Here is a 137,980-nt window from a genome sequence, read left to right on the forward strand (position 1 = left end):
GTGGCCAGGGGCGCCAGGAGGACCCGGGTGGTGCTCCAGGCGCTACACACGGCGCCGCCACCTGGCCCAGCGACCCCGCCTGCATCTGTGTCCCACGGGCTCTGAAAGTCTCAGAAGACGCCCGCGCCCCGCCTCCCGCCGCGGCCGAAGCACCCCGTCCGCGGCGGATGGGCACATGGGTGCGCGTCGGCCGAGGTGTGCTGCCCCGTCTTAAAAAGGGAGGGGTCCTGGCCCGTGCCACATGGCTGGACCTGCAGGTGCCGGGAATAGACCAGGCACAGAAGGACACACGATTCCCGCAGTGTGAGGTTCCCCAAGGCAGACAGGGGAAGAGAACCAGGCGGCCCGGGGCCAGGGGGAGAGGGGCGGGCGTGAGTTTAGAGGGGACGCGGTCGGTCCGTGAGATGGCCTTGTGGGTGGCCGGCGGAGACGGCAGCACAGCACCGGGCACGCCCCTGACGCCACCGAGCTGTGCACTCGACAGCGGTAAAGATGGCACGTTTCTGCGAAGTGTATTTTACCACAACTTTTAGAAAGCGCCGTGCGGGACTGTCATTTTCTGAGAGGCGGAGGCCCGGGCGGGGGGCCCGGAGCCCACCGCCTGCCCGTTTCTAAGAAGAAGAAAGGCTTCCGTGGGCTCGTAAAAGGCGGCCGTCTGCTCGGACATCAAACGGCTCTGACACAGCCTCTCGGTGACTTCAGTGTAATGAATCAGAAGCACATGGATTAAATTTCCCTTGAAATTCACTCGGGTTTAAAAATTAATGGAAAAAGCGCCTGGCACACTTGTTTGGTGCTTTATTGACCCAAATACTCTTTAACAATAGTTTGGGACTCGTCAGGCCTAAGGTGGGGGTTCTGGCCGTCCCCAGGGGAGCCAGGCCCACGGGGAGGGGTTCCTGACAGCCTCCAAACTGTATCATGGGTGAAAATGAAAGTCATTGGGGGGGGAGGGGAATGAGAAGCACAGCCTCCTTGCGTGAGGCAGGGGTCCACATGGCTCCCCTTGGCAAGGTTGCTGCTTCCTGGAACAGATTTAAGTGAACCAACTAACTTGAGAAAAAATTTACAGTGTTGTCATTAGAAAACTATTATTATTTTTTTATTTTGCAAAGGAAAACATTGTGAATTGACAGGTGCGAACCCCAAGTCTTGCCAGAAACGAAAGCCGTAATGGAGGCTAACACGTGGGGCTCGGCAGCACCGCTGGGCGGGGGGCCGCGGGGACAGGGGCCTCCGAGCGGCGGGCCTTGTCCCCGGCCGCGGAGTCGTGCTCGGGAAGCCCCTCTGGTTCTGTGACCCGGGACAGAGACTGGAGAGCCGCCGAGCAAAGGGCCTTCCTGAGACCTGGCGGTGGCCCAGGGCTGACCCGGAGGAGGCTGCAGAGCAGGGCCGGGGTGGTCTGGGCAGGGCTGCACCTCCAAACGGGCACCAGACGGCCCTGCCTAAGTGGCCAGACCACACCACGTGCCAACAGCTCAGCCTGCCTGCTTCCCAGGACAATCGGGGACAGGCCCGGGGGACGTGGCCCGGGGGACGTGGCCCGGGGCAGGGTCTGTCCTGCGCCCTCACCTCCTTCCCCCTCCACAGCACCTTTGATTCCCATCGGCCCGGGGAGCCGGGCCTTCCCCACCCCTGGGGAACGAGGAGGGGCCCCTGGCTCGCCAGTGTGCCGATTCTGTCCCGCGATGGTGACGGAATCCCAGATCCGCCCAGACCGGTGGGGGAAACACTCGGAGGTGGCTTTCGGGCCCCGGGGGAGTCACACCCACAGCCAGGAGCTGCCTCCAGCCTGCTGTCCCCACATCGGCTCAGAGGAGGTCACCTCTCCCCATGGCCGCAGGCCTAGGCTTGTGGGGTCCCTAAGCCAGACGCGGTGTTAGGCAAGAGTGGCCGGGGTATGGCACCCATGCCAGAGGTAAGTGCCTTGCTGGACGCAGAGGTGCCGTGGGTGGAGCTGTCAGCCAGGCTCCCGCACGCGCCCTGGAGAGGACCCCTGGGAGGGGCACTCCTGGGCCACAGGCCCCCCAGGGAAGGAGGCTGCCAGGTGGGGTAGGCGTGTGTCCTGGCAGGAAGCCAAACCCCTTGGCGTCGGTGGGGGTCTCCGGCCCCCCGTAACACATTGCCACCAACTAGAGAGCTTGAGCCATCGGCAGTGTGCTCCTGGCCTCGCTCAGCGCCAGGTGCCAGGGGTCAAGGTGGAGGCCTCGGCAGGCCCACGCGCCCTCCGACGGCTGCAGCGGGAGGCCCTTCCTGCTGCCTCCAGCCGCCCGCGGCTGACGATCCTGCCAGTCGCTCCAGCCTCAGCCTCAGCCTCAGCCTCGTCATCGCGTGACCCCCTCCTCGCGTGTCTCCTCCCCTCATGAGGACACCCGGCACACCGGGTCAGGGCCCACCCTAATGACCCCCTTAACCAATCACATCTGCCAAGACCCCGTTCCCAAGTAAAGCCACGTGCACGGGGTCTGGGGGCAGGACCCCCACACTCTGGCGACACATTCCGACCCACAACGATACTGCTGTGAAATAATAATTTAAAGTTATTGAGCAATTAGGGGGAACAGTCACTGATTCAAGTCATGGCACCTCATTTTACCCCCCACAACCCTACGAGGGGAAGGACATTGCAACGGCCTCAGGTGCGCCGTGGAACCAGGTGGCGCAGGGCAGCTTCCCCATTGAGCCCGCGTGGCGCCCCCGCCCTGGCCCTCGCCACAGGGAACCGTGACAATCGTGAAAACGACGCAGGCCTGTAAAGCCTCTGAAGAGGGTCTCAAGGGCCAAAGCAACGAAACATCCATTCAAGAGACTGGAAACTCGTGAAGAAAGAGGAGTCTGCTCTCTGAATCGAGAGAGCCTGGCGCAGTCAGGAGACGGGCTGCAGAGGCTGCGGCCCCGGGGGGGAGCCTCTTCCAGGGCGGGGCTTTTCCCAGGGGCGGGGCTTTCCCCAGGGGCGGGCCTTCAGCGGCTCTCAACCCCCAATCTCCTCCCTACCTAGCTTCTCAAGTCCCACTGGCCAGCTTGGAAGGGGGTTTCAGACCAGGATTGGGAAGCCAGGGGACCTTGGCCTGCCCACTCCCCTCCTGCCGCGGAGCACTCAGCGGAGACCGTGTCAGCTGAGAGCAGCTTGCCACTGTCCCCACCCAGGTCCGGAGCCCCCGATTTCTCCCCAAGGAACTGACTTCATTTGCAACAGTTCAGTGGATCCGGTTGTCAAGGTATTTACTTGCCAGGGCATCGTCGAGAACAGCATTGTCGGTTTATCGCTGGGTGCAGTGAGAGGAGGAGAGCCCTCCCACCCTGGGGGGACAGGGCCACCCCAGCAGAGCCTGCCTGGGGAGCAATGCGGGGCCGAGCACTGCGGGAGGGGAGAGACATCACTGACGATAATCTGGCCACTTGCTAAACAGACAAGCAAACAAGAACAACAAGAAACAGTCCCAGCCTGGGGCAGGGGGTACCGGGACCCAAAGTTGCTACAATATATTGGCTAAAATGTCTAGTTTCCAACAGAAAATTATGATACATGCAAAAAGGCTGGAAAGCATGACTCACACGTCCTAACGAAAGAGAGAGAGAGAGAAGAAAGAGAAAAGGAAGAAAGAAAGGAAAGAAAGGAAGAAAGGAAGAAAGAAAGAAAGACTGCCCGTGAGAGAGACCAGATGTTGGATTTAACAGAAAAGTGCTTCAAGGTATCTATTATAAATATGCTCGCCTCAGAACTAAAGGAAAGCTTGATGAAAGAAATAATGGGAGGCATGATAACAATGTTGCATCAAATAAACACTATTGGTAAAGAGAATGAAACTACAAAATAGAGCCAGATGGAAATTCTAGAGTCAGAAGTCACAACTGCAGTAAAAGATTCTCTACAAGAACCCGACAGTCGACGTGAACCAGCAAGAGAAAGACTAGTGAACTAAAGACAGACGGGTAGAGCTCCCGGAAGCCACGAGCAGAGAGACACTAGAACGAAGGAAGCGAAGACGCCCCGGAGGAACGTGGCGCGCCGTCAAGTGCACGAGCTGGTCCCGTGGGGCCCACGGAGAGGAAAGGGGCATGAAAAACACTCTGAGAACTCATGGCTGAAAACGCCACCAATTCATTGAAAAACGATAACCTACAGACCCCGGGAGCTCACTGAATGATCACTGCAAAGAGACCCGCCCAAAGGAACAGTGACTCCGGCAGAGATGACGCAGGCCCGAAGACGGTGAGCGACCAGAAACCACAGACTCAGCAAAGCTATCTTTCAAAAACAAAGGTGAGATGAAGACATTCCCAGATCAACAAAAGCCTATCGTTCGCTGCTCGCAGACCCACCTTACAGGAAATGCCAAAGGAAGTTCTTCAGGCTGAACGCAAGTGACCCCGGCAGAAACTGAAGACACAGTTTCAGTAAAGATAATTCAATGATTTTATAAAACAGAACAAACTTTTATGAAACAGTCATAACTGACTGAAGAAGCGATTCTATAGAATAATGTATCTGTAATGTAATGTTGAGACTATAATTAACAGAAAGTGATAGATGTGTGACATATTTGCCAACAACGACACAAAAGGAGTGCGTGGAGCAAAGCTGCCTTGGACTAGGAAAACGGGTGCAGATGGCGAGGAGATAGTGACTGCAACGTTGGGTTTGCAGCCTTGCTAACTGCAGTGTGGCTAACATAACACCACAGAGGGGGAGAAAGAGAACAGATCCGCACTGGGCTCATGCCGCTCTGCATCGCCGGCGTGGAGAACAGATCCGAAGCGACCGCCACATCGACGCAGGTGGTAAATCCAAGAACAACGACTGTGGAAATAACTGAGGAAATAACTGAGTGAAAAAATCATCAAGAAATTAAAATGCTACATTAGAACATACTCATTTAATATAAAAGAAAGCAATAAAGTAGGACTAATGGAACAAAAAAGACACCAGAAAAATAGGAAACAAAAAAAGTAAACCAGCAGAGATAAATCCAACTGTATCAATAATAACGAGACAAAGGCAGAGGTTGCCGAATTGGATAAAGAAACATAATCCAGCTCTAAGCTGGTTAAGGAGATACGTTTTAGATTCAAAGGCACAAATGAACTAAACGGGTGGAAAAAACATATTACGCAACCGTGGGAAAGCTGGAGTGGCTTCACCGACGACCGACAAAGTGGATTCTAAGACAGTGTTATTAACGGTAAAGCAGGGCATTTCATTAAGATAATAAGGCCGATGCACCAGGAAGGCATAACAATTATAAACACTTGTGCACCTAACAACAGAGCTCTGAAATGCACAAAGCAAAACCTGGTGCGGGGGAGGGAGCCGCAGTCAGCACGCGGCAAGCGTTCCGCGCCCCACTTTCGACAGCGGCGCCGACAACCAGACGGGCCACAGGAAGCAGGAGACTTCGGCAGCACCTTAGACCGGCCGGACACGCCGAGCGACTGGAAGACACGTGACCCCGCAGCAGAACACACGTGCTTCTCGGGGCACATGTGGCCTTCTCCGGACGGGCCGTACGCGAGGCCGTGAGACAAACTCGGGCTCAGGCCACCACTCTGGGGGCCGTGACAGGGGGCCGGGGCGGTGGGAAAGACTTCGCAGAGGCGATAAGTGCCCCAGGCGGGGGTGCACTGGAAGGACGCTCTGGTGGCGAGTGACAGGGACATGGGGAGACGGCTCCGCGTCTGGGGGGGCGGGTAACGCGACCGGCGCTGTGTCCCGTGAGGAGGCCCCTGCGTGGCTGCTCCAGGCCTGAGTGTGAACGGGCCATGCAGCCCCGGTCCTGGTGCCCTGGGCGTGTGCCCAGGGGAGGTGAGTTGACTGACTGCTGGTTGAGGTTTTGGATCTGGTGGTGGTGCTCGGGGTGGGTGGTGAGGCTGAGCCGAGGCGGGGAGACCAACCAGTGAAGGCCTTTGCAATGTCGGACAGATGGGGTGCGGGAAAGAGACGTTTCACAAACGTAGATGCTCTGAACCCCAGATTCATGGCTACGAGCACCCCAAACTCAAAAGGAAAGTCTGAATGTGCTGGCAGGAGTGTTGTCGCAGGGGACCCCTTCCTTCCCAGCTCCAGCCACAGCTGGGAGATTCACCTGCACAGGCTTTAAAAAAAAATCTCAGCAGTTAAAAGTTTAAAAACCCTCTCCATAATTCTGATTTCTTAACTTGAAATCAGAATTATGCCAGTCTCCAGGCTCTGGCTACATGCCAAGGTCCCCAAGCATACTTCCTAGAACCTCTGTTCAGCCCCGGCGCCTTTTCCCAGAAGGTTAAAAGGCGCTGTCAGGGAGAACCCACACCTACCGGCGGGCCGGGCCGGGCCGGGCCGAGTCAGATGTGCAAAGCGTTCCTCAGCGGGGAAGTTTAAAAGCGGCCACTGGCCTGGCTAGGAGTAGGGATGCGTCGAGAACCAGCAGTCGCACTGGGCCTCAGGTGTTTGCGGAGTTTTCCTGAGCGGTAAGTGGCACCTGGGTGTGCGTGGCTGCGTAGCGGGAGGGCGGGCGGCCCCGCCTGCGGAGTGGGCCGGCCAGCGGGCAGCCCCAGGCCGCGGGGCTCCCGGGGCAGGAGGCCAGGGCATCGCCCTGAGGGCAGCTCCGGCCAGGCCAGAGCCTTCGCAGGTCCTCCCGACGCTGGCCCGACCGGCCCCCAGCACTGCGGGCCGCGTCGCCATAGCAGTGGCTCAAACACGAGCCCCACGCGCCGCGAGGGCCCTGGGAAAGCCGCGCAGGGAGGAGCACGCGGAGTCGCCCGGGGGAGAGGATCTGGCCTCCCCAGGGACTTCGGAAATGGTAAGCTTCTCGGGCGTATTTGCCCCAATAATCCGCAGAAACAACAGTAATCTAAAAATAGTCTTGTTTTCTGTCCTAAGCTCCTTTTAACTTCGTTAGTCATCACCGATTCTTAAAATAAAATCCGTGTAACGTCTCTCCTAGTGGCCGCTGTAAACACACCTCGAGAGGAAGCCGGAGCCCGAGCGGCGGAAGGGGAGCGCCGGCCGCGGCGCGGGCCGCAGGCCGGTGGCCGCGCGGTGGCCGCAGGACCGCCCGCGGCGGGCCCGGGGGCGCGCGCTGGCCGCGGCGCTGCGCCGCCGCCTCCGGGCTCCCTGCGCCCTGGCGCGCGGCCACCGTGGTCCCGGCAACGGCATTAAACACAGGGAAACAGACGGGGATTCCGTCACCGGGCGGGGGAATAAGGAGGGCATTGAGCGCAGACAGGAAAAGAGCTTTTCTGGATGGAGTGAAAATTATTTATTGGGGGGGAGCAGCGGCGACCGCGGCCGACAGCCGCCCCCCGCCCCGGCGCCTCCCCATCCAGGGGCGTCCCCGCCCCGCGTGGGCCCCGCTGCACCCGCCTGCGCGTGTGAAAGCGCGAGAGGTTGGGGTCGGTCTTAACACGGCGTGGGGGACCTCCCTCGGCCGCCCCGCCCCCCTGCCCCGCGCCTCAGTCCCCGCCTCCAGGCGCGTCCTGGGGAAGGAGGGAAGAGGGCGGTAGACGGAAACTGTCCGGGCGAAATCCTGGGGCGGGGGATGGGGGGAACGGAAACTCTCCGGGCAAAATCCTGGCACCCAGGTCTGGGGACACCAGGACGCAGAGCAGAAAGAGCTCGTTGAAGGGGCGAGGGCGGCGCAGCCCTGGCGCCCCCTGGCGGCCTCCCGCGCGGGATGAGCGCCCCCTCCCTCCCGCACCCAGCTTCCTTGCGGGGTACCCCAATCGCAGTGACCTCGCGAGGTCCCCTGCCCCCCACATGTATCCACGTGGGGTCCCCCCTCCATGCGCCTGGGATACCCAGGCGAGTGCTGAGCTCGGCGCTCAGCCCGGGAGCAGATGTACAGGTAGCCACACCCAGGGGCCCGCGGCCTGGGGGCAGCGGGACAGAGAGAGGTTTCAGTCCTGTGGAGTGGACGCTTCGGAACACGGTCCTGTCCTTTAATATCGCCCTGGATTAGCAGGCGAGACCCCCGTCTGGGTCAAATGTCGACCCCTCCCCACCATTTCCCTGGGTCCTAGGCCTGGTGTCATCCGGGGCACCCACCGGCGTCCGCCAGGCCTCCTGGGTCCCCGTGGCAGGCACGCCTTTTGCTTTTAGGTTTAGTTTAAACCACGTAAGGGTGTCGTGCAAGAGATTTATGATTTTCATACACCAGACATTTCTGCCGCCCTAACACTCCAATCCCTTCCATCCGAGGCCGACGAAAAAATGCAGCCCCGTTTGGCAGCTGAGCCGCGCAGAGGCCGAGGGTTTGAAAGAGGAAAGTGTAACGCGAACCGCGGCGTCGGAGCTGCCGACGGCCCCGCCGGGCGGAACCCCAGGGTCGCCTCGAGCAGGCCCGGGTCCTGCCCGCGGCTCTGGGACCCGCCGAGGGGCCGCCCTGGCCGCCCTCGCCCCCGCCCCAGCTCCTGCAACAGGCGGCCGGGTCGCCAGGGCATTTACAGAATAAAATGACGGTAAGTCGAGGCCCCGGACTGCCGAGCAATCTGTTAGTGATTTGGCGGGGTGGGAATTTCCTTTCTCGGGCCTGCCAGCGGGAGCGCTTTTCCAAATTTCCACGGCGGGGAAGCCTGCGATTTTACATAATGACTTCAGCATGCAGGGCTCTCTCGGCGCCCCCGCCGTCCTGCCCGCCCCCCGCCCCCCCCCCCCCCCCCCCCCTCATTAGGGCAGAGTGCGACCCTCTGGACCCCGCGTGCGGGCTGGTCCTTTCGCCTGCCGGTCCCCGCGTGCGCCCTTCTGGACCCCCCCCTGCGCCCCGCGGGCCAAGCGTGGGGCAGCGCGGGGGGGGGGGCGGCTGTGGGCGGGCGCTCGCCGACTTGTCCCCCCGGCCCCGCGCCGGCTCGGGCGGGCGGGGGCGTGATGTCACGGCAGGGAGGGGGCGCGGGAGCGGCCGGGCGGCAGGAGGCGGGGGAGGTGTTTTCCAGCTTTAAAAAGGCAGGAGGCAGAGCGCGGCCCTGCGTCAGAGCGAGACTTGGAGACTTCGGAGTCGCCGGTGGGATCCGGCGGCCGGGCGCGGGGACTCGGGCGCGGGCGCACACCTCCGAGCCCCACCGCCCGGCTCGGGTCCCGGGCCACAGCCTGTCCCGCCACGCGCGCACACGCCCCTCGATGCCGCTTCCCCCCGGCGCGCGGCGCTGAGCCGAGGCAGCGCGCGTCCGCCGGGCAGTCGGCTTCCCCCGGAGCCCGAGCCGGTCCGGGTCCGCGGTGCCCGCTCCTCCCGCTCCTCCTCCCGCTCCTCCCGCTCCTCGCGCCGCCGCGTGGATGCCAAGTACCAGTTTTCCAGTCCCTTCCAAGTTTCCACTCGGCCCTCCGGCTGCAGTCTGCGGGAGCGGAGAAACTTTGGGGCCCGCGCCGCGCGCCGGCGGCACCATGAAGTCAGCGGAGGAAGGTAAGCCGGCGCCGCCGCCGCCCCCCGCGCGGCCCTCCAGCCCTCAGCCCAGGCGACCCCCCCGGCCCCCGCGCGCCGCCCCCGCGCCGCCCGCGCGCCCCGCGGGGTCCCGTCGCGGCGAGGAGCCAGCCGGCCGCGGGCGGCGCGCGGGGAGGGGCGCGGGGCCGCGGCGGCAGCGCGGACTGGGAAGCGGTGTCCCCCGGTGTTCCCCGGGCGGCCCCGATTTCGAGCGCGCCTTCTCGCCAATAGGTGTCTCCTCTTCTCTAGCGCTGAGCTCGCGCACTCGGCCTCGGCCGGTGCCGCCTGCGCGGATCCTGGCGGTGGAAACTCAGTTCAAAGGCGGGCGGTGTGGGGACCGCGCGAGGTCAGGGCCGTCAGAACCACGCACGGGACTTTGGGATGAAGCGAAGTTTGGGGGTAACGAATGGTGGCCGGGTTTCTTTCCCAGTGGGGTGAGGCCACGCTGTGGCTTCGAAGACCAGCCCTGCTCCGCGAGGCGTGGGGGCCGCGTCCCTCCCCAGCGCGCCCTCCCGGCGCCAGGCTCCGCGCGCTGTCAGGCTGGACCGAAAGTGGCCAAAAGCGTGGTCCGAACACCGCCCCTAATTCAAGCCATTTTGCAATCCTATAGTTGTGAACATTCCAACCGTAGAAAATGTTTCAGGACAGTTTGAAAAGGGACCGCCAAGTTTCCAGCTGCTTGTTTAATGTCACAGGGTGGCACAAGTGTCCGCCCTGACGCCTGGCCAAGGCGAGTCCGCGGCTGGCCGAGAGCGCGACCCCGCCGCAGCGCGGCCGCACCGGGCTCACCGGCACAGCCCCCCTCGCCTCCTGCCCTTAGGAGAACCGCCGCCGAGCAAAGCGGCCGCGGCCTCCTGCGCGGGAAGCTGCCGCAGGTGCCTGGAGACAGGCCGGGTGTGGGCACGAGCACCCCACGAAGGGTTGCGGTGGCAAGTGCACAAGGGCAGCTGGGCGACACGTTGCCAAATGCCTTATCAGCGCCGAAGCAGCTTATTTAAATTACGCGAAGCGAGCCGGCCGACTTGCCCGCGCTGCCGAGCACCCCCGGCTGCCCGGCGCAGACGGCCCCAGGAGCGTCGGGTGCGCGCCGCGCGGGTGGCCGCCGCTTCCCCGCTCTGCCCCCGCGCCAGGCCCGCGAGCCTGCAGGACCCCGAGGCCGCCCGCCGCAGGGGCCCGCGGTGCCGCGGACAGAGGGCTCGAGCCCCCGCGCCGGGCGGAGAAGGCCAATGCCTGTCCTCGGTGTCCTTCCTGGCATCTGCGGCGTGGCCTAGCATTCGGCGTCGGGGAAGGAAAGTGTATCTTATGTGTCTCACCATTTCATCCCAATTTAGAAGATGTTTAAATGTAAACATCAGGTAATGTTTACAGGATGAGCTATTTTTAAAAGTTTAAGATTTTTGTTGAAGTTTTCTTTTTTCTTTTTGATTGCAAACCCTTGGATGCTTATTTCAGAGTTTCCCCCACATACTTATAATCACTGCTTTAAAAAAAAAAACGCTGGCCTTTCGAAGTTCATACATTATTTTTACTTAACCAGTCAGTGGCGAGCCCTGCAGTAAAGGACCTTTTTTCTCTGAAGAGAGGGAAGCCGCCCATGGGGGCAGTGGCGCGCCTTCCTGCCCCTTCCTCAAGAAAGTGCGTTTCGAAGGCGTCCGGCTACAAGGCAGTGCCAGGTGCAGGGTGCCCTTTGACTAAACAAATATTGGTGTGTTTATAAGGATGACAAAATTAGGCTAACTGGGAAGTTGATCCAGCCCTCCGTGTCTGTCGACAGGCGGGGGACGTGAGCAGGGTTCGCCAGGGCTGGGGTGGGGGGTGGGGTCTGTGGTCACAGCCATCGCCCCCCCCAAGGCAGCGCCAGCCCCCTTGAGAACCCAGGGCCGCCCTGTCGCCCCCTGCCCCAGTGCGTGCGTCGAGGAGGCCCCTTAGGCCCGCTGTTTCTGAAGGCGCCTGCCTGCCCCCCGCAGAGCGCAGAGCGGCCCGGGCCTGCAGGTAGCCGCCCACCTGCACAGCATGCCCCCAGGCTCCCAGGACAGAACAAAGCTCGCCCTGTTCTCTCGCCACTTAACTTCGCGGCCCTGTTTCCTAATCCAGATTAGAGGAGGTGCTGGCGCCGGGCACCATCACACCCAGGGCTGGAGCGCAGCGCCCGGGGACACCCACAGCCTGGCAGAGCGCGCCAAGCCAAACAGCTCGGGCAAGACGGGCGCGTCTGCCGCCGCGGCAGACAGCGCCGTGCTGCTCGCAAGATGGAAGTCCAGGGGCGCCGGTCAGAGGAGCAGGGTTTTTTTTTTTTTTTTATAACTGTCACCCCATCTGGTCACCCGGGTTGGGGATCTGAAACTAGGTGAGGCCAGCTTAGCTTCAGGAAAAGCAGCGCTGAATCAGAACTCCGCAGGGCCCAGGTGTGCACCCGCTATAAACCCACCTCGGAGCAGAACGCTTTAGCCCAGAGCCATGATCGGGCTGTTATCGTGTGTCAGTTTTTGGCGGGGATGAGAAGGTAGCTGAAGTTGCAAAAACAAACAAACAAAAAAACGAGAAGAGAGAAAATGAGACTTTGTGCTTCTCAAGGCTTCTCAACACTCAACAGAAACCAGAACTTCCATTTGCCCGAAGGTCAGCAAAAAAGGCAACCTAAAACAAAACAACCCTCCAACATACATCTCAAAGTGAGAACTATTATTAGAAACTAAATCAGGCCAAAGTGAACCATAGTTTATCACTGGAGAAAACCAGCCACTTGCAAAGGGTCATGGGAGAGAAGCGTCCCGGCGGGGGTCACGTGATTAGCAGGGTCCCCGCTTCCGGAAAAAGCATCCCCGCAGGGCAAAGGGCCTGCAGGGCAGAAAGGAGGCCACGTTAGCAGCGTTCGCAGCGGCTGCAAAGCGTAGGTCCGGCACCGCCGCCCTCTCTGCCCGCTGGAGGCCCAGCGGGGGATTCTCGGCCTCTTGGACAGTCGCCTCGCCACCTTCTCTTGCTATTCCAGACGGTTTTACGTGGTGCCAAGACCCTGGGCACAGTCAGCACAAACAGCTGGGAGAAAGAGCGAGGGCGAGCGCGGCGCTGGGCAAGGCCTCGCTTTTTATGTTAAACTTGCCGCGGGCCTGGAGGTAGGGCCCGTGCGCCCGCCTCGTTAGCCGCCCCCAGCTCGCGCTGCTGGTGGAGTGAGCGCGAGCTCACTCGTGCAGGCAGAGCGTGGACACGGGCTTTAGGAAGTCAGGGGACTAACGGGTGGTCCTCCAGAAGCGCGTGGTCGCCAGGGAGGCAACGGCCTGTGAGTGAAACAGAGGCCAGAGAGGGCCGCACTCGCCAGCGCACGCACGTGGGCGGGCCTGCTAGCGAGGGCGCGCTCCCGGGCCCCACGGAAAGCCTCCCCCTCTGGCGGCACTTCCGGCGACATCTTGAGCTGTGGGGCTGGCGGTGGCATTGCCGCCGGGGAGAAGCGCGCTCCTCGGCCTGCCCGCCGCGCGCCCGGTGGGCTCCGTCCGGGAGGCCAGGGCCTCCGGCGGGACGCGCCTGTCGTGGCCTCCGCCAGCCCGGACGCGCCGATCCTTTGTCCCCGGAGGGAGGACAGGCGGTTCGGAGGCTTAAGCACACGGACACTAACTTTCAAAGTCCGCGGGCCTGGGTGCAGCGTCCCCTCGCTTTGGGAAGCAGGCACCATTTTTGCGCCACTTGGTGCGCGAGCGGGCGGAGGCGGGTCCGCCGGGAGCGGGCGGGGGCCGGGGCGCCGAGTCCCCCCCAGGCGCGGGCGCGCGCGGACCCGGGCGTGGACCCGTGGGGGCACTCTGGGAACTCGCCCGCGGGTGGGGCGCCGGGGGCGGGGGGACACGAGCGAGAGGCGTGCGCCCCGGCTCGCCCGGAGTTTATTTAAAACTCGGAAGCCGCGGGCGGCGAGCGCTTGTTTATGTGAACCCGGAAACGGCGGGGGGAGGGGCGCGGCGGGGGAGGGCGGGCGGGGGAGGGGCGGGCCGGAGTCACGTTACCGGGACGCGCGGCCGAGTGCAGGGCGCAGCCGAGCCGGGGCCGCGACCACAGGTGCCCGTGGCCGGGACCCGACCCGGCCCAGACTCTGGGCCCCAGACCCGGGACCCAACCCCAGCCCGACGCGGCCCCACACTCGACCTTTGCACCCCACTGCAACCCCAAGCCCGGACCCCGGCCCTGACCCTGACCCTGGACCCCTCCCCCGCCGGGCAGTGACCCCCGACCCCGGACTCTGACCCGGCCGGGTCGGTCCCGACATGACGGGGCTGGAGGAGGACCAGGAGTTCGACTTCGATTTCCTCTTCGAGTTTAACCACAGCGACGAGGGCGCCGCCGCGGCCGCCCCAGGTGGGTCCGCGCGAGGCTGCGGAGCGGTGGGGTGCAGGGCGCGGGGTGGAGCGTCCGGGAGCCGGTTTGGGGTGCAGAGCCCGGGACGCAGGGGTTGGAGGTGCAGAGGCCGGCCTGGGGGTGCGCCCCGGCCGCGCCGCCCTCCCCGCGCGTCTGCCCAGGGCCGCCTCCGCCCCCTCCTCTCCTCCCCCCACCCCGGCTCCTCCTGACCCCCATCCCCCCCTCACACCCCGGCCCAACAGGTCAGGGGCAGCGCCCACAGCGTGTTCACCGCTGGCGTCTTGCGCCTGGGCGCCGCGGAGCGAGCGGAAAACAGGTCGAGTTGAACGGCGAGGTGGGGGGCGGGCCGGGGCCCCGCGTGCGTCCCCTCGGGTCATGGCGCCCGAGGCGTGTGGGGCTCGGTGCCACCGCGGGGGCTTCCGGCGTCGGGAGCATCAGTCTCCTGCCCGAGGTCACACCCTGCGGGGCCTCGGAGCCTTCCCGTGGAGGGGGCCCCCTGCTCCGCGCGGCGCGCGCTCCCGCCAGGGGACACGAGCGTCCAAGGCCGACTTGGACACTGCGCGGGGCCAGGTGGCGAGCGGCTCCTGCCAGAGGGCAGGGGGGCCACGCAGCCCCCCATCCGCCCCTCGGGCCTCCAGAGGAAGGGCAGAGTGGAAGCCGCGGCCGCGGGAGGGGCGGGAGGGGCCTCTTCGCGCTTCCATCTTATCTTCTTCGTCAAAACAAAGGTTCCCTCCCCTCCAAGAGCGGGGTCCAGAGTAGGAATACGAACTATTGGAAACCACGGCCACCTTTGGGGGGCAGACCGCGGCGAGCAGCCGGTGCAGGAGCCCGGAGCCGCCCCCGCCTCTCCGTGCTGTGCTCAGGATCCGCTTTCTGCCCCTGCCCACGTGGCGGGGGGCGGTGAGGCTGCACACAGCTCCTGGCCCGGGCAGCGCCCTTCCTCTCCTCCGCGGCTGTATAATATTTTCCATGTCGCTCTGGGCCTCTCTTCTCAAAACTGTAACACTGTTCGTCTTTGAAAAGTAGGTGTTCTGACCAGGCCAAGGCTCCACTTGGTTGTCTGCCCTCCCGGACCAGCTTCCCTCGTCGTTGGCCTTGGCCGCAGGTTCACAGGCCTCTGGGGTCCTGGGGGCCGAGAAGGTGGGGAGCAGGGCCCCGGAGGCCTGCATGCTCCTGTCGGGTGTGTGGCCTGAGGCGCTGTGGTCGTTCGCTGGGTTCTTTCCGGGAGGACTTTGTCCCTCGGTGGGGTGGGTGTTCAATCCCCTCAGTGCGTTTGGCAAATACCCCAGAGAGGGGCACAGGGTAGAAGTGTGTCCCGCATCCCGACCCCTCACAGTGCGAGGGACGGCCGGACCAGGACTTCCCCTGCCCTCCCGGGCCACCGCTGGTCCGGGGACGTGCCGTGTGCTCAGCAGAGCTTGCCCCTTGAGCCTCCTTGCAGCCACTGTCGAGCCGCTTCCAGTGTCCTTGCTGGGTGCAGCCCCGAGCCCACCCTCCGGGGCTTCCCGCTAAGGCCCCTGCAGGCAGGCCTCGGGGGGTGGAGGGGCTCAGGTGCGGGGGCTCGCTCTGGGCAGAGGAGGCCTGGGAGATAGAGGGCCCCTTCCTGTGTCTCGGTGTTGGAAAGTTACAGAAAACATTCCTTTTTAATACATTTTTGCGACGCTCATGCTTTTTTTCCTTCCTTTTTATTAAGAGTTTTTTTAGAGCAGTTTTAGGTTCGCAGGAAAATCGAGGGCAGGAACAGAGTCCCCACACGCCGCGGGCCGCCGGCCGCCGTGGCGGGGCCCCCCTCGCTGCGCCACCGCCGCAGAGCCCACGGCAGCCGCTCCCGGCGCGGCGCGCCTCACGGGTTCGGGCACACGTGTCGTGCCGCGCACCCATCACGCGTGTCGCGTCCTGTCACGCGCGGTAGTTTCGCAGCCCTAGACCCCGGGGCGCTCGCCCCTCACCCCTCCGCCCGGCCGCCGCCAGGGTCCCGCTGAGTGGAGTCGCGCCGCGCGCCGCCTCCCGGGCCGGCTTCTCCGCTGGCCGTCCGCGTCTAAGGCTCCCCCGTGCCTGCAGCTCGATGGCCGCCGTCGGGATGGACCACAGCCCGTCCGCCCGTCACCCGCCGGCCGGCGTCTTGGTCGCTTCCAGGTTTGGGCAGCGTGAATGAAGTCCTTTTTTCTTGTTCTTATTAGTTTTTACATTACATTGTAATTATTGATTACTAAGTTAATTACTCCATTGTTACATCGTTACATTAAATTCTCCAGCTCTTAGTGGGGGGGAGAAACAGCTCCCAGTTCTTTCTGCACTAGCCTGGATTGAAGCAAATGGCTAATATTGAGGTGAGCTCCGAAGCCTGGTGACACAGAGCTTTCTAGAATACGTCGATCACAAGCGCAGGCGCCGCATCAAAGGGACAGGCCAACCCAGTCCACGGGTGGCCCTGGGGCTCGTGTCTGGCTCGATGCCTTCTGAGCTGAGAGGGGAATCCTCATGTTCTGGCTACCGAGGGCCAGTGGCTGAGTTAGCACGGCGCCCTCCCTGTCGGTCAGGCCACCTCGTGGTCTCGTTGGGTGCGTGGCCCTGACAGGCTCCTGTCTTACCTGTTACTTCAAGGGGGGTGATTGGGTCTTGGGGTTTTTATTCCCAGAGTACCCCGCAGGTGCCGGTAAGGCAGTCGGTAACCATTTGTTGGGAGGAAGGAAAGAGAAATTAAAAAGTGACTTATTCGAGCTGAGCAGGCGTGTGGGGTCCTGCCGCTCCCCATGCTTGCTGCGGCAGAAGCCTGGGCAGTGGGCTTCCTGGCCGGAGGCGGGGTCTCGAGGAGGCCCGCTGTCCCTCTCCGGGTCTCAGGAAATGGCTGTGGCTGCGGCTGGGAGGCGGGTGTGGCCCTGCTTCCCGCCCAGGCTCCTGTTTGCTCAGTTATTTTGGCTGCTGCCAGGACTGTCGCCCTGGTGACTCGGGAGGGACTTGGCCAGGCCGAGGGGACCGCTGGTGGCTCCCACCCGTCGGGCCATCCCCGACATGATGCAGGTTTCTCTGCGCCCCCCGCCAGCACGCCTGGCCGTCCTCGGGGGCACGCCAGGGTCCCGAGTCCGCTGTTGGGGGCGAGGGTGACCGAGGACGCTGTGGGCTCCTGCCCTTTGCCACAGCCGGGGCCTGGGACGCTTCGGCCCTGTCTCTAGTCGAGGGGCCGGAGCACAGAGGTGTTTCTGTCAAGGACAGTGATGTGGGCAGGACGTCCGGGTCGGTGTGGTTTGTCGGAGGGGCCCACGGCGAGGAAGGGGCACCGCAGGTGCTTGCGATTCCTTGAAAACGGAGTGACAGCTGAGGACCGGGAGGAGACGCGTCCACCAGGCAGCAGGTCGGGCCGGCCGAGGCCCCCCGGGAGCGCCGTCTGGGCTGACGCGTGGCCGCCCCCGGGTCCACTCCTGGCCAGTCCACAGTCTTCTCTGCTCGTGGCTCCTTGTCCCTGGCCAGTTGTCGGGTGGCCAATGCCCTGTCGTCCCGTGGGTGGGCGCCCGTGGGTGGCCCTGGGCAGTGCAGTGGGGGCCGGGCCCAGAGTGTTCAGGTTTGGTTTGACTTGTCGCCACCTGCTCACCCGCGAGCTTGCTCTGTGGGTTCAGGCCCCCGGCAGTGCTAACGAGGTGCCCCTCAGAATGAGGACAGAAGTAGGTGTGCCTCACGGCTGCGAGGCCAGGGGACAGGTAGGTGGGCGGAGGTGGCTGCTCCGTCGGACACGCCCACTGGGCGGCCCCACGAGGGAGGCCGCGGCGGGCATGGCCGGGGTCCCATGCACGGGGACGTGCTGTGTGGTGGGTGGTCAGGAACAGCGGAGTCGCTCGGTTCACAGAGGGGTCACCCCTCAGAATGAGACGGGGCGGCCTTGACGACCGGCTCGCCGGAGTCGCTGGGCACGGGGCTCGCCGCGCGCCCCGCCAGCCTGGGGGCCTCGTGCACGCCCTCCGCAGCCGGCCTCCCTTGTGCCTGGCAGGCGGGCGGGGACGAGGACTGGGGGGGGGGGGGCTGGGGGCGCGGGAGGGAGGAGGCAGGGGACCTGGGGGGCCTCAGCCTCGTCGTCCGATGGGAGCCGGCCACCCGCTGGGCTGCGTGTCCCGGGCGGGTTCTGGCGCTCAGGCCTCTGTCCCGTGTCCCGTAACCGCTACGGGCGGGGAGCTCGGGCTCAGGCCAGTGCCCCTGGCTTCAGTGTCCTCGAGTCGCACGTCACAGCCTGTGGGACGCTCTGGCTGTCGGTGGCCTCCCCCTCCCCCCCGATCCCCCACGGCCCTCGCCTTGACCACAAACCCCGTTTCCACTAGATGCTTGGAGAAGACTTCGCCCGGGACCCATCAGGTCCCTCCTGCCTCCCCGCCCCCCACTGACGCGCCATTCCCTCCAGAACCTTCCGACGGGCGGACAGCTCGTGGGGAGGCCCCAGACTTGCTCTGTTACTTGCTGTTTTTTTCTTCATTTAATTCTCGGAATAACCTTCCTGCCAAGAAGTGGGGCTTCAGCTGTGGGGCCGGTGCTGTCTCTGAGAATGAGCTGCAGGGATGATGATACCTTCTGACTGGGCCACAGTGTAGGGACGCAGCCGAAGCCCCCTCCAGCGACCCCAGACCCGGGGCAGCGGGCCCGCTGGGGGGGATGGGGCTCCCGTTCCCCACCACGCTCGCCCTCCACCGGCCTCACGCCTGAGGCCACGATTCCCGGAGTTGGCGATTTCTCTTTAAGGTGAAAGCTGGCCTTCTGTGGATTGTCGGGTAACCTGTGTGTCCGCATGGGGAAAGACTCAGACAGACGCAGGCCCGGCATCCTGCGTGAGTACGGGGGCCGGGCCTCCTCCACCGGGCAGCACGGGCCTGAGTGTGGGGACCTCCAGAAAGGGGGGTGCTTCCAGGGCAGGGCACTGCACGTGGGGGCCAGGAGGCGTGGACCCCGTCGCGAGTGGACAGGTGCCGGGGACGGAGGCGGCCGGACGCCTCCCTGACTCACGCTCACTGTCGGAACAAGTCACAGTAGCGCGGCCCCTCGTCGCGGTCTGAGCACTGAGGTTCCCGCCCCGCGCACGGACCGCACGGCCTCACACCCGCTTCTCGGTTGTCCAGGGTGCCGGGCGTCCGACGGCTCAGCTGCCGTCGCACGGACGCCGCCGGCCTCGGGAACACCGGTGTCCTTTCTTTTAACCAGACTAGTGGCTGGGAAGGTTCGGGAGGCCGGGCCGGCCAGGAAGGCGGGCCGCGTGCGTGGGGGCACAGCTGGCGGGTGTGCGAGGTGCCCGGGACGGTGCGCGCCAGCCGGTACGTGGCTGCGCAGGAGCGTTTCCTGCCGAGGTGCCACCTGCCTGGCACTCGCGCGCCCGGGCGGGGCCGGGCGGGCGCGATGGTGTCCCCATGGCAGCCCGCAGCCCCCGTGGCCCCTCCTGCCGAGGAACCCTGACTTCCTCCAGGAAGTGCCTTTCTGGGTTTGATTTTTACGAAGAGTGTGGTCAGATTTTTGAGATCTGATTTCAGCTTTTGTGTTCAGAGGGTCAGTGAGCGCGAGAGGGTATTGGCGTGAGCCAGGGTCCCAGGGAACGTCGGCGGCGTGCACGGCCGTCACGCTGCCCCGGGCAGGGGCCAGGAGGCCAGGCCTGGCGCCGACGTCGGGGTCAGGCCCTGGTCCCCGCGCCCTGGCCCGGGATGCGAAGGCCCCCGGCCCCCCTCACGCGTGTGTCCCCCGTGGCCTGGGGCCTCGGGGAGCAGAGGCGGCCGGGACGGGAGAGTTTGGGGACAGTGGTGCCGAGGACGCCGCGGCCGGAGTGGCCCGTCCAGGCTCCGCGCCGTCCTCGCCCGGGCAGGTGGTGTCCGCACCCCAGGGTCGGACTCTCCGTCTCAGCTCTGTCTCCTTCCCGCTGTCACGGCTCCGTGCCCCCCGGGGGCCCTCGGGAACCTGGCGCTGACTTGGAGCAGCTGCCTCCGTGCCGAGCCGTCCACGGCGCCCCGTGGCAGGGGCCCGGCCGGCCGTCTAGGGGGCAGCACGCGGCGCGTCTGTCAGGGGTGTGGGAGCCGTGCAAGCCGGAGCTGCTTGTCAGCGAGGATGAGGAGGGGCCGGCCACCCGGAGTGGCCGTGGAAGTAGGTCACAGCGGGGGCGGGTCCCGCCTCTTAGGGGTGTCGTGCCTCCTTTGCGAGGGAGTGCCGCGAGGCGTGAGCCGGCCCCGCGAGAGCCTGGCGCCCGCCCACATGGGCGTCTGAGCTGCGTCGCACGGGGCCTCGCCAGCCCGCGCCAGCGGCAGGAGTGGGGTGCGGAGTGCCGGGGCCCCACCGCTGCGGGGCGCAGACAGCCGGGGCGCGGACAGCCGGGGCGTGGACAGCCGGGGCGCGGACAGCCGGGGCGCCACCTCGGCACACGCCGGCACCGGGGACCCGTTAGAAAACGTCCTTCAGGCCGGAAACCCACGCGCGGCCCCCTGGTAACTGCTGCTGGCCGCGCCCGCGCGGTTCACAAGCAGCCCCCCGAGGGTGTGAGGAACGCGATGGTCCTCGCGCCCAGCTATGCGTCGGCCTCGTCTTTAGAAGAGGGGTTCCCAGGCCGTGAGCCACCGTCACAGCGCGCGTGGGAGACGCCCAGAGTCTACGCTGGCATCTACACCTTGGGGGGCTTTCTCTGCAGCTGCTGGTTTGGGCATCTCGACGGCGATCGGCCCGTTAAACTCTCTTTAAACGTACAGGTCTCTGTATCTACCCCACTGCCTCGCCCGCCCATCCACGCACCCACCCGCCGCCCACCTACCTGTCCATCCGTCCAGCTCACCCATGCGTCCACCTGTCCCCCGGCTGCTGTCCGGCCCCATCTGTTCTCCTGCTAAGCAAGTCCAGCTCCCTTAACGTGCCAGGCCCGGGCATGGGCTCGGACCGGGCCGTGAAGTGGAGGGGGCCGAGGCGGGGCCGGGTCCTGCCCTCGGGACTGAGAGGCCGCAGGACGGTGGGGGCGTCGGGCGTGTAAGTGCACTGGGGAGGGGGCGGGGCGTTGGGCAGGGTGGTTGGGGCGGAGTGAGCAGTTGGAGGAGGGGTGTCGGGCGGAGGCAGCCGGGCAGGCCGCGTGGGGCGTGGGGGCTCAGGCCGCCGAGGGGAGGGGGCGTGGAGGGGGCCCAGGGCTGGCCGTCCCCGGGCCGCTGGCAGGCCCAGGCCGCAGCGCCAGCCCAGCCGGCTCCCGCGCCGCCCCCGGGGTCGTGCGGCGCCCGGCGGCCGGCTCCTCACGCCTTCGTCTCCTCTCTGTCCCCAGAGCACTGTGGTTATGCACCGTCCAGCCTCGGCCCCGGCCTGCCCCTGGCCACGGCGCACCCCGCACTGCCGGCGCCGTGCCACGACCTGCAGACGGCGGTCCCCGACATCTCGGCCGTGGTGGCGGCGAGCCACCCCGCGGCGTACGGGGCCATGGGGGACGGCGGGCCCGCGGGCTACTTCCTGCCGTCCAGCCACGTGAGGCCCGGCGGCGCCCCGGCCCTGGAGAGCCCGCGCATCGAGATCACGTCGTACCTGGGGCTGCCCCCCGGCAGCGGCCAGCTGCTCCCCGACGTGGAGGCGGAGGGCGTCCTGCCCGGCCCCAGGCGGCCCCCGCCCACGGCCACGCTGAGCCTGCCCGGCCTGGAGGCCTACCGCGACCCGGCCGGCCTGAGCCCGGCCAGCAGCTTGTCGTCACGCAGCTGCAACTCCGAGGCCTCGTCCTACGAGTCCAACTACTCGTACCCGTACGCGTCCCCACAGACGTCCCCGTGGCAGTCGCCCTGCGTGTCCCCCAAGACCACGGACCCCGAGGACGGCTTCCCCCGCGGCCTGGGCGCCTGCGGCCTGCTCGGCTCCCCGAGGCACTCGCCCTCCGCCTCGCCCCGCACGAGCGTCACCGAGGAGAGCTGGCTGGGGCCCCGCGGCTCCCGGCCCTCGTCCCCCTGCAACAAGCGGAAGTACGGCCTCGACGGCCGGCAGCCGGCCTGCTCGCCGCAGCCTTCGCCCGCGCCGTCCCCACACGGCTCGCCGCGGGTCAGCGTCACCGACGACACGTGGCTGGGCGACACCACGCAGTACGCCAGCTCGGCCATCGTGGCCGCCATCAACGCCCTGAGCACCGACGGCAGCCTGGACCTGGGCGACGGGGTGCCCACCAAGGCCCGCAGGACCGCCCTGGACCACGCGCCCGCTGGGGCGCTCAAGGTGGAGCCGGCCGGCGAGGACCTGGGGACCACGCCGCCCGCGTCCGACGCGCCGCCCGAGGAGTTCGCCGCCTTCCAGCACGTGCGGAAGGGCGCCTTCTGCGAGCAGTTCCTGGCGGTGCCGCAGCAGCCGTACCAGTGGGCCCGGCCCAGGTCCCCCGCACCCTACGCCAGGTGAGCGGTGGCGGGGGGGGTTGGAGCCCACGCGCCTCGTCACGCGGCTCCGGGCGGGGGCCGGCGGCCCCTCCAGCCGCGGGGTTTGCCGCCAGGTTGTGCGTCGCCCCACGTCTGCCCGCAGGGCCCCCTGGCGCTGTCCCTCCGCGTCGGTGGGTCCAGACCTCCCTGTTTCAGGGCTCGGCCCTGTGAGACCAGGGCGCAGCTGCACGGCCTCGCCCTCACTAACTGCCTCTCGAGAGGGCCCGTCCCCGGGGGGCAGGCCGAGGCGCAGGGGTGCAGCTGCGGCCCCCGGCGCGGGGCGCGCGTCCGCCCGTGGGGAGGGCTCCCGCACACGTGCGCTCGGCGTCTGGGGTGTTTTGCGAAGCCGAGCGGTCTCTCTGCTGTGTGTTTCCCCTCCCGGCTCGCCCACGTCCCTTCTCCCGCCTAATTGCTGTCAGCCCTCGGCGCAGATGGGGCCCCGCTGAGCAGCTCCCAGAGCTGCAGCCCTGCCCGCTCCCTGAGGCTCCCGCGCCCCGGGGCCGCGGCCTCTCCCTCCGTGGTGTCTGGGCTGCGCCTCTGGGTCCACTTTCTCAGCCTGTGTTTTCATTTTCGAGGGAACAGCTTCCCCAGCGGGTGGGCCACTAACGGCCGCGGCAGGGTGAGTGCCCTCGCCTCCGAGATGGCTTCCCCTGGCTCCGTGGGGCCGGGCCGCCCCTGGGGCGGGGCGCCTGCAGTGCCTTTTCCAGCCCACGAGGCCCCCTCGGAGGCTGCATGGTTCCTGGAAGCAGACGGGGAGTGGGACCCAGAGGTCCCCCGCAGTGCGCCCTCAGGCGGGTGGGCCTAGGGGTGCCGCCCACTCCCGAGGCTGTGTCAGAGTCTGCTCTGCTCGCAGCCTCTGCCTCCCCCACTGCGGCGCCCCCCGGGCCACGAGAGCTCGGTGCTGGGTGCCCAAGGGATCCAGCCACCCCACCCCCTTCCGAGAGAAACGGCACGAGGGTCCGCAGTTCGTGAGGCGATCGGGTGGTGATGGGAGCCAGCGAGGCTGCAGAGAGGAGGCGGAGGTGGCCCCCGGGCATCAGGGGCACCCACATTTCCATCCCGGCTCTCGCTTTCAATGCCACGAGGTTTAAAAAGCCAGAATTTCCAAAGTCATCCAAACAAGTTAATTCCTGAACGTGGGAGGCATTTAAAAATTTTAAGAACCGTTCACACCTGCTGCGCTATATCGTTTTTACGCCAGTGAAGGTGAGAACGTCCAGGTGCTGACCATCTCCAGCCCAGCGGTCTGTGACTCTCTGTGTTTCCCTGGACCACGGAGGTCGCGGCCACGCGTCACGGGACATCACTCCGGTCTGGACGTCGGGGGAGGGTGAAGTGACCAACACGTAGATAACGGCAGCACAGGTGTTTGCGAACGACTCGCGAACTGCCGGGCAGACCCCGGTGCCGGACGGGGTGGGGGTCCAGCACCCGAGCGCCCCGCGGCGCCTGCGAGGCCGCCTCCCCCTTCGATGTCCGTCCCTGAGCCCGGCTGTCCCCTACGGACAGGGACACAGGTGCGTTGGATCAGGGCCCACCCCACCGCCGCAGAAAGTCCCAGTGCGCACACACCGCCCTGTGCTGAGTCCCGGGGTCAGGATGTAACCTGAGAACTCCAGGGGGGCACAGCTCGGCCCCCCACCCCCCGCATCCCGGTGACAATGGCAGGAAGCCTTTGTCGGTGACCTGGCTGCCTCTCCCCTCGAGGCTCACTCGGTGTTTCTGGCAGGTGGCCGTCTCGTGACCAGCCTGCGTGCGGCCCGTAGTCGGGAAGCAGGCTTGCCCTGGGCCGGGCGGGCAGCGGTCACTCGTGCCGCACGACCGCCCTTTGTCTCTGTCGCAAGCCGGGTGAGGTGTGACGCCCGAGATTCCTGTGGGCTGACGCCAGGCATCACGTGCAGGGCCGCAGACTGCCCTCCGAGGGCGGGAAGCCGACCTCTCCCGCCGCTCTGGTCCACGTCGAAATGTGTTTCCTGGTCCCGGGCACGGCCGGCCCCGTGGGAGCGGGAGGTCGCGGTGTTTGCTCGCGGGAGAGGGCGGCCGGAGTTCCTGCCGGGGAAGTGCCCGGCGCAGGGGCCGGCGGGTCAGCCGCGCTCTGCACGGTCCTGGCCGGAGAACGCGCCCAGCCCCGCGCCCAGCCCCGTGCACGGCTCCTCCCGTGCAGCAGGAGGGGCCTCGGGGAAATGCGTGTGCGCGAGCCTCTCCCCGGGAGCCTGGCCACGGCGGCGGCGGCTCCCGTGTGGGGCCGTGGGCGTCCGCCCGGTGCTCACGGCTCACGCCGCCGTGCCGAGTGGCCGGCAGGCCCACGGGGCTGAAGACCGGTGCCCACTCCCTGCTGCTGCTGAAGTTGTTTGTGCGCGTAACAGCGGTGTCTGGTAGCGTCTCGTGGTCCTGGCGTTCAGACCCATTTTAGAGTTTGAGAGATGGCGCTTCCTTTCGTAAAGCTCAGAAGAGGCATGAGGTCTCAGCTGACGTGTGAGCCCCTCGAAGAAATCCAGGTTCCAGGGCCCAGGCCAGGCGCTGAGGCTCTTCTGAGGGCACTGGTGTGGACGGTGCCCGCGGCCTCCACGCCAGCGGGGCCTGCGGCCTCCACGGGGCCGCCTGTGCCGAGCGGGCGGCGGGGCGTCCAGCGCCAGGTCCCAGGGCCTGGCCGGTGTTCGTCACTTCTCGACGGGCATTTTCAGGGGGTGGCTGTCGAGGTCCCTTCACCTGCTCACACACGCACGTGTGACCGCACGTCTGTCGTGGGCGGCGTGCCTTGTAAGCCCCGGGCCGTCCCCTAGGCGTGAACCTGGTTCCCCTGGGAACAGGCCCGTGGGAAGCCCCGGCTTTGGAAGTTTCATGATCCCCAGCCGTCCACACCGGCGTCGTCTCAGAATTTGCCTCGAGAGCGATGCGGCCCCACGAGGTGTGTGGACCCGGAAAGGAGCTGGTTTGGGAAAGGCGGGGGCACCCCGTTCAACTGAACCCCGTGTGTCTTGGCTTTTTGGTTTGCGTGATTTTGGCGGCGTGGATCTGCCAGGGGCAGGGTCGGTCTGGGCTGTGGCTTTGGCGGCCTGGGCGGCTGCAGGCTGGTCGCGTGGCTTGGGCTTCGGCGGTGGCCTGGATGGTCTCAGCCGGACCCGAGCGTCCGCTTCCACGTCCTCAAACGGTTCTGCCGACCTGATGGCGTTTTGTCAGTTGTCCAAACGTTTCAGAGTTTATTCTAGTTGGGAGTAAGATGAAGGGTGCCTTCGGCGGGCAGCTCGCGGCCAGCGCCCCACCCCGCGGGGGTCACGCCGGCCCGCCAGGGTCGCTTGGGGAGGCCGTGCCTGAGCCGCGCTGCACGAGGGCTCCCGGGCAGAGGCCGGTGTGTGGTGTCGCTGGTCCCGGCCCCACTGTGGGTGCGGGGCCGGCACTCGAGCCTGCGCCTGGCCCGGAGCGGCCCCCACCCACTAGGCCCCGCAGCCGGGAGGCCCCACGGATTTCCCGTCCTCGTGGGAGACCCGCCCCAGAGGCCGCAGGTGGCGGCCGGAGCACCGGGAGCCTAACGCCCGTCAGCACAATGCGAAGCAGACAGGCCCGTGAGGCCCGCGCCGGCCTCAGCCCCGCCCCTTCCAGAGGCTTCTGCAGGGGGACCTGGGGGTCACGGGCAGCATGGGGCGGCGTGCCCGTGTCGGAAACCACTCGCGATGGCGCCCAGACCCGCACGCCTGCACCGCGCGGGGCCCCGCCCCGTCTCCACGGCCGGCACGTGGGACGGGCTCGTGTCCTGACTCTCAGCTCCGGGCCGGCGGCGTCCCGCGATGGCGGCTCAGGGCAGAGGGCGCGCTGGGTTGCGTGTGTGTGCAGCTGCGGGCCCCGTCTCTCTCTGATCCTGCGGCCGTCTCCGTGAGGAGAGCGAGGAACCCAAGGCGTTTCCTGCACGGGGCGAAGTGATGTGGATTTTGCGGCTCTGCACCCGGACGCCATGTGCTGCCGTCGAGATCTGAAATCTTGGCTGGTTCTGTGTAACGGTCCAAACGCCGGGAGAGGGGCCGCCACGGGCCTGCCCGGCCCACGGTCCAGGCCTGGGCGCCTCGCCGGCCTCCAGTCTGGGGGACGTGCCCGGGGACACAGGCATCGGTGGCCGCAGACGGAGCGGAGGGGCTTCCCGAGGACAGCGTGTGGCCCGCGCCCCTGCGCCCTGCCGACGGGCCGCCGCCCGGAACCAGAGAGCAGCTTGCCGGGCCAGTAAGAGTTAACGGGGACGAGCAGTCGGAGCTTCCACGCCGCCAGTGGGACCCAGTCGCCCGTGTCCTCCGGTCCCTGAGCACAGACGCCCTGAGTTCGGGACGGGGTTGCGGTTTTCTCGCTGTGTCCAGGGCGCCTGCAGGAGCTGGGCCGGCGCACAGCGTGGAGCTGGTGTCCAGCAGAGGCAGCAACTCGGGTGACGTTCCCGTGCTGCACACGCCGGCCCGTGCTCCGAGTGCCTCCGGCACGTGGGGTGTGCGACAGGCCCGCGTCCGCGGCGAGGGCGCTGCGCACAGAGCGGGGCGGGACCGAGGCCCACGCGGCCGTGCCGGGCTCTGTCCCCAGACCCGAGGCCACCTGCACGCCTGGCCGGCCGCGAGCTGTGCCAGGGCAGGCTCGTCTGTGGAGAGGGTGTCTCGCTGGGAACGCGGGGCGGGCGGGGGCCTGCGCGGGCCTCAGCGTGTGGTGGCCACCGGCCCCTCGTCCTCCGGCCTGCCGTGTGGAGGCCCCTCGGGCGGACAGTCGGTTCTTTGCCTGCTGTGCAGGCTGCTTGTGGATCTAAGTGGCGGCCTCCGGGACCCGAGAACGCGCCCCGGTGCTGTGTGGCACGGGGCGTGGTCGCGCCTCGGACGTTGCCGGAACCATGGGGAGCGGCGCCGCCCTCCTGGGGGTCGCTGTGCGCAGGCGGGAGCAGCCGCCGTGGGCCCGGCGCCCCGCAAGGCTGTCGGGGGCGTGCGGCCCGGAAGCCCGCGGACCCCTCCCCGGGGCCCTGGACGGGGCTGGCCAGCGCCCTGCCCGGGGACACGGCGCCCGTGGGCAGCTGATTTTACAGATGGGGACGCTGGGGCACACAGAAGCTTCTAGGCACGGCAGAGAGAGCAGGAAGCCGTAGGCCCCGTGCCCTGGACGTGTGTGGCTGGGCTCCGGGGAAGTTCCCGCTCCGAGGCGGGCAGGTCCCGGCCCCGGCCCCAGCCCCGGCGCCTGGCTCTGGCGATGGCCTCGCGGGGGCTCACGACGGTGCGGGAAACGCCGCGGGCTCCGCGGGCACCGCCCGCCGCGGGGTCACCGGGCTGTGCTCCTGTCCTGTCCTGGCCCCCCCTGTTTTCCTCCCGCTAGCGCTGGGTCTGGGGGATTCTGGGGTTGCGGCCCGCGACCCCGCCCCTCGGGGGCAGGCGCCCACGGCCCTCTCGGCGGTCGCTGACGGCCAGGCCTGGCGGAGGTTCTCCGTTTTAAATGGAGAGCTGGATCTGAGGGTCTGGCCGGCGCCCATGGTGCCCCTGGTTAGTCCGGGGGGTCGCTGCCCGCCGAGGGCCTGGGAGGAGAGGGGACTCTGCGAGCCCGGGGCGCACTGCCAGCCGCTCCTCCCCCCCACGGGAGCTGGGAGCGACCCCCCAGGCCTCCCGCGCTCAGCAGTGCAGCTGTGCCTCCGGGGTCCCCCGCGTGGCAGAGGGCGTCGCCGTGAACGGCGATGCTGAGCTCCGCCCTCAGAGCCCGCCGCGGTCTGCGTCCGGCCTGCGCGGGCAGCTGTGGGGATGGACACCCTCCCCCTCGTGCCCCTGCGTCACTGCCGGGAGCGAGGTGCCCAGGATGGGACCCTCCACGCTTCAGAAAGGCCAGACTTGTCCTGGGCTGGACTCGGACACACGGGGGGTCAGCGGCGGCCGGATGGACAGAAAGCCCGTCCCGAGTGGCCAGAGGGAGCGGCTGGCCGTGAGCCCCACAGCGTGGACCGTGGCCGAGGAAACCCGGCTTCTCCTCTGCTCTGGGTCAGCGTGTGGGTGGCCTCGGTGCTAGAGGGAGCTTGAGAAAGACTTTCCACAGCTTTTCTGTGTGAAGGAAGCACACGGCTCGGTAAACAGTGAGGCTTTCTCGTGGGAAACGGGCGGCCGCAGCAGCTGGGAGCAGGTGATTCAGACCGGGAGTGCGGGGGCCTCTGTTTCCACCCGGGGAGGCCTCGTCCCCGCACGGCGCAGAGCGAGGAGGGCGCGACTCGCTTCCCGTGAGCTGTCACATGCGGCGACGCCCAGCAGGGCCAGCGGAGCCCCTGGCACACAGCGGAGCTGGAGCCACGCTGCTGGGCGGCCACAGACCGTCGGCGCTCCGGCCTGGGGCGGCCGTGGGCGCGGAGCCATCCTCCGCCGGTGCCACCTGCGCCCCGGCGGGCGGCAGTGACAGTCGCGTGGAGGAAGCAGCGAGCGCTCAGCGCGGACGGGGGGCGGGGGCCGTGTGTGGCCGCAGCCTGCAGCCCCTTCTGGGAGGCGGTGATGCCGTTAGCGGGTGACGATCTGGTCCCCGTGTACCAGGCTCAGTGACGAGCATTTAAAACCTTTGAGTTTCGAGAATTGACGAAGTTGCAGAGACATCCATGTCCCCTTCAGCCCCAGTCCCCACCGATGACACGTTCCGCGGTCACCGCAGCCGACAGGCGGCCCAGCTGCGGAACCCGGTGCCAGGTTGGCCGCACCCCAGCCCCTCCCCCGCCCCTGGCGGACCCTCCCGCGGCCGAGTGCTGGTCGGCATCCTCACTTCATAAGCGAAAACTTTGCAAGGATTCGAGAAAGACGCGTGGACCGCTGGGAGTTGCAGGTTCTGCGGGGTCGGCCTCGGGCCACAGGCTCTCGTCCGCCTGCGTGTGGTCCCTGTGCCGTGTTCCGGAAGCTGCCCATCGTGCGACGGGCAAGGACCACACCCCACTGTTTATCCCCCGACTCGCTGGGTCTCGCCTCATGCCCGGGGGTCGTGAGCGTGGTTCGCCTGGCTGACGGTGTTCAGTAAGGACAGTGACCGTCACTCTGGAGCGGCCTTTGCAGGCCCCGAGGAGCAGGCTCTCCTTCGAGATGGGGCCAGAGGCTGCCCTGATTCCAGGAAAACACACGTGAGACACGGGACTCACAGCGGTCTGAGGCGAGCGCGAGTCCCCGGGGTGTGGACGTGGTGTGGACGTGCTCGCCCGCGTTTCATGAGGCTGCCACCCGGGCGGAGGGAACGAGCCGACGTCTGCCTCTTTGGTGTGGGTGGAGAGCCGCGAGCTGGGGACCCCGCGGCCAGCGGGAGAGCGCTGGCTAGTTCTCGCGGGACAGTGTGAGGCTGTGATGGAACCGTCCCTGACCAACACACTGAGGCATTCGAAACGTGAGCGCTGCATCTTTACAAAGCCAGAGTATCACGTTATGTATCTTATTTCATTAAGATACAACTTTTCAGTCTACGCCACGCCACCCTGAACACGCCGGATCCCGTCTGAGCTCGGAAGCTCAGCAGGGTCGGGCCTGGTCAATACTTGGATGGGAGACCGCCTGGGAAGACCGGGTGCTGTGGGCATAGAACAAACTAAAAAGATACACACGTTTTTATATGAAAATGCTCCCGGACGCACACCCAAGCACAGAGGTCATTTCTCTGGGTGATCCGAGACGTGGACAGCGTCATGGCTTCTGTTTGCGCAGATCCAGGCGCCTTCGGCGCGAACTCAGCCACCTGTTTTCCTAGTCGCATTGGGTGCGACTTTTTAAAAAGTGGGTTGAGCGGAAGGTGAGTTTGAGGCGTGGCATTGTCTGCTGCCCTCAGCCGGCTCCGGGCTGTGGCGGGGGAGCTCCAGGCAGGCGGGAAGAGGGCAGCTGCCTCGGGCTGCTGAGCTCCAGCCTTAGGGCTTTTCTCTGACTCAGACAAATTAGCACTCGCTGTGGACCTTCCAAACTCACGCAGGCCATCTCCAGCCCCCGACAGTCGTTCTAAGTGTTTACGTTACGACGTTTGTTTTGTCCTGGCGTTCCCCTGTGCAAACCGTGACACCGGCCCCACCGAGGGTCCGCGAGCAGATCGCCCCACGGCGCCCTGTGACGTTTGGGTGCGGAGCGCCTGTCTGTGCTGAGCCGTCTGTGCTGAGTCGAGGGGCAGGGTTCCCCCTGTCCCCCACCCCCCGCACTCCCTCTTTCCCTCTCTCCCTCCCTCCGTCCACCCCGCCTTAGTTTCCAGGGAGTCAGAGGGACCTAACTTTTTATTTGCTGCCTTTTCTATTTGTAGCCAAAGATGTCTGTTACCCAGGTTAACGGTTTACGTGTGACAAAGGGCAGCACAGTGGGTGCTGTCGACAGAGGTGTGGCCGCTGGCGCCGGGCTCTCGGGGTCAGCGCCCTCTGTCTGGGGGCCGGGGCGGGCACCCTGAAGTGGTCGTCACGTGTCGGCCCCGCGCCCCGTCCCCCGCCCGGGCCCCTGCGGGCGGCCCGGCGGGCAGCGGCCGCTCCTTCCTCCCGGCAGAGTCGCCGGAAACGGAGCAGTGACGCTGATAACCTCAGGCAGGAAATGCCTCGGCCTGCGAGGCGGCCGCGCGCACCGCGGCGCGTCCCCGGCCGGGAGCTGTGCCCCGCCGCCGTCCGTCACTCAGACGTGCCCCTGCACCCCCGGGGGCTGCCTCGCCCGCCCGGCCCCGGGACTTCGCGTTTTCCCGTTCTCAGGCGCGGACCTGTCGATGCCGTGTTTATTGGTCAGGTCACAGGGTTGGGTCTCTCTGGCGGCGACTGAGGCGGTGCGGGGTGAGAAGCGGGTGGACACGGGTGGCGTGAGGACTGAGTGGGGTGCTCGCCCATCGCGCTCGCGGCCGCTGGGTCGTAGGCTGGTGGCAAAGCGCAGGGGTCTCCAGTCGTTTCGGCCCCAGGGACTGGTGGTCCCGTGAGAACCCGGTGCCTGCTGAGCTGAGGCGGTGATGCTGGCGCTGGGGAGCGGCTGCGGACACAGGTGGAGCTTCGCTGGGTAGCCCACCGCTCCCCTCCTGCTGGGCGGCCTGCTCCTGATGGGTCAGGGGCTGGGACCAGTCTGCAGCCCGGGGGTTGAGGACCCCTGGCAGAGAGGACTTTAAGCGAAACCACCAGGCAGAGGCAGGCAGGGGGGAGGGAGACCCCTGGGCTCGAGGTGGCCGTACATGGGACCGCGCTTTCAGAGCAGAGGGCTGAGGGCTGTGGGAGACCACCCCTCACCTGTCCCCACGTGGGAGCCGTCCCTGTGCTGAGAGGCTGTCTTTGGCTCCGCCCCCCATGGCTGGGCGCTCCAGCCGCTGGCTGCCAGCCCGCATCTGTGGGGGTCCCATTATGATGGCGGAGGTTCTGGCTGCATCTTCGCTCAGACTGGGGCACAGCCTCCTCATGCTTACACGTCTCGGTTTGCCGAGGGGAGGTGCTTCCGGCTGCTGGCCAACCAGGGCTAGGCACGGGCAGCGTGGCCGTCCTGTCGGGACCCCGCAGCTGGTCCTGCAGGGGGCGGGGAGAGGCCCTCGGGGTCGTGCAGACCCGGCTTCGGGCACCTGGCCCACCTTGCAGAGCCCGGGCTGTCACCGACGGAACGGGGCCGTTGTGTCTGCGTGCAGAGCCCTGGGTTCTGGGGACACATGCCATGCTCTCTCCCTTACCCCTCACCTCTGGGTGACATTAAGTGACAAACAAGCTGACAGGGAGACCTCCTGGCTGCACAGCTGTTCCCTCGGTCCCCACTGGGCAGGCTGTCCCGTTTGTCTGCACCAGTTTGGGGTTTGGGGGCCGCCAGTCCCAGAGGGTGGCAGGGGCGGGGGAGAGAACCAGGCTCGCGAGGTCTCAGACCCCGCACGGCCCTCCGTGATTCCAGAAAGATCTTAATGTTCCGGAGCTTTCGGAGCTTTCGTAATTGATGGGGGTCCGCCGGGCTCGCAGCGGGATGGGCGGGGGCTCGCAGCGGGTTTGGCGGGGACTCGCGGCAGGTGGGCGGGGCCCTGCGGCGGGTGGGCGGGGACTCACGGTGGGGCGGGCGGGGCTCGCGGCGGGTGGGCGGGGACTCACGGTGGGGCGGGCGGGGCTCGCGGCGGGGCGGGGCGCGGGTGGCCCGCGTGCACGGCGTCTAACGCTCCGCCCTCCTTCCAGCCCGACCCTGCCCGCTCTGGACTGGCAGCTGCCGTCGCACTCGGGACCCTACGAGCTGAGGATCGAGGTGCAGCCGAAGTCCCACCACCGAGCCCACTACGAGACGGAGGGCAGCCGGGGGGCCGTGAAGGCGTCGGCCGGAGGACACCCCAGCGTGCAGGTACCGCGCGGGCCGGGCCGCGGGGTGAGGACGCCCCGCCTTTGCCCTCGGTGCGTTCAGAGGCCAGAGCGGACACCGCGGGCCCCTGTGACCGCAGCTTATCCCTCAGCTGTGGGGAACTGGGAACCCTCTTCAGCGAGGTTGCGCTTTGGGGACGCAGGCGCTGGGTGTGTGAAAACCTGGCCCGGGCCACATGAGCGGCATGCGCGTGCGGGGGGACGCATGGGAGGCGTTGCTGACCGGCCGCCTGGCTTGTGGTGCGTCGCTGGGTGACTTCAGCCGCCACCCCTGCTGCTCTTCGTCTGGACGGACACTGTCCACCTGTCCCAGCGGCTCTGACACGGAAGGTCAGAGCCGCTCGGCCAGGGGAACCCGGGCGGGGCTGGCGGGCAGCGAGCCGGGACGTCCTGTGCCTCGCGGTGGACGTGGCCGTGGGCGCTGCTTAGTTTTTGAGGTTCGTTAGAATAGAAAACGTAAAAGAAAATAAGTATAACCTTGAACAAAAGTGTTTATTTTGAGGAGCTTTCTCGTAACAAATCCACGGGAAGAGGTTTATCCGGACCGAGGAGAGAAGCTCGTGTCTGCTGAGAGGGGGCTGAACTCTGCTCCCAGTGGCCGGGCGGTAGGCTTCAGCCCCGCTGTGGTGCCCACGTCCACCCTGAGCGGGTGCTCTGTGCGCGGGCGGCACCAGCGGGGGACACAGGTCTCCCCGTGACCACGCCCCCATGTGGGGAGAGACAGGCAGTGTGCACAGGAGAGTCCTGTGTGATGGCCAGGGCCAGGTGAAGATTGAAGCCTGGGGTCTGGGGCTACCGGTATATCTGGGGGCGGCCTAGTGCTGTCCTGCAGGCTACCGGCCCCGTGTGGCCTGCGGTCATGGGCAGAGCCCAGCAGAACAGGGTCCCACGGCTGCTCTGCCCAGACCTGCCCAGCCCTGCTCAGAAACGTCAGGTCCCACCAGCATATGGGTCGGGTGGGTGGGGAGCGTGTGCCTGGCCCGTGGCAGAGCCCTGGGCCTCTCCCTCGGAACCGGCCCTGACCCTGACCCTCGCCTGGTCCGCAGGCCCCTGCCCTGCACCATTGCCTCCTGGGCCGCTTTCGGAAGTCGCCGAGGGCGCGATCTGCTGCTTGGCCTCTCGCACGTGGCCAACAGCGGGCGGGCACAGCGGACCGAGATCCCTCGGCCACCGCCGGAGTCCACCGCAGCGCATCCCGTTCCCGTAGACCAGCCTTTCATCCGGGCGTCCTCGGTGGTGGACTTAATCGACTCCGCCTCCCTCCGTAAAACCGAGGTTCTCAGACTGTGGCTCCTGCCTGGCCTCACGGGGCCGTGGGACACAGGCGGGTGTGCTGGGCGGAGCTGGGGCCCGGTGGCCCAGCGGCCCATCCGCATGGAGGCGTCAGGCCCAGGGCGGCGCGTGCGGGCTCGCGCGGGGGAGGCTGACAGGCAGGCACCCCGCAGGGAGCCTCCTGCAGGGGTGGGCGGCGCCTGGGGGTGGCCCTGCCGCACAGCGCTCTGGGGGCACCGCTCACCTGGCTTCGGAGTCACCGCGGCCATCGCTAGCAGGCAGGGACACAGTGTCCCCCCGTCTCTAGGGGCACAGTGAACTCCCAGACGGGCCGTTCGGCGGGCGTCAGAGGTCCCCTTGGTCACGTACGCGCTCCAGACCCCTGATGTGACTGGGGTGAGTTTGGGGGTGACTTTGGCCCCGCCCCAGAGCTCCAGGCCGTGCAGCGTTGACAAAGGGTGCTTCTGCCCAGTGTGCGCCCCCCACCCACAGACCGGGCGCCCCACCCGGCCATCCAGGGAATGGTGCACGCGGAAGGGGTGCCCAGTAGGGCATCGTGGTTTTATTAATTCCATTCCATCTAGGTAAATAAAAAGCTTGCGAGGGGCGGAGGGCGTGGAGGCACGTGGCTGTCCGCCCAGGCGGCGGCCCGCACCAGAGGGCAGGGGCTGGGAGGGCGGCCTGCGGCCGGCCCGGGACGGCGGCGGGTTTTCGTGGCTGTGCGCGCGGTGCCAATTACTACCTGCTCGGCGAGCTGCTCGGCGCGGCCCCGCGGCCGGCCGACGTTTGGCGCTGCCGCCTTCCCGGGCGGGGGCGGCTCCTGCCTCGGCCGCAGGCGCCCGGCTCCCTTTCTTGCTGTGGTTTTCACAGAACGGGAGAGCGAGACGCGCCGTGGAAGGGACGCCACAGCGGAGGGAACAAGAGGAAAAATGATGAAAATGAGCGGCAGAGAGCTGGCGGCCGCCCCCCTCGCCGCGGTCCCGGCGGGGGCGGGGAGCGAGGGGCGGGCAGGGTCACGTGTCACCGCTCCTCCTGGGAATGCGAAGTGCAGCCCTGGAGGCCAGCGGTCTGCACGTGTGGCCGAGGACTGTCCAGGCGGGGCCGAGTGCGAGGAGGGCGGACAGCCCTGGGGTTCGGCGAGGTGGCCCCCCTCCCAGCCGGGGCCCCCAGTGCGGTGCCGGCTCCTGCACGCAGCGTGACAGGCCGCGCAGTGCCGCTGCCTGTCCCTGCCGGCCGGTCGCCACCAGTGCAGACCACACACAGAGAACCGAGGCCTTTTGGAGAAATCAGCACTTGAAACTGAATTTTAAATGTCTTACAAACGTAACCTCAGAAATGATTCCAAGTCAAGTGACAGCAAAATGGGAAAGGCTGGCGATGTGCTTGAACACACGCCCCCTCCCCGCCCCCTCCCAGCCGAAACCGAAAACCGAGGGTGCTCGGAGCACGGCAGTCAGGCCGCGTCTGTCAGGAGTGCTCGTGTGCGAGAAGCTAGTCACCTAGAGTTTTCTGATCCATATGTGGCAAAGTGAGTTTACGTCCATGCAAGTGTGAGCTCAGCAGTTAAAAAGGGGATTTTGGGGTTCGTTTTCTTTTTTGGTCGGAGGACCACGTCGTGGATAAAAATAGAACTTGCACATAATTATAAAATAAACGAAAATGGAAAACTCGCCCGGTTGCCGTGAAGGCCGGGAGCCGCGAGCCTTGCCGGAGCTGCTGTTTTAGCGCAGCCTGTGGCCCCAGCAGCCCGGGCCCTCTCCTCCCTCTTCAGAAAGGGCTGTGGCCACCGCGCGGGGGGCGGGACACAGCTGGTCCGTGTGGCTGGCCTGAATCACCCCTCCCGTGGGGCGCTCAGGAGTCACTCATGTGGCCTGGACCGAGGGATGCTGGCCAGGGGAAGCCTGCAGACGGGAAGGGCCGGGGTGCCCGACTGTGGGGGGGGCCGTGAGGATGCAGGGTGTGGGGACGGGGCTTGTGGAGACACGGGGGGTGTGAGGATTGGGGGTGTGGGGGTGGGGCCCTGAGGACAGGAGCCGAGGGGGCGGGGGCCGAGGACGGGGGCCGTGGGGATGGGGGGCATAGGGATGGGGCGTGGGGACGGCCCCTCTGTGCTCTCGTGACCGTTGGGGCGGGGCTGGCAGGACAGGTGGGGTGGGACTGAGTGGCTGGCATTTACGTCCTGGCTCTCCCCCGTGAGCATCCTGCTCACCCGGCCCCCCTCCTGGCATCCTAGGATGGGGTCCCGGCTCAGGCAGCCTCCCCACCCGAGGCTCTGTACGCGAGCCAGCGACAAGCGAGTACCTCGGTGGGGCGTTCTGGGTCCCCGGGGGTGGCTCACTGCCGCCCAGTGTGGGGCAGCAGGCTGGCGCTGAGGTCCCGGCAGTGGCTGGGGGAGGGGCGGTTGGGTCACCTTCTCCAGAGAGCAGAGGGGTCGTCAGCCTGTGTGGAGGTGTGAGCAGCCTGGCCTCGTCTGGCCCTTTTACCAGTAAACCTGAGACTCACATCCCCGAGGAGCACAAGTCCCATGCCACCACCCCCTCCCACTGCAAACACAGAGGCCCCGGGAGGCTGGAGGCGTCGCCCGAGGCCCCGTCCCTCTCGGTTCTCATCTGTCTTCCTGGGGCCCTTCTGCCCCTGGCCTCTGTGCAGGGCTGCGTTCTTTCCCCCTCTTTGTCTGCATGGTCCCTGTCACTAGTGCTGCCCACAGGAGCATCCGGAGAGCCCTTCTGGGGTGTGGTGCGTCCCTACCCCTGTGGGGCTGTGAGGTGCCACCTGGGGACTTTGCTGGTGTCTGGTCCTGAGGTCAAAGGATCAGGCTCTGTTTACCAGGTCACCAAAATAACTTTCTCGATAGCATCGAGCCTGTTACACAGCAGGCCGGGTCTGTGTGAATAATTAATAGGTCGCTGAAACACGGAGCACAGCAAACGCTTTGTCAATTCCTAAACAGCATTTCAGATCTGTCATTTGTTTTTTGGTCAGTTATGACTGAGCAGTGTAACCTCGTCTGGCTGATGAAGAAACTGAGTCTTCAGCTGGACTCCGGGACCACCCTGGCCCAGACAGTGGGGGCCAGGAAGGCTGGGCTGGCCCAGGGCGAGTCGCAGCCTTGGCCTCGGGCGGGAGGGCGGGGTGGCTTGTGCCCGGCGTGGTTCCAAAGGAGTCTCTTTAATCAGGACGCTTGGCGTTGAGCTTAACTGCCCCGCAGCCCACGCAGACATTTGAGAGCCGACCGTGCAGACAGCTCGCCTTTGCAGACGGTAACGTCGGGGTTCGCAGTCGAGCTGTTTTGCTTCCGCGCTACGTTGGGCCCTCCCGTGCCGCGGGGACCGGTCGCGTGCAGTCTCGCGAGGAGCAGGCCCGAGAGGCGTTGGGTGCTGTGGACAGACAGTGACTCTGTCGCTTATCCGGTGTCCGCGGCATGTTTTATTTTATGCAAGGCATCGTTTCACCTTCTCTCATTCGTTATAGGAAGGCACCTACTTCTGTACCCGAGACAGGACTTTCAGCCTGGAAAGCCAGGTTTTCACAAAAGCCAGAGAAATAGACGTTGCAGGAACGCATTGTTATTTGGTGGCCCAACCAGGAGCCGAGTGTCCAAGAACCTCAGACACAGCAGCTCCGTGGCGGGGATTAAAACACAGGCCTGGCTGCAGGCCAGACCCTGCCGCCCCACGCTACCGACCTGCGGGAGCCCCAGATGAAGTGTCCATGGGCGGCCTCGGCAGCCGGACACCTGCCCTCTGCTCTTGCACAGTGTCCAGGCGGCCGGCCGGCCCCCTCCCTGGCCGCCGAGGCCGCCCGCCTGGGGATTTCGCGCTGGCGTAGATGCCGTCGTGCCCTCCGCACCTGCCACCTGAGGGGCATGCGTTGCTGCCGTCCGGCCGGCTGCTTTCCCGTGGGTCTCGCCGATGCGAGTGGAAGCCCCCAAAGTGCAGTGGCCGCTTGGTCAGCACCCCCGGAACTGAGTTGTTAGCTTTTCTGAGGAGGAGTTGCCAACTATTGTCCCCTGTCCGGCACAGCCCGAGAGCCCTGTGGGGGAGCCGGACACCGCCCCGTACCGTTCAGGCATCTCCGGGCGGGCCGCACCGCCCGGGCGATTATGCCAACCGACGGCGACAGTGATTGTCACTGTCGTAAGACGTCAGGGTAACGGGCCACTGGGCAGCGACCGTCACCCCAAGGCCCCGATTTTCGTCCTTTGTCTTCTGTGTGATTTCTGGAGGCTGCTGTGTTTGAGAGAAGGCTCCGGGTGGGAGGGACATCGCCTCTTGGATTACTGTCATCTAACTGTCCCTGAGCGGCCCTGTCTTGGCCCAGCTGTGGGCTGGGGCACCACGAGCACCCGTGCACCTGCTCTGGGGCCGGGTGGGCCTCGTCTCCCGTGGGGCTGGTCGCTGGCCCACCTCTCCCCCACAAGAACACTGGACTCTTGTCTGTGTGCCCAGCACTTTGCTCTGCGTCAGCACAGATGGCCAGCTTGGCCTGCCGTGGGCTCGGCCGTGCCGAGGCGGGGCACACAATCGCCCCTTGACGGGCCATGTGGGTGGCCGTCTCTCCAGCAGCACGTAGTGCCAGGGAAGGGGGGTGACCAGATGGCAAGCCGATGTCCCCTTGTGTGGAGTTGAGCACTGGCCGGCATGGCCTGTGTGCCCACACAGGGACTCCTCGTGCGGTGTCCAGGCCCGGGGCCTCCTTCTGCTTTGTGCCAGGGCCCTGCCCTCGGCCGCCCCATGGGTCACTAATGGCAAACGCCCCGGGCTGGCTTGGCCTCCACAAGGCTCACCGCTGTCCGCCCCTTGTACACTTGGGCTGGGGCCTGCCAGCCCTTCAGGCCGCAGCTGGCTCAGTAGGGTTGACAGTCTCGTGGTCAGGCCTCCGAGGCTGTCTGAGGACCAAGTTGGGGAGCACAGTGGTGACCCCTGACCCTGGGGGAGGGAGCGGGCAGAGGCGACGCGCACGCACTTAGCCGTCTGTCCACGAGGGCCACGTGGCGTACGCCCCCCCCCCCCCGGGGCCGCTCCTTTTGGAGGCCCCATGTGAGTCGGGCCGGCAGTGGCTGGGGTGACCTCTGTGACGGGGTGCCACCTTGGGCTGGGCTCCGGGGCCTCTCCCCTGCAGCGGAGTCCCACCAGCTTGTGAGAGCTCTCGACACGTCCCCAAGGCCCCTGGCGTGCCCACCTGCCTGTGGGGAGTGCGGCGGCTCCAGCCAGGCTGGTGCTGGAGTAGGACAGAGGCCAGCGGGCGCCTCGCCTGCCTCGCCGTGTGGCGGGGCCTCCCGGGACACCGCTCCCGTGTGCCAGAGGTTTGCGGTTTGCCCCAGGGCTGGTCCCTCCCAGCTGCGTTTTCTGCTGTAGTTTGTTCGACGTTCCCTGGATAGGTGATATTTGAAGACTTCGCTCTCTTTCTAGGTTATTTTTTCCTCAGGTTGTTTTTAATTAGAAACACTAAGATTTCTGTGCAAACACTGACCCAGAGCCCATGCGGCTTTCTTTTCTCTGGACGGTCCTGTGTCTAGCTGTGTGACTGCCCCACCGTGCCCCCGTGCTGTCCTCGAGTGCCAACTCCTTGGACTGTGCCTTCGGGTCTGCCCTACCCTGCGTGGTCCGCGGAGCGTGGGAGAGCGGTGCCCTTGGACGCTGCTGGGGAGAGAGGGCGTGGCCTCTGGGGGCGTGGCTTCTCTGGAGGGCGTGGCCCTGGGAGGGCGTGGCCTCAGGAGGGTGCGGCCCGCCCGCGAGGGGTGTGGCCAGCTGCGAGGGCGTGGCTTCTCGGGAGGGCGTGGCCCTTGGAGGGGCGTGGCCTCCCGGGAGGCGCGCCGCGGACGCTCTGTCCTCTCAGCCGCGCGCCTGCCGCCGACGCGGCCCGGCCCGCGCTCCTTCCGGCCCCGGCTCTGCGGCCCTCGTTCGAACGGGGGCCACTCGGGAAAGCTCGCGGCGAAGGCCTGCGGGGAGGGCGAGGAGGCACGGCCCACTCGGACCAGGCGCCCTCCCGGGCGCGGCGGCGACAGACTGGGGCACGCTCACGCCCCACCGCACTTTCAGCGGATTGTGTGAGCTCGCTGGCCGTCGTCCTGGCTCTGTCACCCCGATGTGCCCGGCCGCCCGCCGCACCTTGGAAGGAGGGACCCCCGCCGCCCGCGGGGCGAGGTGAGCCCGGCGGCCAGGTCGAGGCGGCCCAGGGGCGGTGCGGCCTCAGGAGCCGCGGTGCGGGCAGAGCGCGCGGGACGGGCTCCGGGACGCAGCTGGCCGTCCGCGTTTCTCTCACGAAGGAGGGAAGACGCCGTCCGCAGGGCCTGACGACCGGCCGAGCCCAGGACTCTGCCACCTGGGGGCGCCGCGGCCTGCCCTGGGCGCCAGGGGGCGGCGTGGGGCAGCGCGGCGGATGCAGACCCGCTCCGCCCTGCCTCCCGGGGCGGCGCGGGCGTGGGCGGGGCGGGCGTGGGCGGGGCAGGCCGGCCAGTGGCAGGGGGCGGGGCAGGCGTGGGCGGGGCGGGCGTGGGCGGGGCACACCGGCCAGTGGCAGGGGGCGGGGCAGCGTGGGCGGGGCAGGCGTGGGCAGCCAGGCGTGGGCAGGGCACTCCTCACTGCCGGCTTGGCTTTTCCGTAGGGTGAGTGGCGGGGAGGCGTTTGTGTCCGGGCGAGTCTGCACTCGTTGCTTTGCACCCCTGGTCTGTCGTTAGTCACATAATATTGTCACAACCGGGATTCTCAGGCTTAGAGCGACACTTATGGTGTGAACTCACTGTTGCCATTGGGTCGCTGCACACACACGCATGCAGCATGCACACACATGTACACACAGCATAGCCTCGTGAGGAAGTCGGTGCCAAGTGTTTCCGTCTGGTGTCTTGAGCATAAGCTGCCATGACTCCCGGAGGCCACAGCCCTGCACACTCGCGCGGGCCAGGTAAGGCTCTGCCTGTGCTGTCCCCAGCAGGTGCCTGGCAGGCCTGGCCGGGAGGGGCTGGGCCGCAAGGGCGTGCGGAGAGGAAGGTGCAGAAGCCACTGGGCCCGCTCACACGTGTTCTCAGCTGGTTCAAGGGTTTTTCTGTGGCTTCTGCTCCATTTTGATGCCGCTGTTTTATTTTTTATCTCTAGTTTTTCCACTCTCCTCAATAAGGGGCAAATCCGTGTCCTGACGACTCTGTTGTTAGCTTGTGGTCTGAAGGTCGCATGTCATGCATGGTGTGACAGCTGACCAGCAGGCCCCTCCCCCACACAGACACTTGCCCTAGATGTGGCCATTGTCGCCTCTGCCACTCCCCCAAACTGGGTGACAGCGTCAAGCAGAGACTGTGCTGTTTTCCTTTTTGTTGTTTGGGGAGACGGTGGAGGAGGAGGAGCCATCTCTGGCCTCGCCCACCTGGGACCTGTCCTCCCCCCCACCCCCACAGCCGCTGTGCAGCCTTCACCAGGAGGGCCGCAGCTGCAGTGGGGATTAGGGGACGGGCGTGTGAGGCGACAATGTCATTCAACACAAACAGCCTCTTAAGTTAATCCAGTGGAGGGAAAATTTGGGTAAAAAAAAGGAAACCGCTTTGTGAACTGCAGTTTTCCTTCCTGCACTGTTCCTCTGGGCAGTGTGCAAAGACGCAAATTTTACATCTGGCTGAAATGCACAATTTCCCTTTAAACCGATGCTGTGAGGAGTTCCTTAATTGATGTGCAAAGCAGCTCAAAATGGCTAGCTGAAAAGCAGCTAACTCCCCCCCAATTAGCTGCTGCTTTGTTCATAGCCCCCCCCCCCCGTGAGTGTGCGTGCATGTGTGCGTGGATCTCAGCACTGAATACTCTCAGCCTCAGTCGCCCCGCTCGCCTGCCATCTTGTTGTTTGAGCACAGGAGCTAAAAACATTGTTAGGTGGGAAAGTCGGTAACCCCTGTGCCTCGCAATGGAGCCGTGCGTTTGCTTGGCAAGGAGAGGCCCTCGTCATGACAGGTAGTTTTATAAATATTGTCTTGACAGATACTATATATAATGTGCCAGAGGCAGAAAACCGTACAGTGGAACACGTGAAGGATTTAAATTATTTTTCTCAAAATGAACTTAATGTTTTAAATAATACATGTTTACCTCCCAGGTTAAACCTTAAGTATTCCCATTTTCACTGAAATGGCATGTTTTTAAAAAGATAAATTTATACCCAGAATCCGTTGCATTCTACATACCATCAGTTAAGTGCCACAACTGAGTCCTGGGGGAATTTTAAATTGTCATTTTCAAATCCTCTGGCCCTAGACAAAGCTGCCTCCTGACACTGTGGAACATGCCATAGCCCCCAAAAAGGAGGTTTCAGTTAAAAACTCATTTATATGTTTTTGCATTAAATTTCACAACTGAAACACCAAGTGACAAACTTTGTATCTTAATCAATCTCTGGCTTTATTTTCACATTTCATGTTATAAAAATGTAGGTTTGCACCCAGTAGGGAGTTACTTTTCCTAGTAAGTTCGTTAATCGGCCAGAGACTGGCATCCTGCTCCCAGCAAGGACCGGGCCTCGGTCTCCGTCCGGACTGGTGCTGTTTGTGTGGAGATGCCCACGTGTTTGTGAGAGAGAAAGGTGTTCTGTCCACACGGGACAGACATATCCTTCTGCACAGGAGGCGTCCGCGGGAGGTGTTGGGTGCCGGGCTGGCTCCTAGCAGGTTCTGTGTCGAGACCTTGGCCGTTACACGCACCACAGACCAGGAGTGCAGCGAGAGGATGGGGCAGGCAAGCGAGGAAGGCCCCGCACCCATGCCAACCACCAGCTGTCCCTCAGCCCTGGTGTCCCCAGGTCGCCATGCAGGCCTGAGATGAGCTCCCTCTGTGAGCACAGGCCTCACACCCATCCATAGTCCAAGGTACTGGGGACTGGAGCACCGGGTCAAAAGCTCTGCTACTTTAGTGCGGAAGATTCACCTGAAAGATGCTCACACTGCGTCATGGATAAAAAGACTTAAACTAGGACACCAAAAGCAGCTCCCAAGGGTGCATGGGGCTGTGAGTGTGTGTGCGTGAGTGTACATGCGTGCATGCTATGTGTGCAGGTGCATGTGTACATGTTGCATGTGTGGGTGTATGTGTGTGAGTGCGTAGGTGTGCCCGTGTGCCTGCTGTGCATGCGTGTGTGTGCGGGTACATGAGTGTGCACAGGTGTGCGTGTGCATGCTGCATGTGTGGGTATGTGTGTGTGAGTGTGCCTGTTGACAGACCGGTGTCGGTCTGCAGTGCCGGGCAGCATGGCCTGGGACGCAGGGGGGCTGTGGCATCCGTGGCCAGTGTGCAGTCTTGTGTTGTGTGACACTGGTCACAGGCGGCCACAGACCTAAATTCCAGCAGCTTTCTGCAGCAGGTCTGGGGTGTGAGCCGGCAGGCACCCAGGTGGCATTTAGCTGCCACCGGCCTTTGAAGTGGGCGGCCCAAGCCAGGCAGAGAGGGCCGGTTGTGTTCCTGTGTCCGTTAGCGGGCTGGGACTGTACTGAATGCAGGGGCCCAGGCCCTGTGCTGTTAGGACGGATTTCGGCAGACAGGTGGCTTCAGTGTTGTGCCAGCTTCCTGACACGGCTGCCAGCTGCGCGCTGTCACGCAGTGCACACCCGCCAGGGCCACCGGCTGCACACTATCTGCACAGTGCACACTCACCCAGGCGGATGCAGAGGGTGGGGCTGAAGACAGGCAGCCACCGGCTGGGAGAGACTGCTCTGCCACCAGGGACCAGGGCTCCCCCCCACCGCCGTCTCGGGGGGCTCGACCTGCAGAGCACAGCACGAGTGTCATCACTGACGTCGTCCCGGATGCTGGTCACGGGGTGGGCCTGGCGGTGCAGCTGGTGTGCGTGCCCCTGAGCATGTAGGCACACGTGTGCAAGTCATTACACGTGTATGTGCATACATGTGCAAGTGCGTGTGTGCGATCATGGGCGGCAGGAGTACGCGAAGCCGCCTGGTCCCCCAGAGCCGCAGGCCGGCGTGGGACGGGCCTTTTGTAGGCGGCCCCTTGATTGTGCTGCGGGCGAGCAGAAGGGCGGGAGGGCTCTGACACTTAGCACCTGTCACGACTGCGCCTTTTGAATTGGTCTCTGCTTATAAAAGTTTAATGGATTGCGAGCGTCTGCGCGGGGCGCTGAGTGGGTTCTGTCTTCCCGCCAGCTCCACGGCTACGGGGAGAGCGAGCCGCTGACGCTGCAGCTGTTCATCGGGACGGCGGACGACCGCCTGCTGAGGCCGCACGCCTTCTACCAGGTGCACCGCATCACGGGCAAGACCGTGTCCACCACCAGCCACGAGGCCATCCTCTCCAACACCAAGGTCCTGGAAATCCCGCTTCTGCCGGAAAACAACATGCGTGCCATGTAAGCCACCTCGGGGCGCCCGGGCTGGGGCCGCGGCAGTGCGTTCTCAGCGCAGCCGCCCGGGGGCCTTGGCTCAGCGCGGGAATCACCTGCACAGGTGTTTGTGGCGGCGGGGCAGGCGTTTTCCTGCTGGGGCTTCAGCTACTGCGCGCATCGCCATTCAAACACGCAGTCCCTCAGGTGACGGAACCGCCCCAGGCCAGCGTCCAGCTCCCAAGCACGACGCCGTGAGTGCCAAACATGGCGGCGTGAGTTAGGGGAGCAGTTAAAACACACGCGTCGGACGCTGGACGGGAACAGTGTGGCTGGGCAGTGTTGCTCCTGAGCCTGGGACGGGGGGGACGCGACCAGCCCTGACGTGCCCCCTGGGCCCGACTCGCTGGTCTAGTGGTGAGCTCACTGATGAGCTGAATCTTCTCACATGTGAGCAGGGCCAGTGTCCACAGCGTCACCGAGTCCTGCTGATAGAGGACTGTCACGTGCCCTGCGCTCCACTCCTGAGCTGTGGGCACAGCAGAGAAAGAGAACAGGGTCGTCCAGAGGATTTACGTCCTCTGGGGCCCTGGGGGAGGGGACACAGAGCATGACGTGGTCTGCTGTTCAGAGCGCTCAGTGGCACTGGTAGTCAGCGCAGCGTCTCTGGGGAGGACTCGGCCTGCAGGGAGCTCAGTGTGCAGGCAGGGCCACCGTGGAGGTCGGGGGCAGACGTGTGCACATCCCGGCAGCAGGGCGTTTGGGGTGTTCGTGGGGTCTGGAAGAGCCAGGGTGCTGTGTCCTGGGGAGGGAGAGACAGTGGGGCACACTGCAGGACTCGGGGTGGGTGTTAAAAGTTCGAGACTGTTGAACCCTCTCAGTTGAAAACAGAGAGAAAGCTTTGCCTTCACGCTGGCTTCCCATGGGTTTGGGAGAATTTGTATGGTTCTGCGTTCTGTCCCTCAAGAGCTGTGGTCACAGCCCCCAAGGACCAGGAGTCAGGTGGTGGAAGAAAACCCGGTGCCTTCACAGCAGAAGCTTTGGCTCTGGCACAAGAGCATCCCAGACATACCACCTGACCTGGGGTGGGCACGTCACGGCAGCGAGCCCAGGGGAAGGTCCTGGGCTCCAGCCAACGGCATCCCCAGGGACTGTTCTGCTGGCGTCTAGCACTGCATGAAACAATTAAGTTAAATGAAGTTAAGCAAAACCATACGACGCTGGAGAAAATTTGGGATCTTAGCTGAGTGATGGGGCTGTCTGTGCCAGAACTTGAAATAAACGGGCATTTCAGGTGGCCCTGTGCAGCAGGAACTCCAAGGGGGAGCAGCGGGCCCAGCTCTGTCCCTGCTGCCCAGGGGGGAGACGAGGGTGATGGTGACAGCATGGGCCCCAGGGAGCAGGGCGAAGCTGGCCGTGCCAGGTGGGCCGTCTGCCCCTGCTGCAGCCCCGCCGCCCTTCGCCGGCTGCCAGCAGGCTCTGTGCCGGGCCTCACGGCAGGGCCGGCAGGCACCCGCTGTCGCCGGGCCGAGCGGGCGCTGAGGCCGCAGAGTCCCCTGTGCCACAGCAGCCATGCGTGTGCTGTCTGCCTGCAGAATCGACTGTGCCGGGGTCCTCAAGCTGCGGAACTCCGACATCGAGCTGCGCAAGGGCGAGACCGACATCGGCCGGAAGAACACCCGCGTGCGGCTCGTCTTCCGCGTCCACATCCCGCAGCCTGACGGCCGCACACTGTCGCTGCAGGTCGCCTCGAACCCCATCGAGTGCTGTGAGTGGCCCCCCGCCAGGGCCAGCCACCCGTGTGCGGGAGGGAGCGTTCCCTTCCCAGGGCCACCCCTCCTTCCTGCTCGTCTGTGTGTGTCGCCTGTGGGCTGTGCTTGCCCGTCACACACGTGTCACTGAGTAGTCATGGGCACAGCGGCTCGGCTCTGGGGAAAGTAAAAAGGAAAGTGAGGTCTGTCGCCAAACACAGACGTCCTCAGGGACCACGGACAGGTGACGTCACAGTCCGCCCCCTCCCGTCTCAGAAAGCTTGGGAAAGTGGCACGGGCATTGCAGCCTGTGGGGTGGAGCACGTCACGCGCGACCCCCTTGCCTGGCACCCACTCTCGCCAGGGTGGGTTGGTGGCCTGCTTGTTCCCGTGTGATCCCGATGCTTCGGCCTCAGGCCTGATCCCTCTGCTCCTGCAGGGGCTTGGTGGCCGCCGCCTGGGGTCCACTTCCTCTTGTGGTGGCTTTGCTCATTTTTGTTAGCAAATTGAGCCACCGGGGAAGCTCAGTGTGGCTTGTCATTCCCTGGGACTCCAGGGAGGGGTGAGATTGGGGTTCTCTGCAAGGAAGCACGGTGGGCCTGGCCGCAGCCACTGACCATGTGGCAAGGCTCCACGCCGTCCTCCTTCCTTGCCTCTGAAGACGTGGGCTGACTCAGGAAACGCTCTTGCCGCCGTCCTGGGGGGAGGGCCTTGGTTTGGGTCCTTTGCTTCTGACTTCTGCCAGGGGCTCCCCTGTCCACGCCCCTGGCCCCTTGCCTGCGACGGCACCGGTCCTGCTTTGCCGTCCCCCCTGTCTCCCCGCTCTTGCTGGCCCCTCACGTGGTCTCGCAGATAACCTGCCGCAGCCGGTGGGGCCGCAGACCTCTCACCTTTCCGGGTGTGGCTCCCCTGTGAGTTTGGGAGTCCGACGCTCGCTCGGGAGACCGTGTGAGAACCCTGAGTGTGTGGCTGTCCCCACTGTGTGCTTCCGGCAGAAACCGCCCGTCCTGCTTCTCAGGACAGTGTGGCCTCGCCCAGCATTGGGTGAGGTGTGTGGCTGTGCTTTGTTGTTTGCGACAATGCTGTGTTGCGCACTTGGTCACCAGAGGGGCCACTGAGAGGCACGAGGGCGGGGAGGTGGCCCCGGTGGCTCGCTCACTCCCCACTTCTGGCCCCTCGCAGCCCAGCGGTCGGCACAGGAGCTGCCCCTCGTGGAGAAGCAGAGCACAGCTAGCTGCCCTGTCGTCGGCGGGAAGAGGATGGTCCTGTCCGGCCATAACTTCCTGCAGGACTCCAAGGTCATTTTCGTGGAGAAGGCGCCAGGTACCGTCTGCACCAGCGTGGCGTCTGCTGCTTGGGGTGCCGGTGGGGGTCTGTCGCTGGGGGCTCCGTGCCATGCCGTGGGTTGCTGTGTGGCGGGGCTGGCAGCAGCCGTGGGGGCGCGTCCAGCAGCGAGCACCTGGAGTCGTGAGGACCGGCCCCTACACGCTGCACGCGCTCCGTCAGGCCTGACCCAGTGGGCGCCGCTGGTGTAGATGAGCTCGCTCTTCCCTCAGAAGCACAGTCTGCCCGAACGGGGCAGATGCAGGGCGGCCATGGGAGCCGGCGGCCCCCACACACAGTCCAGGAACCGTTCCAGCCCTGTCACGCTCCAGCCCCCCCAGCCGTGGGGGTGCTCTGTGACCGGTGGCCTCGTGGGCCCCTGCCATTCTGTGCGTGGGCGTAGACCTCATCCTCGTTGGTGAGGTAGTTGGGTTGGTGGCCTGCTTGTTTTTTTGTTTCCCAACTGAAATTTTTTGAGAGCGCGGGGCGGGACTCACTGATCGCTGGAAGCCACAGGGCATTCAGCTTCCATAATGGGCCTTGATTTTGTGTGGCGTGCAGGAGGGTCAAGTGCATCGGTCAGAACGGACTGAAAAGGCTTTCCGTCGCACGTGGCCTGCCGTGTAATCACATGCGTAATTGGGAGCGGGTCTGAAATTGCGGGGGGAACCCAGCTCGGCAGCGCGGAGGGAGGGATTTGCGTTGCGCTGTGCGAGGGCGTTCATGTTGAAGTAATTTGCCCTTTTGAGTTTTGAACGTGTGCGTGTGCACACTGGGGAGGAATCACACACGGGCTCTGCTTGCCGTGCGGCCAGACCGACCAGAGCCGGCCACCAAGGAAGGTCTCTGCGCCTCTCCTCAGCGTCCCCCTGACGGTCACCCTTCCCCCCCAGGACTGGGTAGGTGTCTCCTGGAGGCTCCCCGCCCGTCGTGGGGCCACGTGGAAGCCAGCGCCCACCCACTGTTAACGCCCAGCTGCTGTCCTCGCCTGGGGCCTCCTGGCCCGCAGGCGGGCTGAGCGCCAGGCCGTCCCTCTGGGTCCCGGGGGGCCGTCCTCACCCCGCCGCCTCCTGCTGCAGCTCAGCATCTGGTGTGCAGAAGACGAGACACAGACATGTGGGCGGTGACGAGACGTGGCATAAACACGCCCCGCGCCGGGACAGTGAGGTGCGAACACGGCAGTTACACGTCTGACGCTGCTGGCGGTTCCTCGGCTGTTCACGCGTGTGCGTGCGCGGCGCATTACGGAAGGGCGTGCTAACCACGCCCTTTCTACCCTGGCGCGAGTTCTTGGCAGAGGCGTTCGCGCCCCCTGGTGCCTCCCGGCGTGTGCCGCAGCAAACCTGGCTTTCCCCAGGGGTCCGGGAGAAGCAGTAGTCAGTTTAGGTAACCGGCGCGGCGGGCCTCGGGCCTCCGGGGAGGCCGCCGGTCTGCTCTCGCGCTCTGTCGTGAGTGCTGCACGGTAGTGCCGGGCTGCTGGCCGCGGGTCTTGCTGGCCAGCTACTGGAACCTCACGAGGGCCCCCACGGCTGGCGGAGTGGCTGCCGTGAGCAGTGCCAGGGCTGCACCCTCTCCCTCGGGGCCCAGACTGCCAGCTCGGGCAGGAACCTCTCAGCCGGTCTAGGCCTGTGGCTCGTAGATGCTCTGCTTCTCCAGGGCTTCAGGAAGCAGTTCCTCCTACCATGGAGGGCTGGCCGCGGCCCACGATGCTCTGAGGGTGGGTGCGCCCCTCACGGCGACAGCAGGGATCCCCGATGGGGGACGGAGGACAAGGCCCCACGACAGTCCCTCCTGTGGATGTCGGCTGGGCCCCCTGGGTCAGCCAGGGGCCACCGGGGCCTTGAGAGACGTGTCACAAAGAGGGTGAGCAGCATGTCACACAGCTGCTGTCCAGGGCAGTCCTGGGGCTTTTCTCGTCTTGCTGAGTTGTGCAAAAGGCCCAAGTGTCGGAGCAGCCTGTCCCTCAGGACTCAGATGGCACTTCTGAGGGTGGAAGTCCGTGCGTGGGGGCTGGAAGGGCCTGCTGTAGAACCCTGGAATCCAGGGACCACCGGCTCAGACCCCACGAGTGTCCACTTGGGAGAAGTAGGGCGCCGACCCTCCCCCCGGCTCTACACTGAAGGCCGTCTTCACATCGGCGAGTTAAGGACAGATTTGTCTTCACACCGGCGAGTTAAGGACAGATTTGTCTTCACACCGGCGAGTTAAGGACAGATTTGTCTTCACACCGGCGAGTTAAGGACAGATTTGTCTTCACACCGGCGAGTTAAGGACAGATTTGCACTCCCAGTGACCCGGAGGACACTCTCCGGTCCAACTCGTGACAAGACCACATAAGCACATGGACACGAGCAGCTCATCTCCAGCACAGGCTCAGCCGGAAGAGGCGAGGGTTTCGCAGGTTTAAGCCGCATCAAACGCTACTGAGCTCTCGGTGCCCAAGCTGAAAACAGCTGCTTTTCGTAGTCACCTGCTTCTCTGGTGCAGCTACTGAAGACGGGGAAGGAAGCCCGTGCTGCCTTCTCTTGCCACGTTAAAAATGTCTCCCAAACAGTGGAATTCAGGCAACAGTCACTTCATGTGCTGGCAGTTGAGTGTGGGCTAGACTCAGCCTGTGGTCATTTGTGTGGCCACTCTGAGCTGGCAAGTCAGCTGGGGACCGGATGGTGGCCTTCCTTCCAATCTCAGTCTCAGGGCCTCCTTTAAGCTCTTATCGGTGTCCTGCGTGGGACCAAGCCTTCTTACAGCCTGGATCACAAACAGTGCAACCCGCCACCTGGGGTGCAGTCAGGTCCCAGCCCACCAGGTTTGGGGGGGGGCACTGAGGTGTAAATGCGGAGGCACAGTTCATCAGGATCCCCAGTGACTGCCCAGCAAAAAACCAACATGGCCAGACCTGAGCCCAAAACATGATACTACCGGATCCTAAAGCCAACCAGACCCCTACCCCAACCCAACCCAGAACACAACTTCTGACAGATGACAGTGGGACCCCGACTTGCCTGTGCCCCCACCTTGGTGGCCCTGCACTCGCCTGCTCCGTGTGTCTTTGGGTCCGCCCTGGCTCGTCCCTCGCTGTGAGCACTTCCCCGGGCCCTGGCCTGGCAGGCTCCTTGCCCACGCTAGTTCTCAGCTTCAGAGGGAGCCCCGGCCAGCCTATACTCTCGTCCTGTCTGCGCCACGTGGAGTTTATTTGTGTGACGGCGCTCACCCATCTCAGAGATGGTGATGCATCTGAGTCGCACTCTGCAGATAGTCTTTGACTGAAAGAAGGGGGCAGCCGTTACCGCGGTGAAAACGTGGGAGACGTCACAGGCCTGGGAAGGGCTGCATCCAGTCTCCCCGGTCCCTGAAAACAGAGGCCGGGCTCTGGCCCTCAGACGCGGCGTCCGAGCCCGGCCGGAGAGTGGCGTCCAGGCCCAGCCGCACGCACGGGAGTGGAGCTGTGGTTTCTGCACGGCGCTGCACCAGGCCCTGGGCCTTTGAGTCGGCCACCCTGTCGGCCTCAGCCAGGGTCTTAGCAGGCTCTTCAGAGCCCTTGAAATAAAGGGACGGAAGTGACCTTGAGTCAGCATGGGGCTCACCAGGCCCAGGGTGAATGGGATGCTTTTGTAATTCTGTCTTAAACATTGAGTGTGACCTCGTTCACAGCACAGGCATCGAGTATGGCGTCCTCACCATGGAGCGTGTTGTCACAGGAGGCAGGCGAGGCCACCGTCAGGGATGCTGGGACCCGACGGGCCCGCTCTGGAGTAGCATGTGGGGTGTGTGTGTCAGGATGTGTGAGCAGGTGTGTTTCAGGGTGTGAGTGTCGGTGCGCACGTGAGCAGGTGTGTGTGAGGACCCTCACCTCTGCTGCTTCGGGGGCCGGTGGCCCTGCAGTCCTGGCTGCACTGTGTGGGCAGTAACGCCTGGTGGCCTGGGCACCCTGTGCCCGGCAGCTGGGCGGAGCCCACGCAGGTCGGGTTTCGCTGGCTCTGATCAGCCAGCTGGCACTTGAACCGGTGACGACGCAGCAGCCGCCCAGGCCAGCGACCTGCACCTCCTTTCCTGATCTGGTGCCTGCGTCGTGGCCACGCGGGGCCCTCAGCGTACTGGTCTCAGAATGTCTGGGAAATGCCCAGAACCAGGCGCTGCAAGCTGCAGGGAGCTCGGTGCCGGGTAGCACGCCTTGGTGGGGGGAAGCGGCTGCTCGGCGCAGACTTTCCCAGCTCTGACGTGGGAAAGGCGGGGAGGACGACACCCATCCACATGGGCCGCTGCCGTCGCTGTGCTCGCCCGCGTCAGCCCGTCCAGACGCTGGCCTCTGCTGCCCCGGACCTGGGGTGGGCCCACGGAGGACAGGGTCGAGCAAACGCAGTGCCGGCTGGCGACGCGGGCAGCGGGGACAGCTGGCCCCTCGAAGGGCTGCGCCCCGTGACTGCCCAGGACGCGTCGTTCTGCAGGTCTCACTGGGTCCCTGAGAGCAGAAGACGAGCAGGCGGCCGGGCCACTCTGCCCCGAGACACCTCATTTCACTTTTTGGTCTCAGTGCTGAAAGATGACTCCACGGTTCTGGATGACACTGTGTTCTGAGCGGTCTCGGTAGGGGGGCTGCGAGGAGCCCTCTGGTGTCTGGGCCTGGGGAGCGCGTGTCCCCTCCAGGCCGCAAGCATGCAGGCTTGGCAAGGCTGCAGGGCGGGGGGATGTGGCTCAGCCTGCCCAGGGCCTTCACTCCCTGGGGGCTCCCCAGGGCTTCCCAGGCTGACCTCTGGGCCAGCATTCGAGGGCCCGGGGTGTGGGGACCCCAAGAGCGAGACCAGGGCTTCGCACCCTGCCTCTCGTCGGCGGCACCAAAACCTTCCTCTGGGCAGGACGGCCTGGGTGTCCCTCTGGTTTGCTGCAAACTGCATGGCTCTTGGTCCGGGTCCTGCCCCCAGCAACTCGCACAAGGTGGGTCTGGCCCCCACTCCAGCGAGGGCCGGTCTGGCCCAGACCCGCTGTCGGGGTGCCTGGAGGGCCCTCAGCTTAGGTGGGAAGGGCGTGGGTGTGGGCGCAGCGGGGTGGGGTGGCACCAGGCTCAGCACAGCAGGGCAGCGCCCGGCCCCTGGCGCCTGCGGCACCCCGCGTGCGTCCTGATCCCACGCGGGCCTCGAGACGCGGCTGCCTCCCAGCCCACCCACCCGCCACTTATGCGCAGGGTGTGGGCTTCTTCAGAACTGGGCAGCCACAGCACTAACCCCAGAATTTTCCTCACCCCAGAGGGACCTTACCTGTCACCAGCCACCCCGTCCTCCCGTGCTCTGCCCCAGCCGGCAACCTCGGCCCGCGTCCGGTGTGCGTGGACCGGCTGTCCCAGACGTGGTGTGAGGAGCAGACAGTCCTCGCGCGTTCACCCCACACGGCGTCTCCAGGACTCGTCCCTGCGGGGGCCCGTGTCACACACCTGTCCCGATGAGGCAGTGGCTCCCGCTGTGTGGTGGGGCTGCACAGTTGCCCGCTCCCGGCGGGGGGACCTCGGGCTGCGTCGGCTCGTTGCCCACTGCACGTAGTGCTCTCGTGAGCGAGCGCTCAGCTGTCTGTGCACGGCTCCCCTCCCCCGGGTGTGTGCCCAGGAGGGGTCGTGCTGGTCTCGCGGAGAGTCCTCGTCCCTCGCGGGAGCGGCCAGCTGGTCCTTGGCAGGCTGTTCCCTTTTCTCTGGTCTCTTCTGTGCTGCACAGGCTCGTGCAGGTGGCTGTGGGGTCACTGCCTAGGGGAGGCCTGGCAGTGATGGGCACGGGGGCGTGTGCCCCCGGCCGGCGCCCACACGCACTGTCCGCGGGTCTCGGACCCTCCCGACCCTCGACCCGGCCAGGCCCTGCCCAGGCCCCCTGCAGCCCGTCCGCCAGGAGTGGCCCCCCGTGCGGCTGTGTCGGCCTTGGCCACCCCGCTCTGATGCTCCTCGGGCGTCCACGTGCAGGCCCCACACGGTGGGTGCTCAGAGGCACCGGAGCAAGCGTGACTGAGGGGACACCGCAGGAGGGGACAGCGTGTGGCGTGTGCATGGCGGCCAGCGTATCGCCGGGGCCCGGGGGGTGGGCGCCATGCTGCTTCGGCCCCGAGCGCACAGTCGCGTCTGGCCGTTCCCAGACTCTCGAGAGCCTGTCTCTGTGGGAAGCCGGTCCCACGGCCAGGAAGGGCTGTGCCTCCGCCCGCGAGGACTGGTCAGGGTCCGGGAGGGCGTGCGAGGACCCGCCCGGCGGGGAGAGGGTGGTGGTGGGGGCCTTGGCGGGTGTGGCGGGGAAGCCTTTCCGGTGACTCACGCGGCAGGGAATTCCCTGATGACTGGAATATTTTTACTCCCGGGCTTGCGCGCAGCTTCCCACTGAGCGCCCAGCAGGTCCCGATAAGGCTGGGACACAAAGGCCCATTCAGGCCGTTTCCCTTCCCAGCCCAGGCTGAGGTTTGCACAACAGCAGCCGCCTCTGCCTCGCCAGCCCGCGCCCTGCGGGGGGCGGGGGACACCCGAGGCAGCGGGCGGGCACAGAACCAGCCGTGGCCACAGTTTCCTGCCGGGATGCAGTCATTAGCCGTCTTCAGGTGCCTCTGTCCCGTCTCGACCACTCACCATTAGACACAGACACTGGCCTTGAACGGACCAGCTTGTTCAGGCCCCTGGGGACGCACAGGAGCGCCAAGTGCCTGCTCCTGGGCTGTGGCTCTGCCAGGAGCCCGGCAGGTTCCGCAGTCCCCAGGCCGGCGGGTGGGCGCAGGAGTCTGCGTCCACCTGGGGCTGCTGAGACCTGAGCTTGGACAGTGTCTGAGTGTGTCCGCTTGGCTCCCATTAGGCTGCGACTTGAAGGGTCTCTGTTTTTGAAAGCTGAGACGGGCGGCCAGGCCCGGCGGCTAGCTCATAGGTGCACACATGGGGCCACGTGGCCTGCAGCTCCCAGGCCCGGCGCTCGCACAGGGCCCGGCGTCCCGCAGGCCCCGGGGGGGAGGGGCAGGGGGACACTCAGCCCCGCGGCACACTTCCCCCCCAGCCACTCCGCTTCTTCACGGGGGACCCTGCGACTGTCCATGGGGGGCCAGTCTGGTGTCGGGCCCTCCTGGGCCTCGGTTTCCCGCCCCCCTCCCACACGCTCTGACGGGGGCCGACACATTTTGCTGAACTTCAGCAAAACAGCTGTGACTGTCAGTGTCCGTGCCTCGGCAGTCAGAGCAACCTTGGGTTTTGTCTTCAATAGTTCAGATTATAATACCTAAAGTTGAGTTTTTTTGGGGGGTGGGACAAACATGGGCTTTGTTATAAGAAAAATTAGAAGCCATGTTTAAAAGGCAGCAAGACTGGGACACTGAGTTATCTGATTTCCCAAATCGAGTGGGGGGTGGGGCTTGCACAGCGAGGGCGCCGGCGTCCCCGGGCCCCGGCCCCCCGGCCCCGTCCCCCGACCCCCCGGCCCCGTCCCCCAGCCCCCCGGCCCCGTCCCCTGGCCCCGTCCCCTGGCACAGTCAGCTGCAGCTCAGGCTGCTCCTCTCGCCCGTGCCCTGAGCTCACAGGACCCCGGACATGAGCCGCCTTGTCGGGTCCTGGTTCCTCGGACTTCTGTTTCCTGACGTTTTTTTCCTGGGGGAGATGTGGGCGCAGATCCCTGGGGTGGCTGGCCCCCGTTTGGTCACCAAGCGGCCTCCGGTCGCGGCCGGCCTCCCTCAGCGGGTGTCCCGAGAGGCCAGGCTCCCCGTGACTCACGCTTCCTCTCTGTCTCCACCCTCCAGCCCTGCCTGGCAGGCGCTGTCAGGGGGAAAGAAGATTTTGTTTAGTTAAAGTTTGGGATTTGTAACACACACACATTTCTCCTTTGAAAACAGCAAAAACTGAGTTTGCCGAGTTCTACTCGCTCGTTTGGGAAAAGACAAAGAGGAAAGATGCCTCTGTGGGGGATTCACATCTGCTGACAGCATCCCCCCAAAGCCCGGCCAAGCAGCGTGCCTGCTGGCTCGGGGCTTGAGAACGGGGTTTGCAGACGTCCAGAGTGTGGGGCTGGACCCGCCCCGAGGGCGGGCCTCAGCAATAGCAGCCCTTTCAAATGCCTCTGTGGAGCCTTTTAATTTTTTTTAAACATGCAGACGGCCACTGGGGCAAGGTTAAAAATACTCGTGTTTGCATTTCTGTGTCCTGATGTGGCAAGAACCTTCGTGTTTGCTGGGCAGTTGCTGTGGGCACAGGCGGGGGACTCTGCCTCCGGCCTGCTCTTTGGAATAACTGTGCCCCAAATGCACGGGGTTCCGCGGGTGAGGGGATCAGGCCCAAGACATCCACTGTACACACCGCGAGGCTCGTGCTGGTGTACGCGGGCCAGGACAGCACGTCCTTCCGTGGGGTCACCTGCGTCCCTCCTGGGCCCCAGCTCCCTCTGAGACGGGCGTGGAGTCCGTTCCCTGACGGCGTGGGGCTGGTGACACAGGGCCCAAGACGGTTCCCGGCGCCCATTGCCTGTGGCTCCCTCCCACACGGCCAGGGTCTCGACTCTGCCAGGCCCCTTGCGCCCACGTCTGTACGACTCAGGACGTCTCCCCGCCAGGCCCTGCGTCTGCTCACCACTCACATGAGTGTGATTTTCTGCTCTTACAAGTTAACATCTGGGCAGGCCAGGCGGGGCCTCGACCCAGGACTGCGGTCTCGGGCCTCTGCCCGGACCCCATGTGTGACCTTGGGTGGCACGCGGTCAGCCATGAGAGTAACAGGCTTCTCGCTGCCCCTTTCTTCCAGATGGCCACCACATCTGGGAAATGGAGGCGAAAACCGACCGAGACCTGTGCAAGCCAGTAAGTATCGCCTGGACGTGCAGCCATGACGGCATGCCGGCCTGTTCTCGGGGCTCCTCAGGCCGGAGTGGGGCTTTCTCCAGAAGCACGTGGCTTGTTTGCCAAAATGAAACGACTAATAAAAATAGCAGAAAGAGTAACAAAGCAGCAAATAGAAGTGACAGAAAGCGATCCCTGAAGCTGGGGCTCTGAGGACGCAGACGAGGTGACTCACAGGACGGCGACCTGCCCACAGTGGCCCTCCCGCCGAGCGGGAGGCCTCACCCGGGAAAGGCCTCCGAACGGCGACGCCTCCCAGCCACACAGCTAGCACGTGGGCGCACACTCATGCTCACGGCACTGGGCCCTTCTGTCGCCCTCTACCTGTCATTGTCACCAGGGTCCCCGCCCAGCCCGCGGCCGCCCAGGAGAACCGCTCTGAGGCTCCGAGTGGGTGCCGTACCTGCCCGGGCGTGCGGGGTGGGTGGCTCCACCAGCGTCCTTGGCAGTGACTTCTCCTTGCCTGTCCTTTTCCAAGAACACCCACTGCTCTTGCTTTGAGCGCGGAATAGATGTGGCGGCGCCCTGATTTGCCCCCAGGCTGGCTTCTCCCGCCGCCAGCCGCCGCGAGCTGGGGGGCAGGGTGCTGGCGGTCGGACGCCCGCCCCGTGGTGGTGCCGGCGCCATGCGCTGGCTCTCAGGCTGCAGGTGGGCCCTGCGCATGTGCCCCACCTGCACCTGGCCTTTCACGGCTTGCTGGTTCTAAGACGTCGTCATCGTTTCTTCAGTCGGTCGTTGATGGAGGCTCTTCTGCCTGGAACTGTCTGGCTGCCTTCGATGTCTCTCCCCAGCCCTTCACCCGCGAGCCACGTCCTCAGGGTTAAAGGAGTTTCTTCCAGACGGCAGATAGCTGCGTCTTCATCCCTCCGACAGCCCGCACCGTCTAGTCAGCGTGATCAGCCTTCAGTGTGCAAAGCGATGGTCAGTCGAGCAGGATTCGCATCTGCCACCGCCGTGTTCCGCTCAGTCCAGGAAAGGCCGCTACCACCTCGAGGCCGACGCAGACAGCGTGGCCCGCAGGTGTCCCAAAGAGAGTCCCACTGCTCCAGCTCCCCAGCGCGTCCCTCAGGGCGTGTGGGCCGTCCTTTTCCTGCAGGTGCAGCGAGACAGGAACTGTGGTTTAGGTCAAGCACCTCACTTTTCTGGGGAGGGTCCCTGTAGGCCAGAGCCTTGGTGGTGGGGCTGAGTACATCTGGTCATTCTGCCCTGCGCCCAGCGGGCCCCAGGTCCGGGGCCGCCACTCTGCTCTGTGGCTCTGCCGGGGGAGCCATCTCCGACTGTGACTTCACATCCCTCCTCCAAGCCCGACTCCATTTGCCAGAAGCCCTTCCAGGTGGTGTCAGGTGGAAAGGACCCTCCCTGGCCCCAGGGTGAGCCAGCCTCTGGGAAACTCCCTGGCACACTCACTGGGCTGCCTCTGGTCCCCTGGCATCCTCTGTTCCCCTCAGAAGCCCTGAGGAAGTGCTGCGGGCCCAGGAGAGTCGCCTTCCGGACAGAGGACCCCGGCCCAATGGGCCCACAAGCCGCGGAGGCAGCCCAGGGCCTGCCGCGGGCAGCTGGCAGCGGGGCAGAGCCCCCTCCGCCTGCCGCACCCGCACCCTTCCCGGCCCCTCGGCCGCCCCCCCCGCCCTGCCGCCGCGTCCACACCGGTCACGTCACAGCCGTGCCCCGCGGCTCCTGGGTCCCGCTCCACGCAGGCCTCGTCCCGTCGGCTCTCCTGCCGCGGCTGTGACCGTCCACTCTCGTCCCCGAGCAGGAGGAGGTGGTGGCAGAAGTCACGCCTCTTTGGGGGTCAGAATTATTCCTGCCAAGTTTGCAAATTTAGATTTTTTTTGCCATTTAGTTTTCTTTTTTACTTCAAATCATTGCATATTTTAAAGGAAGCTTAACTGTTGTATGTTTTAAAAGAAACATAACGGTATGCGTGACTAATGATTTACTTTGATAGCTTTATCCTTCTTATCTCTTAAATGAGATTAACTTTTATATTTTTTCTAATTATTAAAAATGCCACGTTCATTGTAATTTGGAAAATATAACATAGTATTAAAAACAGACCAACACCCAGTGGCATTTCACCACTTAGATATGACCACGTTTGATAAATTTCCTTCCAGTCTTCAGGTTGTGAGTGTGGATAGGTACATGCTACATCGTGTATATGTTTATAAGCAGAATGGGGTTGCGCTGTGTGTATAGTTTACATACGTCCGTCAACATTTAGACAATGGATGTTCTTAAAACAAGTCACATGGACGTGTTGAGTGCCGTTTGTAACCTCTATTCCTATCACTGCATTTTCTTTCTCACTTTCCTTTGTCGTGCATTTAAGCACTAATGCTGTCGCGGGGACAGTATTTTGTCACATACTCAGAGTATTTAGAGAGTCGAAGCATGTCCGCCAGTGCCCACATCGAAACACAAGCTCCCACTCCCTTGGAATCTACAGAAACCTTCCCCGCGAAGCCGGGCAGGCTGGGAGGGCCCCCGCCCCGGCTGGCACAGCGCAGACGCGCCCTCACCGCCTGTGGCTTCCTCTAGAGGAAGTTACTTAAACGACAGAGCCGCGTGGCCTGGAGCAAGCGCGGCCCCGGGGGCTGCGCCGGCTGCTCCGCTCAGCCTTCTGCTCGACATGCTCACGACGTCGTCATGCACACGGTTCTGTCTGCGTTGCTGTCTCACGTGGGTGATGAGCCACAGCACTTCAACGAAAGGGTGACACGATGGGTTTTCCTTACACTCTTTCCCTGCTCGTTAACCGAAATCGTACGACCAAAAAAGCTGAAGAAACTTTTGGGTCTGAAATGCGTCCCCCACAGAGACCGTGTGCAGCGCTGCCGCCTCGGGTGGTGCCGGAGGCTGTGGCACCGACGCGTTGGGGGCCACACCGGCGCAGCCTCGCATTGGGTGCCGAGGGGTGCTAAGCCCGCGGGTGGCTGGCACCTGAGCGCCCCACCCCCAGCTCGGTCCTTTCTCCCGTGATGCCATGCTGCCCACGGCCACTTGCTTTTATGTTTGTACTTGAAAGACCAGAATGCTATAAAAGTGTCGTCGATTTTTATTTTAAAACCTGAGAACGTAACGGCAACACCATAAACCGCCTGTTGCATCTCAGCCTCGCTCGCCAGCTGCCCGCCACCTCCCGGAGCTGCCGAGCGTCCCGCTCTCCACGCTCTAAAATCGAGGGAGTCTGGGAGTCTGTGACTTGGGCTTTGGGGCCATTGTCATCACAGAACCTGTCCTCAGAGACCTGTCTCCAGAGAGCCACCTGCCCTGGGTCTTTGTTATCACTTACCTGCACAGGTGCTCCTGGCTCCACCCACAAGCCAGTGAGTGAGGCCTTTTTTGTCTGCAGAGATCCCTGAGCCCGGCTTCAGGGCGGGCAGAAGCGCGGGGGGCCTCTGAGGCCCCCAGTGCCGAGTGGCCGCTCTCCTCTCAGCATCCGCTCTCCCGGGCGCAGTCGGAGGCTGCGTGCCCTCTCACAGCGTCTTGGACCGCCTCTAGCTCTGGGAGTGCAGGACGTGAGGGCCCTCTTCCCTGCCGGCCCACGTCACGCGTGGGGTCTGCGGGCGGCTTGTGGGCTGCCTGAGCCGCCGGGAGCTGTCCGGCCGCACGGGAGCGCTCTTGTGAGGGCGGCGTGCGGAGCGTTGTGCGTGTGCGAGGTGCTGACCGTGTCCCGCCTGTCTGCCCCTCTCTCTAGAATTCACTGGTGGTCGAGATACCGCCGTTCCGCAATCAGAGGATAACCAGCCCCGTGCAAGTCAATTTCTACGTGTGCAACGGGAAGAGGAAGAGAAGCCAGTACCAGCACTTCACCTACCTTCCTGCCAACGGTAACGCTATCTTTCTAACCTTAAGCGCTGCAAATGAACCCGTGGGGTGCTTTTTCTAAAAGACGCAGAAACTGAGCTGCTGTCGCCACAAACAACATGGTTGCGTTGGACCTTTAAGCTGCGTTCCTTTCCTGTTAGCAAGACCACATCAGGTCCTTAAAAGAGAAAGCACAGCTCCTGGCGCGTTTGCCGTTATTTCCGTGGGGGACAGGTCAGTGCATCGGGGCGATGACGGACCACCTTGCCTGCAGGGGGGGGACACACGGCTCCCTCCACGAAGCCGCGTGCTCGCGGCACAGTCCGTGCACGCCTGGGGCGGAGAGCAGACGGCTCTGATCCTTCTGCAGGCGCCTTTAGCTTTAGCCGCGAGGCCTTGCTTTAAGCCCGAGGGCGTACGCCCGGTGCGGCCGTAGCCCGCACTGCTGGCTTTCGCGCCCGTGCCAGGGTTCCACGTGGCGCCCGTACCTGAATAATCGCTTTGCCCGGGCGCCTTTTCCTCAACCGAAAAGTATTCTTGTTCACGTTCTCCACCTACACATTTGGAGGATGGCTTCTCATTGCTTAAAAAATCAGTTTACACTTTCAACTTTTTAGGGTGTCTTCTTAAAGAAAAGACCATTTTTCCCACGCCCCCCCCCCCACTGGTAGAAAGCGAAGGTGCGTGGCACGGGGTGCCGCCGCCCGGCGTGCCGTGGGGCCCCGTCACGCCCCTGGCAGCCGGCGTGTGCGTAGGGAGCGTAGCGTGGGTCGTCCTCCTGGATCTGATTGTGTGTCATGTGAGCTGAGCTGTGCCAGCAACCCTCACACTGCGGCCTTTGTTCCGAACGCGGGAGCCGTGCCATGTAAGGGGGAAGTTACGCTCCAGACGCCGCTGCAAAAGCCGCCGTGCTGTCATCCTGGTGAGGCGAGGACTTTCCGGAGGGTTTCCGTTTTCCTTAGCGTAGAATGTCACTCACAGTAGACTAGATGATAGACAGCCCTGAAACGCCTGTGCCGACGTGAACTGCCAGGCAAATGTCAGCCGTGCCTTCGAAGATTTGAAAAAGAAGGTTTCGTGTTACCGCACCACGAGCATGGACACGGAGCGGGACTTCGCAGTGGTCCGCGGCAGGCGGAGGCGCGGGGACACAGGTGTCCTTCCCGTGATTGTGGCTCACGTGGGCTTTGTGACCTGTACTGCACACACGTCATGAATCCTGTCCGTTCTGATAAGGCACAACACATCTTACCAAAGGGAATATTAGTCTTTTTTTGAAAATGTAATGATTGTGTCCTAATTAAACTTCAAGCATGGTTGACCAAATATTGCATGTTTTAAAGAAAACCTAGGCCTTATACATGAAAATTTCTTCCTACAGAAGTTTAGAAAATAGCTCTAACGTTGACGTTCCAGGCAGCATCCACTCCAAGTTCACAGAGCGCTGAGCGCTGTGTCAGAAGAGGAAGGGCCTGTGTGTGACGGGCACACTGCTCGCACATGGGTGGCCGAGGCCCCTGGGCACATGACTGGATCATGTATGTGCGCCATCCTGTGTCACCCGCCCCGCTGCGGTCACTCGGCTGCAGCGTGACTCCCAAAGCGATAACAGCCGCCCTCTGCCCCAACAAGCAGTTCAGCACGCCCACCTCTGCCCAGGGCCCCGCCACACGCCCCGCGTCCCCCGTCAGCGTGCTGTAAGCGAAACCCCGCGGCCCCCTCCCTCTCGCTGGCACCCCAACCTCCGTGCTCCCGCAGAGTCCTCGGCGGCAGGTCGAGCCTCACCCCTCTTGCCTGTACCCCTCACGCCCTTCTGGTAGCGTCAGGCCTGCAGGCCCTCGGCTCCCTCCCTCACTTGTCCCCCGGGACATGCTGCGGAGGCGGAGCGCCAGCTGCCAGGCCCTGGGTGCCCCTCCCGGGGCGCACGGAGGGGAGACAAGGGCCCGCCACCCACCGCTGAGCTCCGAGGCGGGGACCTCAGCCGGCAGCGACCTGCGCCCGCTCGTGGGCCGCCTTCGTGGGGCCGTCGACATAAATAAACGCACGAGTGCCACACTCGGCTCCACAGCAGTTTCGGTTTGGTGTTTTCCTCGCCGTGCGTCCTCGTCCTCGTCCTCGGGCAGGGCAGGGCGCGGGCCTGCGGGCCGCGGGACAGGGCTCGGCTGACCCCGCCCTCCACCGGCCATTCAGCTCGCCACGCCCCCAGCCAGGTGCGTTGATGAGGAGGAGGGTGCTCCGGTCTGCGCCCCTCCCGCACCCCTCGCCAGGACTGGGCCGCGCCCCCTCACAGCCGCACATGCCCCTGTCCGCTGTGGCCTCAGGGAAACCCGCCTCCAGCGGGGGCGGCTTTTCAGCCCCGCAGCTTCTCAAGCTCCTGACGTGAGCTGCGGAAACGTCCCGCGCGAGCCCCTGGGATTCAGCTTCGTGCGCGAACATGCACGGTCGAGCCTCGTTCTGGGTTTCCCTTCAGCAGTCGGTGGCAGTAAGAGGACCGCCCGGCACCGCTCCCCTTCACGGCGCGTGACACGCCCGTCTCAGTGCGGCCCTAGGACACTGGCCTTGGGCAGAGCCCAGCCCTGGCCGAGTCGCCACACGCCAGGCCGCCCCCGCTGCCCCAGCGCAGGACACGGGGGGTTGCGGGCGCTGGAGCGAGCGTTGCGGGGGCGGGAAGGGCCCACGCCTATGTCACCTTCTTGTCACCGTCCCCACTTCCCGTCTCAGCTCTCATGTTGCCTTCCGATGACGAGGCAGCAGATGAACCCACCGGGGGCAGCTCCTCGGCGCGACGCCCGCCCAGGCCCTCCACCCCCACCGCCCTGCCGTCGGTCGGTGGCCTGGTCGCTTGTCCAGGCAGTGCTCAGACAGGGGCGAAGTCGCGGGGCAGAGCGCAGGGGGCCCTTGGCGGGGCTGTCGTCTCGGGCTGTGGGGCCAGGGCCGTCGGGTCCCTCACCCGTGGCTGGGGGCCGCGTGCTTCGCGGGGAGAGCTTCCCGTCTAGCGTAGGGCCGTGAACGAGCTCAGCGGACTGGAGACTTCTCGCGTTCTCGCGGCCACGCCTCCGCCGTCCCGCGCACGCGGGGGGGACACACCGCACCACCTACCACCCACAGACGCAGCTGGGGGTGCCCTTCACGCCTGCCTCGTCACTGCTCTTGTCTGACCTGTTTGAGCGCAGCCTTCCGAGAGCCAGCCGGCCTGTCCCTGGCCACGTGGGCAGAGGCCGCGGCACCCGTCTCGAGACAGGCGTGCCAGGAGCAGTGACGGCTCTGAGGCCTGTTCCCAAATGTCCATTCAAACTAACGATGGGAGGGGGCCTGGCCCATGGGGCCACACCGCCCACGGCCCGCGGCTCACATCCCAGGTGGCCGCCCCGTCCCAGGACAAGACGGCAGGGTCGAAAGAATTCCGGGTGACCTCGAAATTACATAAAATGAGAAAATCATGACAAGAATTGGGAGATATTGGGGAGTTCATCATTTCATCAGATGTTTTTAGTTGGTTTCCCAGAGACGCCTGTGACGGCACCTGGCCCCCCTGCGCACCTGGCACTAACGGCAGGGGGCAGTCCTGGAGCTCCCCTGGGGAAGGCCAGGGGCTCCCTGCCAGGGGCCTGCTCGTCCTTCACAGCTGCGTCGTCCCAAAGGCCATGCGGTGACGACCACTCAGCCTGGGGCACGTTCCCCGCAAAACCTGCTCAGGACTGGGGAGGAACAGCTCCGGCCCCTGGGAAGGGCCACTGGCCAGGGACAAAGCACCCCCGGGGGACTGGCAGCCCCTGGCCGGCCTGCACTCTCTGTCCCGACCCTGAGGTGGCGGGGGGGGGGGCTCGTGGGCCAGACATCAGCAGAAGGAGAAAGATCGCCACCAAGAGATACACCCTCCTGCCCCTGCTAGACACGCCGTGGTGACATCGTGATTCTCGGGAGGGGATGGCCAGCTGGAAATACTTGCCCAGCTCCCGAGGGAGGGAGTAGGTTCTAGGTTCTCGTTTGCGTGGCCAGGTCCAGAAGCAAGTGTAGCATGAGGGCTGCGTGGGGCGCAGTGGGGGGTGCGGGTGAGGTGTGGCGGGGGCTGGGTGCGGGAGAGGCAGGACCGGCAGGAACAGAGCCAGGTGCCGGCTGGGATTGCCGCGTGGTGGCCAGGAGCGGCAGGGCGGCTTGGGTGGCAGGCCGGGGCCGGTTCGTGGGAGGTGAATGCAGCAGCCTGGTGTGGCCCTGCTGGCCCAGGTCTTTGCACAGCCACCCAGAACGGTGGCCGCCGACGTGAGGACCCAGCTCTGAGCAGCCGGCAGAGCCGGGTCAGGTGCTGGCTGGTCCCGACGGCACTCGGTCCAGGTGCTCTCGGCCGGACCCTGGTCCCCGGGGCTGCCGAGTCGTGGGTGGAGCCTCGACAAGGCCCCCCACCTGCCCTGCGGCCTTGTCCCCACGCACTCGCCGGGTCTGGCTTCACCCAGCCCCGGCTCCTTCTTCCCAAGTCTGCTGTGTTGGAGGGCAACCCGAAGCGACAGCCTTCATGGAGTCCGTCTGCGTCTCACTAGTGACGCTGGGTGGCCCCTCGGCTTCTGTGGGGGGGACGCGGCCAGCTGGGGTCATCGAGCCTTGGCAAACCTCTGCCTACAGTCCTGTACCCTGGGTCCCCACCTGAGCCCCAACTTGTGAATGTCCCCTGAGCCCCAACTTGTTTTATAGACAAAGAAGTGGGACTTAAGGAGCTTGAGCCGTTGGCCCTGGGTGAGCCACCAGCCCGCGGTGTAGACTGTGGGAGCTCCCTTCTCAAGACAGGTGAAGCCGAGGGGTGGCAGGTGGGGGGTGGGGCAAGCCAAGGTGGTGACAGGGGCAGATAGGGCAAGGAGAAGATGCTCTCCCAGTCGCTGGCTTCCTGCAGGGTCCCTGAGACCTCGAGATGGTCACCTGGCAGGCCGCTGTGCCCAGCAGCACAGCTGGTCCATGGCCATTCTGGAACCTTCCTGAGTCAGCTCGGCTGTGTCATGACCAGATGCCCAGGGTGCGAGCTCGTGTTGGCAGTGGGCTCCAGGCTCCCCAGGAAGAGCAGCGAGGACAGGCCAGGCGTGGGAGTGACTGGAGGCCGTCCCCTGCGGCTCGGGAAGCCTGGCTGTCTCGGGCCGGCTCCCTCCGTTTGCTGGGCCTTTGCGGACTCAGCTTCCAGGACGTGTGCCTGGCCACCACATCGCTGACCCTCCGTCAGGCGGCCCGAGCTCGGGGGGGCTCCCCAGGTGTCAGGAGAGCTCCAGTCACAGACGCGCACAGGCATGTTTACCTGAGGGATGCCTGGACTGCACAGCCCGACTCCGTGACTCGTGACTGCCAGCTCACCCGGGCTCCCCGGCCCCGTGTTCCAGCCCCCAGGGTGCTGGCGGAGGGATGGGGCGCGGATCCAGGATCCGGAGCTGCGGAGAGCTCGGTGCCTCGGGATGGCCGGGCGGGTGGGGCCACGGGGCAGGACCTGCTGGCGGCCCCACCCGAAGGCTCCTGCGTGGAACCTGGGCACAGAGCAGCCTGGCAGGGGCGGGGGGGGGGGGGAGGGGCCCCTGGCTTAGAAACTTGAGGGCCACCGAAAGCAAAGTGAGTCAGGGTGACGCCAGGGACATCGGGGCGCATGCAGGGGGACCAGCCGAGGCCGTGCGGCGCGGGCGGGGGGCCTGGTCCCACGCAGCTCTCGGGCGTCTCAGTGAGCACAGGGGGCACGGCCCCGCCTGGCGGGTCTCGGCCCCACGCACACAGCCGTGGGGAGCCCCGCCGCCACAGGGCGCCTCGTGTCCGTCCCGTGCACGTCTGGCGCCGTCGGGCAAAGCGCCGTCGGTGTGTCTTTCGACTTGTGAGCTCTGTTTTGACCATTGTGAGCCGCCAGCCTGGCCGGGTGACAGGTCCCCACGTCCCTGAACCCGGAGAAGACTGGCGGACGCACACTGTAGCCACGAGCCGGCGCCGAGCCGGCGTGCGCCTGCCGCCTGGAGCCGGGGCCACCGAGGCTCCCTGTCCTGGTCCCCAGCTCGGGTTGGCGCCGGGACCTGCGGAGGTGGCTGCAGCCCCGCGGGAGCCCGGGCGGCGGGCGGGGTGCAGGGGGCTGCGTGGGGGGCGGCGAGGCCCTCTAAAGGAAGAGGCCGCTCAGACCGAGACGCCGGACCCTCGCCGCGCGCCCATCGGCAGGCTCTGCTCCGTGGACCCGCCGCCCGGCCCTGCGCCCGGAGAGGGCGCCTCTGCCCCGGGGGGCCGGCGACTCTGCGGTCCCGTCAGCCTTTCCTCCCTCGTCAGAAAACGCGCCGCCTGCCCCCGATTGCCGGTGCCGTGTTGATGCTGAACCTTGGGCTCCGGCATCTCGCAACAAACAGGAGACAATCTGACCTTTGTTTTCTTCAGTTTAGAACAAAACCTGCTCTGTGCAGGGCTGTAGACGTGCCTGGCAACGCGATTCGAGCTGCAGCGGTGAGGTCACGGTGAAAGGGGCGGGCGGCCGAGGGGCCACTCCCCGCCCGCATCGCGGCGCCGGGCCGTGTTGCTACCTGGTGACCAGTTACTGCAGACGCAGAAAGCCGTGCGTGACGGGGTCGGGCCGCTGTCACACCCCAGCCAGGGCCTCCCAGCGCACTCGCCGCTCACAGGCTGGAAGCCAGAAGCCCGAGCTCGGGGCCGGCAGGCAGGATGGGGACCTGGGGAGGACCCCCTTCCGGGTCGCGGACCCCGCCTGCTCGCCGTGCGTTCACACGGGGACAGGGCGAGATCGTGCGCCTCCTGCTGAGGCCACCCCCTCCCCGTCACATCTGGAGCCTTTTAGCACCTCGTTTCACCTAACTACCTGCTAAGGCCCCGTCTGCAAACACAGCGATGCTGGGGGTTAGGGCCTCACCCGTGGATTCGGGGTCACTCGTCCGTAGCAGCGTCCCCTGGCTTGTGCAGGGTCCCAGCGCTGGGCCGTGCTGCCGGGCCCCGAGTCCTGGCCCCGCGCCCCTGTGCCGTCCGGCACGGGGAGATGGGGGCCCACGGCAGCCGCCAGGGTGGAGGCGGGCCGCGCCCACGGCTTCGTTCCCGACGGTGCCCTGTCTTCCTCGCCGCCCGCACCCGTGTTGCAGCGGGGAAGCGGAGGCCTGGAGGGGCCCCAAGGCCGCCAGCTCGTGGGTGGCTGCAGGACTCTCTCCAGCTCAGACCCGCCTGGTGGGGAGCTCGGGGCGGGGCCTGGGCAGCGCTCCGACCCTGGCTCAGTCGCCGAGCAAGTGGCGCGTCTCTCCCAGACGCAGCTCAGCACCCTCGCGTCCGGGCCGCGCACCGAGGCTGCTCGCTGGGAAGGCGCGTCCGCGGAAGGCGTCTGCTTCGTGCCCGTGGAGGTCGGCGTTGGGGGTTTGCGCCTTCCTCACGGGGTCAGCGCTGCCACGCGGCAGGCGTCAGTCTCGTGCGAAGGCCGAGAGCCCAGCAATAGGTCGGCACTTTGTATTGATTTAAAGTTCCATCGTCCTTTTCTGGATAAAGCAGTCGGGGTCACGAGGCACTGATACCCAGTGGGAGCCAGTGCCCCAACGTCCCCGTTCCAAATGGGCAGAGCACCTGTCCTCGCCTGCCGCCGGGTCAGCGGTGGGCCCAGACTCGGTCTCACAGTTGGATTATCGGGGTCGCCGTTGAGTGGAGGGAGCAGGGTGGGCTCGGAGGATGGTCAAGATGCCCCGCTCCTTCCTGTGCTTGGGTCCCGGTCTCTACCCAGATGGACAGGAAGCGGCATTTCCTGCCCAGCCGCTGCGTGAGGAAGCTAGTCAGTGCGTTTGGTGTTTGACGGAGGGAAACGACAGGCCTTAGGGTGGCCTGGACCCCCCCGTCTGGCGGGAATCGCACCACGTCGCCCCCGGCACCCACGGGAGCTGGCCCTGCCCACGGTCTTTTCATCTCTTTGGGAGTTTGGGCTTTGAGACCAAGTTGGGATCAAGTTCGATTTCGCCCCTGGACCTTATCACAGGCCAGGTCACCATCAGCTCAGCCCGCTGGCCGCCTCCATTCTCTTCACTGATTAAAACAGCCAGTGGCGGCTGTTTGCAAATTTCTACCCTGGGCAAATGCAGGGTGGAAATCAGCCGGTCACTGGCAGACTGGGACGTCACGGGGCCCGAGGCCTGTCTGGATGTGTGCTGCTTGGTTTCAAGGGACGCATCCGAGAGCTTGCAGAAGGGCGTGTGGATTGGGTGGACGGGTAGCTGAGCCCCGACAGGAGCAGGTGCACACGGACCTCTGCCCACCGTGGGACACTGTGGCAGGGCCCCAGGCTGCACGCCGTGGGGCCTGGGGCCTGGGGCCTGGAGCTCGTGGGCGCAAGGTGCTGACCAGAGGAGGGTGGGGGCGTCAGCGGGCGGCAGGGAGGCCTCTGCTCTGCACCCAGCGCAGAAACCCCCGGGCCCGCCCCGTCGGAAGGTACCTCCCACCCACCATTGCCTTGTGGGGAGGGGAGCCCGTTTGCCACACTTGGGGTTTGTCCAGGCGAGGCCAGGAATGTTCTGGCACGCTCTTTGGCCCACAGAGTGCGTTGCAGAGGCTGCAGGTGGGGCAGGGGTGCGGGGGGTGGGGGCTGGCCAGCTCTTTCGGTCTGCGCGTGAGGGGGAGATGTTGCGGCCCGGCTCCTGGAGACGTGAGCCCCGCACTGGGACGGCCCCTCCCTAGGGCTTGAGCCCCTGAGGCCACCACTCCTGGGGCAGAGACTTAGACTCTCAGTGAGATGCCGGTGGCAGACACAGTGAGCCTCAGCGCCCTTGACAGAGGGCACAGCATGGCTTTGGGAGCCAGAGTGGCGGCTTCACCGTCAGACCTCACCCGCTGTCTCCGTGTGGAGCCTGAGCCGTTCGGGGCGGCCAGCGGCTCTGCTGCCTGGCAGCCCCCTTCCCTGACAGCGTGCCCGAAGCCACGGCAGGCCCGACAGGTCAGCACCGGCCGTCACGCGGTGGCCGTCTGTAACAAACGCAGGCCGCAAATGCACCGCCGGCTGACTCAGTGACCTCAGCCAGCCGCGGCGTGGCCTCCTGTGACCGCCGCTCTCACCCAAGCCAGCGCAGAGGACGCAGAGACAGACCCGACGTTGCGTCTCAGCCAGTGTCAGGCCTGGGAGGAGACCGCTCCGGGCGAGGGGAGGGGGCGCCCCGCTGCCCAAGGCCTCAGCACCGAGGGGCCCATCCTCCCTCGCGGTGGGGAGCAGCAGGGGCCTCACCCCGTGGCCCCGGTTTACCAGGGGGCCGTCGTTTCCTTTGAAACCCGCACGCGACGCGCGGTCGAGACGCGGGCACGGTCGCCGTGCGCTCACGCCTGTCAGCGTCGCGGTGCTGCAGGGCAGTGCCGTGTCCATGTCCCCCAAGTCGCCCCACGTGCCCCGGGCCGGGCGCGCGGGCGACCTGTCTGTCCCTGAGCCCGTGCGGCTTACTCTGCGGCTCAGCCATCAGGGGGCTCTGTCCTGGCCACTTCTCAGCGGCCCTCGGTCCCCGGGGTTGTGCGGAGCTCCTAGAGCAGGCAGGTGGGGGTTCCTAAGCGCACACAAGTTTGTTCCCAAAGCGCATTGTCACGATGGCCTTGTGTTGGAGCCCTCCGACCCCGGCCACGCATCAGAGGTGGGAGCATGTTGCCGGCGGGGACCAGGCCCGTCGTGGGTGTGGCGCGGCAGCGGCTGCAGACACAGGGGCGCAGGGGCCACGCAGGGCGGGGGAGGCCCAGCTGGCTCGCCGGGCGGGTCCCCGGGGGGTCCCGGGAAGGCCGGGCAGGGCCGGGCCCAGCCTGGTGGCTTCGGGCCTGGGCCCACTCTCCACGCCCCTGCGGTGACAGGGTGGGTCCTGGAGCTGTCAGCGGGCGTCGCATTGCCTGTGTGCCCCCCGGGGCCCCTGGCTCGGGGTGCCATGCAGACAGACCAGTGTGGAGGTCAGTGCCACCCGCGGCGGCTTCATAGCGGGCGTCAGTGAGACACGGCGAGGCTGAGCAGACAGACCGCAGCTCGCTCGCGCCCAGCAAAGCTGTCCTGCGGGCCGCTGGCCGGCCTCCGGGAGTCACTGTCTCCCGTGGGGCGCTCGGCAGGTCGGGGTGCTGCTGGCGTTTCTCGGGCAGCTTGTTTGGGCTGCACCTTGCATGTCCCTGGAGCAGACAGGGTCGGTGTGTTTAAGGAGCTCAGGGGACGCGTCGTGGGAGAGACGAGGTGGCCTGTGCCTGCTGAGGGCGCTGCGCCCCGGAGCGAGTCCCCCAGCGCCTCGGTTCAGCCCCGGCGACTGTGACTCCAGAGCCCGGAACATGCTCGGCGTCGCGCCCAGGCATCTGCCGCCAGGAACTGCGGCTCCGCCCGGGTCCGTGTGTCCACTGGCGCAGTTTTCAGTGACAGCCGTGCCCAGCCCTCAGGACCGGGGTCTCTGGGGCCGACTGTGGCCTTTTGGGCTTTCTGGGTTTACAGTACGCTGGGACAGGCAGGGTGATTCCAGACGGGGCAGCGCCTGGGACCTGCGCCCCGCCCCGCAGAGCCGGCCGCAGGGCTGTCCTGGGGGCTGCTGGCCGGCCCGAGGCCACGGGGGCCGGGGCGGGAGTCCTCATCAGCAGGCCCCGACTCTGGTGTGCTGATTGGGAAGGTGATGGAAGGACCCGGAGTCGGGGGTGGGGGAGCTTTCCCAGGAGACTCTGCGAAGCCGCAGGGGCTCTGCTCACGCTCTCGGGCGCGGCCCAGCGCGGGGCCTCGGGCGGGCCTGGCTGGGGCTTCTGGCAGCTCTGGGCGCCTGAGCTGCACATGTGCCGCCCCCAGGGCCTGCGGCCGCCGTGATGGGGGGGCTTCACGTGGGAGTCTTCGCCTCGTCAGGGGGAGACGGCTCTTCCACAGGCTCACGCCCTCCGGAGCCGCGTGCCCCTCGCAGAGGCTCACAGCTGCTGGCCTGGATGGCAGCTTGAGTGACACGCAGCCAAACATGCAGCCCTGAGGACGGCCAGCTCGCGTGTTCTCTAGCCCGCGACCTCGCAGGGACTGGAGCCCCCGGCCTGGGCCGGGCCGGGCCAGTCGGCGGCCACACACGGGTGACGGCCGTGACTGAGGGGCCTCCCTCGCCGGGGCTGCCCCGCCGGCAGCCGCCCGCCGGCGCACAGAAGGAGGTGAAGACGCGATTCGGACGGTTTGGCAACAGCTCGTTCGTTGGGAGCAGCGCCGCATCTGCTGTGGATCGTAGTCACTCGGAACGGCGGCCATCGAGGCGTCGCTTTGTGAACGGTGTAGGAGGCGTGAAACCAGCAGCCGCCTGGCCCCACAGGCAGTGAGGGTGGGGGCGGGGCCGGGCGGGGTCCCCCCTCAGGACGCCCACCCGCCCACCCTCACCGCCTGCGGGAACCGAGGCGCCCGGTCCGGCCGGGCCCGGGGAGAGCGCCCGCCGCCCCGCGCCCAGCATCCCTGCTCCCGCCGCTCTGTCCGCACTGCCAGCTCCCTGCAGGGGTGGACGGGGCGGTCTGGGCGCGGCTCGGAGCCGCCCTCGGCGGCCAGCGTGGCCTGGCGGCTGGCTGTGGCTTCCACACGCTCCGGTTTAGGACCGGAAACCGCCGGGCGGGAAGGGAGGTGGCGATTTTGCTGCCCGAGAAGGCAGTTTTTCCATTCCTCGTGGCTGGAGGCGCCTCTCCTCACAGACGGCCAGCCTGCTCTCCCCTGGCTGTTCCCGACTCCGACGCCGTGCGCCCGCGTGCCAGATGCACAGGCGCGTACCAGGGCGTCAGGAGCAGCGGAGGCGCGGGTCTGCGTCCAAGCTCACATGTCCGCTTTGATCGCTGCAGACCCACGGGCCCCCGCGCCCAGAGCTTCTGCGGCTCGTGCAAATGGATTTTTACAGCACATTAGTGCTGGGGGAGCTTCCAAGGAAAACAGTGCTCCGGCACTGGAAGCAGCTGCAGCGCTCCGGAGCCGGTGACTCACGCTCCCGTGTGTAATTGGGTGGGGGAGCCCGGCAGGAGACACAGGGGCTCAGTCAGGGCGCCGTTTGTTTTCGGAGGCTGTGCCGGCCGCTGCCCGCCCCTCGCACCCGCACGCAGCCTGTGTTTATCCAGCTTCCTCTCCTCCTCACAGTTCCCATCATCAAGACGGAGCCCACCGACGACTACGAGCCGGCCCTGACCTGTGGACCAGCGAGCCAGGGCCTGGGCCCGCTCCCGAAGCCGTGCTACGGCCAGCAGCTCGCCATGCCGCCCGACCCGGGAGCCTGCCTCGCGGCCGGCTTCCCGCCCTGCCCACCGAGGAGCAGCGTGATGCCACCGCCGCCCAGCGCCAGCCCGAAGCTCCACGACCTCTCTCCTGCCCACTACGGCAAGGGCATGGCCAGCCCGGGCCACGACCCCCTCAGACTTCAGCGGCCAGCCGGGGGGGCCTTCGTGGGGCAGGAGGCGCCGAGACCCGTGGGCGTGCACCCAGGCTCCCCCCAGCAGCCACAGGTGAGTCCACAGCTGAGCAGCAGCTGTTCCCCGGGTCACCAGCCAGCACTCTGTGCCAACAGCCCCTCCTCTCCGCTGCTGCCCGGTGCCCAGGAGCCGACCTGTTTGCAGCCCCGCAGCCCAGCCCGCCCACCCGGGATGGGCCATCTGCAGCACCAGCTGCCGAAGGTTCCGGAAAAAGCGTCTGCAGCCACCCGGCCTCTGCCACTGCCCGAGGTGCGTGAGGACAGTAATCATAGTCTGGCCCCCACTCCCGTATCGGTCAAGCGAGAACCTCAAGACTTGGACCAGCTGTACCTGGATGACGGTAAGTGCCCGCGGCCAGGGGGGCGCGCGGGCTGGCGCCGAGCCGAGCGTGCGGAGGAGGGGTGTGCGGCTCTGCCGCCGTCGGCTCCGCGCGGTGGGCAGGGCCCGGCCCAGGTCGCGCGGCTCTGCTCCGTCGCCGTGGCCACCACCACGTCCCGGCGACACGGCCCACGACCTCGGCGTGCGCGGGCTGGCGGGCCGAGCCGCACCCAGCGCTGCCTGGCAGCCTTGTCAGGAGAGGCGCCGGGCGCAGGGCGAGCCCCTCGGGGGCCTTGGCGGGCGTAGAGGACGGTGACGGACGTCCTGCCCGGCGTGGCTCCGTCGAGGTCCGTGAGGGCTGCGGTGGCCTTGTCGGGAGCTTGGTGGACGATCGGCAGTGAACGGGACGGCCCCCGGCCCCCAGCGTGGGGCCTGCTCCGGCCCGGCCGCGGGCGCGCTCCGAGCAGACGCGCCACCGAGCGTGCGTGTCCGGGGCGGCCGAGGAGGTGGGACGCCGGCCGCCGGGCGTGAGGCCGAGCCCCAGGGTCCCGCCGCACGGCGGGGACAGAGACGCCGTCCCCCCGGCCACTCCCCGGGGACCAGCGCGGCCCCAGCCGAGTGGAAGCAGGCGGTCCTGGCCTGACCTGGGCCACCTGGACCGCGGGTGGGTCGGGGCGTGGTCGGCCGCGGGAGCCGTCTGTGAGGGAGCCAGGCCTCCTGTCCCGGGCCTACGTCCTTACACAGACCGGTGCCGGCTGGTGCTGGGGCCAGCTGCCCACCGCCTCCCAGCCGCTGGACTCGGGTCACACCAGCCCAGTCTCCCCAGGAACATGGCCCTCGGCCTCCCCCGCCTCCAGGTTGAGGCCTCAAAGCCGTGAGCTGTTTTCTCTGAAAGCCGTGGCCCCGCAGCCTGGCGAACGCCGCGGCTCCTCCGCATCCCGTGCCCTTCCCAGCAGGCCTTTCGTGCGGAAGAACACCGGCCCCGTGCCATGCGGGGAACGGTGGGGCCGGCCTGGGACCAGCCTCAGGGGCTGAAGCCCCGCAGTGCTGGCCCCCAGTGTCCCCGCAGGCTGGGTGGGCGCTGCGCGCCAGGCCGCAGACCCGTCTGCTCGGCGGGACACTCCTGCTCATGGCTGCGAGCTTCCCGCAGTCTGTCCCGTGAGACTCTGGCTCTGCGGCCCCTGCCCTGTGCTGTGGTCTTGTCTTCCTTCTGCGCTCAGGGGTGCGGCGCCCCGAAGCTGGCGAGTCTCCCTAGCCCCCAGGCCCACAGCTGCCCTCGGCGGCTTGAAGGGGGTCGTTAGGGCCCAGGCTCATGTGGACAGTTCAGTCCAGAGCCATGTCCATTTAACCTGCCCCTGAGCACACGCAGGGCCCTGACCGCGTGTGACCACAGAGAGCCAGTGGGTCCCGCTCCCTGCCCAGTGTCCGGCCAAGGCTGGACACAGCACTGCAGCGTGGCCCCCTGCCCGTCGGCTGTCGTCGGGTCCTTGCGCTCCGGCCCTGCCTGAGCCTCCGCCGTCCGGCCGAGGGCCGACAGCTGGGCAGCGCCCTGCCCATTCCCAGCTGCCCCGGTGCCTCCCGGGGCCAGTGTGGCCTTGTCGTGCTGGGCAGCAAGACCGGGCCCGGGCAGGGGCCTGCGTCCAGTGGACTCAGCGCCCCGCAGAGGCGCTGGAATGTGGCCGTGGGGTGCCGAGCCCTGGCCGGTCTCCGGGCCCTCTGGACTCGGTGGCGAGGTCGAAGCTGAGTGAGACCCTGGCCAAGACCTCCAGTCCTGGGGGGGGGGGGCGTCCACCACCTGCCAAGCACACCGTCCCAGCTCACGCATCCCCGTCCCTGTCAGCCCGCTGGCGACTGAGGAGCCAGGCTCGGGCTCCTCACCTGCGAGGCAGCTCCCTCCCCTCCCCGCGGACTCCTGGAGGCCCTGCCTCAAACCGCCTGCACAAGCGCCCTCCGCTCCAGGACCCGGCTCTCGCCTGCAGCACGAGGTCATGCTTTGCGGGCGTCTGCTCTGCCCCCCCCACACTCCCCTCCCCTCCCTGGGACCGCAGCTCTGTCCCCTGGTGCTGATCCTATCTTGCCAAGCCTCCTGGGGGTGCCCCAGCCGGCCGGGCTGCACTGGCCCCGCATGCAGGCAGCTGTCTGTCCACGCATCTCCAGGCCACGACATGGTCCTGCCGCCCAGCCCAGCCGCCCAGCCCAGCCGCCTGTGCGCAGTAGGTTCCTCCCGCCCCCGTCCGTGGGCCTCGTTCCCCCCGAGTGGCCGCAGTCCCAGCCAGTCACACACAGAGCCGCGCGGTTTCGGGCCGTGAGAGCGAAGCGAGGCCCGTGTCTCGGGGTCAGGACTGGGACCACGGTCCAGGCCGCTGTGCCCGAGGCCGCCCTAGAAGGCAGTAAGTGCACTGACATGACTTGCACGTTTCCTCCCCCTACGTGACGCTGCATTGCTGGTTCCCAGAACCGCAGGGGGAGCAGGCACAGCCCCGAGCAGCTGGAGACTGCTTGCCAGCCCGGGGCCCCCAGCAGACACCCCGATCTGCCCCCACGGGGGTGTCCCCTGCTCCTTCCAGAGCTGGCGGCAGGTGGAAATGGCAGACCAAGTTCTGCCAGCACCCCACCCCTAGAATGGGCACTCCAGAGGGGACACGTCCCAGAAGTGGGGGGGTCTGCGGGGGACCCGGGCCACATGTGTGGGCTGCAGCACCGCACAGAGGTGATCCTCTGTGCAGCTCCCAGCCAAGACGGGGCGAGAGTGGTCCCCACATGCAGGCCCAGCGCCCTGCCCGGGGGTGGCCCCTCACCACTCAGGCTGCGGGGCTTCTGTCGGGCAGCAGAGCCAGACCTCATCTGATCTGGAAAGCAGCCGGGACGGGGGTCGCTGGGAGCGACCGACGGCTCCCTGAGTGCACAGGAGCTTGGAACGCCGGACGGGCCTGGCTCTCCCCGGAAGTCTTGGGATGCTCACAGCTGTGCTGGGGGGGGGGGGCAGGTAGGGGCGGGGAGGGGGTAGTCAAGCGAGCCATCTGCAGAGAGGTCGGGCCTCCGGGAGGGTCTCAAGGCTGGATCTTTGCTCCAGACGTGGCCCTAGGGCCCCTGACCCCCCATCTCGTACGGGCAGCGCCTCCGTCCACGCAGGTCAGCCAGGGCTGCTGAAGGCAGAGTCCAGGCCACGGTCCGGGCGTGGGAACCACAGCCCCTGGCCTCCTGCCCCAGACTTGGAGGGCCGCAGGGGGTGGTGTGCACCGCGGCCCCTCAACGGGGAGGGTGGGAGAGGGTGGCGGTGGGTGTGGGCTCAGCGTGACGTCCTCTGAAGCCCGGGTGACAAGCCAGCACCAGTGGTCTGACGCTTTGCTGTCCCCGCGTCAAAGCTCTAAGGGGTGAGGTTTTCAAAACCTAACTTGTCCAACGAGGTCAATGTCAACAAGCCCGCGCGTGTTCCGGGGCAGGAAGGTTCCAGGGAACGTCGCGGGTACAGCTCCCTGGGCCCGGCGCGTTGGGAGCACAGGCCCCCACCCGTGCCGCGTCGGGCGGGCGGGAGAGGGATGGTGCCGTGTGCACCGCCCCGGGGCTGCACGCCCCGGCCCACGGACCTCGGGCACCTCCGGCTGCTCCACCTGTGGGTCCCCGCGCCGTCCGGCGGGGCCACCGCTCGAGCCAGCCGCACGCCACGCCCTGCACCCCGCCCGGCTTCGCTTCTGTTCGGGTGGGCGCAGAGTCTCTTGGCTCAATGTGCATTTCTTGGGGGGGGTCTCACCATGTCTTCTGAGGGGCGGGGGCACCGTGGGACCCCGGCCTCTGCGGTGCGGCTGCTCAGACATGGCAGCTGTAGCCCAGTGAGGCGTCTGGCCTCCCTCTAGGGAGGGTTTGAGTTTGCAGCCCACCCCGGGAGGGCGCACCGAACAGAAAAGGAACCAAAACACGGAAAAGTCCACGCCATTAACTGCAAGAGGCCCCGCGTTAGGGAGCAGACGCTCCCCGCTGATTACGCGGGAGGTGGGGGGTGGGGCGGGCCCATCAGAGGGCCAGCGTCCGGCCACCGCAGCAGGGGCCGGGCCGGGCCCTTCCCAGGGGGACGCGGGTGCCGCCATGCTGGCCGCGGCAGGGTCCACGCTCCAGGCTGCCCGCCTGCTGCTCCTCCAGCGCGTCCCTCGTGCAGTGCCGAGGCCTCTGGGACCCCCGCCGTCCCCCGGGTGGGAGGAGCCAGCATAGGGCATGTCGCGGTTTATAACACGTCACTACGGGGACACAGTGACAGTGGAGCGCGGGGCGGCTCGCTCCCCGGGCGGCAGACAACCTGGCCTCGCCCTTCAACACACAGCCTGTTTCCTGAGTGCTTGCCACGGTCACCCAAGGGTCGGCAGGGCGTGAGGGGTCCGCGCTCGGGCCGGCAGAGACCTGCCCGGGAGTGCGCCGCTCTTGGGTTTGTTTCTGTTTTCCAGGCGTGTGGAATGAAGGAGGCAATTCCTATAGGATGTCAGGGGCAGTGCCAGAGAGCCAGGGGCATTTGGGGGACAGAAACGGTCGTCGTTTGCGTTGTTTAGGGCTCGACTGTGCTCTAACAGGGCCTCAGTTTAACCCTCCAAATTTCTATTCATCTCAGGGGAGTTTAAGGCAAAAGAGCTCACTGCAGAGGGAGCCCCCACGGGGTTTAGGGTTTCTTTGTTTTCCAGTTGTTTCTGCTCTCAGGTTTTGTTTCGAAGGTACTTGGCCCACGAATAAATCTCAATTATGATTTATTCTTGGTTCAACGGTATTCATGACTTGGGCGACTGCCTCTGGCTCCTCAGGCCAGTAGAGCCATGAGAACACAGGACTTGAGGGTCAGTGCTACCGGTCACACGTTATTTTAAATGTAGATTTTTAAAATGTGTCATGAAAGCTGTCACTGAGCCAATGACTCTGCTGGAATTTCTGTGCAGTGCCGTTGTGGAGAGCCGGCCGGCGACCCCGTCCTCTTCTGAGGGACAGCTGTCCCTGTGGGCGGCCCGGCCCCGTGTGCCTGCACACGCATGCACGCACACAGTCGCGTGTGTCGCCGACACGCTCCTGTGCGTACACCTTGCTGGGAGCGTGTCCTGGACAGTTCTGGAGCACGCGCTGTGTTCCGGCGTGCGTGCGGGACCCTCAGCGGCCTGGTGCCTGTCCCGATGGCGCAGCCCGCGCTCGGCTCCCAAGGCCTGGGCCTGTCCGCACCGCACCCGCCCTGCGGTCACCTCGACCGCCCTGCGCCTCCGCCACAGCCGGCCCTTTCAGGCCCCCCGGGAGCTCTCGGGCGTCCGGAAGCCTAGATGTCATTAAAGAACAAGCAGGTGGCCCGGCGGCCAGGACTGCGTCTGCCCCGAGTCTGGGCCCCGCGCCCCTCCCCACCCCCTCCCTGAGCGTGAGCTGGGGAGACAACAAAAGGCTTCCCTCATGGAAAGTTTTACGAACCTGGCGCGCGCCCAGGTCTGCGGCCCTCCGGCCGGCGCTGCCTGAAAGGGTCTGGATCACGGCGATCTCGCGCCGAGGCGACCTGGGCTGCGTGGGGCGAACCCCCGTGAAGCAGGTCCTCAGGGCCCGTCCTGGACGCACCTGGGCTGTGCACGAGGCCAGAGCCGGGGCGGCTGTGCGTCTGGGCACGTCCTCAGCGGCCCGGTGTGGACCCGCCGGCCCTGGGCCCAGGCCGCGCTGACCGCGGCCCTGTCCCCCAGCGACAGTTCCACACACCTGGCAGGGGGGCCCTTGTCTCCTCCTTCAGACGGATTCTCGTTTGACATTGTTCATTTGAGGGAAAGAAGCAGGGGCGGAGCAGAAGGAGCCAAAGGGCGGGGTCGTGGGGCTCGGCCCGGCAGCACTTGCAGGGCCACGTAGTGCCCGAAACACTCGCCCCCAAGAAGCAGGGGCCGCGAGCCCTGGCGCGTGGGCGTGACTGCGTGCGGCCCCGCGGGGCGGGCGGGGCTGCGTGCGGCTGCCCGGGCGCCCGTGCTCCGGGCCGCGTCCCGGCCGTGCGGACGCCCTGCCCCGCGGCGTCGGCTGCGGGCTGCGTGGGCTCTTTCTCTGTGCGCCAGCAGGTAGCAAACCGGCGCCGTGTCGCCAGAGCGTGAGGCTGGAAAGCAAGGTATTCACGCGCACAGTGGCCACGTCCACAAGGCCCAGGTGCCGATAGGCCGTCGGGGCTTGGCGTCTCTTTGGGGACAGTGGTGACCTGGGCAGGGGAGGCCTCTGTCTACATCTGTCGGACGACTGTTTTCCTAAGAGCAGCCAGGGCCTGTAACTCCAGCCAGGCGCTTGGCTCCGTGCCCCGGGAGCTCCGGGCAGCGTGCCAGCCGGGCACCGCCACCTCCTCCGCCCGATGCAACAGCGGAGCCTCGCGCTCGGCCCCCTGAGGAGCGAGGAGCAGCCGGCTCGCAGACCCCCTCGGGCCCGGGCGGAGGAGAACACGGGCCATCGCACTCGTCCTAATCGCCTTCGCTCCTCAGAGCCGAGAAGGCTGGTCCCGGTGCAGCAGGACACGCCGTGGCCGGCAGACGGAAGGGCCCGCGGCGGGGGCGGCAGTCCGCCTGGCGGCGCGGCCTCCCTGCTCCCACGGCCGCCGTTCACACGCCCCCTCTCAGCTCGCGTGCTCGCCTTGAGCACGACTAATCGTTCGGGGCAAAGCTGCCGACGTCGCTCCCACCCGACGAGAGGAAACCGAGGCTCAAGAGAAGCGTCACTCGCCCCGCTCGGGATCCGAGCTGACGGCTGACGAGCCAGGGCCGTCGCCGTGACCCGCCAGCTCTGGTTTCGGCAGTCTCTACCAAGGTCAGGCTACGTCACTGGGTGTTTTTCCCCACTAGAGAGATGACAAGCGAAGCTTCCTGCTCAAAGGTGTAGCTTTCAAGCATTACTCGGCCTTGCGAGCGAAGAGGAAGGTAGTGTGTGTTTCTCTCCGTCAGAGGGTTCCTGGGCATTAACGAGGCATGTTGCGGCAGCTTGAGAAGGACAGGAAGATGGGGGGGGGGGGTTCCAGAATGGTGGAGAGAAAACCTCGGTGAGTCAGCCCCCCCAAAAGTGATAAAAATGCTGACGAAACGATCAGATCAATGACTTTAGAATCTGGAAATGAACCAAAGAGGCAGAACAAACGAAAAACATTTATTCACAAAAAACTGGGCCCCGGCGGGAACGGCGGGCTCCGTGGTGTTCTGACCGGGGGGGCTCGTGTCCCCCTCCAGCCCCACGGAGCCCAGCGCGAAACGCCAGCGGCCTCGCCGTGGGCACCGTTAAACGCCCCCACCCGGACAGTGTCGTGACTGGTCATGACGCTCCCTGGAATCGCGCTCCTCGCCCGGCTCCGTGGTCTCGGGGGGTCAGCAGGGCCTGGGCAGACTGGACGACCGCCGCTGGTGTGCTCCTGGGAACCCAGAAGGCCACGCATGTGCACCGGGAAGGCCTGTGCAAAGAGAGGGCCCCAGTCGCGCGCCTCTGGCGGACCGTGAGACCCCGCACGAACGAAAGTGAAAGCCAGGGCCGGCTTCTGAGATGCCCGCAACACGCAGCTCTCCTTGGCCAGAGGTCGAAGACGGAACGGCTCAAGGCGCTTCAGGCCACCTCCCAGCTGGTAGCTGACTGACTGTTAAACCGTGCCGACCTGAGAGCCCTGGAAAGCCAGGCTTAACAATAAAAACGAGAATTTTTTTCTTAAAGGGGAACAGAGAACTCAGTGGCCGCACACTGTGGAGAATACAGAATCTACAGAGTCAGTCCCGGAGAGTCACTAATCAAAGCAGCAACAGGGAGGAAAAAGCCCACGAGAAGAGCGAATCGGGGGGGGCGGGGTGCTGCCTCTGCTGCCGTGGGCGCTCTGTCACGGCCAGTTTCAACCGAGAAATGACGAGATGTGCAGAGAAACAAAATACGTCTCATACATGGGATAAAAACCAACCCACAGACAACAGACAACATCCCACGAGGGCCCGGGTGTTAGGCTTGGCAGCAGAGGCTTTCGGTCAGCGTCTATGGACGCGCCCAAAGAACTGGAGGGAACCGTCTAAAGAATTAAAGGAAAGCGTGACAGCTACGTCTCATCAAACAGAGAATTTCGATAATGAGATAGAAATAAATTCTTTACATAAGAGCCAGGTGGACGTTCTAGAGTTGAAAAGTAGCAGTAACTGAATAGGGGGGGGGTCCCGAGGGCGAACAGGGGATCGGAGCTGGCGGAGGAAAAGGGCCAGCAGCGCGGAGGGGGAGCAGCGGGCCGTCCAGTCCGAGCGGCGGAAGCCGGGGAAGGGCGGACAGATGAGCGCGGGGGACGCCGCCTCCCTCTCCCCGCGTGCGGGGCTCGCGCCCAGCCCGTGGACCTTCGGCAGCGTCAGGACAAAGTCCTGATTCCGTTCTCACGCGACACGGATGCCGCGCCGGGGACGGAAATCCTCTCCGGGCGTAGAAACGTGCCTCTCCGTGACTCGCCGTTTAGCCGAATCCAGGCCTGCCTCCCGGGGCCCGCACAGCGTGGGAGACCGTGCCCGGCCGCGGCTGTCTGTCCTCGGGCCGTGGCAGTGGGGGGCTCTCTGTCACCTTAGTGCAGGTCGGGCACACGGAATTCACCTCTTTCAGCTTGAATTTTGAACCCGGGTTCTTCCGCCCTTCCATGTTGTAACGTGGACACTCACACACAGTAAAGAACAAAGCGAGCCTGGCCGCCTCCCGAAACATCCGCCCTTATCAGGCCCAGGGACCCCAGCTAATCAAAGCCTGATACTCGGGACAATAGGCCAAGTCAGCCAGGCCCTCCCTCCCGAGGCACAGCCCCGGCTCCCAGAGCCCAGCGGACAGTGCGGGATGCGGTCATCGCCGTGGGCCCGGCCGTTATCAGCCCCCGGACCCCCCTCTCCCCCGCCGGGGCGCAGGCCTGCGGGGCGGCCCTATCAGCCCCTCACAGCTGCTGCTGTCTTAGATATGGCAGGAAGCAGCTCTGGGAGGCGGCAGGCGCGCGCCCTCAGCAGCATCGAGGACCGTCTGTGATTTACCCCAGGCCCTGGCTCCGGGCCAGCCCGTTGCGGGAGGAAAAGCTGCGGCCGAGACGCCGTCTGGCTTTGCAGCCGTCAGGGACCCCGGGCAGCGGGGCGGGCGGCCCCCTGCCGCCCCACGAGGTGGCCCCGCGGGGGCCGCCCCCCGCCCTGTCTGCCCGGGAGGGGCTCGGTTTGCGCGTTTGTCCCGCGCTTCCCGCCGATGGTTTCCACAGGGCTGAGCCTCGGTGGCAGGCGCCGGGCTGCGTGCCCCCGGCCTCCGCGGCCGACAGCCCTGTGCGGCTCGGCGCTGCAGGAAGGACACGCCGCCCTGTCCCCGCGGGCCCAGCGTTGGCCCTCGTTGGGCTTCAGAAAGGGGCCCAGCCTGGCCGGCTGTGGTTAGTGCGAGAAGGTACCTTTTCGGCCGTTTCCTGTCGATGATGGCCCCGGACGAGATTGGCCTTGGCCGGGAGGGACGTGTCGTGTCACGTGGCGGCCGCCGTGTCGGGGTGGGGGGGAGGCCGCATGTTTGCTGGCCGGACTCGGGGTCGCCGCTCACACTCGCCTTTTTTTTCCGCAGTAGCTCCTGCCAGCGAGCTGTAAACTACCGTATATCACTGAGATTTAACAGCCTAAACTTTAAAACAAATTAAACTCTTGTTGACATTGTAATAAAAGTCAGAATGGGACTGAGCAGCTCGGTAGACGCGAACCTCAATTATTTCTGTGGATTTGAGATGTTTTCTGGGGTTCCCAGACTCCCAGCACAGCCGTCATTTCCTCTCGGCGGGCGGCGGGGGGGTGAGGTGGCGGGTGACAGAGTGGTGGTGGCCGCCGGGCCGGCGGGGGCGAGCTGTCCCTCATCACCTGACCGTTTGCTCTAGCCTGGGTGGGAGCGTCTGCGGCCACACTCAGGCGTGCAGGGCGGCTGTGCGTGTGGGGGCGGGGAGCCACGTGAGGCTGTCCTTACGATTTCAGCAAGGACAGCGCGCGGAGCGTGCTCAGGCCTGCCCGGCGCGAGGGTGTTTCTGCTGGAGGGCGAGAGCCGCCAGCACGGGCCTGCCCTTCTGTCCCTGGGGACGCGCCGAGCCCCCCACCCCCGCCCGGCCCCGCCTTACCTGCGTCAGCGCATCGAGGTGGGGTTCGATGGTCTCCCACGATCGCTGTCGCTCCTGGCAATGGCAACGGTGGTTCCCCCGGATCGGACGCCAGCTTTGCCTCCACACGCGGCTCCCTGCCGCGGTAACGGGGAATGAAGCCGCGCAGAAGCCGGGGCGCGGCAGGGCAGGCGGGCGGCGGGCGCCCCAGGCGCCCTGGAGGTGTGCCGGGCCCTGGAGCCCCGTGCGGACCGGGCTGCGGAGGGGCCTTTGCTCAGTCTCCCGCTGCCCCTCCGTGAGCTTCCTGTTTCTCTCTGATTTCAGGGCCCGGCTGACAATGGCTTCCTGGCCTCGGGCTCGTAGCAGTGCTGATGCCCACTGTGCGCCCCACGGGACCGGGGGGGCTCCCCCGCGCTGTCCCCTTTGCTGAGTCTCCGGGGGGTGCCGGCACGGGTGGCCGAGGCCCCGGAGCAGCCGGGCGGCTGCGAGCAGGAGCTGGGGCCTCGGAACCCTGCCCCTCCCAGGGTTCCCTCAGTCCCCTTGGCGTCACCGCTGGTTAGGGGGACACGCGGCTGCAGACGGCTCAGCGGGTCTTCCCAGGCACGTGTGGAGTTTTTGAAGCGATTTTGATCTCTTCAGTTAGGCGCGGGACCGCCACGGCCCGGCTCGCCGGCCTCCCAGGGCGCTCGGTAAAGTGGAGGAGTGGGGGTGCGGAACTCGGACCCTAGCTCCCGAACTGTGTCGGGGACCCCGTCCCCATCGTCTGGGTCTCTGTGTCTCTGTGCTGCAGAAACGGGCCACCAGCGTCTCCTGGGCTCATGCGGGTCTCACCGATTTCCAGTCTGAACGGTCGTTTGCTGTGAACAAACGTCTCGAAACACCTTGATTTCTAGTCTCTTTTCTGAAGACATATTTTCAGGCTTCTTTGGAAATCAAGTTTAGGCAAACGGAAGGAATTAAAGCTAAATTTTCCAAACAGACTCCTCTAGCCCCGCGGGGAGAAAGGAATTCGGCAGACAGACACGAAGTGCCGCGCCCGAGCCCGGCCGGCGTCTCGCGGGCTGAGGGTGGCCGAGCAGGTCCGAGACCCCCGCAGACATCAGAGCAGCGTCGGGAGAGCGAGGGGGACTCCAAGCCACGCTTGGACCTCGGGCGACGGCTCGGGGTGGCCGTGCGCTGCGGGCTGCCCGCTCCGAGCCCGGCCGGGGTCCCTGCCCCCTGACCCCTGCCCCTGCGGCGGCTGCGCGGGGGCAGCCTGGCACCGCCGGCGTCCGGCTGTCCGGTCGGGAGCGGCGGGCGGGCACACGCCCCCCAGGAGGCGTGGGCGAGAACACCGCCCTCGTCCTGCTCCTGCGGGAGGGCGCCCCGCCCCGGGCCCCGCGCCCGGGCTCCGGAAGGGGGCGCAGGTGACGTCCGTGCGTGCCGCCCACCACCTGGCTGGGACGTGGTCTTGGGGACCACGGGGCTCAGCGCGCCTGCTGGTTTCGGTGATGAGCAGGGCCGTGTCCTCATCACATAAAGTCAATTAGCGCGCCCACACGCGGCCTGCTGATGTGATTTAGAGCAGCGAACGCCCCAGTAATGTGCAGTTACGGAGCCCCAATGGCCCTTCCCGCCGGCAGCAGCTTCCCTGGCACCCGACATCCGTGATGGATTGCTCATTATGCGCAGTGCCGGAATAGCTTCTGTAAAGATTAATAATTGCATAATCAATACAGAAATTCAATCTCGGGTGTTGTTTTCCACTCCGGGGTCCATATGTCCTGAGACGCGGGACCCGCTCGCTGGCCGGGGCCCGGCCCCCGGCCCTTCCCTCCTCCCTGTCGCTTCCGGCGGGAATTCCTACGAGCGACTCGCTGGCCACTGCGCGCGGCTTCTCGCGCCGCCTGTGAGTTTCCTGTTCGGGTCTCTGCAGGACAGAGAAGCGGCTCCTCTGTCAGTCGCTTTGGCAACATTCGTGGGTGCAGGGGGTTTCACCCTCAAGGTGGGCTCAGTCTAGTGGTGGGCGGGGTGGGAGACGGACAGACGTGAGGGCTGCGCTCCCCGCTGCCCCGTGACAGACGCGGGTGCGGCTGCAGCTGAGGCCGGGCTGCGGGACAGGCGGGGCGCGGTGGTGGCCAGGCTGCGGGACAGGCGGGGCGCGGAGGCCGGGCTGCGGGCACAGGCGGGGCGCGGTGGTGGCCGGGCTGCGGGGACCTGACAGGCCGTGCGGGCAGAGGCGTGTGGAGGGGCCACCCGCATCGTGGACCTCACTCCTCGAGGTCGCCCTTCTGGCCCCTGCTCAGTTTCCACACCTGTGAAACAAAGGCGGCCTCGCAGGAACCCGTCTCGAGTGTGGCGTCGAGTCCATCATTTTAAATGGCAGTTTAGAAACAGCGTCCCTTGCAACTCTAATGATGAAAACGAAAATCTGTGCGAGTCATCTTTATTCCTTTCTCAGTACCCAAACCCCGGGCTGCCGTGCAGGTCCCCGCAGCTCGGAGCAGCTGAGCAGAGCCGTCGCCCCATCTCGGTTGTCCCGTGCCAGCTGCCGCAGGCGAGCACAGGGGACCCCCAGGCGACTGCCCCCAGGTGGCTCCAAGGCTGGGGTGCTGGTCCCCAAGTCCTGCAGCTCCCGCCCCTCCCTCAGAGCTGCAGGTGGGCCTGGGGCCTGCGGGCTGGGCGACCACGGGCGTAGTGTAGGGGTCCGGCCTCTCAGGAGCTCTCTCAGTGGGCCGTTCACCCACCTTTCCACCCAGCACCCCAGCCACAGGGCACTGTCTTTCCCTAGCATTTCTGTCTCCAGAATTTTTAGGCCATCCTCAACTCTCATGCAAAACGCCACTCGTGATATCATTTTTCAATTTAAAAGAAAAACTAGAACGGAATTTCTTCGTAAAGACGTGAATGAGGATTAGGGTGTTTGGAAGGTGAGCAGCTCTAGAGATGCACCTTTGGGGGCACGTTTCCCTGAGGCATCAAAAATGTCTCTTCCCTGTGCCCCCAGGTCACCCCCACCCAGCCCCGGTGTGTCGGACTTCCATGTGGGCGCGAACCAGATCCTGGACTCGTGAAAGTGTTCCCGTTCAGTGTGTCTGGTGAGGCGTAAGACCCTGCGTCTCACCTGGCTCTGGGTGACACGGTGTCCCTGGCAGCTCAAGGAGCAGGGGCAGGCCCGGGGCGCGCTCGTCCCGGACGGTGCAGGACCCCGCGTCCTCCCCGCGGCCCGGCGGCTGGGCCCCTCCCGGCGGATGCCCAGAGAGCAGGCCGGACCCGCGAGGCTGAGCCTCCGGTCGTTGCTGCCAAGATGGTAAAAACCAGGCCCCGACCTCAGAGCTGCTCAGCCCTGCATCCCTCACACGCACGAGCCTCCTGGCCGTTTCTCCCAGGACGGCAGAGCGAGGCCTGCACCTGACGAAACCACCAGTAACTCTTCGGCGAGGTGAGGGTTCTGTGCAAAGCACGTTCAGCAGCAGGGGCGTGTGGCTTCAGCATCTCCTCTGCGTCCGTAACGAGCAGCGTCTTCTGCCCAAAACCAGGCAGCCGGCAGGTGGTTCGCGGGCACCGGCCGGGCTGGCGGCCGAGTGGCCAGGTTGGCCGTCTCACGGCCCACAGCTGGGCAGCAGCACGGGCCCCGACCGGCTCCTCCATGGCCGCCCCGTCCCCGCCTTTGGGCCCAGTCTCACGTGTGAGCGGCCAGCGAGAGCCCCGTGTGTCCACAGCGAGCCACTGGGCCCGAGCCAGACCAGACCTGCACGGCCACCCTCCGGCCCGTTTGTTCATTTTTTTTTAAAGGGAGCTTTTAAAATGTTTAGTTTTGCAATTCTCTTCTGTTTGAACAGGAGTTTGGTAATTTGGGGGAAGTGTTTTCTAGTGACACAAAGGAAGCCCTGGAAAAACGTTTGCTGGCAATGTCACGGTCCCAGCGGTGGCCGCGGGAAGGGCTTGGCGCAGACGAAGCGGTGGCCGCGGGTGCGGAAGGCGCGGGCCCGGCCGCCCGGCCGCGGGTGGCGAGGCGGACGAGCCCGCGGAGCCTCCGCTCACGTGGCCACCGGGCCCCACGGGCGCCGGAGTTTCCACACGGGGCGTTTGCGTTGTTTGGAGAATTCAGGCTGAACGAGGAAGCAGGGCTGAGGTAGGAAAATTATTCCGTTTGAATGGCCGGCAGCCCCGCGTCACGGCAGCGCTCGCCAGCCAAGCCCACACCCAGGTGGGAGGGTCATGTTTTATTAAAACCGCGACTTGTCAGTCGGTCCCACCGCGGTCCCATGCTCTCCTTCCAAAAATAGCAGGCCCCGTGGCAGTGGCCGATTATGATGAAAAAGATAAAAATAAGCGAAGGCTGAAATAGGTCCAGGACACCCGAGGTAACACGAGAACTTACTTTTTAATGAAACTTGAGAAACTGCATTATTTTCCACTGCTTCACAAAGCTGCTTTGAACAAAAAATGAGAAAGTAAAAAAGGGTTTTAGTGATATTGCAACTCTGCATTTTCAGAATTACAGTGGTTGCGACACACTCCCGGCCAGAGCGCCCTGTTTTTACCCACAGCCTCTCAGGGGCAGCCCCTGGGGCGCAGGAGGTGCTGGGGGCAGCCAGCAGTGGGCCAGGCCGCAGTGGACACAGCAGGCCGAACACAGGGGACGGCGGAGGAGCCGGGATTTACAGCAGCCTTTCGAAGAGGTGGCCTCTTCTCAGGGAATTGAGAAGCCCGCAGGAGGGGCACCGCCGCACTTTGCCCGGGGCCGCCACCCAGGCCCTGCCCTCGCAGGACCCGATGAGCCCCCACCGCGGAACAAGCCGCGCCCGCTGCCCCCTCCTTCCTCATCTCCGAATTGTGGCTTTGTCGCCGTTTTCATGTGCTCAGCTCGTGTCCGCTGAAACTCTCAGCCGTGCGTCTGGGTGTCCACGTCCAGTGGACAGCGTCCAGCAATCCGCCGAAGCCATAGAAGGGTGGGCGACGCCCTCACACCCTCTGGCGGGGGGCGGGGGGGGTCATGGCCACGAAAACCCATTCCCGGCGGGGTGCGCACCATGGTCAAGCGGCAGGCGTGGTGAAGGTTTAGGACAGTGGACAATTTGGAGACTTTCTGGAAGCTACTTTTCTAAGGACAGACTTGGCCTCAGATATTTCTGGTTTACTCGTGTCCACCTAAATTATGATGCTCTTAGGTTACAAGCCTAACTTTAGCTAAAGGTATATTTTCTGGGAAAGTTAGCAAATACTTTTTAAATTTATCTTCTAGTTATAGGAATGGGAAAGAATATCTTTCCTGTTTTAACTCTTCAGAAAGCTATTTTGACTTTCTCTCAAAAATAAAGATGTTTTTGACGACTGGTCTCCTGTAAAGATGATGCATTTTTGTGTCCCTCGCGGGAAAGTGGAGTAAGAAGCCACGGTGGCTTCTGCACTGCCTAGTTGCTCACGTGCAGCGTCTGATTCGATTGTGACCTCTGATGGAGTCGGTGGGAGGGGGCCTAGGGACCTGCCATGAGAACAAACCCTGTAGGAGAGTCTTTGTTTCCCATGTGGCTTTTGTTTAAAGGACAGTGATGGCTTTAAAGAGACCTTCTTTTCATCAAAAGCAACATTTTAGCACATTGTAAAACCGAGAGTGGAAAAATGACAATGCCCCCGCCGGGCCGGCTCGTTCGCTAAGTAGGAGTGGATAAATACTGTTAATTTTTTAAAAATTCCTAATACAATTGTTTTCCTTACTGGAAAGTTATTTCATAGTTATTTCAATAGTCATGAAACAACTATTCGACGCGCTTTAAAAAGTGTTTTGTGTAATTAAGCTAATGTGTACCTATGTCAAGAAATGCGTTTCTTTCAAAACTGACAGAAGTATGGTCCTTCTCTGTCTTAACTTCTTTTTTAAAAACCGAGGATTAAACAAGGCGGCTGGCTTAGTATGCCGAAGCAGATTCCTTATTCTCTAAGCCCAAATCCAGTTCCTAAGGAACCAGGGTCGCTGTCTGTGTGAACACCCATCTAGAAAGTTCGAGCACCTGTTTCTTCCCCAGAACCCGCAGGCAGGGCCCGCAGCTCTGGTGGCTTTCCGACCCCAGCAGGCCGGGTGTGGGACCACGGTCTTGTCTGGTTGTCACTCACGGCTGCGTCCGAGGAAGGACCCACCGGGCTCTTGGCTCCCGGCGACAGACATGAAAGACACGGCTGATGTTCGCACCACCCCGAAAGCCCGCCCGGGTGCGTGTCCTGCTAACTGAGCGGTGCGCGCACGTCATGAGAATCGTGGGAACTGCAGGTGCAGCCCGCGAAGCCGGCCCGCCCGCCATTCCGCGTCTGCGAGAACACGCGCGTCTTGTGGTCGAGCTCAGACTTCGCGTGGACTGCAGGCCAGTGCGGCTTTCGCTGCCACGCCTGAAAGTGCTCGTCTTGTTCCGACCGTCAGGAAACCGGAGGTGCACCAGGGCGTGCTGGTGCGAGCCCCTCGGCTGTTACCGGGAGGCGATTAGCGCCTGCGACGGAGCCTTTGAGCGACCCCGTCGCGCTTTTTAAAAGCGGCCAGGGCTGAGGGGCCGGCCGTGCGGGCGGAGCGTGCGGCCCCTGTGCCGACCCCCGCGGGGCCCGCCGCTGCCCACCACCGGGGGCCGCTTTCACGCCTGACTCTCTAACTGCGCCGTGAGGACCGGCTCAGGCCCTGCTCTCTCTGGTCCTGCCTTGGCGATGAGAACCACAGCCACCCCCAGAGAGGTGGGAAGGAGGCCGGAGCTGCCTGCCTTTCCTCTTCCCCAGAACGTGCACTCTAACCCGCTTCTCCGCGTGCGATGACTGAAGAAGCCCCCGGTGCGCAGAGCAGGAGGGGGCCTCAGCCATGCCCCCGGGCCTCGCAGGGGAGACCCCCAGGCCGGCCGAGCAGGACCCCCCTGCCGCCACCTGGCTGCGGCTCCCCCTGGCAGCGCATGCTCAGGGGGCAGGGCCGTGTGTCCGGTCTCCAGGAGGAAGGTCGCAGGCCTCCAGGGCTCGCAGGTGCTCGCCCGTCTGAGTGAAGGTTTGGGGGGCCACGAGCGAAGGGAGGGTGTAGGTCTGAGAAAAGTAGGGAGACCGCAGGCTCCTCGGGAGCCGTTCGAGAAAGCGCCGTGTGGCCCAGGACAGCAGGTGGCCAGGCTGTCCCCCAGGACGAGGGCCACTAGGCATGCTCCGTGGTGTCTGTCACTCTGTGGGAGTCGCGTTTCCTGCAGGCTTTGTTTCTGTCTTAGCTGTGGCCGCGGAGCACCCTGCACTTCCTGGGGCCGAAGGGACATGCCGAGTGTCAGGACCCTGGTTTCCTCCAGGCCATTCCTGCCTCCTGCAGCTTACAGAGCGGCTGTCACCAGTCGCTCAGAGGCCCTGGGCTCGGAGGCACGCACGGCCTCTTCTGCACCTCGAGTGGGAAGCAGGACAGCGGGCGACCAAGCCTTGGGGCCGACGAGGCGAGTGAGGCGGGCAGAACCTTGTCCAGCCTGCAGGCAGCCGCCTCGAGGCCAAGTGCAGGGAGAGGCCCCGACCAGCCGGGGAGCGGCACCGGCCACCTGGGCGTCGGCCGGGAAGCCGGTCGGAGCAGGCAGAGCCCGCACGTGCGGTGAGAAATCCCCCCGTCCAACTCAGGCCCCGGCCAGCCGCCCCGCGTGAAGCGGTGCGAGTCGGGGGCCCGGCTCGCCCGTCCGCACCGCGGCCACCCCGTCTCTGCCGAGGTCGGCCGGGGGCACGCGGCCCCCTGGCCGTCTGTTTCAGAGCGAAGGAAATGCTGGCACGGCGTGTGCGCCCCTCCGACGCGGCGGGGCACGGGGCTGGCGGACCCCGCGCGGCGCCTCCGGTCGCGCCCCTGGCTGCCTTTCAACGGGAGCCGTTTAAAGCCGTACGGGAGGCGTGACTGAGGAAGGCGCTTTTAGTTCCAACAGAAAAGGACGACGTCATGCCTGTGCCCCTCAGCCTCCTGCACCCGGAGCAGGCGAAGGGCCAGCGGTGGGCGGACTGAGGAGAGGCCCCTCGCGGCATCAGCCGGGGACCCCAACCAAGCATCTCGGTCCCTCGGGACCGTCCTAGGGAGTGACGGGAAACGGCGCGTGTCTTCTGGGGCTTCGCAGGCGCAGTCTGGCCACGGGGAGGGGGCGCGGGGGGCGTGGTCCCGGCTCCCTCGGGCCCGCCCTGTGCGCGAAGCTCATAATGACAGCACCCGCCTTTCCTTCCTCGTGGACCGTCGTCCGGAGCCAGAATCGTGTCTGCGCAGAAACCGGGAGGGCCTCACGGGGGGGGGGGGGGGGCGGACAGGTGGTTTGCTCACTCCTTAGAAACAGATTTCAGACCTCAGTCGCTTTCAGAGACCAGGAGTTGGGGAACGTGGGGGAACGTGGGGGAACGTGGGGGAACGTGGCCTGAACACGCGGCGTGGAGGGGGCGAGTGCGTGAGGCAGCCTGGTGACGCCCGAGGGCGGGGGCCACCTCGCCGGGACCCGAGGGCGGGGGCCACCTCGCCAGGACCCGAGGGCGGGGGGCACCTCGCCGGACCCGAGGGGGGGGCACCTCGCCGGGACCCGAGGGCGGGGGGCACCTCGCCGGGACCCGAGGGGGGGGGGGCCACCTCGCCGGGACCCGAGGGCGGGGGGCACCTCGCCGGGACCCGAGGGCGGGGGCCACCTCGCCGGGACCCGAGGGCGGGGGCCACCTCGCCGGGACCCGAGGGCGGGGGCCACCTCGCCGGGACCCGAGGGCGGGGGCCACCTCGCCGGGACGAGGCTTTCGCGTGGCTCTTCTCAGATCAGGGATCAGAAGGAACAGTCGTTTCGTTAATGGACACTGCTTCGGCTCGTTTGCGCGGCTGCTTGTGCGGGCGAGAGAGCTTTCCACGTTGCGTTGAGAGCCCCTCACCGGGGACTGGTTACTGTTTAGATAATGTAAGTGCAGGCGAACAGCTTTGCCTGTGGTTTGTAAAGTTTACTTTTTGCATCTCAAAAAGCAATAATTTCCCTTTTATTCTGTTCTAAGTGTGTGTGTAGAGGTGGAGTCGGGTGTGTGTGATGCACACGTACATCCTGCACACCCATCCCAGATTAGAACAAGAGTTCAAAATGCCACGTAAGTTTTAGAAAAAAACAATAGTTTCCACCTTAGGAGCATTTTAAAGAAAAATTAAGTATAAGGGGAAAAAACCCTTCTTATTAAATTAAATTGTGGTGTAACAGCTCACCACATCCTGCCGCAGGGCCCTCTGACGCGGAGCGAGGCCGCGGTTCCTCTTTCGGGTCTCTGACGAGCCGCGAGGGTCACATGCTACCTGCAGTTCAAAATACTCCTGTAAAGAAAAAAACCTCGGTGTCGGTGGAAAAGCTGAATAAGAAGTGGAAACTGTCGGCAGAGAGAAGACTCTGTGGGAAAGCGGAGGCGTCATCCACACGGCCGGGTCGGGGCGCGCGGGCCGCCCCCAGCACAGCCCACGCGGAGCCCCGGCGGCCGCGGCCTGCTGTGGACGCGGAGCGTGACCTCATGGGAGGGGAGTCGGACGGCGCGGCCGGGGGGGGGGGGCGCAGGGTCCCCCGTCTCCACTCTCAGCCAGGCCCTCGAGGGGACGCCTGACCTTGGCCCTTGCGCGATGCCCCCCCCCCCCCATGAAACGGGGGCACCGCGGCGTTCCTTGCCTCACGGCAGCAGTGTCTGCAGGGGGTGGGCCTCCTGGGGGTCCGTCCCCAGCCGCGTGGACGCTCGTGTGGGACGTCGTCCACTCCCCAGCGTGTGGTTGTCCCTCGCGGCTTCCCGTCACTGCCGCCCGGCCCGCTGCGCCCCGCGGAGTGCCCACGGGAGACCCCGGCGGAGGCCGGCGTGTGTGTGCCGACCTTGCGGCCCCCACTCGGTGTGGCTGGATCTGGGGAGCAGGGGGGTCCGGTGACCGGCACTTCCAGCCAGCACGTTGCTGGGGCCGAGGCAGAGCAGGTGCTCGCCGGAGACCGGAGGAGCGCAAAGGTGGACTGGGAACCGTGTGCTCGGTGGCCCTTCCAGCCCCCCCGGGTTCCCCCCCACGGCCCGGCGGGGTCGGGGGGGGGGTCGGTTGCCAGTCACAAAGCAGGGCCCCTGAGGGCCCCGGGCGGCCCGGCGACGTCCCCGCCCACGCGCTGCAGGCGCCCCCCCAGGCTCAGGTGCCCCGTGGGCAGCAGGGGGAGCCCACTGCGCAGCTGCTTCCCCTTTTGTCTTGTCACACAGATGTTATTTTCCTGTGATCTGTGTGACCTTGAGGAACTAGTGACTCCGTTGCTTTGCTAACCACCTCCCCCCGTTACCAGCATGATTAACGCTCGGGCTCCCCCCAGGTCTGGTCGTTCGAAGCCTCAGGCCTCCCGCCCGCCCCGTCGCCGTTCCTCATCAGACCTTTCCAAGCACCCAGGCTCTGGCCCTGCAGGGACCCGAGATCTGGGCTGGGACTCCCATGCCCCTGGCGAGGGGACGAGAGTTAGAAGCCACCTCGGCGTAGTGTGACGGGCGATCGCGTCGCGTCCGCCGGCGGGTCCTGCGAGCAGCCGGCTCGGCCGTGACACGTCCCGGGCGTCGAGGTGGCCTGGCTGGCTTTGCGCCCTGGATCGTGGTGCCCGTCTGGCCAGTCTGTCAGACTAGGCGGGACGGAGGCCGTGACAGCCGTGTGCAGCCGAGCGGTGCTCGACCAGAAAACGGGGCGCCGCGGCGTGTCCGTGCTGCTGTGACTTGTCTCCGGCACCTCGCCGGGGACGGGCCGCTCGGCGCACACGCTCCGCGCCCCTCGCTGCGCTTGGCGCGAGCCCCCCTCGCCACTCCTGCCCCTCAGCAAGACGACTCCCGACGGGAGCCCCGGCCGTCCGCTGTTCCTTTGTCGGATGCTCTGTGCAGCGGCAGCGCTCTGCAGAGTGTAAGCGGGGCGCCGGAAGCAGGCACAGCGGGGGGCACTGCCCCGCCTGCCCTTGGGGGCCCCGCGAGCCACAGAAAACTGCCGGCCTCCACGAGCCGGCAGCAGGCGCCTCACCCGGGGAGCAGGCCTGAGCCCTCAGCCTCCTTCCCGCCCCGCTGGGCGAGTCCCTGCCACCGGAGCTCCCCAGCGCCCGGTGGCCGCCTCGAGGGGACGTGCGGCTGCATGTCACGCCCGGGTCTCGGGCAGGGCCAGGTGCCCCCTGCGGGCGGGCGGGCGCCACCGCCCTGGGTCCCGGCCAGCGGCAGCATCGGGAGGGCCCGGGCCCGGGGTTCGCGGCCCGCGCTCCTGACTGAAGCCGTGCCAGCAGGCCCCGTTATCAGTTCCCATGACACAGTTCCTGGTTCCCCAACTGTTTTATTATTGTTATTCTTAAAAATAACGGGGGTGTCGATCGGGAACGAGGGCAGGGAGTGGGGGCGCCGAGACGTGCGCCAGCTCGCCGCTCCGGAAGCCGCCCGGGCCGGGCCGGGGCCTGTGCGGAGGCCCACAGCGTTTATCGGGGCGGCGAAGGGAAGCCCGGGCGGCTCCGTGACGTGGGTGCCTGTGCCCCACCTCCAGATTCTGCTAGGAAAGTGGCCGTGGTGACAGCTCCCCGGTGACATTTCCCTATCTGCGTGCCCATCGGGCGGTGCAGGGCGGGTGTTGTGCAGCTCGCTCTCGACGGCCTTCGCTCATTTCCTCTTCAGCTGCCAAAACTCACAGGCTGATAGTGGCCGCGGACCAGGAAACGGGGGGCAGGGCCGCCCCGAGGGGCTCCGGCCGCCCGGCGGCAGCCTCCCATCCAGCTTGCTGGCGAGGCCGGGGGCGGACACGGCGTGGCCTTCGCGGGGGCTGCCGCTGCGGAGGGGGCGCACGCGGGACCCCCGAGGGGCTCCGCAGCGCAGGCCCACCCCGCGGTGCTTCCGGGCCGCCGCGCTGCTGGCTCAGGACGCCTCGAGGACGTGGCGGGAGGTGGGGGGCCCGTCCCCCGGCACCCCTCTCACAGGCCACCCCGGGAGCTCGGCTGACGGAACTGCTGGTCACGTCCGTGCAGGCTCCAGCAGATAGGCGCTTTCTTACGCTTTCTCTTTGTTTCTTTGCAGTAAATGAAATAATACGCAACGACCTGTCCAGCACCAACGTCCACGCGTAGCTGGCGGCATCGGAGCTCGCGCGGACGCTGCGTGGTAGCGACTGGGCGGCCGCCGAGGTTCAGGCTCCCGACTGACTGAGCTCATGCCCGGTGCCACGCGGAGCCGGGACTCCAAACCCGGCTGGCGGAGGGATCAGCACACGCACGGAGGCGCGACGCCTCGACAAGGAGGAAGGACGGACGGGCCACTCCACCCGCTCACGGAACGGTCAGCTCCAGAAGAGAGCGAGGGCCGGGGCGGGGCGAGCACAGCGGACAGACCCTGCGACGGCGCCCGGCCGAGTGGCCCCGTGTGGCAGCCTGTCCCCCGCGCCCTCAGGCACCCCTGGACCCCGGAAGTGCCTTATTTAACCCAAAGACAGCACCAAGGCCTCGTAGACTTGAGCGTCTACTTCGCTGCCGGGAGAGCATTCGCAGGAGCGAAGCTGCCAAAGCGCCTCGTCGTGCGGCTTTGCCCCGTGTAAACCGCGAGAACCCCGGCGAGCTAGGCCTCGTGAGAAAAAGCTGCCGCACGTGCCCACCTTCTTCAGCTCCTCCCGGGCTGTGCTCCGCGACTTCGTGCATTTCAGAAACCGTCCAGTGTGTCATCTCGGCCCTTTCCTGACTCCCTCTCCCGTCGCTGACACCGCGGGGTTGTCCGTCGAGGCATGCTAGGATTTCTATTTCAATCTGGCTTCAAATGTAGCACGAGTAGCCTCATAGCACAGGACAGGTTCCGGGACAAGGAAAGAAGGCTGCCCGTGGCGGGCCGGGCGCGCGCCCGCACGCGTGTGCGTGTGCGGGCCCGGACTTACGTGTAAATAGCAAGTAACAGCGGCGACGTTCGCTCCTCGCCCAGCACCGGCCTCCGCGCCGGCAGAACCAGGGTCCGTTCGGCGGGGCCGCATCTGAGACTCCCAGCCCGGCCCTTCAGCGGCTTCCCCGGCCGCCGGCGGGCGCTGCAGACGCGCCCGGGACGCCCCGCGTCACCAGCCGGGGCAGCCGAAGGGGACCGGACGTAACGCTGCAGAGGGGGCGTAACGCGCGTTCAGCTGGGAGGTCACGATGTCGCAGGGGCCTCAGGACTGCGCTCCGTCTCAGAAACCGGTTCCCGGAAGCGTTTTAGCAGGCAGTGACTGCGTAGGTTTCGGACTAGTTACTGTTAGCGGGTAGGTTAGCGAGAGCTTTGCTGCGGCGTTCCGTACAAGTGCAGCGTGGCGCACGGCACTGTAGCGAAGACCTATTGTTTCATGTAGCCAAAAAAGCATGGTTTAATTAAAACACGTTTAACCTGATAACTGTGCCTTAGGAAGTCATGCCCCCTCATGGATCCTGTGTGAACTGCACCCGCGGGTGCCGGTGGCAAGTTAGAAGTCATCATGGCAGAGTGATGGCGGGAAAGCTGCCCACAGAATTATTTAAAAAATGTTTTCCTGTATGATTACGTCTTACTTTTTTAACTCACAGAAAGAAACGGAAGTCTGAAAGCCATGTCCGTGACATGCGCACGTAACTGTGAAGGACCGAGACGTGTGGCTGTGCGCGCGCACGCGGCCCCACTGCGCGCAGGCGTCACCCCCGCCCGCCACCCCAGGACCTGCCCGTTCGGCGTCGCGGAGTTGCACGAAACGTCCCTAGTCGACTGTCGCGTGGAAACGCAGCGTTGGACTTTGTGTCGCTGTCTCTGTAGTTAGAAAGTAGAGCCAATAAAGCGCCGTGTTTGTGCCGGACGGCCTGGGTCTCGGGGGCTTCATTCCGTGTGTGGGCCGTCTCGGTCACCGGGCGCGTTCCCTGCGAAGCGCGGCGTTGGGCGGGAAGGCGCGCCTCGCGGGGTCGGCCCTTCTCTGCTCTGCGTTACCAAAGGGGGCGCTGCCGCGGAGGTGGGCGCTCGGCGGAGGCCGAGGCTGTCCGCGCTGCTCCTGGGTGGGCGGTGGGCGGCGCGGGAGGGAACTTCTGCCGAGCACTCCCGCTCCGAGGAGCGCCCTGGGCGAGGCCCGGCCACACGCACACTCAGGCCCACGACGTGCAGAGAACTCGCCCCCTGCTCGCCCATCGCGGTCCACTTGCTCCCCAAAGCTGCTCTCACCCAAACCTTCTGCCTCGGCGCAGGTGGGGAAATGAGATCCAGTGTGAAACCGGAAGGTCGCCGGCAATGACCATTCCGAATTGTCAGAAACAGTGTTTCCTTTCAGGACTTCTGAAGTGCAGGCATTCCTGTTTCCTTTGCTGAGCGGTTTACAGACCACTCGGGTGCTGGGGAGACCCTGGCCCCGCCACCAGCGGGCACCCCCATGCCCGCTCCCCGTGCGGCGTCTGCAGGAAGCCTGGCACGAGGCTCGGGGCTCCACGGGGCGTGTGGCGATGCCGGGGGCGGGGGCGGATGCTGGGGGCAGTCACGGCAGAGAAAGGACAGGAAGTGGCCTCCAGCCCGAGACACAGCGGTGTCCCCAGTTGGGGCCCATCACAGACTTGGGATGCTGGGCCCCAAATGGCACCCGAGGGACCCCCAAAGAGAAGGGATGGAGCCCCTGCCACCCCCCTGCCACCCTGAGAGCAGGCCAGCTGGGCTAGGAGAACAAAGCCTGTCACTGAGGAACACACTGAATTTTTTATAAATCCATTTAGTCTCATTCCCAACAATGCACTTTTAAATTCCAGAAATAAAATATAAATCCGCAAAACAATACATGGTTTCTGCAAAAAGGGTCGGGCTCCTGTGCAGATCCCTGTTCACTCCGTTTCTGTTTCTTTTAGGTCAACCTCGAGTGATGAGGAGCTGCAGCCGGGACCTGTTTCCAGCAAGGGGCTAAGGCATTTGGCCGCCCCACGGGGCTGTGGGGAGCATGTGTGTGCGGCACTCCCCGGGAGCAGGGCTGGCCACGCGGTAACGGCGCTGACTGCAGGGCTGTTCTCCCTGCTCGGTCTTTAAATTATCCATCCCCAAGGCAGACGCTGGGCCACTAACCTAATTTGGAACCGCATATGTGAAGCGCATCATATTTATAATTCTTTATGCCGAAAGAATTAAGTTACCTATCAGATGACTAAATGGTCGTTTGCGCCCAAGCAGAAGGCAGATCACGCTCATGGCCCCCGGCCCCCCCGCCCCCCGCTCTCGCTAGACCCCCTGCCAGGGGCGTCTGCCGGGGTGCCCGGCCGCGGGACGGTGCCCGCACAGGCCAGGGGTGGTGCCCGGGGCTTGTGCTGCGCTCTGCGCAAGCAAATGGAAGCTGCGGAGGGAAGACCTCGTGCTGGGACCAGGTGCGCGGTGGCGCGCGGGCCCGGGGGGGCACAGGCCCGGGGGGAGGGGGGGCGCAGGCCCGGGGGGGCGGGGCGCAGGCCCGGTGGGCGCGGGGCCGGGGGGGCGCAGGCCCAGTGGGCGTGGGGCCGGGTTCGCCCGAGCCCCTGCAGACCGTGGAGCTCGGCACCTGGCTGTCGGGCACGCGTCTGTCCTTTTGCCCACTTCCTGAGGGATTTTTTTCTCTTGCCCTGTTAGTTTACGGTCGGGTTTCAAGAGTTTGGTATATATTCTTGAAGTCCTTTGCACACACTTGTAGTGCTTCGGCCTCGTAAGAGGACCTGCAAGAAAGAGATACTGACGCGGCTCGCGTTGTCGATTTCTCCGTCCAGGGGTCGTGCTCTGCGGTCAAGCCTAAGACCCGTTTACGCGGCCCTGGTCCTCAAGAGCTCCTCCTACGGACTTTCCCAAATACTTCATAGGTTTGTGTGTTACGCTTAAACCACGATCCGCGTGGTGTTAACTTTCACATACGGTCCATGTTCACGCCCCGCCTTGCAGGTAGAGCAGCCCACGCCACTCGCGGAAAAGGCCCGTGTTGGGGTCTGTCGGGTTCCTTCTTCGAAGCCTGATCTCTGTGTCCACGCCGTCCACACTGCTGTGCAAGGACGTCTCGAACCCCCTTTAGTGACCCTCCCTCCAAAACTGTGGTGGCTGCTCTCGCTCCCGGGACTTGCCTGCACCTACAAGAAGCCTTCTGGGGTGTCGACAGGAAGTCCGTTAGACCGATAGAGCAATTTGGGGAGAACTGACATATTATGTTGAATCTTCCAGGCCACAAACGTGCTATGTCTTTTAGGTCTTTTTAAATTCTTATTAAGAGCTTTTTCCTTTCAGCTGCATTTTGTATTTTCAGCGTACAGACACTGTGCGTGCTTTATTAAGTTTATACCTTGGGAGCTACTTCTCTTCGCATCAATTGTAGATGGAATTGTGTTTTAATCTAGATTTCCTCGTGTCCGGTTGGTGGATAGAAATGCGACCCGTTTGTGTGTGCCGACCTTTGCCCTGTGACCCTGCCGATCTCACTCTTAGTTCAAGGAGTTTTGTTGGAAAGTCTTTGGGATTTTCTGTCTAGAGAATCATGTCATATGCAAATAGGGACGTTTTAATTTCTTCCCTTTCGATACCTGTGGCCTCCATTCCTTCTTCTCGCTCCGCGGCCCTGGCGAGGCCGTCGCGACCATGCTGACGAGGCCCCCGCCTTCGCGTCCCCCGTCGTGGCGCGGCCCGTGGGCCCGGCAGAGGCTCGTCACAGCTCGAGGTGGTCCCTGCGTCCCCGGGGTTTTTATCTTGTGCAGCAAGATCTCACAACACGATTTCTCTCCTTCAGCCTGTTGATATGCTGGCTTAGAGTCACTCTCATCTTTGAAAGACGTGTTTATGGCTGTAGGCGTCTCAGTTCACCTGTCGAAGCTGCTTTGCGCTGTTCCGCTGCCTTCCAGGAGCACCGGTTTTGGTGAGAACCCGGCCAGCACCCTCGCCTTCGCCCTGCCCTAGGTGATGTGTGCTTTTCCTCACTGCGTTTAAGATCTTCCTCTTTATCACTTAAGCAATTTGATTTTGTAATTTGGTGTATTTTTTTCTTCCATGTCTCTTGTTTGTAGAACTTCGTAGATCTGTGTGTTTATAGTTTTCATCAAATGTGGAAAATTTCGGCCACGATCTCCAGTATTTCCGCCCCTTCCTCAGTGGGCCAGTCGTACGTCTGTCAGGCTGCGTGAAGCTAGCCCACGGCTCGCTGACACCCAGCCTTTTTGGGCCGTAGCTCTCTGTGTTTTATTTTAGTTTCTAGTGCTATGTAGTCGAGTTTACTAATTTTTCTGTTCTGCAACATGTCCCCTGTGCTAATCTAGTTAACCCCAGGACTGTGATTTTTAACTCTAGAGGTCTGGTCTGGGTATTTTTCCAGTATCTTAGGTTCGGTCTTTCCTCTGACTTCTTGAGCGTGTGGGAGGCTAGTACAATGACTGTTTTAATGGGCGTGTTTGCTCTGCTATCATGTGTCAGCCGATCTCGACTGGTTTTTCCTCTCGTGGCTCGCGTTCTCCTGCTCCTGTGCACGCCTCTTAATTCTTGATCAGAGTCAGACGTCGTGAATTACTCCTCGCTGAGGCTGGGTGTGTTTTTACTCCTCGCATGCTCGAGCATTGCTCTGGGATGCAGTCAGGTCGCTTGGAAAGCGTTTGCGCCTCTTAAGCTGTTGGTAGGAACAGAGCAGCATTTGGTCTCAGACTAATTTTTCCCACTATTAAGGCAAAACCCTCTGAGGACGGCACCCGACGCCCCGTGAACCTGGAGGGCTCCCTCTCCGGGTGGCCTCGCTCCCTCGAACACTTCCTGGTGGTTCTTTACCAGCCTGGAGGGGACCCCCCCACCCCGCCCGCCCATGCACGTGCTGACTGGCACTCAGCAGAAGATCCAGGGGGACCCTCCGCGGGCCTCTGAGCTCTCCCTCCAGGCGGCTCTGTCCTGCGGCGACGACCCTGACACTCCGGCTCCGGGCCCTCGGCCCTGCTGCACCCCCGCCAGGCCGTGCCCGGGCCGCCCAGGGCTCGTGCGCCCCCGCCCAGCTGCCGGGCTCGGCCGGTTTGTTTCCCCTCTTGGGGATCCCTGCTCTTTGTTGCCCGATGTCTAATGCCTAACACATGTTTTATATATCTTCTCCATTTTTTACTTGTTTTGGTGGGAGGGTAAATCTGGTCCCTGTTAGTCCATTTTGGCTGAAAGCAGAAGTTCTGATGCTTGATTTTTCAAAGTTCCTCGGTTAGGCCAAATTTTCGTCAGGGCAGTAGTCAATCTTCCATTTTCCCTGCATTTTATATCACATAACAATAATGCTATTCACAGGAAAAGTGCGTGTCTGGCCAGGAGAGTGGCTCGTGGTCACTAGATATGCCGTGGGGCCCCGTATAACTGTAATCGGAAGGGAGCGCGTCAAACGGGCTGAAAAGCAGTGTCGCTGCCAAGTGCGCGTTTTCACCTGGAGGAAGAACAAAAGGACCCCGGGGAAGAGACCGAGGCTTTCACGGCTTTGTGCGAAGGCAGCAGAGAGGCAGACGGGTCTGTCCGGCAGCGCGGCCCCCTCCCCGCCGGGGCCACGCCGTCCCTCAGACAGGAAGCCTGAGCCGAGCTCGCTGCCGTCTGTCCCGCCAGCGGCCGGACCGCTCGGCCGGCACGAGCTCAGAGGCGGCCCCGCCAAGGTCAAGCTGCTTCCCAGGGTCAGGCAGCAGGGGGCCCGACCCGGGGGCCGTGGGCCCGGAGGCCGCCAGCGGGCCGTGGCGTGTCCAGTCTCGGCCCCGGAGAGCGAAGGCCGCTGCGCTTCACAGACGCGTCCAGCCCCCGGGTGTCCACGTCGCCCAGGACGCACTCCGGGCCGGGAAGTGTCGGGACACGAGAGGCGGCTGGCCCGAGGCCGCGCCTGGCCCGTGCGGGGAGGAAGGGCCTGCCGAGCGGCAGTGCGAGGCCCGGCCTCCCGGCACGGTCACGGCCGCGTGCTCGCGAGGCCGCGGGCGCAGCGTCCCCCGGAGGCCCGCGGGCGTCCACGTGAAAACGCGCTTCCCGCACTTAGACGGGAATAAAGCGGATTTTTGAAAAGGGTGCCCCGTCTACCAGCTGCGTCCGAGCGTGCGAGCGTGGCCGGGGGCTGCTCGCTGCCACGGCTGGCCCGTCCCACGCGCCCTCTCACGGGGCAGCTCGCGACGAGCTCACGGGGAGGCCAGAAGTGCGTCCCTTTCCGAGCGTCGTCACCGAGGGAGAGCCTTTTCCCCTCATTTCTTAACCCTGCCGTCACCTCGCTGAGCTCAGGGGACGTCTGGAAGCTGTCACGGAAGTGTTTTCGGTTCGCAGGACGTCAACCTTCCGGGCTACGCTTGGGGCCAAACTGAGGTGGATGAGGCGGAGCGTGTCCCGGCGCGGCCTGGCACCTCGGGACCGGCGGCGGGAGCCGGGTGCAGGCGGGTCCGGCTGCGGCGTGGTGGGTGAAGGCCGCCCCGGCGAGGACGTTGCCGACCCTCCTGACAGCGGCCAGGCCCTCGTGGCCACCAAACGAGCCGAAAAGTCACGGCCCCCTGCAAAGTCTCGAGATGCCCAGAAGCGTTAAAAGCTGCTGCTCAGGCCACACCCGTCAGCCCCCCACGCCCGCAGGAGGCGGGAGGGGGAAGCGTGTTAGACCCGTGGTGTCTGCACACGCTAGGCGGGGTGCCGGATCGTTCCCAGCTTCCAAACCAACGGTCCCTTTGACGTCGCCATGACAGGGATTAGGGGGAGCACCCAGCACCCCGACGTCAGCCCTGAGGCTAGCGCCCTCTCCCTCCCTTCTGCCCTCTTCTTTTTTGCTGCAAAAAAAGAGCTGCTCCGTTTCCACCGGGACCAGGGCGTGGGCGTGGCGTGGGCCCTGGGCTGGGGGGCTCCTGGTGGGCTTGAGGAAGCCCCCAGCTTGCTCATCAGGGCCTGGTTCAGGGAGTGGGCACAGAAGGTCACAGTGGTGGGGTCTGTGCAGGCCGGACCTGGGCCAGTGCTGACCAGCGGAGCCCGGCTCGGGGTCCACCGGCCAGTGCTGACCAGCGGGGTGGCTCCAGGGTGCGACCCCCTCGCCCGTGACGGCTGTATGCCTCGTGCGAGAGGCACCCCCACCCAGTGGCCTCGCCCTCCTGGGGCAGCCCGTGGGGGGCCAGCGCGCACCCCGCACCCCGCACCCCGCTCAGCCACAGAGGGCGGTGGGGGAGGAGGCTGCAGATGTGGGCTGACCAGGCGGCCGACGGCGGCCCCAGCCCTGCTGAGGAGTCGGGAATCTGAGGGTCACGGGTGGTGACAACAGCCACTAGCCACAGAAGGGTGTCAGCCGCCCCCAGGAGCGCGGGCGCCTGGGAGGAGGTCCCAGAGCTGTGGCTGGGGAGGCGGCGAGCGGGCTCCTTGGCCGCGTGGACCTGACTTCTGGGCTCCTTTTCTCGGCCAGGTGGCCGTTGAGGCCATGGCCGTCCCCTGCCATAGTTCACAGGGCCGCCGGCTTCTTTCGGAACCTCACCTCTAAGGCTCCGTGGGACCAGCCTCAGGGCCACCCCCCCCGGCCCCCCGGTGCGGCCGCGGGGGGCCCCCGCACAGCATGTCTTTGGTCACTCCCTCCGCAGACAAACTGCAAGGCGTCTGCCCGTCGGTCCTGCTCTGGCTGGTCGGACAGCACGTCAGGACAGAGCCGGCCTGGAAGTTCCCAGGACACACGCCCTGTGGCTGCGGTCGGAAGCAGTGGCCGAGCCAGGCAACCAACAGCCCTGGACGTGGTCCCCACCAGACCCCGGGGCCTTGCCCCAGACACGTGGCCGCCGGGCCAGCCCCTGCGCCCCGCGGACCTCACGCCCAGCCCCACCCCCTCAGCAAGAGGCCACAGCACAGATGGACAGCGACACCCTCCTGTGCGTCACCCCACACGCCCCAAACCCTCTCGCCACCGGCTCCCCCGCCACCCTGTGGCAAGGATTCTCACTCTCGCTTGTACGGGAGCCTCCTGAGCCTGGCACCCCTGCTCCCCTCCCGGGCCAGCTCTGTCTGCTCCCCCGTTCCGGGGCCTCGGCACCCAGCAGCCGGCTCTGGGCCTCCAGCCGTGCCCCCCTCACCCCTGCTCCCCTCCGCCCTGTGCCCTCACTGGGCACTCGGTCCTGCCCCCCCGCACCCGGCCGTCTGCGCCCCTCGGGCCTGTGTGCACGGCCGGCTCCAGGGACACGTGGCCTTCCGGGGCACCCACTGCGTGTCCAGTGGTCAGTGTGAGCCCCGCGCCGTCCTCAGCGGCCACGCAGCACTGGGCAGGAGTGACCGTACCCTCGAGGGGGTTTGTGCCTGTGGTCAAGATGCAGGGCACGGAAGGCACCCCAACACTGGGGGGCCACGCATCCCATACCACAAGTATACAAATGTTGGCCAAGCTAACCAACTGCACAAGGCTCCTGCCCCCCTTCGGGGCCCCGGCAAGCCCGGCTTTGAACTCTGAGCCATCCTGGGGACCCCTCGCCACACCCTGGGGGCCGGGAGCAGCCAGCGCCCATCTCCGCCCGCTGCCTCGTCCTTCCCCCAGCTGCCCCAGCTGCCGGAGCCCGTCCCCGCCCGGGCCGCGCCTGCCCCCTGGTCCCAGGACGGCGTCCCAGGGCTGAACCCGAGGCAGCAGACCTCCCGCTGAGCGCGGGGCGGGCCGTGCGGGCTCCAGGGACCCCGCTCTCTGCAGCGGGTGGGAGGGGCGCCCTCAGCATGTGGGGCGCCCGCCCGCCTCCACGCCCACCTGTCGCCCCTCCGTCCTCGGCCGCTCAGACAGCCCGGACGGCTGTGACTCGGGTCCTCGGACGCGGGCGGCTCTCTGGCCCTGCCCCCGCCCGCACTGTCCCGCCTCAGACGGTCGGCAGCTGGTCACCCTCGCACTGAGTTCTGCCCCCGCCTCCCCGGCACCGCCTGCTCCTCCAGAGAACCGGAGCCTGCGGCCGAACACGGGGCCTGATCCTGGCGCGATCGGCAGGAAGAACTGGGCGCCGCAGTCCACCTTCAGACCCCGCCCAGCGGGGGACGGGTGAGGGGCACCACGGGGCCGCTGACCTCACGGCGGCTGGAGGCCCCGGGCCTGACGCGGCCAGGGTGCAGGAGGCGGCAGCCGGACTCGGGGTCTCCGGCTCCTGCGTGCCGCTCGGCCTGGGCACTGAGCGGCCCCGGGGCCGGGCTGCGGGACCCGGGCTGCGGGACCCGGGCGTGGGCCGCCTGGGCGGGGCCGCGGGAGCCTGAGGCCCTCGCCCACCCTGCGCGGGGGTCCCACCCTGGGGTGCGGCGCGGCCAGCACAGCTGTTCCCCGGCCGGGCCCTCCTGACCCGCCCACGCGAGGCCCTTGCTGGGGCCGGGCTCGCAGGGCACGACGCGCCCCTTTTTTCCAAGTTAACTGGAAGGCGGGGGGGCGCGGCCATGAATCTGGGGTCTGTTTTTATTGGTGCTTCTCTTTCAGAGTTTCACTTTGGAAAAACACTTTTTGGTGCATTCCAGACACCACTGTGATGGCCGAGAGATGATGATAAATGCAAAACGCTTAAAAAAAAAAAAAAAAAGGGGACGTGCTCTCAGGTCCGGAACAGAGCCCGGCGGGCGGCACCCGGCCCACGGCCCCTCCTCACACGTCCGTGGACGGCGTTTCGTCTCCACGGGCTCCGCGGGCGCACACGCACCCACCAAGGGCCCCCGACTCTGCTCTCCCTCAGCCCGTGCCCCGAAAGCCTGGGGGCCCTGCGGCCCCGGGTCACAGCTCTCCCGTTAGCCAGTGAGAGAGCGTGAGGATGGCCGGCCAGAGGGTGCCCTCGGCGGGTGACGAGAGACGCCGCAGGACCCACGTCTGGGCAGCTGTGGCCCGGGAGGCTCCCGCACGGCGTGATGGGCGCGCGCCGACCCGGCCTGAGCCGGGCCTCTGCGCCCCGCCCCCCACCCCGGACGCCCGCCGGGCCTCGTGCGTCTGCGTGCTCGGCGGGTGCGTGCCGCCGGCGGTGCCAAGCGGGTAGGTGGGTTAATCTGCTCCAGCTGTGTGGGCCGGCCTGGCCCCCACTGCCATACCGGGGGGCCCTCTGGAGCAGCTGCAAGCCATTCAGCGTGTAAACTGAACCCAGACAAGGGCGAGCACACCCCGAGCTGCAGCTCCGCCGGATTCCACAGCTGTGCTCGAGCTCTGCCAGGAGCCGCCCAGACAGCCGCCTCCCGGGCCTGGCCCCCGACGGCAGGGAGGAACGGGCATCACTGCGCGGCCCAGGTTTGCCGCCGAGCTGGGCGCTGCGGGCAAGACCCGGGCGCCAGCAACACCTCGGCTGGCGGTGCTCCTGGCGGCCGCGCCCCCAGAACTGCCTCCTGGTGGGCGCGCTGCACGCACAGGCCCTGGACGCCAACCGCCCAGAGGAAGGGGGGCCGTGTCGCGGGGAAGTCCAAGCCCCAGGGCTGGCACGACTGGCGCCCGCAGACCCGGGGTGGCCCGCGCCCGCAGCCCAGCCCCCAACGCCCGGCAGGTCGGCACCCCCGGAGGGGCCATGGGCACTCTGCCAGCCAACATGACCGCCCAGGGCAGGGCCGGCCTGAGACCCAGGGGCAGCCGGGCAGAGAGCGGGGGGTGGCGGGGGGCAGAGCTGGCAGTGAGACCGTCCAGGTACGGCGACAGCCCTGAGTCCCCAGGGCAGACGCAGCGGACGGCGATGTCCAAGGACTTTGGCGCCGATGTCTGCTTCCATTTCTTCTGCCAAAAACTGTTAAAGCGATTTTGCTCGTGAGGCTTAGCCGGGGGCCTCCAGGCTCGTCTGGGGGCCAGTGACTTGAAGCGGGGGCTACGGTCACCCTCGTTCACCATGAGTACCAAAGACACTGATGGACACATAGTAGGTGCTCAACATGCATTTGCTGGACGGAAACGACGGCCGCTCCGCGCCCTGCGGCCGCGGCGTGAGGCGGGACGGGGTGTCCTGGGCGGGAAGGCCGGGGAGAAAGCTGCGTTGCCGGCAGGGAGGGGGCCCCTCCGCTGCCCACCGTGGGGCCGCCAGCTCGGGGACGGGGGGCTGGGACACACGGACGGGCCAGGGGACGGCTCCCAGTCAGGGTTGGCAGCGGTGCGGCCGCTCATGGAGAGACCGGAGGGCGCCTGGTCTGGCCAGTGCCGGGCACAGCCCTGCGTTTCCAAGACCCAGAAATACGGGGAGAGGGGCCACCGAGACCCACAGGGCCAGAAAGAGCCGCAGTGGCAGGACGGCCGTGTGCACGGCCAGCCCCCGGCGCCCTGGCAGGGGGAGGCCGTTCCGCACGTGGACCGGCCCACGGAGGCACAGGGAGGCTAAGGAACCGCCCGAGGCGGCACAGCCCCCCCCCCCCCGTCGGAGCCGCCGGCCCCCGACCGCAGCTGCGCCGGCGTGACAAGCGGGGCGTGCGATCCCACGTGCCGCGTGGCTGGGCCCCCATTTGGGGCCTCGCGCACCCGGACGAAGGCCCCGCGGAGCCCCCCGCCCCCGGGAGGCTCCAGGAGGGCCCCGGCGCAGTGCCAGGCCCAGCCCTTCCACGCCGGCCGCCCGCCGAGCACCTCTCCTCGCCGGCCGGGGAGTGTCGGCTTTCAGGGCTCCCAGGATGGCAAAGGTCCTGCAGAGCAGTCCAGGCCACTCCCAGCCCCAGGCCCCCGCGCCTGTCAGCAGTCAGAGTGCCGGCAAACCCGCTCGCGGCCCCGCAAGCTGCTCCGAGCAGCGGCCCTCGGCCACCGCACGGCGCACCCTCCCCCACGGCATCTCAGCCGCGCGCCGCCCAGCCGGGACGCGGGCTCCGGGCTGTGACGGGCTCCTGTGGCGGGACGGCATGGCGTCTCGCACACACCGCGGTCGACAGTCACGGGTCGACCAGAAGACGATACCACGGCCACGGCGGCTCGTCTCCGCGGCCTCGCGGTGGCCGCACACGTGGGCCCCATCGGGTTTCTGGCGGACAGCGAGTCCGCCTCCTGCCGACTTCCTTAGTGGCACGTACGACGCACACACGTGAACACACGGTCACGGGAACCCTCAACAGTTGACGCAGTTAGGGTTCGGGGGAGGCAAATGTGCACAGACTATTAACACATCATCAGCCACTCACACGTTAGTGCGAATAAGTCCAGGCTCGTTCTCGTCCATCACCAAGGCAGCTGAGGTGCTGGCCTGGAGGGGGCTCTGAGAAGAGGTCAGCGGGTCCGGCAGGCCCCGCCGGCCCTGGGGCTGCGCCTCCCACTGCCCCTGCTGCCTCGGCAGACACACAGGCCGCTGTGGCGGGTCAAAGACCAGCCCTGACACGTGCTCCCTGCCTGGACTGGACTTCTGGGTAGCAAATGGGTGTTTGGAACCAAGGAGCTACAGCGGGAGAACTTCCCGTTCCCTTTCGAAAGCACCCTTCAAAATCCAAACCCTCTCATGAAAGCAGCGTCCACGGAACGTGGCTGTCGCAGAACCTGAAAGTGGCCTGAGTCAGGTTAAGGGACCCGGCTCCAGGAGGCACTCCGCAGGCAGCAGGTGCAGAGTGGGCTCCGACGCACACGCGCACACTCCGCACGTGCATGCGTGTGTGCGCACGCACACGCTCAAACACGCGTGCACACACGCACACGCCCAGGCGAGTGCAATCACACTCAAACACACGTGCACACACGCGCATGCATGTGCCCGTGCACATCCACGCCTGCAGACATGCACGCGGGCACGCACCACGCACACGCATGTGCCTCGCACCTCGCGCACGCCCCTGCACGCACGCGCCCATGCAGGCTCTGCCCCGCCCCCTCGGCCCCCACGCCAGGCCGTGCTCCGTCCTCCCAGGACCCCCTGCGTCCTGCGCGCAGATGCCCCATGAGATGGCGGCCGGGCTGCTCTGGGCAGCGGGCGGGCTGTGTGGTGTGGGGGCCGCCGGGCTGTGTGTGGACAGGGCCTTGGGGCGCGGAGCCTCGGCCCTCGCGCGCCGCGTGGGAAATGCTACGAGGCCCAGTCAACGTGAGGACGTAGCCGGCACAGGGCCCCCGGGAGCGTGGCCCCAACAACGGTTGAAATTCAAAGGAACGCGGCCCGACTTCCGTCCGCGGTGGCACAAGAGCACCGTGGAGGCCGTGCCGAGCGCCTGCACACTCTGGGGTCCTGCTGGCTGAGGGTGAGCTCCGTTCCCCCGCCGCCCAGCAGCGTCTGGACTTAGGAGACTCGAAACCGGCTCATGACGATGCGGCCGCCCGGTCGCCGCTCAGAAGCCACCCGAGACCCTGTGGGGCGGGGAGCCAGCGCAGACAGACTGAGCGCTACAGAGGGACCCGGCCCCCCGCCCTGCCGCAGACGGGGTGTCGAGTGACGCGCTGCTGAGTCACCGCTCGCTTGGCGAGGCGGGCAGGTCAGGAAACACACAGAAGGCCAGACAGTAGGGTTCGTCTAGACGTTCTATTTCGGATCCTACCCTTGGCGCTTCCCTGGCAACCCTTGCAAACACCAGTGTTTCCGCGACGTTATAAGGAGCACTGTTCCCTCCCGTGATCCGGGGAGCTGCTCGCTCAGCGTGGCCGCTCCCCGCGTCCCCCACCGGGCGGCGGGGGCCTCAGCCCGGGGGCCGGAGCCCGCGGCCCGCCCTGGCACTGCCGGCGGCTGGGAAGGCCACGGCGTGGGAGGCGGCCAGGCCTTGGGAAGCTCGCCCAAGGCCCGCAGGCAGACCTGCCAAGGAGCGGAAGCGGCCGATCGCCCTCCGGGCCAGGGGACTGGTGCGACCCCCGCCCCTCACCGTTCCGCCCGGATCTGGGGCAGACTTTCTGAGGACTGAGGAGGAGGAGCCACCGCACATGTGGCCAGGGGTCACGAGGTGTCAGCCGGGCCCCTCGAGAACTGGCGGAGGAGGGAGCGAGGGCAGGATTCGGGGAAATCTGGGGAAAGTGTGAGGTCCTACCGGGCCACTCGCTCCCCCACGGAGCTGGCCGGCGGCTCCCGCTGACAGCAGGGCACCCTGAGCAGGTGGAGGTCGGGGTGCTGCTGAGCACCCCTGGAGCCCGGGACACCCGCCACGAGCACCCAGCCCACACGGCAGCGAGTCAGGCGAGACCCGCTCTGGAGACTCAGGCCACGAACGAGAACAGCTGTGGAGTGGAGTGGCCCGCGGGCTGGCCGCCCGGCTGCCGCCGCCACCGCGGCCAGACGCCCCTCTCCACAGCCCGCTCGGCCCCGGTCCCAACGGCCTGCCCCGGACGCCCTCCCACAAGGACGTCTGGCGGGCGTGCCACACCTGCCCGCGCGGGGGGCGCCCCCTCCGCGAGCCCCGGGACGCGTGAGAGGCGCACACCCCGGGGTCCGGGCCCACCCCCCGCGGCCCCCAGGCGGGCGCTCCGGCCGGTGGGACGGGGCTGTCTTCACCCCTCGAGCCGAGCGCCCCCACGAGTCTGCACCTGGCTCTGCAGGTGCAACACCGGAAGCCCCTCCGGCTCCTCCGCCAGAGCTCTACCGGGAGGGCCTGGCCGCGGGCGTGCTGTGCGTGGGGGCCTCCCAGGGGCCGGCGCGGGCAGGGGGACAGCCGCTGGAACCTCCCGGCAAGACCTGAGCTCACAGGCTGGCAGCGGGTTCGAGCACCGTGTGCGCCACCTCCCAGCCGAAGCGTCGCGCTCACCCGTGAACGGTCCTCGCCGGTCACCGCGTCCTTGGAGGAAGCCGGGGCTGTGCTCAGGGCCACAGGCGCCTGGACGGGGCCACGAGGTGAGGCGGCCCGCTGGAGGGGGCCGTGCAGGGGACGCGCGTCCTCGCCCCGGCCCGCCAGTCGGGCTGACCACAGCGCCCAGGTACGGCGAAGCCACAGGGCCTGGCCACAGGGGCCCGGCCAGCGTGACCACAGCCGGGACCGCCGGCCACGCCGGTGGGAGCCGAGGCCGGGACACCAGGCGCTTGCCGGCCCTCTGGCGTCGGGGCCTGTCAGACCGGCGGGAGACGGTCTGCCCCTGGCCGCGGGGCCGGCCGGAGCTGCAGGGCTGCGAGAGCCTGGCAGACGCACGGCGGCTTGCTCGCCGCCTCTCCTGTGGCTGGACGCTGGCCCGTCGCCTGGGGAGGGCGCGCGGTGCCTGAGGATGGACGCGTGGGTGTCGGCTTGCGCTCCATGAGGACGGCCTGGGGCCAGGCACGTGGGGAACGGGCCAGAGGACAACCCTCCCACCTGCCAGGCCGTTTAAGTCAGCTTTTAAAGCTGGGAACCCCGCAGCAGAGGCGGCCGGATCCGTGCCAGCCGGGGAGGGAGGGGGTCGCGGGAGAGCCGCCGAGGCCGCTGGGCCGTGCCGGCCGCGAGGTCCTCTGCCGGCGGGGACACGGGCGTGCAGGAGCCTGGCGCCCGGCCGGAGGCGAGGAGAGGGCTCCTTCCCGGCGGAGGGCGATGCTAACACCAGGCAGCTGCTCCCTTCTCGCCAATTTGCTCAAGGGCCGCTGTTGAGAGGCGGTGCTGCTCCCGGCCGCCCCGCCCCCGGCCGCCTGGCAAGCTGGCGCACCTTGGGTGACGGGGCTTCCGGCCTCCTTGGGCCGGGGGGCAGCGGGGGGAAGAGGGGCGTCGGGCGACAAGGCCCTTGGAGGCCGCGGAGATGCCCAAGAAGAAGCCGTTCCCTGCCGCCCCACCCTCCCAGTGAGCAGAGCAGACCCAGCTCCTGCCTCCAGGGGGCGCCAGGGAGCCCCTGGGTTTGCATTATTTTGTCGTTTTAGCCGCCCAGAGAATTTCCGAGGCGAAACGGGAAGGTGCGCCCTGCATGGTCCCTGAATACGCCCTGCAACGACGCGGCCAGGAGAGGGCCGTGGAGAGATTGGCCCGGAGTGGGGGCCTCGCGAAGGCGACGTCGTCTGCATGTTGCATTATTGCATAAGAGCTTCGTTAGAGCAATTACATTCTAACAAGTATGGCTAAGCGTACGGGCGGCGCTGCTTTTCATAATAGCACCTATATGCCACGGCAATTAGCAGCCGGAAAATGAGCAGGACAGAGCCGGCCGCTGGGCGCGCGTAACGCTTTCATTAAGGAGCCACAAGTAATCTAACAATCTTCTAAACACCCAGCAACATGCACGCACCCCTGGCCTCCGAGTCGGTGCTATGAAGTCACCTCGCGTGACGAAATGCAGTGCAGGAGGCGGCATGTCGGTGTGTGACTTGGGGTGTGAACTGAGCACCTTTGTGTGCTTCGAGCCCTAATTAACCACCGGGGAAGTGTCACAACCCCAGCAGCCCCACGCAAGGCTGGCCCTGGCGCGCCCGGCCACGGCACCTGCGCAGGACGGTCTGTCCGGCCAGAGCCTGCCTCCCCTGGGCCTTAGCCCCGTTCGCCCGGACCCCACAGCCAGCCCCGGCCCCTAGGACAATGGCAAGTGGCTGACGGGAGGGATGTCAGGGAAAATGTGCCGGGCCTTTGCGACAAAAACGTTGACTCCGTGGACTTTTCCCAAATGCAGGTAAAACTGAGTAACTCGAATTCAGTGCAGCACCTGGAAGGTAATCTAGTCCGCCCTTCCCTTCCGCAGAAGGGAAGGCGTGTGACCTGCGGGCAAGCTGAGGGCAGACCGGTGGCTGCCGGAGGGCGGGGGCCGGTGGACCGGGCGAAGGCGCCGAGCAGGACGGCCTCCCCGGGAGGAAGAGCCGTCGGATGCCGGGGGCCGTCCGCCCCGCGAACCAGCCTGGGCGACCTGGGACTCTTCCACGCCCTTTACTTTGCAGTCTTAGAAACGCTTTGGCCCCAATATGATTATTTTAAGATATATAAATTTACAGTACAGTATCTCAATACAAAAGATTACAAAATTGGCTTGAGGTGGAAAGCGAGAGCTGAGAGGGGGCAGGGGGCCGGGGCGGCAGGATTCCGGGCGCAGGTGGGCAGGAGGGGCCTCTCCGGCCGGGTCAGAAAGGCCCAGGTGCGCCTGCGCGGAGAGCGGCCTCCGCGGCCCGGGGCCATTGTCGCCTTGCCTCGTGGGAAGCTCGGAGTCCAAGGCCCAAGTTACCGCCCCCCCTCCCCCCATCACGGGACAGCGGCTCCTTCCCTTCGTGTCGTCCTCCCATTGACCGCATTTTCTTTGCCGTTAACGTTCCTTTTTGGAACCAGGTGGGCGATCCGAGTGTCTGGCAGGAGAGCACGCCGAGCCCCGGCGAGAGGGCCGGCCCGCCCGCAGGCCCAGCCTCTCCCTCCACACCTCTGCCAGGGCCCCGGACCTCCGCAGGGAGACGGCTGTAAATGCACAGCGTCGGGCACGCAGGGCGATGGCCTCCGGGCCCCACGGACACTCGGTCCTGCACAGTCACGCGTGGCACGGCCCGCGCCCGGTGGCCGTTCTGGTGAGCCCCGCCCCAGACACGGGTGCGAGCGCACGGGGCTCGGGACGTCCATGCGGCCGCGGTGTGACAGGGAGCCACAGCCCCTGACGAGCGCGGGCCGCGACCTCACGTCACAGCTCTGGGGAAACAGCTGACCCCGCGGCCCCGAGCCCCGGGCCGCCCAGCCGCCCCCAGTGGGGCCCTGCCCCCGGACCGTGTGCTCCCGAGGGCCCTCCATGCCTGAACGCTCGGCAGGTCACCATGGCCTCGGGTCCCCCAGCCACAGTCCTGTGCGCCCTGCCCAGCCCCAAGCCGCCCAATGGCAGGTCCTGCCAGGCCAGGGCAGCTGAAGGACGCTGGGACCCTGACCCTAACCCCGAGGCCCTCGACAACCCCAGCCCACCCCCGTCCCCAGTCAGACAGAGAGCAGCCAGCAGGAGCTCTGGTGCGCACGCAGAGTCCCGGGCGAGGTGCCCAGGCCCGCCCCCTTCCTGCAGTGAGGGGGAGCAGGGCTGTCAGAGCAGAGGACAGACCCGAGGTCTCAACATGTCGCGGGGCGGCCACCCTGACTGCCTGGCCTGGCTCCCACAGGCCACAGCCCCCGGGTGGCGGGCTCCCTTCCAGGAGCCCAGGCCTGGGCCTGCGAGCTCGGGCCCCCGCCCACACTGCCTCGTTTCAGCAAAGCTCCCCCCAGACGGCCCCGGGGGAGGGGACTGGGCCGGGCGTGGCACCGAGGTTCCCTCGTCCCTGGGAACCCTGCCTGGGCACGGTGGACGGCTGCCACCCCGCCTCTGGGAGGCCGATGCAGCCTGAGCTCAGGCCGGCAGGCTGGCCAGGAGGGCGCTGGCCCCGCCCTGGGCCCAGCTCGTTCTCCGCGTCTGCAGCCGGAGTCTGGGCCGGGGCATCCCCAGGCCGTGCGCCTGGAGGGTCTGCTGGAGGCCATCCCTGCCTCGTCCAGTCTCTGCTGCTGCCGGCAGCCCTGGCTTGTGGCCGCGTCGGCCCAGTCACCCCGTCCTGTGGTCTCTCCCTGTGTCCTCCCATTCCAGGGACAGGACCACGGGACTGAGGCCAACCTGCTCCAGGACGACCATCTGCCAAGGCCTTATTTCCAAACAAGGCCCTGTGGACGTGAACTTGGGTGTCCCTGCTCAGCCCGGAGCAGCAGGACCTGTCGCTGGCCCACAGGTCTCACTCTGGGGTCCTGGGGCCCAGGGACCTGGGCACTGGATCCAGCTGGGGCTCTTATGAGGATCTCGTCTACAGAAGGGCCACTCTGAACCCCAATTCTGAGTTCCAAATACCCGAGACATCCCCGCCCACAGCTGGACGGCGCCCGCTCCAGCCTCGCTTCTCAGAGCCCCAGCTGACCGCAGGCTACAGGGCACTCCCGGCCACAGACGAGGGCAGGACGGGGTCTGCCCCGCACGCAGCGGACCAGAGGCTCCACGGTGCGTGGGGGCAGCACCCACCCGGAAGGCGGGCAGGCGCCAGGCCGCACAAGGGAGCGGTCTTCTCTGTGTCTGGACGCCCCAAACCCTGGCCCAAACCGCAACCGGCTGCACCCCAAAGCTCAGCCTGAGGGTGCAGGCACACGGCACCCTCGAGGGGCCCGGCTGTGCCCTGCAGTGGAAGCCGAAGGTTTTCAGAGACACGCCGTGGTGACTGCGTGAGACACAGCAGGACCGGGGAGGCCATCGCACACTCCGGGACCCTCCTCCAGCACAGCCGCCTCGCAGCTGGGTCCACGGGTGTTGGCTGAGGGTCTGGGGGCTGATGCCTGTGCCAGGTCCCCAAGCCTGAGTGGCTCATGGGCTTCCCTCCCCAGGCCACACCCAAGACCCTGAGACCTGCCAAGTCCCTGGGGCCTCGCGACTCCACATCCTCTGGGAGGGGCGTCTGACCCTCAGTCTGCAGCAGCCACTGCAGAGACCCAGGCTGTCCGTATCCAAGCCCGGCCCTGGGTCTCCGCTGAGGCCGGGTCTGCAGGGCGTGGGCACCCCTGTGCTGCCAGCTCTGACCGCAAGGACACCCGGGGCGGGGTGGAGCTGACCACAGGCCCCGGGGAGGAGGCCGAAGGCCCCCTGCGTGGCCCGCCCTCCCCTGCACCTGGGAGTTCACCTAAAGGCTCTTCTGAGCCCAGCAGAGCGACCACCCGCGTCCCCGGCAGAGCCGATGGCCTGGGTGGGGTGGCAGAAGCCGCCTGCCCACCGTGGGCCCCCGGTTTCGGGCCTGCGCCGGTCGGGCACCCGCTCTCCGCAGAGCTCCCGGCTGCTCCCTATGTCCCCGTCGTCCCAGGATCCCGCCCAGGACCCCACACGCCGTTTGCTGTCATGCCCCCTCAGGCTCCTCGGGGCCGTGGCAGCTTCTCGGACTCCTGGTTTCGACCGCCTGGCCGTTTTGAGGTCACATGTCCAGACCGCGTCTGTCACCACAGGTCATCACCGGTGACCTTCGCCTTGGTCACCTGGTGGCGCTGGAGAGGGGACCTCGGTCCCGAGACAACTGGGAGCCGAAGGGCTCCTTTCGGTGTCCCCCAGGGCTCGTCCTAGAGGGGTCACCCACGCAGTGGTGCCCGGTGGCCACTGGCTTCAGGACCTGGGGCCCACGGGAGCCACAGAAGTTCGCGAGGGGTCAGTGCGTGTCCGCGGGGCGCCCGGGGTGGCCGGGGGAGGGCGGCCGTCATCTCGCACGGGCCTGAGCGTGCCATCGCACGCTAGGAGCCGCTCTCCCCTAATGAGGCCGAGGCCCAGAGCCTTCGGCCACGCACCCTTGCGGAAGCATGGATCTTTCCGAATTAGCTTTGAGTCGAAGAATAATGAGGCTGCGAGAGCCATGCTAATTAACTTACGGCGAGCTCCGGGAAGGCGCTGTGGGCGGCTTTATGTGCTTCAAAGGGCACCGCCGTTAGTGAGCGGAGGACATTCCGGGCCCTGCTGGGCCCCGCAGGTCTTGTAGCTCGGCACCGAGAGGGCCGGAAGCTGCGCCCCGCATTGCCCACGTCTGCTCCGGCAGTCTGGAATGACACGGAGTTTTTCTCCCACACACAAGCTCCCAACATTTGTTTAAGTATCAAAGCAAATGACGACGGGGCCGCATCGCAGCGAGGCCGAGCTGCCGCCCAGAGGGACCGCCGCTCGCGACACGTCCGGTGCCTCGAAGCTTTGGGATGCTCGACGGGACAGAACGGCCTTTGGGCGGGGCCTGCACAACCTTGTGTCCCAGAGAGCTCTGCAAGGACGACGGGAAAGCAGATGTCACGACTGCCACACTGGCGACTACGGAACTGGAGACCAGAAACTTTGCTTGGGACCAGTGTCACTGTTGCACGGTCTGTGCCGACAGAAACGCCGCCTCCTAAGGACGTGGCGACCCTCGCTCCCCCTCGCGGGGCCTCCCTTCCCTCTGCGTCCTCCTGGGGACACCGTTTGAGCTTCTGCCTGCGTTAAGGATTCCCAGGTAGCTGTTCCCACTGGCCTCAAAAAAGCACTTGCTGCCTCTGTCTTTCTGTCCACACGTCGGCACCAGGAAGGGACCGGAGTGCCCCCCCCCCCCCGCGCACTGGCGTCCCCGGGAGCGGGGCGTGGCGCCTGCAGGGCCCCTATGTGCTTCCGGGGACCGCCGTGCCCTCTCGTGGCACGCACCCCCTTGTTTGACCGAGGGCAAAGGGCCTTTCCCTGAGGCCCGCCCAGTGCCGGCGGGACGTCACGGGGGCACCCGACGGCCGCACACTCGCGTGGCTGCGCCCCCAGAAAGCCTCTTCGACAGGTGGGTGGAAGCTTCCAAGAGACAAAATAATGTCTAAATGAACCCTAAAAGAACCTGTCAAATCCTCCTTCAAGTAAGGACCTGTATACAATTCCTCCTTCATTATTAAAAAATCCAAATATGACCCATTATTCAGATGATTGACTCGCGCAGCCTCTTGGGACGTCCCGGTGACACCCTGCGGAAGGGGCCATGGGGGAAAGCCCCCTCGCCGAAGCATGAGTCAAAGTCCACGTGCCACCACAGCGAGCACTGAGAAAGGCAAGGCCTTGGTTTCTAGAACTCTCTAGAACATTCTAGAACTACTCATCGGCGAGCAGGAAGGGTTTCCTATGCCCCCGCCCTGTCTTCGACAGGAGGCGCTGGCTCGGAGGCGAGACCGCTGCCCACGGCTGAGCGGGCCTCACGGAGCAGGGAGTTCAGACCGTCGTTTTCATACCAGGGAACAGGGTCACTGCCGGACGCAGTGTTCGCAGGGCAGGCTGGTCCCAGTGACCCGTGACGTGTGAGCCCGCTGGCCCCCGGTGCCGCCCCGCACGCCGTCCCTGGGCCATCGGTGGCTCTGGCTACAGACAGAGCCGCTCTGCTCGAACGCCCCTCCCGACCTGGCCTCTGGTGCCCGGAGGGAGACACCCTCGCCCTCCAGCCCAGGCTGTCAGAAACCCCCTCGTGACGGCAAGCAGGACCAGCCTCGGGAGCAGGCGGAAGAGGAAGATGTAAACCCCGAGCAAGTGTTCGGCGACGTCACTGAGCTGCTGGATCAAGGCGCCCCCGAAGCCGGCCCCCCGGGACCTGTCAGCTACTGGGGCCTTCGCCGCGTGAGTACCGGCGGGTTTAAACCGACAGCCCCCTGCCCGATGCAGGGGGCTGCGCCGACAGGCAGAGCTTTTTTCACATAGGCCAAATGAAGGCTCAACGGTGCCATGTGAGGCAGCCGCCCCCCACCTCGCGGGCACCAGGGACCCGCGCTCGGGCGAGAATCTAGCGCCTGACATCCGAGGCGGTGGTGCTGGCGCTAGGGAGCGGCTGCAGGTGCAGAGCACCCGCCGCTCCCTGGCCCACGCGCCCCTCCTGCCGGGGACCCCGAGGTAAGGGAGGTCCTTCCACCGCACCGCATCGTGTGGGGAGTTGCCGCCAGAGTCTCGGGGCGGCTCTTGGCTGGTGCACTTCGCCTCCTCTTCCGGGGACAGCTTGCTGACTTTCGGGCTGTGTGTCTGTCACAGGAAAGACGGTTTTGTGAGATCTCTTTCTCACAAATGAAAGAGAATATCTGGGATTGTAAGAACGTCACGCTTTTGAGAGCAGGCAGTGCCCCGGCTTCCGTCCGAGAGGCCGGTGCCGCGTGCTGCAGGTCTCAGCCACCCCTGGCGAAGGGCCTTCGGTTAAAGTGCAGAACGAGGGGAGGGGCCGGGGACCCAGTGGGGCTTTCCCACCGTGAGCGCCCCGTCTGCGCCCCGACATGTCTCACCAGCAGAGAGCTATTTCTGGGGAAAAGCAGAAATAATAAACTAGCCGAAAATACTCATGATCGATCCAAGCTTCCTCTTTCAGAGGAAACCCGGAAGTCCCCCTTCCGTGTTCTTGTGGAAACTCGCCTGGCGCGGTGACACGAGGCCCGGTGACGGGGGGGGGGGAGGTAGGGGCGGCTCCCCGAGCCCCTGCTGTCCGCTGACTCACGGGCTGGGCCCTGCTGACCAGTGACTCCCAGTCGCGTCCCGTGGCCCAGCACAGGTGCGGCGCAGTCACCAAGCGGAGACACTGACTAACACCGGGGTGGTTCCTCCCTTTGCGCTGGGACTTCAGAAATTCATGTTTCTTCTTGGAAAAGTACAAGAAAAGCCAAGCAAGATAAAACAAAAAGCCTCGCTACGGGAAGGATTTGTGCTACCAACACATTCAAAGATTTGCAAAGACGCAACCACTGGCCGAGTGAGGGGCTGGCTGGGGACAGAGGCGAGGGGCGGGGCGGGAGGCAGACCTGAGGGTGCTCTGGGCGCACAGATCACTCAGGCCGTGCTCCAAGCCGTCGGCAACAGACAGGGTCTCCAGTGAACAGTCCAGGGACCCTTCTGAAAAACTACTGGAGAAGACAGCGCTGGGCTCCAGGAGTTCTAACCAGATTCAGGCCCGTGCTCCGGGGCTGGCGGACACAGACTCGGCCCCGCCACGCCGGCGCCCACTGGGCACGCGGTGCTTTGCTCCCGGTGCACCCACCAGGCTCCAGGCGAGGACCTAGAGATGCCGGGTCGTGAGGTGCCGACGCTGAGCCGGGCAGGCCCCCTCCCTGCAGGCTGCTCTGCACGCTCCCAGGCCCAGCCTGCCGGAAGGGCCTCACCCTTTGTCTGGTCTGAGAGACACTGCCAGCCCAGAAGCCCTGAGCTCTGCAAGGAGCTGACACCTGCCTGCGTCCTCTGCCCCGTGGGGACGCCTTCCTGTGCGGTCACCTGACGGGAGACCCCAGCCCCGATCCGCTGGGTGTTAAGAGGACGGGTCTGCTCTGTGTGAGGCGTCAGGGAAGTGCGGCCGAGGAGAGGGGAGCTCCTCCCGCGAGCGCACACCGCGCACACCGCGCACAGCGGGGGCGCAAACCCCTCCCGGCCGGTCTGAGGTCCCCTCGGACCTCGGTTCCACTTCCCGCCCCTGGCCACGGCCGTCCGTCGCCCACTCGTTCTATGCATTTTATTTCATATGATCTATCGCCAACCCTTCCTGGACCCAGGCCGGATTAAAACCAATCAACAGGCTAAGCCCTTAGACTCTGGTAACCCCACCTTCCTGAAGTCATCCCCAGGGGGGCGAGCGCCACACACAGAGGCCGGGAGAGGCTCAGTGACGTTCTTACAAGGATGGGGGGCTTTTGTTCAGTTTCTTGCCTGCAGCATATACACAGGGTCTCCTAAACGTAGCAATAGACAGAGGTTCGGATGCAACAGCTGGCGCCTATTAGCGCCCACGGCGTCCCCCGGGAGGGAGCTGTCACCCCGGAGCTAAGTATAACTGCATCGCATTTTGCGGCCACAGCCATCAGGAAGTCACTGGAGTTTTCCACCCACTTTCGGAATCCGCACTCGGGAGAAGCCTGTGTTTAAAGGCTCCTGACAGACAGATGGCAGCGGCGTGTCCACCCGGCCGGAGCTGGCCACACGGCCCATCGGGTCCAGCGCCGGCCATCTGGCCACGTGGAGGCGGCTCCAGGAACCCGGGGGAGGCGATGGGCGCGGGGCGGGCGCAGTGGCCGTCCTGCTGACGCTCCCCTCTAACCCCCAGTGAGCAGGTGGCGGTCGTCCCGCTGCATTCCAAATGCCACAGCGAGCTTTGACCGGCTCCTCTGCCCCAGGGCACTGTCGGGGGTGGGGCGCGTGCCAACAGGCCACCAGCACGGAAGGCAGGGGACCGAGTGCGAGTGACCTGTCCGGGGAGGCGCCCCGTGCGACCTGGCGGAGTGGAGGAGACAGACGTGGCTGAACGATGGCCGGCCAGGGGACAGAGACCTCTGCGAAGCCGGGGGAGTGACTCGGTGCTCCCACTCGGACATCTGGGCCCGAGAATGGACTCTCAGCAAGGGCTGGATGGACAGAGACCAGCCCGAGCCGGGCCTAGGGTCACGGTGGCCATGGAGGAGCCCAGGACAGTAAGGACAAGCTGCACCGGACACTTCCCGAGCCCCCTCTCCCAGCTGGAAAGGGCTGTGGCCCAGCATCCCCTGGGCTGCGGCACACAGCACACTCCCCTTTGGGAGCCTGGACCCAACGGCGTCTGGGCACGAAGGGGAGAAAGAGCCTGAGACGCGGCATGCAGGCCCAGCGGTCTTTGGGCCGACTTCGCTGCTGTCCAGGGAAGCCAGGGGAAGGGGTGGGCCAGGCGGCCACCGAGAAGGAGGGGCTGCCCAGGACAGCCACCTGGCCCTGTGGCGGCGGGCCTTGGCCACGGGGCCCTGGGCTGCCACGTCCTCTGGCAAGACCGAGGTCCATCCCAGTCACTGGGACATTGCCAAATGCCAGGGAGGGGCTTGGAGAGAGGGTCTCACAGAAGACCCCAGGGACCCCGGCTCCCGTTTGATCAGAGTGAACCATGTTGCCACCACCTCCCAGGGGCCGCAGAGGCACTGGAAAGCCTGACTTCTGAGCCATGGTTTCTAAATTTGGGGGGTTCTCGAGAGGCTTCTGAGGGTGGGCCCCCCAAACCTCCTCCTCCCCTCTGGGCCGTACCCAGAAGCACACGGAGAGGGGCCGCAGGCTGCGGGCTGCTGCCTAACCCGTGGGAAGCAGCCCGGCTCTCCTCCGACCCCCTCGCAGGCCTCTTCCCCGGGCAACGCTTGCCCATGACCGGCCTCCGCCGACAGGAGCTCTGACCTGAAGATTCAGGAGCCTGACCCTGCGGCGAAGGCACCGGCTGGCCGCATTTGAGAGCTCTGGCGTAAGGAAAGAGCCTTCGCTTTGCTTCAGCAGCCGCAGGGGGTCCCAGGCGGTTGTGCCTTCTGAACCCCAAAACAGGGCCCTGGGCCCAGGAAGACTCCCGCCAGGGTGCCTCGTGCAAGAGGGCCACCGCCCTGGGGTGCCGGAGTCCCGAGCTCACACGCTGCTGTCACCGGCACCCACTGGCGTCTCCGCGTGGGGCGGGGCCTTGGACCGCAAGGGCGGCTTTTAAAGAGTGACAGCACCTAAAACACGTCCGGAATGACGTGGTCACCGCCCCGCCGCAGGGCGGGAAGAACAGAAAAGGCTCGCCCAGTGGGCAGCGCCCTGCAGCGCATCCCACGGGTGGGCGCACACCCCGGGGCGGCTCTGTCCCCGCGGCCGGGAAGCGCCAGCTCCATGCACGGCCGTCCTCAGCGGGCCCTCTAGAAGAATCCAAGCGAAACCCACATGTCGCGTCTTTGTCTTTGGACGGCGGAGCACCGAGGCCCCCTCTGGAGAAACGGGCGCCAGTCACCGGCTCCCAGGCGGAAGCCTGAGCCCCACACAGAGCCTCAGGGCAGGTGCCTCCCTCACCGTGTTTTTGAATTGTAAAATACGCAACTCAAAACGGACCATCCCGGCCATTTTTAACTGCAGCTCGGAGGCATTAAGTGGCTCACAGTGTGGTGCAGCCACGGCTCCTGCCACCTCCGGGGCTCCCGCCCTCGGCCACTGTCCCCGGCAGAGGAAGTGCCCCCCCTTTCCGGCCCCACCATCTCCCCTCCGTGTCCGAGAACGCGAGTCCTCCAGGGACAGCGCTTGTCCTTGGCGCTGGGCTCACTTCACGGAGCAGTGTCCTCACGGTGTGCCCGCGCTGCAGGCCGTGTCGGGGGCCCCCAGCTGTCAGGACCGTGGCCGGTCCCCCACTGCCTGGCTGGACCACGTCTTGCTTGTCCACTCGCCCGTCGGAGGACACCGGGGTTGCGCCCCTTTTTGCAGCCGGTAACGAAGCTGCCGGGACGTGCGCATGAACAGCTTTTCGAGACGGCGCTTTCCGCGCTCTGGGGTACACACTGGCCTCTGCTGCCTGGCACTGGACGTCACCTTTCTCTGGGCTACTTTTTACACAAGTTTGTAGAATTTAACTCACTCATTTGAGATATTCCTGTAATTACTCTTTGACACGGTTTGTGCTAATTAATGTCTGAGATAGGAGAGCAGGGAGCAGGGAGCAGGGAGGGCGATGGAAGGGCCGGGCAGGGCCGGGCAGCCCTGGCCGTCTTCGCTGGCTTCCCAGACCCATGCTCTGTTAGGTTTTGCTTCTCCTGCACTGAGTCCAGTCTGCCCTCCGGCTGGCCTTCCCCACGCAGCCCTACAGCCTTCACAGGGCGCCCTGCCCACCATATGCAGCAAGTTCCCCCGTGTGGCCCTGGGCCTCGTCCTTGAGTCTCATAGATACTACCTAAGCTTGGGCTCCAGGTTTCCTCAGTAACGACCAATTACAGCCTCGATCCTTTCGAGATCTGAAATGGCAGACTGGAAGAGCCCAACTCAGGCACCTTTTAATCATTTGGGCAGCCGTCACTCTTTGGGACACCTTCTAAAATCTTCGCCTTGTGCCCCCCAGTTCCGCTGTCACCCCAAGGCTGCCACTTCAGTTCTGATGGTTTGCCCACTTCTGGGCAATGTGACAGGCCTTAATTAGGCCCCAAAGATTCTCGCCGAAGACTTCACACTCCCCAGGTCTCGCATCTTGGAACCTCCTGCTTCCTGGGGACCAGGTGGCTCGTGAGTCTGTGTAAACCAGGGCCCGTCAGGCCAACAGGGCCCTAGGCGCCAGCACCCCGGTCCTCTCAGACACTTCCGCCTCGTCCCTGCAGCACTGGTCACTCTGCCTCCTGTCCCCACAAGGGACACTCGCCTTCACACCTGTGAGCCCCTGTGGGAGCTCCCTTTCGCTCTCTGGACAAAGTGACAGTGCCCGCCCTGGTCAAAGCCTGCACCCTCTCTTCCTCTGCTCACTAAACTGGGTTTTGCCATTTTTGTTTGGAAAATGCTATAAATGCAGGAAAATAAATTTCATCTCACACACATAATGTTTAAAGGTCCAATTGTGCCCCAGTGTGGTGACAGAAAAGAATGCAAACCCGAGGCTCTGGGATGCACACGCGCATCCCACGGCTGGCTCAGGACCTGACCCGGGAGCGGCACAGCTGAGCACGGCACTGACCCTCCTGCTCCTCCGTAGGGCCTGGCTTTCGTGATGCTCGGTGGGAGACGCTACCAGCTGCTTAATTCTTTAAGACCAGGTACTGTGTTTATTATCCAATACATTCGTATATTTATTTCCTCAGCCAATACGTCTTAAACCTTTTATGTGCCCGAGAGCTTTAAGCAGATGCCTGCGGCAGGACATAGGACCCCTTCACCCACTCTGGTCCCGTGACAGCGCTGGTCAGCGAGTACGTGAACTCCCGCCCCCGAGCTGCAGCGCCTCGTGATGTGAAAAGGCCCTATGTCGTCTTGGGTTTCTTCACCCCAGTTTTTTTCCCCACAAAAAGCTGGCCGCTGCTATGACAGAGGGCCAAGTGGGCACGAGGGCTCTGAGGCAGTGTCTCCTACCGAAAGCAAGTCTGTACTTAGAGGGCGGCAGTCAGACGCCGTGTGTCCAGTGACGCGCCTCGAGCCGGCGGCCGTCCAGGTCCTGCCTCTCGGGATCATCACCGAAATAGAAGGGGCCCCGGGGTGGGGCTGGCAGCAGGAGGGTGAGGGGCTCACTGCCTGGGGGAGGGCGCGGGAGCAGGAAGGGCTGGGGGACGCCGAGGGACCCGGCCCGCGGAGGTTCACTCCCCGAGCCCCAGCCTGCGGATTCTGAACCGTGCGGCGGGCCTCGCTAACTACAGTCAGCGCCCGGAGGTCCCCCTGGCCGACGGCGTGCGTGAGACCAGAGCCCACGCCAAGGCGCTGCCTGGAGCCGCTGCGCAAGGCGCTGGCTCCCATTAGCGCACGAGGAAGCTCGGGCGATCGAGGGGCCATTCTCCCCCTGCACGGCCATCGGGGGCATAAAGGAACCACAGGCCTCCAGCTTCAGAGGCCAACGGCCTCCCTGCTGACAGGCCGAGGGGACCCTGCATGGCGCCCCCTCCTGCAGGCGGGGCCTTTGCCGCGTCTCCCTGCCATCACCTCCAACCCCGTTCCCCGACCGCAGACGCTCGGGCCGCAGCATGTCACTTGTGCCATAGTTACTTAATACTTTTATTAATTTTAAACTTAATCCTTTTCTAACGTAGCCTTATCCTGAGTAAAACAAATAACATCCTAGACTTAATGTATTTGTTGTATTTGTCTTGTTACATATTCAGACACATTTGTAACTATGTGACAAGTTGAATAACAGAAATTAATCCATATGCTACCTAAGAGTCTCTCTTGTACTAAAGGATTCAGTGTAGCAATTTTGAAGAACTGTCAAAAAAAAAAATGTTTGCCTTTGAAGAAGCACCAGCCGTAAGTTACATCGCTCGGACCCTGCCTAGCACAGAGCCCTGTCCAAGCCCCGTGTGCTCAGAGCACCCAGGCCGGGCTCGACAGGACGAGGCTCCGGGCAGAGAGATTCACTGGCAAAACGTCTCCATCTAGTGGCGGCCACTCTCATCACACCGAGAGGCAGCTCCTAGTAGCAGCTCCTGCTACGGTGGCCGGTGCCGGGCATGGAAATGTTCTGGAACCGGGTGATGACGACGGTTGCAGAACTTTGGGACTATATTAAAATCCTCTGAATTGCACACTTTAAAGGAAGTAATCATATGATACAAGCTATATATTATTTTTTAAAAGAACCATTGTTAAAGGATTCAATATAAACAGAAAAAGAAAATACTGTTTGTGCCTTCTTATGGTGAAATTAAATTGTCTAAGGCACGGTGAGGGAGTCTTTTTCTTCACTTGGGGACATGACGTTCTCATCACGGGACCAGAACTCTTCGACGCAGAAGTCGGTCCTCTCGTTCGCACGTTGGAAGGCGCAGCCACAGTGCCCATCAAACCCAGCTTCCCCGGGACTCACGTATCCGATAGTCTTAAAAGCCATTTCTTTTTATGGCCATTTCTCCCCAACACAGTGCTTTGGCACTGCGGTCACACAGGTCCGAGCGCGCGGCCGTGGGCATGGGGACTGCGCCCATCCGCCACGAGGGGCGGCTGCGAAGCACCTGCTGCGGGGGGCTGGCCACGTGCTCCCGCAGGACAGGGGCCGGCACTCACGGCCCCGCCCGCGGGCCGCGCACCACAGAGCCCGCCGGCGCCCACCACGCGCCGGCTCAGGATCCCCCCGCAACGCGGTGCCGACTGATCAGTGCAATTACTCTGTAAAGGTCTCTGTCAGTGGATGCGAGATAACCAGAAACAGTAATTATTATTATTTGCGATTCAAGCATTAATTTTCCGGCTGAGATGCCGCCTCAGCCGCACACAGCTACAGGTGTGGGAGAAGCGGAAGGCAAGGCGGTCTGTGCGGCCTGCTTTCAGGGAGGGGGCCAGAGCGCGCGCTCCTGACCCTGCCGGGAGCACTGCACAACCCTGGGGTCAGCCACTGCCGCCTCCGGTGTCTTCGCAGTGCCAAACTCGCCTTCCTGTCTGCAAGCCTCAGAGGAAGGCGCCTCCTGCCTGGGGTAGACAGGAGCACCGGCCGCCCCCTCCCGCCCAGCTGTGTGAGCCCCACCAGCCTCGGCCTCAGCTGCAGGGGCCATCCTGGGCCTGAGTGACAGCAGCAGGGCCACACTACCCGGAGGCAGGCCCGGGAGTGCCTGGCTGGTGAGCTGCACTAGAGCTCAAACTCCCCTGCCCCTCTGCCCACCCTCCGACCCGCTGCCTCCTTCCTCTGCTCTCAGGCAGCTGGACCTAAACACACCTCACACACAGACATCCGTCCACATGTCGGCCTCAGGCCACAAGGCACAGGACAGCCCTGTATACAAGGAATTACTGAGCCCAAAATGTCAGTCATGCTGAGCTCGCCAGACCCGAAGCTAGCAACCAAGGAAAAAGGAGGCTACAGTTAGCCAACTTGGCAGTGAAAGAGGGAATATCTACCGACCTCGGTGAAAATGAAAGGATTCCGGGAGAATACTATGAACGACTTTATGGCGATGAAGAAGAAATGAATAAATCCCTAGACAGACGCCAATGATCAAAACTGACTCAAGAAGAAATAGAAAATCTGAATGGATCTACGACAAGTAAAGAAATTTCATTGGTGATTTAAATCATCTCACAAAGAAAAGTCCAGTCCCAGGTGGCCTCACTGGTAAATTCCAACAAATGACTTAAAGAAAAAAAGAATACCAATTCGAACAACTCCTTCAGAAAAAAAGAGGAGATAACACTTTCCAACTCATTCTGGGAGGGCTGTATCACACTGACGCCAGAGCCAGACAAAGCATTCCGAGAAAACGTCACGCTAACATCTCTCACGAACATCTACACAAAAACTCTTAACAGAATATTAGCAAACAGGATCCAAGAGCATATAAAAAGGATCATAAACCATGACCCACTGGAAGTTATTCCCAGAAATGTAGGTTGAATGACAACTGAAAATCAATCAATCACTGAAAAATAACGTTGACAATATTCAACAACTAACTGTCCACAGGGAGAAAAAACACCTCTCAGTAAACACGAAATAGGAAGGAACATCCTCAACTTGATGACGGACACACAAACACCCTGCAGCTAACATCACAGTTGATGGTGGAGGACCAAGTGGCCCCCAAGACTGTTAACAAGGGAGAAGAGCTATTCTTCTCTTCACCCCACACTGTGCTGGAGGCTCCGCTGGGGCACTGGCCACCCCCAAACAGGAAGGAAGGAAAAGAGAGAAAAAAAAAATGAAAAGAAATGAAAGCCATCATTAGTGAAAAGAAGAGAAATGACTATTTACAGACGACCTGATCCTGTGTATAGTAAATTATTAGAAATCTACATGAAAAACCTCCACTAAACCAGTAAATGAGCTTATCAAGACTGCAGGATATAAGATCGTCATGCAAAAACCGACTCTATTTTCATATACTATCAAAATGCAACTTAAAAATGAAATCAAAAAAACAATTCCATTTACAATAGCATCAAAGAGAATAGAATACTTAGTATTAAATGTAACAAGTATAAAAATTTTTCACTGAAAATTATAAAGCGTTGCTAAGAGAAATTATAAAAGATCTAAGTAAATGGAGAGACATTCCATGCTCATAGATTGAAAGATTCAGTATTGCTTGTCATTCCTCTGCGAATTGCTATAGATTCAATGTAATCACTATCAAAATTCCAGGTTTTGTACAAATTGACAAATGGATCCTGTTATTTATATGGACATGCAAAGGACCTAGAGTAGCCCAAGCAATTCCAAAAAAGAACAAAGTTGGAGAAATTACCCTATTGGATTTCAAACTTCCGTTAAAGCTACAGTAACAAGATCATCTGGTGTTAGCAGAAGGGTAGACATAAAGCTCAACGGAATAGAACGTGAAATCCTGGGACATTCATGGTCTATATCGTAAAATGCAACACAAAATAACATTTTAAAGAGTCCTCAGAGAGAGATTTCTTTCTATTAAGGATTCTCTCAGCCCTATGGTGTATGCTCATGTCTATTTTGTGCTGGATTCAAAACAGAACGGATTGACAGGCAATCACTCCAACCCATTCTCTGTTTCGAATTACACCGAGATGGTCATCTTGGGACCTGCTTTTTGCAAACTCTCTAGTGGCTGTAATGGAAACTTGGCAGCCCTGAGATGAGAAGCAAATTAGAAGGTAATTCGTACATAAATTACACGTGGAATTTATACAGGATTATTTCCTCTAACATGACATTTAAAATGTCTTTATTATTAAAATTTTCAAACATATGCACAAATCCTGACGTTCCTGTGCCCCCTCCGAGCATCAGCAGTGCAGAAGCCCTCTCTTTCGAGTCCTCTCAACAGTCCCAAAACCAGATTATTTCTAAATAAATCCCAGGCATCATATTACTTGATCTGTAAATACTTCCACATACACATCTAAATGATAAGGATTCTTTTCAAGCCAAAATTCAAATAAATCATCAGTAACTCCTACAGGATTTCTTTTCTTTTCTTTTTTCTTTTCTTTTCTTTTAACAAACAGAAGAAACCCTCCCGTTAATAGTGCAAACCAAGTGCATTCGGCCTGTAGAGCCCAGAGTTCTCTCCTAAAGGCCTGGCACCCGCCTGATGATGTAAAATCGAATGAGTCCTATGCTCTTTTTTTTTTAAATACCTTTTCCAGCTGCAAAACATACATGACAGTATGCAATGGTCAGTAGTCTGTTACTGTTATGCCAGGGTAAAAATGCTCAAGAAAATAAATGGCAAGGTCCATTAATTTGTTCACTACCACATAGTAGGATCAGCGATCACAGGTGACAACTACAGTCCTAGGAAAGCTGCAAGTCGCCCAGAGGCTATCGGTCTAGGAGAAAGCCTTACCCCCTAGTTCTGACCTTGGAGATGTGAATCAGATTCACTGTAAAATGTTCTCCTAACACCTGACTTGAAATAATAATAAAATTAAACCTGAGCCTCCTGGGAAGGCTCAGATAGTAAAACGTCTCAGTGCCATCTCTACCCTGCAGTGATTAACAATGTGCCTGGTGAGTTCTGAGACCAAACGCAATCCTGCTAACTCCGAGGCTGCCCTAGAACCGCGACCCGCGGGTCTCCTGAGAACTGGCCACAGGCCTCCCGGCAGTGAACAGAGCAGGAGGAGCTGCACCTGTCTGGTTGCCCTCTCGTGACTACCTAGTTGGTTCCCTAGTTGGTTGGAAAGGCTAGAAAACGCTGCCGGGAAAGCCGCCGCCGTCAGGATGAAGTGCGCCCTGGGAGGCTCCCACGGAGTGGGGCTCGGCTTCCGCCCGTCGCCCCCATTCGGGCCCACGTGTGGGGTTATTTACAGAGAATGCGTCAGCCCTTTGCACCCTTTTTTCAGGTCAGCCCTGGCGGCCCGGGGCTGCTCCACGAGTAACACCACCGACGCCCTCATGTTTCGGGGAACCTCACAGGCGCACTCACGTTTCGGGGCTCTTCCTGCCCCCTGAGCGCTGGCGAACCCGTTAGGTGTTCCCACTTGTCTTTCTCCTTCTGCAGTTCACACAATGTGTAGATGGCCTCCTTTTAAAAAAAGCAGCGTGTTCCTGTTAGCCAAAAGACTTTGTCTTCATCATTCCTTTCTTCTCCAAGAGCCGCTGCACTGGAGGCGAAGCCCACGGGGGCGGTAACGCGGCAGGAAACCGCTGATTGAGCCAGAACGGCCCTCGTGCTACACGCCGCGGAGCGCGGCTGCCACGGGCCACGTCTCACGCTGCACATGTGGCTGTTGTAAAGTTAATCTATCATGCAACACCACCCGGTACGAACACGGGCGCCGTCCGCAGGCACCTTCTCCTAGGCAGCTCTCTCCTCCCAGAGCCTGGGAAGTCTGTGTCAGGGGTCTCTCTCCCCAGCCGTGCCAGTGGCCTCTTCCACTAGCACGGCCTTTCCCCGTGTCCCCCTTTCCCTCTGCCCCGCTCGTCAAAATGGAAAGTGACTCCTCCCAGGTCAGCGCTGTGTGCTGAAAAACAGGCCCATGAGAAAGAAGAAAGAGGAGGAAGGTGTGGGGAGGACGAGGGGGAAGAAGGGAAGGGAAGGGAAGGGAGGGGCAGGGGGAGCAGGAAGGAAGGGAAGGAAGGGGTGAAACAGCTTCCCCTTTGATCTATTTGATCCACTTAAAAACGGAGGGGCAAAAGTCCAGGAGGAGAATCACTTTGGGCAATGTGGCAGTCTGGGCGCTCTGAAGAGCCCTCACACTACAACACGATCAGGTTCTGAGACGTGATTTTCTAGCCAGCATGGAAGGAGGGGACATCTTGAAAGCTCTCAAAGCAAGGAGACCCCTCATGAGCTGAACCCGGGGGTAGGAAACTCCGGAAAACTCCAGAAATCTTCAAAGCGGGGTTGCCTCAGAACATGCCAGGATCTGAGGCCGGGGGAGGGGGGCCTCGGCTCTGAGCAGCAGCAGAGGCCAATGCCAGGCCCCTGAAGGATTCTAAAGTGCTGTCACCTACAAAGGTCACCAGGACTCACAGATCGACACCAGCCAGATAGTCCAAGGGCAGCACTAGAAGGGCCAGCAGGGAGGACTGGCAACCAGCGGAGACCCGCAGAGACGGCGACTATTCCAATGGTCAGATTCGGATCACAAAAAGCAGGTGTGACGAGTAAAGACAAAAGATATAATCACCGAAAATGAGCAAGTAAAAAGAAACTATAAAAGAAACTATAAATAAACAAGCATATTTGAAAAATAGCCAAATAGAACTTGCATAAATAAAAATTTTAATTTTTAAAGTAAAACCTGAAAAGATGAGTTATCAGATTATACATAAAGAAAGATTAATAAACTAGAAGCTACATCTGAAGAAATTCCCAGAATGCTGAACAGAAAATAAGAAGACAATATCAAAAGGACAAGATGGATGAATTATGGAATGAGAAAGTTTAACAAATATCCACTCAGAGCTCTAGAGAGACTAAAAAGAAAGAAGTATTTAGAGAGAGAATGACTGAGAGTTCTCAAGAACTAATGAAATTCATGAATCCAAACAGCATAAACACAAAAAAATCTACCCTGGGACACACTGTAATGAGATTACAGAATGCCAGAGACAAAGGACAGACCAGGTCCAAAGCCACAGCAGTCAGACCGGCAGATTCCAACAACGGAACCCAGCATCCAATGGAATGATGTCTTCTAAATGAAAACAAAAGCACGTGACCCAGCGGCTCTGTGTCCAAACCAGCTTTCCATGACGAGAGCAAATAAAACACTCTCAGACAGACAGACACTGAGTCCCGCCCCGCAGAAGCTCACTGGGGCCGTCCTGAAGGGGGTGACCCACCAGCGAATGCCAGTCCCCTAAGAAGGCCGTGGTTTACTCGCACGGCATGCCAACACGTATCATACAGAAATGTGATATATCGCACAAAACGTCTAGGTAAATACTAAATAGCCATTATTTTAGTAGAATCAATTTCTTTTCATTGGAATGTATTTCTTTCCTAATATGTAAATTATTTCATACTAAAAAGGAAGATATGAAATGTAAGAAAATCTGATGAGTAAATTGGTAAATATATGTCAAATCAAAATATTGTCCATAAAATAACAGTAATATCTCATGCAGAACTAAATGCAGAACTAAAATATTGGACAATTATAGTGTATAAGTCTAGAGAAAAGAAGAGGCATAGTGTTTTAAAATCTATATACTATTTGGAAGAAAACTGGAATATCAACCTTAAATGTATTAAGTTAGGAATGCAAGGTAAAATTTCAGTAGTAATCACCAAAAGAATACAAATGGAGTAAGAGAAAACAAAAGAAGAAACTAAACAGAGAAGTTGATCTCAATATATCCCCAAAGCAGGGGGAAGACACGATACAGGAGAAAAAAATATCGATAGAAAGATTGGAAGGTTAAATATAAACGTATTGGACTTCCCAACTAAACGACATTGTCAAGTCTACGGCCGCGCCACCCTGAACACGCCGAATCCCGTCTGATCTTGGAAGCTAAGCAGGGTCAGTCCTGGTTCGTACTTCGATGGGAGACCACCTAGCAGACCAGGTGCTGTGGGCTTTAATTCTTATTTGTACCGATCGACTTGAGGTTAAGTTGGTCTCATCGCATCATTTCGCTCAGAGTCGCCCATCTATGACATTAGGTGAGGGCCTGCTGGACACATACACACCTGCCGCAACACAGCATGTAAAAGGACAATGACAAACATGACGCTGAGTGTGGCAGACCCTTCTGGGGGGGGTCGAGGGGACAGGCGGGACGGTGAGGAACACACGGATGGCCGTGACCGTGTTGGTGAGGCTCCCGCCTTCGTGCTGGCTGATGGGTTCATTTCAGATCCCACGGTCTTTGGCTGTGCTTAACTTAAACAATGGGGCAGAGGAGAACAAAGGGAGAGCGCGCCATCGAGTTCAAGCCCCACCTAAAGGCCGGCGGTTGTCACTACTGCAGCAGAAACATATCTGTAACACTTCCCCCAACTTCTGTTCCATGAAAACACTGTCCCCGCCCTCCAAGACAAGCCCTGCCCCTGCCAGCACCTCAGCCCCTGCGGAGACCGCCCACTACTGCACCCCCCACGCCCTGGAAAATCAGCCCTCGGGCTCTCCGCAGGCCATAATGCCACTGCTCACCGCCTGACACCTCTGCAGCCACCTCCTCCACAGGAGATGCTCCCCCGCTAATGCCATTTGCACTGTCCCCACAGGATGGCCAGGATCTGCAGCACTGCCCCCTCCCCGCCCACCAACTGACTTTATTTTGTGCCCCCCCCACACACACACACCAGGGCCCGAGGGCACTCACTGCCCCCCCCCGCAGCACGCCCCGACTGCTCCCCCCCTCTGATAACTGTCCTCTTCCAGGAGCCAATTTGGGCTCCTTCTCACTCATCTGCTCAGCAGGCTGTCCCGCCCGCGGGACCGGTTATTTGGTGGGAGAACCGAGGAGAACCCAACCTAAAGAAAAGAGGGGTAACACGGACGAGAGAAAAGAGTGGAGGCAAGACAGTATTCTGATCAAGCCTCAAATTTTATTTTTGGATAACAAACATATTTATACGGCAAGAACAAAGGGGGGCAGGCAAAGGGTACCTGTTGCAATATGATTGGTCTTCAGCTGGTGGTGTGAGGAGCGGTAAGGACAGGGGGAAGTACGAGGTGGGGGGGAGAGCAGGAGACTATCAGCACCTTTGGTGGTCAGCCAGCTTCTCGGAAAGACTTGTTTATCATGGGTTTGGTTCTCACAGCCTGAGGGCTTGAGAAACCAAGGGCGCAGCTCCCAACATCTCCTCCCTTTCTATTTTAGAAAGGTGGGCCTTAACCGAGTGGGGGAACATTGACCTGGTTCCTCCCGTGGGCTATATACACCCATCTATTGTTGGCTCTTGGTATCTTTTGGGGAGGAGAGGCAGAGCCGGTTTTAGATTGTGATTTGGATACCAACCTCTATGCAAACCAGGTATGTTCTCAGGGAAGGACAGAGGGGACCCTCTAGTGGGTCTTCCCTTGCAGTAGCTTTGCATCTGCACCCATCTCGATGCCCATACCTTCCCTTGGTCTATCAAAGGTGAAGGTAGACATTTCTCTGTCCCTTATGTCGTCCCCGTAGGGAGAGGGGTATTTACCACCAACCAAACCTGCTGTACCAAGGTCGAGGTCCCTCTTGGGCCAAGGTGGAGAAATTTAGGGCTGCGCCGACTTCTTCCGAGGGCTCTGTCATTGAGATTTGTTGGTAGTATACCGTGGGCCCTTTTGACAGTGCCGAGTCAACCTGTCTTTTGATTAAATCTGTTATTCTCCTGAACACCCAGGGGCCAAAAGTGAGCAATAAGAGCAAGCCTATGAAAGGTCCTAACAGACTAGGGAGCACTGTGGTAAGCCAAGGGGAGGCAGAGAACCAGTTTTGGTACCAAGACTCTTGTTGTTCCCTAGCTCTTTTTCTATTTTCTAGACTCTTTTTTACCTTGTCAAGGCTATTTTGCACAAGGCCTGTCTTATCAGAATAAAAACAGCATTCTTCTCTGAGGGCCACGCAAAGGCCCCCTTCTTTGAGGAAGAGGAGATCAAGCCCTCTTCTGTTTTGCAAAACTACCTCTGAGAGGGACGCTACAGAGTCTTTTAGGTCTTGTATTCCTTCTCTGAGGTTATTAAGGTCTTTGTCAATAAGAGATTGAAGTTGTAAGTATTGGTTGTTGGAAGTGACTAAGGAAGCAATGCCAGTGCCTGCTCCTATGGCACTGACGCCTAACAAGACAGAAAGGGTGATAGCAGTGAGAGGCTCACGCTTGTTACGAGACGTGGCAACTGGATCTATGAATTGAAGGAAAGTATTAGGGTCGTGGAGAAAAAATCGGGGGAATAAAACAACAACTACACAGTAATCGCGAGAGGTCAAAAAGTGGGATGTAAAAACGTATGGGGTTAAGCCAGAGGAGCAAGCAAAATAAGTGCCACTAGCAGCAAGCACATATGAGAATGTGTGATTGATTGTCATGGTTTGGTTACATATGGGAATTAGGCTGGTCGGGGGACGCATTGCTGGTCCTATGAGACAGAGGCCTAAGCCGGAGATAGATGTTAGGGTGAGGGCTGTAAAGGGGTCTTTGTTAAAAAGCTTTAGGGAGCTTTCGCGCCCCATTTTAAGTATTTGTGCGATAAGAGAAGGGTAGACAGGGAGTATCTTAGAAGGAGTAGCTGGCAGATGAAGCCAATATAGGGGTTTGTTTTGCCACAGGACACCCGTAGGTGTGAAGGTTGTGGGAAGAATTAGTAGCCACAGGGCACAGGCAGGGGAATAATATGAGATATTTTGATTTAAAATGGCCTTTTCAACTAAGTTTAAGGCCGAGGCTGCCTCAGGCGTCAGGGTGCGTGGAGAAGAGGGATCAGGATCTCCTCGGAGAATGTCAAAGAGGGGCTTTAGATCTCCGGTGGTCAACTTTAGATATGGGCGAAGCCAGTTGATATCACCTAACAGGCGTTGGAAATCATTGAGGGTCTGTAAAGAGTCTTTCCTTAATTCAACCTTTTGTGAAAGGACCTTAGAAGGGTGTAACTCGAAACCTAAGAAGAGGAAAGGGGGCTGTAATTGGACCTTTTCTGGGGAAATCTGTAGTCCTAGATCTTGAAGAGCATCAACTAATTTATGGCTGGTTTCAAGCAAGATGGCAATATCAGAGCCTGCCAGGAGAATATCATCCATATAATGGACAATGTATAGGTCGGGATGTGTAAGGCGAAACGGATCAATGGCCTGGGCAACAAATTTTTGACAAAGGGTAGGACTGTTTGCCATACCCTGAGGCAAAACCTTCCATTGAAATCTTGGGGAGGGTCCTATGCAGTTAACAACTGGGAGGCTAAAGGCGAAACGTTTTCTGTCCTCTGGATGTAAAGGGATACAGAAAAAACAGTCTTTTAGATCTATGACTATCTTATGATATCCTGCAGGTATTGCAACGGGGGACGGCAGCCCTGGTTGGAGCGCCCCCATGGGAACCATGGTCTTATTGATTTCTCTGAGATCTTGAAGAAGTCTCCATTTACCCCCTTTCTTTTGTATAACAAAGATGGGAGTGTTCCAAGGGGAGGTAGATGGTTCAATGTGGCCAACATCTAACTGTTCCTGCACTAACTGTGTGGCCGCTGAAAGTTTATGACGGGGCAAGGGCCATTGATCGATCCAGACAGGGTGGTTGCTCTTCCACGTGATTTTATCTGCCTGGAGTGCAGGGGGAGCAACGGCCCTCACGAAAAATTTTTGATGTCGTACCCTAAGCCTGTCCGTGGGGCCCTGTGTTCGGCCTCTATGGGAACGGTAATACCCTGATTATTTTTTCCAAGGCCCTTGCCCGGGATGAACCCTTGGTTTAGCATTTGATGAGTAACGGTAGCTGAGGGACTGAACATTAAAACTCCCATCTGGCTCAATATGTCGCGACCCCACAGATTCACGGGAAGCCCGGGGACAATAAAGGGGCGGACCTGACCAGTGTTTCCATCAGGGTCTTCCCAGGTGAGGAGTTGAGAGCTTTGTAAGGTGTTTTGAGAGTGTCCTATGCCTTGGAGATGAGTAAGAGAGGGCTGGCAAGGCCAGGAAGAAGGCCAGGAGGCCTTTGCAAGCACTGTAGAATCAGCGCCCGTGTCAAGGATGCCCTTGAATTCTTTGCCATTGATTTTGAGTGTGTGGTATGGGCGTTCCCGAGAAAGTTGCTGGATCCAGAAAATATCAGAGGAACCAGGCGTAGACGTCCCTCGGGAAGGCCCTAGGGAAGGATTAGATGTGTCGAGGGGTAGGGGCAGAGCCTGAGCAAGGCGTTGACCTTGGTGTATATAAAGTGGGCCTCTGGAGCTACTGGCTAATATCTTTATCTCCCCGGAATAATCACTGTCAACAATAGAGGGAAAAATGGTGATGCCCTGCAAGGTAGAGGAGGCCCTTCCAAGGATAAGAAAAAATGTTTTAGGGGGAGGGGGCCCAAAAACGCCTGTGGGGATCACCTGAGTCCCGCTATCGGGCTCTAATATGATGTCGGAGGAGGCACAGAGGTCCAGTCCTGCGCTTCCTGGGGTGGCCCTGTAAAGGGAATGGACTGATTTTGGGGAAGGGTGGGTAGGGGCTGAGTATGTTCTATCTGGCTGTTCCCCGAGGCCCTGAGAAAAGGGATTGGCTGAGGGGCCCGGGGCTGGCCCCTCTGCCCGTTTCCCTGCTGGCGAGTGATGGGGTTACCGAGTATGTCGGTGGTGGAGCGGCAGTCTCTAGCCCAGTGTCGGCCCTTTTTGCAAACAGGGCAAGGTGTCGAGGGAGGAGAAGGTCCTTTATTATAAGGGCCCTGAACCCTGGGTTTGTCATGGGAACCGTGGCATTGACGGGCAAAGTGCCCTGGCTGACCGCATTTGAAACAATTTTTTTGTTGGCCAGGGTTGGCCTGGATTACAGCACCAACCGCTAGATGAATGGCCTGAGATACCTTGGAAGTAAATGGATCAACGTCTCGGCACAAGCGAAGCATTTCATCGAGCGTCTTGTCCCGGGTCTTACCCCTGAGGACGGCTCGGCAGGAGGCGTTAGCATTTTCAAAAGCCAATTGTTTGACTAACCTGTCATTAGCGGCGTCGCTTCCTAGAGCGTGCTCAGCAGCCTCTAGAAGGCGACTGACAAATTCACTGTAATCTTCCTGGGGACCTTGGATAACCTTGGTGAGTGGTGTGGTGGGGGTGCCAGAACTAGGAAGAGTTCTCCAGGCCCCAAGAGCGGCATTATGTGTCTGAGAAAGGAGTCCAATAGGGAGATTTCGTTGTCGCTCTTCAGTGGCATATGTCCCCTGACCAGTAAGTTTTTCAAAGGTCCAAGAATGAGAGCGGGGATTTTTAAGATTATTAGCGGCTATAGTCTGGCAGCGGTCACAGAAATCAGCCCGCCAAGTTAGATATTGGCCACGGGTGAGGACAGCCTGGACTATGCGGAGCCATTCACAAGGGAGAAGGTGTCCCCCTCGAGACAGTGTTTCGAGGACAGATAAGGTGTAAGGAGCATTAGGTCCATAAGTCCTGACAGCTGTATTTAGTTCTTTTAAGTTTTTGAACTGTAATTTATGGAACTCTCTACGCTCCGGGGCGGGGGGAGGGAGTTCGTCGTCACTGCTTTCTTCCTCATCATTATTGTCAGCAGTGTCCTCTCCACCTTCAGGGGCATCAGGGGGATCAGCGGTGTTAGAGGTAGGAGATTCAGGTCGTTGGGATCGGGTGATGACAGGGAAGGTGAGGGTTTTTGGTTTGGGGTTTTTGGAGGGTTTTATGGGCAAGCGTTGGGCGGTAAGGACAGTCTCTTGTAAAGCAGCCTGAAAGGAGGCTAGTTTGCTCTCTATCTCGGCCATCTGTGCAGCAAGCTTATCTTTGGTTTGTGAAAGATTGTTGCCGTTGGAGGCGGGGAATGGCAGAACAGGCGCACAGAACTGTGGATTGTAGGGTGGGCAAGTAGAAGGCCAATCTGGGTTACGATATCGTACGGCCTCATCTTCTAAGGTGGCGGCATCACCAGGATCTAAGGGGTCATTGAGTGGTCTTTTAGTCAGTAAGGGATTGGTAAGAGGACTTTTAGGAGAAGGGGGATGTTCTGTGGGCAAAGAAGGGTATATACCTTTAGTTGGAGAGGGATCGCTCATGTCTATAACGACTGAGGGACATCTAGAGGGGGGCTTCTCAGTGGGAAGAGGAGCAACGGATGCTGAGCGAGACAGCGGTTTAAGGCAGTACTCCGTTACTGACAAGAGTTGTCGTTTTTCGGGGTCATCGGAGGCGGTTTCTACAATATCTCGAATTAGTCCCCAATAAGAGAAAGCAGCGACGGGGACGGCATCAGGGCCTTCCTTTTGTAACTTATCGTTTAAGTCTCTGCCTACCTTTTGCCATTTTTTTGGATGGATTTCAGGTCCATTAACTATGAACCAGGGACAGACTTCATCAATGAAGAGAAAAAATTTGACTAAATCCTTCTTTTTTACTCGGATTCCTCGCTCCTTGAATGAGCATTTTAAGTCTTTTATGAATTGTGCTTCTCTGGACAAGGTTTGTCCCATTTTTCTTTGTTTTATTTATCTAAAAAGAAAGAGGGATAGGAACTGAGGAAGTGAACATAGGT

The 137,980-nt window shown here is 63.8% G+C and overlaps 1 protein-coding gene and 2 pseudogenes across 6 annotated transcripts; all 3 read left to right on the forward strand.

Moving 5' to 3' along the window:
• The first annotated feature begins 9,128 nt into the window (after positions 1-9,128).
• Positions 9,129-96,174, forward strand: NFATC1 (nuclear factor of activated T cells 1). Of its 6 annotated transcripts, none has more exons than XM_036230178.1 (11): positions 9,130-9,371; positions 20,980-22,078; positions 32,196-32,355; positions 43,777-43,979; positions 45,548-45,720; positions 46,886-47,026; positions 55,755-55,810; positions 59,550-59,682; positions 71,709-72,070; positions 72,164-72,377; positions 94,416-96,174. In XM_036230178.1, the coding sequence occupies exons 1-11, from the start codon at positions 9,245-9,247 to the stop codon at positions 94,463-94,465; spliced, it is 2,718 nt and encodes a 905-aa protein (XP_036086071.1). In that variant the 5' UTR covers positions 9,130-9,244; the 3' UTR covers positions 94,466-96,174. The 6 variants fall into 6 exon arrangements, with proteins under 6 accessions (XP_036086070.1, XP_036086071.1, XP_036086072.1 ...); XM_036230179.1 differs by having other exon boundaries at positions 72,182-72,377; XM_036230177.1 differs by having other exon boundaries at positions 9,129-9,371; positions 71,709-72,377.
• On the forward strand, positions 29,515-29,632 carry LOC118610469 (annotated as a pseudogene).
• A 35,106-nt stretch (positions 96,175-131,280) lies between the features above and the next one.
• On the forward strand, positions 131,281-131,398 carry LOC118610610 (annotated as a pseudogene).
• The last annotated feature ends 6,582 nt before the right edge of the window (positions 131,399-137,980 follow it).

This window comes from Rousettus aegyptiacus, unplaced genomic scaffold, assembly GCF_014176215.1.
Source record: "Rousettus aegyptiacus isolate mRouAeg1 unplaced genomic scaffold, mRouAeg1.p scaffold_m13_p_12, whole genome shotgun sequence".
NCBI lineage: Eukaryota > Metazoa > Chordata > Mammalia > Chiroptera > Pteropodidae > Rousettus > Rousettus aegyptiacus.

Bases quoted from the DNA above. Each gene is read 5' to 3' on its own strand.
- NFATC1 (XM_036230177.1), top strand. From the start codon at position 9,245: ATGCCAAGTACCAGTTTTCCAGTCCCTTCCAAGTTTCCACTCGGCCCT. The intron at 32,356-43,776 runs GTACCGCGCGGG...TCTTCCCGCCAG, and splicing joins GAGGACACCCCAGCGTGCAG to CTCCACGGCTACGGGGAGAG. The intron at 45,721-46,885 runs GTGAGTGGCCCC...GGCCCCTCGCAG, and splicing joins CTCGAACCCCATCGAGTGCT to CCCAGCGGTCGGCACAGGAG.